We start from the raw sequence: 144179 nt of genomic DNA on the forward strand, positions 1-144179 counted from the left end.
TTGTTACAAAAAAACCCAATATAAATGTGGTATTAACACGATCAAAATTTATATAAAAAATATAATTTTTATAGATAGCAAAAAGTAGGATAATATATCTCTCAATAATATATACAACTAGATGGTGGCCCGATTCTAACGCATCGGGTATTCTAGAATATGCATGTCCACGTAGTATATTGCTCAGCCACGTAGTATATTGCTCAGCCGCGTAGTATATTGCCCAGGCGCGTACTATATTGCCCAGCCGCTACTATATTGCACAGCCCGCGTAGTATATTGCACAGCCCGCGTAGTATATTGCACAGCCCGCGTAGTATATTGCACAGCCCGCGTAGTATATTGCACAGCCCGCGTAGTATATTGCACAGCCCGCGTAGTATATTGCACAGCCCGCGTAGTATATTGCACAGCCCGCGTAGTATATTGCACAGCCCGCGTAGTATATTGCACAGCCCGCGTAGTATATTGCACAGCCCGCGTAGTATATTGCACAGCCCGCGTAGTATATTGCACAGCCCGCGTAGTATATTGCACAGCCCGCGTAGTATATTGCACAGCCCGCGTAGTATATTGCACAGCCCGCGTAGTATATTGCACAGCCCGCATAGTATATTGCAATGTGGGCATCATAGCCCTGTGAAAAAAAAGAATTAAAACAAAAAATAGTTATACACTCACCCTGGATCCAGGAAGCGTTTACTGACGCTCCTCGTGCGATCCGGTCTCAAAAGTGCATTGCAGTCTCGCGAGACCGCTACGTCATCAACTCGCGAGATCGCAATGCATGGAACGGTCACCGGAGAGTCGCGAGGAGCAAGAAAGGCGGCGGAATGTGAGTACATGATGATTTTTTATTTTATTATTTTTAACATTAGATCTTTTTACTATTGATGCTGCATAGGCAGCATCAATAGTAAAAAATTTGGTCACACAGGGTTAATAGCAGCGTTAATGGAGTGCGTTACACCGTGCATAACGCGGTCCATTAGCGCTGCCATTAACCCTGTGTGAGCGCTGACTGGAGGGGAGTATGGAGCGGGCACTGACTGCGGGGATGGAAGCAGCGGCCATGTTGCCGCCGGACTGTGCCCGTCGCTTGTTGGTCGTGGCAATGGTCGAGGGCGTTTTGCCACGACCAATCAGCGACTTGTATTTCCATGACAGACAGAGGCCGCGACCAATGAATATCCGTGACAGAAAGACAGACGGAAGTGACCCTTAGACAATTATATAGTAGATAACACGGGGTACCCTTCCGCAATAATCATGGACAATCAAGAGACAGAACATATAGAGATCTATGACCTATAAAACCTGCCATCGACACATATCATAATGCTCATATGAACTTTCCTGCTGGTGGTAAATGTAAATCTGTATATTTAAATGACACACAGTGCCAGCATGCATATACATATATAGATGTCTCTAATGAGTCCGCAGTACCTATAGCAACTACCTAATGTTTATTGCCCAAATAAAGGGCTATAAGGAAATAAAATAGCCTCTGTGGCTCTACAGGTAGCTATACAGGATTTACTAGATAAATTCAACAATTACCTGCGGCCATATCTGTAGCAGGGTAACGGTCAGTGGCTACACCTCGACGCGCGTTTCACCACCTCTGCAGTTTTGTTTGGAGGATGCGTGTTAATTTTTTTTAACCAAGCATAGGGGAAAAATTATGGAATCACTCAATTCTGAGGAAAAAATTATGGAATCGTGAAAAACAAAAACAAACAAACAAAAACCACTCCAAAACATCACTAGTATTTAGTTGCACCACCTTTGGCTGTTATAACAGCTTGCAGTCTCTGAGGCATGGACTTAATGAGTGTCACACAGGACTCTTCATCAATCTGCCTCCAACTTTCTCTGATTGCTGTTGCCAGATCAGTTTTACAGGTTGGAGCCTTGTCATGGACCATTTTCTTCACCTTCCACCAAAGATTTTCATTTGGATTGAGATCCGGACTATTTGCAGGCCATGACATTGACCTTATGTGTCTATTTTCAAGGAATGTTTTCACAGTTTTTGCTCTATGGCAGGATGCATTATCATCTTGAAAAATTATTTCATCATCCCCAAACATCCTTTCAATTGATGGGATAAGAGAAGTGTGCAAAATATCAATATAAACTAGTGCATTTAATGAAGATGTAATGACACCCATCTCCCCAGTGCCTTTACCTGACATGCAGCCCCATATCATCAATGACTGAGGAAATTTGCATGTTCTCTTCAGGCAGTCATCTTTATAAATCTCATTGTAACAGCATCAAACAAAAGTTCCTGCATCATCACCTTGCCCAATCCAGACTTGTGATTCATCACTGAATATGACTTTCATCCAGTCATCCACAGTCCACGATTGCTTTTCCTTAGCTCATTGTAACCTTGTTTTTACTGTTTAGGTGTTAATGATGGCTTTCGTTTAGCTTTTCTGTATGTAAATCCCGTTTCCATTAGGCGGTTTATTACAGTTCGGTCACAGACGTTGACTCCAGTTTCCACCCATTCGTTCCTCATTTGTTTTGTTGTGCATTTCCGGTTTTGGAGACATATTGCTTTAAGTTTCTGGTCTTGACGCTTTGATATCTTCCTTGGTCTACCAGTATGTTTACCTTTAACAACCGTCCCATGTTTGTATTTGGTCCAGATTTTAGACACAGCTGACTGAACAATCAACATCTTCTGCAACATTGCATGATGATTTACCCTCTTAAGAGTTTTATAATCCTATCCTTTGTTTCAATTGACATCTCTTGTGTTGGAGCCATGATTCATATCAGTCCACTTGGTGCAACAGCTCTTCAAGGTATGATCACTCCTTTTTAGTTGCAGACTAACGAGAAGATCTAATTTAATGCAGGTGTTATTTTTCGGTATGAAAATTTACAGGGTGATTCCATAATTTTTTCCTCATAATTGAGTGATTCCATAATTTTTCCGCTGTGCTTGGTTAAAAAATGTAATCATTACTGACTACCACATTTTTTGTTCTTGATTTCTTTAAGTGTTTCTTAAAGCCAGAAAGTTGCCATTTGAAATGACTGTAGTTTTGTGCCATATCTGTGATCTGCTTTTTTTCTACAAAATTAAACAACTGAATGAACATCCTCCAAGGCTGGTGATTCCATAATTTTTGCCAGGGGTTGTATGTATGGAGCCGGCAAACTATTCTAGGAAAATCTGGGCTCCAGGAGACAAATGTAGCACCGTCCGTTCCTCCTGAGTCTCACCGTATGGCTAATCAGTACTCTACAGCCATATATGAGGTATTTCTACATTCATCAGGAATTTTCTACCCATTTCCCACTGTGGGAAAATCTGAGGCTAAAGCTAAATTTTGGTGGTTAAAATGTAATTATTTTAGTTCTTCACTCTAGATACATTCTTTGAGGGGTCTAGTTTCAAAAAACGGGGTTACTTGTGTGGTGGTTTCCACTGTTTAGGCACATCAGGGGCTCTCCAAACGTGAAATGACACCTGCAAATCAGTCCATCAAAATCTGTGTTCCAAAATGTCACTCCTTCCTTTCTGTGCCCTGCCATGAGCCCAAACAGTAGTTTTTCACCACATATGGCTATCTGAATGAAATCACACAACAAATTTGGGGGTCAATTTACTCCTGTTACCTTGTGAAAATAAAAAAATTGGGACTAAAAGAAAATTTTTCATGGGAAAATGTAATTTTTTTTCTTTAATTTTCACTGCTCAATGTTATAAGTTTCTGTAAAGCACCTGGGGGTTTAAGGTGCTCACCACAGATCTAGATATGTTCCGTGAGGGGTCTAGTTTTCAAAACAGTTTCACTTTTGGGGTGTTACCACTGTTTAGACATATCGGGGCTCTCCAAACGCTACAATGCGTTCGCTAATTATTCCAGCAAATTTTGCTTTAAAAAGTCAAATGGCACTCTTTCCCTTCCAATCCCTACCATATGCTCAAACATTTCCCCCTCACATGTGTTATTGGCATGCTCAGGAGAAATTGCACAACAAATATTGGGGTCCATTTTTTCCTGTTACCCTTACGAAAATAAAAACTTGGGTCAAAACTATCATTTTGTGAAAAAAAAGTTAATGAAATTTTTTAGTTCCACATTCAAAAAATTCCTGTGAAGCACCGGAAGGGGTAATAAACTTCTTGAATGTGGTTTTGATCACCTTGAGTGGTACAGTTTTTAGAATGTTGTCACTTTTGGGTATTTTCTGTCATACAGACTAGAAGAAAATGGTTTTAGTAAATCTTCTGGAAAAAAAAAAAAAGAAAATGCTGGTCAACTTTTAACCATTAACTTCCTAAGAAAATTTATATTTCAAAAATTGTGCTGATGTAAAGTAGACATGTGTGAAATGTTATTTATTAACTATTTTATGTGACATATCTCTGATTTAAGGGCATAAAAATAAAAATTTAGAAATTTGCAATTCCAGGATGAAAACCTCTTCCAGAGTGACTGGCCCAGCCAGAGCCCTGACCTAAACCCAATTGAGCTTCTCTGGAGAGACCTGAAAATGGCTGTCCACCAACGTTCACCATCCAACCTGACGGAACTGGAGAGGATCTGCAAGGAAGAATGGCAGAGGATCCCCAAATCCAGGTGCGAAAAACTTGTTGAATCATTCCCAAGAAAACTCATGGCTGTACTAGCTCACAAGGTGCTTCTACTCAATACTGAGCAAAGGGTCTGAATACTTATGACCATGTGATATTTCAGTTTTTCTTTTTTAATAAATTTGCAAAAATTTCTAAATTTCTGATTTTTTTTTTTTTGTCAAGATGGGGTGCAGAGTGTACATTAATGAGAAAAAAAAAAATTAACTTTTTTGAATTTACCAAATGGCTGCAATGCAACAGAGTGAAAAATGTAAAGGAGTCTGAATACTTTCCGTACCCACTGTATGTATCCGGCCACCATATATAACACGCTTGCAATACCGTAAGTAGCTCATGTGGTGCCTACATGGCAAACTCGGTAGTTTTTTCTGCAGTTGTTCTGGTCGTGTTGAATGACATAAATTTCCCTTTATCCAAGAGCTGCCAATCCTGAAGAACCTGGAATACAGCCTGAGCTTGTGCTGCTGTTGGGCATCTCTGGGACCGACAACTTCTCAGTTCCTCTTTCTGACACTAGAACGGTCAGTCGCTCAGTAGTTTTATCTAGGGTCTGGCTTGCAAACCTTTTCCCCAAATCCAGGGGTGAAAAACTTGTTGCATCATTCCCAAGAAGACTCATGGCTGTACTAGCTCAAAAGGTGCTTCTACTCAATACTGAGCAAAGGGTCTGAATACTTATGACTGTGATATTTCAGGTTTTCTTTTTTAATTTGCAAACATTTCTACATTTCTGGGGGGTTTTTTCAGTCAAGATGGGGTGCAGAGTGTACATTAATGAGAAAAAAAATGAACTTTTTCAATTTACCAAATGGCTGCAAGGAAACAAAGTGATATGAATACTTTCCGTACCCACTGTAGGTTAGGGCTAAGGAAGATAGGTAGGATAAGTTAGTGACTGTACTTGGCTAATGAAATTAGGGTAAGACAGTGTTAATGTTTGGGGCTAGCACATAATTTGAGGAGCTTGGTATTAGGGCAGGTGACTGTAGTTAGGCAGATAGAGACAAGTTGATGTATGAATTGTCTGTGAGCATTGCTGCCATTTGTGTGAACTACTAAGATGGAGACTAAGGGACAAGGGAGTAGCGCAATCTGGAATTGGCCAAAGATGAGACAGTGTGGCCTTAAGCCTTCAAGAAGTCCTCGGAAAGGATGACGTGTCGCGAGAAATCCCGAGCTTCCAAAATGTCAAAGCTAACGGACCTAAACAGGACCGAGTTTGTGGGACTAGTGGGTGGTCTCGAGTGGTAGATTCAGGGCGCCAGTAGTGGAAGAAATATTACGCAGAATCACTGGGCAGATAGAGAGACTTGCTGATCAGAACTGTGGCAACAACTAGGCTGTGACGAAGTAGGGCGAGACAGTGTGCTTCACCGGCCCTGGGGTGGACTACAGTGGAGGGATAATGGGTGTGACAATGCTTTACACTGTGGAGGAAACATTCATAAGACTTTCTACTCGCTACCCCTTGTACGTAACCATAACCAAGTAACTGTTCAGTAAAGACTGAGTTTTAGAACACAAAAGTACTGCTGATCAGTGGAGGTCCTGGCATCTCATCGATCGCTGAAGCTTCAGGAGCGCTACACAGTATGGATTCATTAGAAACATTGTGGGCCTTTGAGAGGAGTACAGACCCATAGACTTACTACTGAGCCTATGCACCTTGTTATATACAGATGCTATATGGACAAAGGTATTGGGGAAACTTTCACATTACACCTACAGTAGCTTCTCTGACCTCCAATTTTTAATCCATAGGCATTAATATGGAGTTGGTCGCTTTGTAGATACAACAGCTCCCGCTCTTCTGGGAAGACTTTCCACAATGTTTTGGAATTGTCTGAAGGAATCTTCACCCATTTATCCAGTAGAGAACTTGTGAGGTCTACACTAATGTTTGATGTTTCTAAAATCAGAATTTGATATTTCTAGTTCATCCCAAAGGTGTTGGATGGTGTAGAGGTCCAGGATCTGTGCATCTGGTCATGTTCTTCCACACCAAAGTCCGTCAACTATGTCTTTACTTTATGCGCTGGGGAACAGTCATGGGCCTAAACTGTTCCTACAAAGCTGAAAGCTACAATTGTCCAAAATGTATTGTATGCTGAAGCTAAAATTTCCCTTCACTGGAACTAAGAGGCCTAGGCTGACCCCTGAAAAACCGCCCATATCATTATCCCAAATGTTAGTTGGCACAATGCAGTCATGCAGGTAACGCGTTCTCCTTACATTCACCATTCCAGGCCCGTCCATCAGTTACCTCACAGAGAAGTGAATCAAGCAGCAGAACATATTTCCTCTGCTCCAGAGTCCAGTGGAGGCAGCTTCACACCACTCAATCTGACGCTTGGCATTGTGCTTGGTGACGTAAGGCTGCATGCAGCTGCAAGCCATGAATACCCACATCATGAAGCTCCCAGCATACAAGATTTGAGCTGATAATGAAAGAGGAGGTCTAAACTCTGCAGTTATGGAGTCAGCAAAGGGTTGGTGACTTTTCTGCCTCTGCTCCTCAGCACTCGCTGAGCCTGATCTATAACGTTACGTGGCCTCCACATTGGGGCCGAGTTGCTGTGGTTCCTTCAACTTCTCAATAATATCACTCACAGGTGATGGGGCAAGATTTAGGAGGAAGAAATGTCAAAAACGGACTTGTTACCCTGGTGGCTCCTATTACAGGACCTCTCTGGTGCCAGTGAGCTCTGCACCACCAGCCATTCTGTCACATATTAGTAAAGGCAGATGGCATGGGGATGGAATGGAGATTATACACTGGGGGAAGTAAGACTGAATGAAAATCCTGAATTCTATAATTCTAAGGCGAGTCCTTCTGTCCAGTATATGTTATATGTCATCGTAATCCTGGCTTTTATAATAACAAAATTATTCTTGTAAACTGGGAGCAAGGTCCTACTCCTATTGTTCCAGTTATTGAATAATGTCTGATATGTATCCTCTGAATTGCAAAGTGCTGCGGAATATCTTGGCGCTATAGAAATATGGACCAGCTTATTATGAGGCTCAGTGGCCACTGTTTTGACTGCAAGATTCTCTCTTTTTTTAGTATAAATGATATAATGATATGGGAAATAAAAAAAAAAAATCACTATAGGTATCAGATTTGTTTTTCTTTACCCCCATTACAAGCTTTAGAAAGACAAATTTCATACAAGTACAACTCTGGATGCAAGGTTTTGTTAAAATAAAGAGATTTATTCAATGTATCATACACAGAAATTATATATTTTATTATTTATTGTAAATAATTGTGTTTCCCTTAAGCCCAACAGGATGGGATAGCAATTATTTATCGCGTGATACAATCTCTTCTCTATCTGTTGGTTATTGATGTTTGCATATGGCACATACGATAGATTAGGATGGAGCGCCGGGCAGACAGTGGGGGTTATTCCCTGAAAGTGAGCGATATCATAGATTCATACAGATGCAGCAGAGGTGAATTATGTGCTCACAACGTATGCACTAAGGCCTTAATCCATGCGCCTACAGTGGGGCCCGTTAAGAGAAGGGACCTACGAGAAGGGACCCAGCCCTGGTGAGTCTCATAACATTAAACACTCCAGAGGAATTGCAGTTTGCAAACTAAGGCTGAGTGCACACTGCGCCTGTGAACCTAGCCTACATTAAACGTCCGCAACTTTCCCTGATGTGAACGGTGACCTTCCCTTAGGCCCCCAGTCATAAGACATAGGGCAAAAGTGGGTTATTTCGGTCACTTTCAGGCCAGGAAAGTGCATTCCTATATAGAAGGCCACTGCAAAAAAAAAGCAAAAACCATACCGTGTATACATATTTGTGTAAAAAAATTTTTAAATGAGTCCTGATTTATACATTTTTTTTACAAAGTAAAAAAAAAAAAATCAGCCACAATTTGGCCAACATCGAAAGCAGCATCAGATAAGAAACATCCATACTTACAGAGGAGAATAAACAATAGTGCCAAAAACTATAGAAACTGGTGAAATATTGTCTTGGATAGGTCAGTCAGCAGCTAAATGCTTGTGTAATGGGCCCATATGGTGGTTAGATGCCTAGGCATCCCGCCTACTGTGGTCACATATCTCTTGAGAGTGGGCTCATAGCAGTGTCGGACTAGGTTGGCAAAGGTCCACCAGTAACATTGATTATTTGGACCCACTGTCCAGCTACATGCAAAAATAACCTTACCCTAGCACTCAAATTTACTTTTGCTTCTATGTAATATTAATTTGGCTAGCTTGTTTACTGAATTTAGCTGTTATCAGCAAATCGTGAATCAACCGTAATAGCACTACTTATTAGCGCTTCATCACAGCGTCCTACCGGAGGATTCTCCGATTCCCCCGTGGGCCAGTCCGAGCCTTATGAATGGGAAATTGGAGCAATAATTATGGGAGCAGCGGCATCATAATAGTGGGCCCATTTTGATCTTTGTTATGTGACCTTTCTTCTATGCGTTAAAAAAGAACCAAGTGGGCACAACCCTATGGATCCACCTATAGCAAGCCAAAATAGATAATGAAGAAACCAGAAAAGAACTATGCCAAAACAGGGATCCCTATTTTGGCATAGTTCTTTTCTGGTTTCTTCACTCTCTTCTATGCATGACATGGGTGAACCCCGCGTAGGAAAGTTAGTGCGCTCAGAATCTGCTATGGACAAGATGGGTGTGTTGTGCACGGGCTTTCACATGTGACGCCCAATAGATTTTTCTGCAGATAGCTCATCATGATATGACCGTGTATTGTGACTAATGACAAACTCAGTTCTGCTGCATGTGTATGACTAAATTGATCTTGAGTCATTGACGAGGGACCGTTCTGTTATATTTCACTTAATAACAGTGACTCTTATCGGATAACCCCCAATGTATGTCCGTGTCCTCCAGCCAACAGGTCGAATCTGAAAATAGAACATACATTTAGTGAAGAAGCCTCTCTCACAGAAGTAATATATTAAAACTGATAATGCAATCAAAATCATTTACTTATTGCCGTGTATACATCACCGGCCCACGGTGCAGGCAGCCGATCCGGAAGAACCACCAATATGATGTAGGTTCAACCCTAGCAAGAGAAACGGCTCACTGCACCGCGTGCAGGTGACCGATACATGTCAATGTGGTTATAGAGATACATACAGAACAATCCAGAATATATTACACAAAATACATCCACATTCTCCAGCAGAGCCCTTCAGAGCCGCCATCTTCCTCTCTCCTGACACAAAAGCTGGACGGAAGACAAGTGCATAGAAAAAAAAAACGAAGATTGTAACATCAAACCTATTGTTTCCCGATGTGCTCATCATCCTTTGGTCCAGCCTTCGCACGGACAAACACACAATTATTATACACATCACCACATTTCTCAATTCCTACTTCCTCCTACAGTCTCACGGGACCGGCCTGTGAATCTGGGGACAATAAAACCTAAGAGTCAAAACCAAGCAATATGCAAACACTTACTCACACGTCCTACCAAAAACCCGCCAGGTAATTACAGAGCAGCCAAGTAAGAAAGGATGAATAAATGGCACAAACACTCCTATAAAACATACCAAACAACAACAAAAAAATATATAGATAGTGTACTCATATTGCACAAGAAAGATGTCACATGTTTTGGGGTTAAAGGCCATTTCCTAATTTAGGATTTTTTTTATTTATTTAGGTGCAATCTCATTTCTCAATATATATAGATATAAAACTTTATATAAAAATCTGTTTCATTTACAATTTACAAACTTTTTTTTTTGCACTTTTTTTCTATTTTGTTTCTCAAGTCAGTAAATTCCATTAATATGGTTTAAAGAGAACCTGTCGCCAGGTTTCACCGATATGAGTTACGGCCACCACCTTTCAGGCCTTATTTGCCCCCAACGCGACCTGTAAGAGAAGAAAAATAACTTTTAATACACTCACCTGCAGGGCGATCCGGTCCGAGGAGTGTTGCTGGTTTAGGGTGGTGACTCCCATCTTCGTACAATCACCGTCCTCCTTCTTGGTTCATGCGGATGACCCGTCCCTACGTCATCCAATCTCCTCGGCACTGTGCTCCAGCGCAGGCGTACTTTGTCTGACCTGTTGAGGGCAGAGCAAACTACTGCAGTGCGCAGGCGCCAAGAAAGGTCAGGGAGCCCCGGCGCATGCGCACTGCAATACTTTGCTCTGCCCTCAACAGGACAGAGAAGTACGCCTGCGCCGGAGCGCGAATTCAAGGAGACTGTATGGATGGGGCAGGGACGCGTCATCCACACAAAGCCAAAAGGAGGACGGCAATCGTAAGAAGGTGGGAAGCGCCAGACCAAGACCAACGACGCCCCTTGGACCGGACCTCCTCACTGGTGTGTGTAATAAAAGTTATTTTTCTTCTTTTTCAGGTCGGGTTGGGGGCAGATCTATAATGCTGTATATCAGCCCTGACAGGTGATGGCCGTATCTCATATCGCCCAATCCTGGTGACAGGTTCCCTTTAAAGGTGTTGTTCAGCTTGGGATCAAAATTCACTTTAAGTGATTGCAGAATCGTGACAGTGTTCAGTGCACACGCAGTCACGATTCCCCCTGTGCGAGCGAATACATACTTGCGATCACTTGCCGACTAACGCGTGTCCGGCGTGTGACCGGAAGTGTGCAAATGGCCTATAGGCGGTGAATTGTGACAATGTGTGCACCATCATGATTCCACAGACTGCAGCCACATAAAGTGGCCACAGACTTTTCTACCAAGCCTTGACAACCCGTTAAAAGGCCTAGAAATTGTTGTTAGGGGTTTTTTTTGTAAATATCTTCCAAGAGGAAATTTTTGTTAAGAATACTGCCATCTTTATTATATATTGGTTACAATTTTTTTTTTTAGCTTTTCTCGAATAAGATCTGCCTCTTACTAGGGATTACAGTAAGTGTGGTGACCTTGCCCGAGGCTATAAAACCCGGTCACTTGCAGAGCATAGTAGACAATCATGGCTTATTGTTATGGCGTATCTAATAATCTAACAGTTCTTTAGTGTCACAAAATCTCTCGTTGGGTACATGAAGTGGCCGATTTGCTGCAGTCGCTTCTCTGTGGAATTAAAAAAAAAAAAAAAAAAGAAGAGGTAGCTTGGCTTATACATGATCCTCTCCATTAAAGTCTATTGGAGAAAAGCAAAGCAGTTTTCTGCAAATCCACAGAGAAAAAAAGATAGTGTAGAATGTATAAGCCTCGATTCATCAAAGTATTTACGCCCCAAAAAATGGAGAATAAACTTTGACAAGTTGCAAAATTTTTAGCGCAAGTCAGAGTTTTCATATCAGCTCCACCGATATGGGGGTGCCGTGAGGGCATGACGCCACAACTCATCTAGTTCATGACGACCTGAGGCTTTCCCTATACCAGAAGTCTTACTCAAGTCCTTGAGTGGAGTAACATTTCTGGCGGGGTGCACACTACTCATCAGATGCTCCCGATTCTTTGAAAGGCGTGCACCTCTTAATGAATCGGGAGCGTCTGACTCCACCACACCCCCTCATCAATCCCGGCCTAGAAAACAACCGGGCTTTATAAATCCGGGCCATGGTGTGAAAGATGAGGGTCCCAGAGATGGAACCTCTATAATGCAAATTTGCAGCAATGGCAGACCTCATTGTCCTTTCGAGTGATCAGCCAAATAATCATCAACAATATTAAACTCTGTATATTAGCTTAAAGGGGTTGTCTAGTACTAGAAATACCCATGCCCATACCGGTCCATGGGCCAGTGATAGGTATTGCAGATGATCTCATTTGAAGTGACTAGGGTTGGACGCAATGCCACATGGAATTGCACGGACTGGCTGGCAGCTCTCCCGACCTGAGCATGACAGCTGTATAGAAATATATCAAGCTGTCAAACTCGGCTCAGGAGAGCCGCCAGCCAGTCCGTGCACCGAGTTCTGATCTCAGGATGATTTATACGGTAGTCTAACTGCGGACCATGAAATATATGAACCCATTCAAGTTTTTTGAAGAATCCAATAAAGGAGAAGGTTTAACCTCTATAATTTAGGCTCTGATCACACACACATCATAGCTTCCATTCACACAGAAGCTTTTTGAATAAATCCCAGCCACTTACAATAGAGTTCATTAAAAAAAAAAAAGTAACCACTAATGGAACGGCAGAAATATAAAATGTGAATTTTACCCTTGAATCAACCTGCACTACCAAATACTGTCAAGTCGCCATCTAGTACATTAACCTTTTTTTTTTTTTTTTTTTACTTATATTCTGCATTTTAACTGCAGCGTATAAATCCAATAAACTCTGCGAGGATCAAACCAATATTAGAAAATATATAAGTGCTCTTTTGAAAAATATATGGGTAATGCTTCGAGGCTGTAACAGAAGTCTTAAGATCTATAAAGTTTGTAAGAAACAATAAAAAACAACAACAATAGTTAATTTCCTTCAATATCCGTAAAAATATTTTTGACCAAGCAGATAAAGCAGCGGACTGAGGATTTCCCACACTGCAGTCCTCCCCGCGGTGGTCTCCTCTCACACGTCACAGTTCAGTCATACGCAGAATATTTATGATAAGTGTTTGAAAATGATGGACCCCTTTTCCAAAGTTTCACAAAAAAAATGAACCAAGATGCAGCCAGGGAAATCAGAATATTCTTCAGATGTGAAGAAGCTGAAGTCTGGTGGAAAGACATAGGCTACTGCTAGGTAAGAAAGGAATAAACTGTGCTGCATCGGAGGGCAAGTCAAGTACGAGACCACTTCTAATGATACCGTTACTTGGCTGGGATAATGCCAAAAAGGTGCCACGTGGTACAGGTACCATAGTCTTTGGTTTTTGCTGGCAGCGTATCATCTACACGTATAAGCTCATGCCGTGACACAGCCTCCATAAGGTACAAATGGTGAGATGCCAAGATGTCCCAAACACTTCCAACGCTCTGCGTCTATCCTGATAAGTGCCATTTTCCTAATGCCTCAGTATTGTGGCAAGTGGCTGATAATGATCCGAAGGCAACCCATCTTAAGGACAGATATGGACATCGCTCATGGGTACTGGCCTCACTGGAGAAGATTTTCAGCACACGAGTAGTGAACCATTTCATACATAGACCGGTTGGCAATTCTCCGTCTCACTTGTGCTCGATTCTTGACTTTCTTCCCTAGATTCTTCGAAAGGTGAGGGCTCCATTCGAGATGGCTTTGGATAGCGGAAAGGATAGCCATTATCATCGAAGAACCTTCTGAAGGTAAATTCGTAGAAAGCATGTTCCGTGTGCTTGCTGTTAGGCGACATGAAAGTATCCCAAGCCATGGTGCTGTCTCCACTCTCATTCCACGGGCTTTCTTCATCCACCGGATCAAAATTGGACGTGTCCATTGGGTGACTGATTTTAGGGACATAAGGTGCTGGCTGCCGTCTGATATCAGAAGAGAAGTCAATGGACTTGAAGAATGGGTGGGCTTTAATTTCATCTGCCCCATTTCTGCCGAGTCTGTTCTCTGCAGCACAACAAAGTTTGGTGATCAGATCTGTCGCCTCTGGGCTAAGCTTGATCTGGGAGGGAATGTGAAGTGTGTTCTCCCAATTTATTACCTTTAAAAACAAAAGTGAAGCCAATATTAACGCATAACATACCACATACAACTGATGTAAAAAAAAGTAGAAATTCAAACCAAACTAGATCAAAGCCATTTTCGTTACTGCTGACTACTGGTGATGAGCGAATGTGCTGGGATAAGGTGTTATCCGCCGTGCTCGGGGGCTAACCGAGTGTCTCCGGCGTGCTCAAATAATATGTTTGCGTTCTTGCGGCTGTTTGACAAACAACACATGCAGGGATTGTCTAACAAACAGGCACTACGGCAAATGTATAACCCAAATAATACGTGAATAAAGCTGTAATTACCGGTATGATCAGGGAAAAAAAAAAAAGTTTAAATGTAATTTTTTTTTAGCATTAAATTAGCTGATGTTCGATCTGAATTTATTGACCAAACCGTGGCCAAATAAATCCCCATGTTTCTGAGGTTGGTGGATTTTATCTTAAATATAGTGTACAAATAAATGGATAAATAACAAATGAATGAGGGAATAAATGCTGATATGTACAGTGGGGGAAAAAGTATTTAGTCAGCCACCAATTGTGCAAGTTCTCCCAATTAAAAACATGAGAGAGGCCTGTAATTGACATCATAGGTAGACCACAACTATGAGCGTTGTTGTCCGATTTGGCAAGATTTATTTTGCAAATTATGGTAGAAAATAATTTTATTGTCACCTAAAAACATGCAAGATTTCTGTCTCTCACAGACCTGTAACTTCTTCTTTAAGAGGTTCCTCTGTCCTCCACTCATTACCTGTAGTAATGGCACCTGTTTGAACTTGTTATCAGTATAAAAGACACCTGTGCACACCCTCAAACAGTCAAACTCCACTATGGTAAAGACCAAAGAGCTGTCGAAGGACACCAGAAACAAAATTGCAGCCCTGCACCAGGCTGGGAAGACTGAATCTGCAATAGCCAACCAGCTTGGTGTGATGAAATCAACTGTGGGAGCTATAATAAGAAAATGGAAGACATACAAGACCACTGATAATCTCCCTCGATCTGGGGCTCCACGCAAGATCTCACCCCGTGGGGTCAAAATGATCACAAGAACGGTGAGCAAAAATCCCAGAACCACACGGGGGGACCTAGTGAATGACCTGCATAGAGCTGGGACCACCGTAAAAAAGGCTACCATCAGTAACACACTACGCCGCCATGGACTCAGATCCTGCAGTGCCAGACGTGTCCCACTGCTTAAGCTAGTACATGTCCGGGCCCGGTTGAAGTTTGGTAGAGAGAATTTGGATTATTCAGAAGAATATTGGGAGAATGTCATATGGTCTGATGAAACCAAAGTAGAACTGTTTGGTAGGAACAAAACTCATCGTGTTTGGAGGAGACAGAATGCTGAGTTGCATCCAAAGAAAACCGTACCTACTGTGAAGCATGGGGGTGGCAACATCATGCTTTGGGGCGGTTTCTCTGCAAAAGGACCAGGATGACTGATCCGTGTACATGTAAAAAATTTATGGGGCCATGTATTGTGAGATTTTGAGTGCAAACCTCCTTCCATCAGCAACGGCAATGAAGATGAAACGTGGATGGGTCTTTCAGCATGATCCAAGCACTCCGTCAGGGCAATGAAGGAGTGGCTTTGTAAGAAGCATATGAAGGTCCTGGAGTGGCCTAGCCAGTCTATAGATCTCAACCCCATAGAAAGCCTTTGGAGGGAGTTGAAAGTCTGTGTTGCCCAGCGACAGGTCCAAAACATCACTGCATGGAGGAGATCTGCATGGAGGAATGGGCCAACATACCACCAACAGTGTGTGCCAACCTTGTGAAGACTTACAGAAAACGTTTGACCTCTGTCATTGCCAACAAAGGATATATAACAAAATATTGAGATCAACTTTTGTTAATGACCAAATACTTATTTTCCACCATAATTTGCTAAATAAATCTTGCCAAATCAGACAAGGTGATTTTCTGGATTGGTTTTCTCATTTTGGCTCTCATAGTTGTTGTCTATCTATGATGTTAATTACAAGCCTCTCTCATCTTTTTAAGTAGGAAAACTTGCACAATTGGTGGCTGATTAAATACTTTTTTCCCCACTGTACGTAGAGAAAAAAAAAAAAAGAAAGATCTGGGCTCTTACCTTTAGTTGCGTTTCAGTAGGGTTGGGGGCAAGGAAAGGAGGCTGTCCGACCAACATCTCAAACAAGATGACGCCCACACTCCACCAGTCACAGAGCTGTGTGTACCCTGCACAATGACAGCAGACCATGGTAAGACAGCATTCATGAGAGCACATCGGAGTTTATTATGTGATCATTCAATATTTTATACGTCTGTTTGTATTAAATATTTTCCATGATTACATGCAATATCAAAAAGTGCATCCATCAAATATGTATCTAAAATTGTGCATTTGATTCAATGACAGAGTAAATTTAATTTTCCAATATTTTTTTTTTTAAAGTTCATCCTTGTATGCTTTCCTATATTCAGATTTCAGAAGAAAATGCCTATATGTTAGAATTAGGCTAGGTTACATGGTTACATAGTTATTAAGGTTGAAGGAAGACTATAAGTCCATCTAGTTCAACCCATAGCCTAACCTAACATGCCCTAACATGTTGATCCAGAGGAAGGCAAAAAAAACCCATGTGGCAAAGAGTAAGCTCCACATTGGGGAAAAAAATTCCTTCCCGACTCCACATACGGCAATCAGACTAGTTCCCTGGATCAACGCCCTATCAAGGAATCTAGTATATATAACCTGTAACATTATACTTTTCCAGAAAGGTATCCAGTCCCCTCTTAAATTTAAGTAACGAATCACTCATTACAACATCATACGGCAGAGAGTTCCATAGTCTCACTGCTCTTACAGTAAAGAATCCGCGTCTGTTATTATGCTTAAACCTTTTTTCCTCCAAAAGTAGAGGATGCCCCCTTGTCCCTGTTTCAGGTCTATGATTAAAAAGATCATCAGAAAGGTCTTTGTACTGTCCCCTCATATATTTATACATTAACATAAGATCACCCCTTAGTCTTCGTTTTTCCAAACTAAATAGCCCCAAGTGTAATAACCTATCTTGGTATTGCAGACCCCCCAGTCCTCTAATAACCTTGGTCGCTCTTCTCTGCACCCGCTCCAGTTCAGCTATGTCTTTCTTATACACCGGAGACCAGAACTGTGCACAGTATTCTAAGTGTGGTCGAACTAGTGACTTGTATAGAGGTAAAATTATGTTCTCCTCATGAGCATCTATGCCTCTTTTAATGCATCCCATTATTTTAATATTAGGTTAATATTAATGGACTTCTTTCTTTAAAGCTCCGCCTACTTCCGCATGCGTCCTGCGTACCTATCTTTAACATTAGGTATGCAGGGACATGTGTTTTATGCGGATGCGTCCGCATGTGTCATTTTGACGTGACCGCCGAATGCAAGAAAATGCATCATGTTGCGTTCGGTGGCACGTCAAAACGACGCATGTGGAAGATAAATGTTAAAGACAATGTTAAAGATAGGTACGCAGGACGCATGCGAAAGTATTTGGAGCTTAAGGAAAGAAGTCCACAGCACCACGCCGCGGACTCAAATGCTAATGTGAACCCTGCCTTTGTGATGTGCGAACGTGTTATCCGCCGTGCTTGGGTGCTAACAGTGTGTCTTCGATGTGTTCAAAAAATATGTTTTGAGCCCCCGCGGCTGCATGTCTTGCGGCTTTTTGTTAGGCAATCCCTGCATGTGTTGCGGCTCATACGAGCTCTTCTTGTTTTTTTTTGTTTTTTTTTTTAGAGACTAGCTGTGGTTTTGAATGACACCATTTATTTTAAAAGTACAACATACTAAAAAACAGGAAAAAGTTCCAGGTGCTGTGAAATGGTGAAAAAACAAACAATTCCACCATTGTTTTTTTTTTTGTTGTTTTATTTTAAATGGAACCTGGAATCTGTCAGAAGAAAAAAAAAACGTGATTAAACTGATTAATAGATTTTTTTAATTTGGATTAAAAAAAAAAATGAAGTTTGTATATTTGAAAAACGGAAATTAAAGCTTGGTTTGGGTCTCCATTTTTCAGGCGTTTGAACTCTGAGGGCTTGCTTATTTGCATATCTAAATGTAATTTTTATTAATATTAATTTAGGATTCATATGTTGTTAAAGGGAGCGGTGACGACCGAAAAAAAAAATAATTCTGGCTTTTTCGATTTTTTGTTGTTGTTGTTTTGCTTTACTGAATTTACCATTCAGGCTACATATTTTTCAGTTTTGATACATTGGACTTTTAAGGATATGCCAATACCAAATATGTTTTTTTCTTATTCTTACAATGGAAAAAATGGGTGATGTTTTTTTTTATGTAAGGTATTTTTAAAAACTCATTCACTTTATACCCAGTGATGATTTGATCGCTTGTTATATATACTGCAATACAGTATACAGTGGAATTCACAGTCTCCTGTGCAGCTTTACATGAGTACCAGCATGGCAGCAATGGGGGCCTTTAGCCCGCCCCGAGCTGCCAAGACATCCCGCATTTGCGTTGATGGTGGGAGGCAGATGGACGCTAGAATTTCTTCACCATGGAGATTGCACCACTGAAATGCTGCCTGTTAATCATGACAGTGCCATTTAAAGGGTTAAACAACAGTGATTGTACCTAGATCAGGAAGTGGGCGATATGGGAAGCTGTGTCAGTAATCATTTGGGATCTAAGGGGTAATGTTTCTCCTTGCGCACAGTGACAAGCCAGGCCTGGAATGTCAAGAGTGAGGAGACTTAAGGCCCCGTCACACAAAGCGACGCTGCAGCGATACCGACAACGATCCGGATCGCTGCAGCGTCGCTGTTTGATCGCTGGAGAGCTGTCACACAGACAGCTCTCCAGCGACCAACGATCCCGAGGTCCCCGGTAACCAGGGTAAACATCGGGTAACTAAGCGCAGGGCCGCGCTTAGTAACCCGATGTTTACCCTGGTTACCATCGTTAAAGTAAAAAAAAACAAACGCTACATACTTACCTACTGCTGTCTGTCCCCGGCGCTCTGCTTCTCTGGTCTGGCTGTGAGCACAGCGGCCGGAAAGCAGAGCGGTGACGTCACCGCTCTGCTTTCCGGCTGACCGACGCTCACAGCCAGTACAGGAGGAGTGCAGAGCACAGCGCTGGAGGACAGATGGCTGTAGGCAAGTATGTAGTGTTTGTTTGTTTTTTTACTTTTAGGATGGTAACCAGGGTAAACATCGGGTTACTAAGCGCGGCCCTGCGCTTAGTTACCCGATGTTTACCCTGGTTACCAGTGAAGACATCGCTGGATCAGTGTCACACACGCTGATTCAGCGATGTCTGCGGGGAGTCCAGCGACCAAATAAAGTTCTGGACTTTCTTCCCCGACCAGCGACAGCACAGCAGAGGCCTGATCGCTGCTGCCTGTCACACTGGACGATATCGCTAGCGAGGACGCTGCAACGTCACGGATCGCTAGCGATATCGTCTAGTGTGACGGTACCTTTAGACACCATGCATGCTTGTCTGGGAAGTTAAATATGCAATTTGTCTCTTCAGAGAGGAAGAGGACTAAAACTCAAGTGCCGCCTATTGGAAGTAGCAATCCTAACAGTCATTATCGACCCTTTAATGAGCCTTGTCACATGACTTCGGATAAAAGCCAAATCAGAATCCCAATTTGCAAACAGTGTTTCGGGGTATTGCCCCTCATCAGTGCAAAGTATTAAATTTGATCTCATACTTCCTACTTCTAATAGGTGGCGCTAGAGATCAAGTCCTCTTCCTGTATTAGGAGGTAGTTTGCATATAGTAATCATTTGGGATCACTTGTAACATAGGAAGGATCGTTTTCTGCCATCCAAGGATCTGGTATAGAAATCTGCAAAAAAACTTGTGTATTGGTTTACATGTGTAAGTTATTGACCAGCATGTCATATTTAGGTTGTTTACCATATATGTCTATTAAATCTTTTATTGTTGGGTCAATAAAAAAAAAAAAAAAGGCTTCTGAATCGGTCCGACTAGCTTCTAACATCAATTTTGGATTTCACAGAAACGATGGCTCCAAGTGATGAAAATGCTGAGCCAACATATGGACAGAGGATTTCTGGAGGCCTCACCTTTACGCAGGAGAACTTCTGGGGCGATATAGTTAGGGGTCCCCACTAATGAATGAGCCAGACATCGATGGTGCTGTCTCTTAGCTCTTTGTTCCAGCGTTTTCAGACGATCTCCACATCTGCAGTTGGATACATCGTCCCAATGCTCGCTGGGCTCCATGCTGTCCTGTCGAATGTGATTCCCTGAGAGATAGAAAAATCTGGAATGAGCATAAGAGTTTCAGAATTTTTCTCCAGTGTATCGGCTGACTTAAATGATAGGCAGAGTAAATGCACTGAGATACTTATTAATAAAAGATAATTATTAATGACATTAATCACATTTACAATAATAAGTTTTCATTTTTTTTCATTTTTTTAGTACATAGTAAAAGATACAATGTATTTCATGATCTTTCAGAAGATCGGCTTGGTTCAGTTTAACCACAAATCTATTTTATGATAGCATGGTTAGTGGACAAATGGGCCACAACCAAAAGAGGTGCAGAATACATTTTTTTGCCAGGGACGAGTTTTGCAAAATATTTGGGCAGTTTGTGCGCCACAAATAGGCTAAAGCAGATTTTCAATATCATTTATTTTTTTATGTAAACTATAATAAATCAGTCAGGTCTTGGACAACCCATTCTTCATGCTTTGGGTTCATCCACTGCTGTGCAGATCGGTCCCGGATCGGACCGCAATGCACGGACTGGCCGCAGGTCTCTTGCTTTGGGCTCATCCACACTGCCGTGAACATCAGTCCCAGATCAGATCACAATGCACGGACTGACCACGGATCTCTTGCTTTGGGCTCATCCAGACTGCTGTGCACATTGCTCCCAGATCGGACCGCATTGCACGGACTGACCACGGATCTCTTGCTTTGGGCTCATCCAGACTGCTGTGCACATTGGTCCCAGATCGGACCGCATTGCACGGACTGACCACGGATCTCTTGCTTAGGGATCATCCAGACTGCTGTGCACATCGATCCCGGATCGGACCGCAATGCACGGACTGGCCGCAGGTCTCATGCTTTGGGCTCATCCAGACTGTCTTGCATATCAGTCCCAGATTGGACTTCAATGCACTGGCCGTGGGTCTATGCTTTGGGCTCATCCAGACTGTCGTGCATATCAGTCCCAGATCGGACCGCAATGCACGGACTGGCCGTGGGTCTATGCTTAGGGATCATCCAAACTGCAGTGCACATCGTTCCCAGATCGGACCGCAATGCACAGACTGGCCGCGGGTCTCCTGACACGATTGTGACAGCTTCATAGAAATACATGAAGCGTCACGCTCGGGTTAGAAGAGCCGCGGCCAGTCTGTGCATTAGAGGTTCCTGCTCATACCAATGTGCACGGACATCTGAATCAGCCCTGAGCCTGTTTACACGTATCCATTTTATTTTCTCATCCCATTTTTTTTTTTTTTTGTAAAGCAGGAAGACTTTCTGGACTTTTTTATCCAATGACTCTTAGCAAAGGATTAGTTAATCACGGATGAAAAACTGAAGTACAAAGTCTGTCTTCTGTGTGTCATCCGTGTTATACAGATTCCTATAGGCTTGAATGGCCGAGTCTGATCTGCAAAAAGGATGAGATTTGGGCAAGCTCTGATTCTCACCAGAGACACGGATACATTTTTATAACTGATGTGTGTACGGATCAATTAAATTCTATAGGTCCGTGTGCTGTCCGAGAAAATAAACAGACAACGCCAAGACGTGTCACATGGATGTGTGAATGTAGCCTAACCCTGATCAACTTTTTGAGAAGTGGCAAAGGTGATGGAAAAAGTGCAAAAGGTCAAATAATTATTTGCAAGTGTGGCTTGCGCAAATAGTTTCACCTTCTTTTACCACAATCGTGGAGCATAGCTCTTCATAAACCCACCACAATGTCTAAAATACATAGTAACAAGCACAGCATGCGTTTGCATTGTGGATACCAATAAATACTTGCTTACCTTTCTGATAATATTTGGAGTTATGCGTCCATCTAAACCCAGTACAAAGTCCAAAATCTGTTAACTTTATATGTCCATCTAGATCAATGAGGATGTTATCAGGCTTAATATCCCTGTGGATGAATCCCATCTTGTGAACACTTTCAATGGCCAGAGTCAACTCTGCAATGTAAAACCTGGCCAAATGCTCTTGGAATACCTCCATGCGTATTAGGAGACTCATCATATCGCCTCCAGGGATGTAATCCATCACAAAGTACAAATTATCTTTGTCTTGGAAGGAATAGTAGAGTTTCACCACCCACTCATTGTCAGCCTCGGCCAGGATGTCTCGCTCAGCTTTCACATGGGCCACTTGATTTCTGTTAAGAACATCCTTCTTTCTCAGGGTCTTCATAGCGTATAAAGCTTTGGTGTCCACTTTGCTGGCCAAGCAAACTTCTCCAAAAGCACCTATGCCCAGGGTATTAATCTTCACAAATAACGACTTGTCCATTTTGGCTCTTTTTAGCCTGTTGTAGTTGGACTCCTTTTGGTAAAGGATTTTTCTCATCTGCTCCTGAACGGCTTCACAGAGTCCAGCCTGAAAAATATGAGCCATCAAATATACAGGTAACATAGTACGGCAGTATAAAGGAGACAGGAGTTCGCTCTAGATCAGTGATGTCAAACTCAAATACACAGAGGGCTAAAATTCAAAGCTTCTACAAAGTCGCGGGACGACCTTGATATTTATAAAAAAAAAATGTCTACAGTTGAGGAAGTTTTTCCTGATCATCCACTACATAGAAACTATATGTCCCCATACCAGAAGTTCTAATTGGGGACTGTGACAAGCCTGCACCTCGCCACCCCACCTGACGTCACTATTATGTCAGAATGATCACGCAGTACGGTCTTCGCACTTGCACCTATGTAACGTTCTGCACCCCCTGGGGATATGCAAGGTCAGCATTGCACAGTTTTACAAAGACACCCCCTGTCCACATGGGCCAAGGGAGGCGCGAGGAGTAAGAGGATGTGGCCCAGCAGTCACACCACACTCGCTCACATCCCTGACAGGCTGAGAGGCCCCTTTCACTAGCACCAGTAAAACTGCCCCTGGTCAGCCAAATAGGACTGACACCAGTTCTTTGTGAGCAACCCAAGGTTAAATTATATATTTACTTGCCTTAAGGGCACACTAGACAATATTCCATATACACAAAGGTTATACATATACAATGGTCAAATATGCAAATACAAATAGTGGAAGTACAAAGTATGCAGAAAATAAGAGTCAGTTACTAGTCAGATGGGTGGGGGAGGGGCTTTCACATGGGAGGCTGGTGGTCCCCCTCTGTTCCTTGACTTTTCCCCACACGATATGTCCTTGTGACCTCCCCAGAAAAAAAGCAATAGGCCATGCTTTACACAAGCACTTAACCCCTTATGGTTACTCCCCTCCTGCCCCCTTGGCTGGACTTAAATCCCTTCCCCTTGCATCTAAAAACTCCAAAACCTAAGAGGAGTCATAACTCCTTAATAGTTATTAAGGGAGACGTTTTTGGGGATATATTGATCCGGCCGGGCCTCTGCTATGTGTTGAGACCAAACATGGCTTTGCTGCCTGGCTCCTACTAGCCATTCTATATAGCTCCCCACCCTGGGGTGCTAGAACGGATCGAGAACCTGGAAGGTGTTCGGCCATTTCCAGAGATCTCGAAAATGTAACAAGTGTGTGGTTTGGATATACGATAACTCCATATTTTCCTTGTGAAATCCTAGCTGTCTGAACAAAGTTACACTACATCAGCTCCACAGGAGGTCTTCTTGAAGGAGCTTGGATACTAGCTGGTGGGTCTGGACCATCTGCTGAGCTAGGTGTCCTGTTACAGCTACACATGCTTTCAGGATGTTTTTAAGCCATTAAATTCCCCCACCCGGGTCACAAAAAGAACACCTCACAACTTTGCAGCCCTTACAAATTAGTTTTCCTCTTACTGAAGCCATTTGATTCCCCTTTCATTGCCCCCATAAATTATGATGCCAACAAAAGTTTCCCCCAAACACTGTATGATACCCCAACAGTGAATTCCTCCACACTTGCGGTACAATGACCCCCCCTTACCCTCAACCCCATGGCAAAGTATGGTCACCCCAACACAGCATGGTGCCCTAACCGTGATCCCCACTCAGATCTCCACCCAGTATAATAGGCCCCACATAGTCCTCCATAAAGTTTAATGGGCCCCACATAGTCCTCCATACAGAATAATGGTCCCCACATAGTCCTTTATACAGTATATAATGGCCCGCATAGTCCACTCCAGTAGAGATTAGTGGATCAACAGCAGGTGATGAATTAACGAAGTAACGAAGGATCCCAATAAGTATATACTTTTGAAAAACCATTTTGGATTTCCCAAATGTAACAATGCAGACCACTAATATAAAGCGATGCAAAACTAAACTAACATTTTACTAAAAATCTAAAAAAAAATGCCTCACTCGTGCACTTTCTAGAATTACTATCCACATTGTTTACAAGGTTCTGAAGCAAATATCCTGTGAATGTCATGTACTGGAGACAGACGGAGATCCTTGAATCAAAAATAGGCGATTCTTTCTCTCCAGCTGTCACAATTAGACAATCTCAAAATAAAGGTTTCAGAAAAATGTCACTAAATATAGCAACTAAATGACCACATCATCTAATATATTCTGGGATGTATTTTTAAGCGGTGCCCATGATCAGTCTATATGTCTGACAGAGGGAATGTAGCACCAGCTCTTATTACCCAACCAGCAACTGTCTGCGCTCCAGAGACATATTTTCAGATTTTTATGTTGAATAATTTATTATCCTTATCTACATGTAGCCATGCTATTGTCGGACCCGCAAAGCTAGGCTACTGCCTAGAATATTGCGTCCACATTTTAGCATCTCAAGCCCATGTCCTAGACCCTACTGTAAAACCTTATGTAGTCCAAGTTTGGTTCACAAAAACAGTGAGGAGTCCAAGTCTTGTGAATGCTAAAATGTACTCCTCATTACGGGCATCTGAATATGACCTGAAAGAGACCTTTGGGTCAGGTCTCCGTAACATCATGGTTCAAGACAACTTATAACAGTATTGCTGTATTGCCACTCACTGGCATTGACCTATACCTGGCAAAGACTGAATTGGAGGGCACTGCAAACTGTATATTCATTCCTTGGAAAAAAAAAAGGACATCAGACAGATAGCACTAGGACCAATGTTATTCAGTTGGGCTGCTCAGATGACCATTTTTTTTTTTTACATGGACCAAATCGGTGTGCACACGTTCACTTTATAGCCAAAGTGCCAGAGCACATGGCCGATTTTCCATATAGCCCAACAGTCTGCGAGGAAAAAATGGCAGCTACACTGGTCTGACTTACGGATCGCACTAGTGTATGTAATTAGCAGGCAGCTCCATCACTCGTCTGCTATGCGGACGAGCACATGGAACCAGTATAGAGAACTAGATATTGATAGGGTGGACAGAGAATGATCCTTCCCCATGTTATTGAGCCTTGCAGACTAGTGTTAAACTCGAGAAAAAGAGATAATTACCTCGGCCATCTCTTGTTCCAGCTGTAGCCGCCTATTAATCTTTTGCTGGTAGGTTTTTATTACATTCTCCACATGTTGCTCCATGTAAAACTTGAAGGCAAATGGTGAGTAGCTCTTGATTCTAGATTCCCTCTTTTCCTCATCCTTGCTATTTTTACGCACCGGTACAGGTGATGTTTGTATCTGTTTTTTATCCTTCCCAGACTTACTGGTTTTGGAAGGTTTATTTGCTTTCTCATGTTTTACGTCACCATTGACTTCCTCCACTTGATTATTTGTCACGTTGTCCACGATGCGCAGATTCTGCTCCACTCCTTTGCATATAGAGTTTATATCATGCTGCTCTGGGTGGAAAATGTGCTTTGGGTAGGGTGGAGGTGGAAATCTCATATCCTGACCACTATAATCTACATCAATCCCATAAGCACCTTGGCCACCAACAGATAATGGATGGGGTTCAATCTTCTCTAGATTGTCTGAGACCGGTGTTTGTGAAGGCAACCAGGCAGGGTGTGATGGGCCCACTGCAGTCAGGGGTTCTGGCCTCATCACCCTCATACTCTTTACTGGTTGAAGAACGTGGGCTGAAGTCACAGTCGTGATGGTTGGTGAGACCATAGAAGTATCTGGTTTGTTCTGAGGCGTTTGCCACATTGGCACTTGCTTTTGTTGCTGGTGGTTATTAAAGGAGTTAGTACGGCTTGGTACCTGGGACTCTGTTCTGAAGGGGACATGTTGCCGTATAGAGGATTCAATTACAGCACCTTGTAGAGAATCACGGCGTGACTGCTGATTTTGCCACACACCTCCCATATCATACATTTCCATATTCATGCTATTTGGTGTTGGATTCAAGAGGTTCTGAGGAGCATCTGGAAAGTCGTTAGTATATGGAGACCCCCTAGACATGACAAGCATCTGATGGGAAGGACTTGACTGCTTGTGGTGGGGATGTGGCATGTACAGACCTGCTGATGCTTGCTGAAATGTATGGCCTGGGCTTGTCTGTACCACTGGTCCTTTGTTCTGAATATTTGCATAGCCACCATCTTGTTGCATTTTGTTTTGAAATGAAGGGGTTCTTTGCACACCGTAACCCATCGGCTCTCCCTGTACCATCAGATGCTGACGGGAATAGTGTGGGCTGTTTGATGTATGAGGAGGCTGCATTGGTAAACCCTGGTTGGTGATAGTATAGTTCATGGTAACTGATTCTACATTGGCAGCATAGGCCTTCTGTTGGTGCTGATGACCTGCGGTAGTAGTATGAGCAGTAGTTCTTGGAGATGGTCCATTCATTGCTCCTGACTGAGGAGCAGAAAGCAAATAGTCCATGTACTGCCGTGGAACATCATTAAGAACATTGGCACCTTCAACAGGAAAGTTCGGCCCATCATAGGTTGCGTTATTCATTGGATGGTAAGGCGGAAAAGGTTCACTTGGTCCTTCAAAGCTTGACCGGTGAAGAACATTATTTGGGGCTGGACCTTTCCCTTCAAAATAAAACACATACAAATAAAAAAAAATAAAAATGAACATCACTAATTACTTTCCAACTGCTTTTCCGTATGTACTGAATTAATACACAGGAAACAGAATTTTATAGGGTAACCTTCACTTGATACCAACTCCATATTTTATTGAATTACGTCTCAGTATTTATATCAAACTGGGACCTGTATAGAGTGTTTTAATACTCCCCTGCTATATTTAACCTCAAATAAGCCTCAAATTATAGTATTTGACTCTATTTTATCTCAATGTTCTGCTTAATGTATGTCCCAGACCTATGCATATGTATGCACTTGTATGCCCATATAAATATATAGTAAAACGTAGTCCAAAATGGCAATGGTCTCTCAGCATTAAAAAGTTTATGGATACATCACATTATAGCCTTCTCTGGTTAGTGCAGCCTTCAGGAATAACTGACAAAGCAGCAAACCTCTTTAAAGCGAATCTGAGCCATGAAAAATGGTCCCAGACCACTATTTTATGTGGATAGCTGTAATTTAATGAATTTCTGAACTCACTTTTACTCTGCTTCAATCAGCTGGCAAATAGTCCATGCTCTGCATCGAATGCATCTCTAAGACTCGTAAGCTAGCAAAATAGTACAGCGAACTCCTAGATGCCTCATTAGCATATATAAAGGACTGTTCACTAATAATTCCTGAGACCCTGCTAGTCTCCACTTCCTGGGACCCCGCTAGTTTCCACTTTCAGGGAACCCGCTGGACTACACTCCCTGAGAACCCGCTGGACTACACTCCCCGAGAACCCGCTGGACTACACTCCCTGAGAACCCGCTCGTCTCCACTCCCAGGGTTACCGCTCATCTCAACTCCCAGGGTTACCGCTCATCTCAACTCCCAGGGTTACCGCTCATCTCAACTCCCAGGGTTACCGCTCATCTCAACTCCCAGGGTTACCGCTCATCTCAACTCCCAGGGTTACCGCTCATCTCAACTCCCAGGGTACCCGCTGGTCTCAACTCCCAGGGTACCCGCTGGTCTCAACACCCAGGGTACCCGCTGGTATCAACTCCCAGGGTACCCGCTGGTATCAACTCCCAGGGTACCTGCTCGTCTCAACTACCAGGGTACCCGCTGGTCTCACCTTTCAGGGTACCTGCTGATCTCAACTTCCAAGGTACCCGCTGGCCTGCTGGGTTCCACTTCCTGACAACCTGCTGGACTCCACTACCTAGGAACCCACTGGTCTCTGCTGCCTGATAATCCACTGATCTACCCTTCATAGAAACCCACTGGACTCTACTTCCTGGGAATGACTCCTTAGCCAGTCACAGGCTGCAGTGATGACCCACCACAATGCGCCGTTGCCTGAGTAGTCATTTTCTGTGTGTTGAAGAAAACCAAAAAGTTGTGACTGGTGAGAACCCAGGAAGCATTAAAACGAGAGCAATGGGAGATTAGTGAGTACAATTTATTTTATTTTTTTAATGATTTTTTTTTCTAAATATTAGCTGGACAACCCTTTTAAAATACTCTACAACTAAAACTAATATATAAAATAGCATAAAATAGCATGAATGTGCGTACAGTGAATCCATTATTCATATGGGATTTTACCTGGTGACGTTTGCTTTATTACTTGAACGATCTGCTCATTTCTGGGGTCCAGATATCCCATTTTACTATAAAATTCAAGTGCTGCCTCAATGCTCCGACTCCCAGTCTGCTTCAAAGCTCGTATTGCCATTTCCTATTTACAATGAAAATAATGACGAATACATTAGAAGATTAATGATAAATGGTCTCTAGATATCATAAGGAACAGTGTTATTCTATCAGAATACAGCAAGCTTTATACAGTGGGGCAAAAAAGTATTTAGTCAGTCAAAAAAGTATTTAGTCAGTCAGCAATAGTGCAAGTTCCACCACTTAAAAAGACGAGAGGCGTCTGTAATTTACATCATAGGTAGACCTCAACTATGGGAGACAAACTGAGAAAAAAAAATCCAGAAAATCACATTGTCTGTTTTTTTAACATTTTATTTGCATATTATGGTGGAAAATAAGTATTTGGTCAGAAACAAAATTTCATCTCAATACTTTGTAATATATCCTTTGTTGGCAATGACAGAGGTCAAACGTTTTCTGTAAATCTTCACAAGGTTGCCACACACTGTTGTTGGTATGTTGGCCCATTCCTCCATGCAGATCTCCTCTAGAGCAGTGATGTTTTTGGCTTTTCGCTTGGCAACACGGACTTTCAACTCCTTCCAAAGTTTTTCTATAGGGTTGAGATCTGGACACTGGCTAGGCCACTCCAGGACCTTGAAATGCTTCTTACGAAGCCACTCCTTCCTTGCCCTGGCGGTGTGCTTTGGATCATTGTCATGTTGAAAGACCCAGCCACGTTTCATCTTCAATGCCCTTGCTGATGGAAGGAGGTTTGCACTCAAAATCTCACGATACATGGCCCCATTCATTCTTTCATGTACCCGGATCAGTCGTCCTGGTCCCTTTGCAGAGAAACCGCCCCAAAGCATGATGTTTCCACCACCATGCTTTACAGTAGGTATGGTGTTTGATGGATGCAACTCAGTATTCTTTTTCCTCCAAACACGACAAGTTGTGTTTCTACCAAACAGTTCCAGTTTGGTTTCATCAGACCATAGGTCATTCTCCCAAAACTCCTCTGGATCATCAAAATGCTCTCTAGCAAACTTCAGACGGGCCCGGACATGTACTGGCTTAAGCAGTGGGACACGTCTGGCACTGCAGGATCTGAGTCCATGGTGGCGTAGTGTGTTACTTATGGTAGGCCTTGTTACATTGGTCCCAGCTCTCTGCAGTTCATTCACTAGGTCCCCCCGCGTGGTTCTGGGATTTTTGCTCACCGTTCTTGTGATCATTCTGACCCCACGGGGTGGGATTTTGCGTGGAGCCCCAGATCGAGGGAGATTATCAGTGGTCTTGTATGTCTTCCATTTTCTAATTATTGCTCCCACTGTTGATTTCTTCACTCCAAGTTGGTTGGCTATTGCAGATTCAGTCTTCCCAGCCTGGTGCAGGGCTACAATTTTGTTTCTAGTGTCCTTTGACAGCTCTTTTGTCTTCACCATAGTGGAGTTTGGAGTCAGACTGTTTGAGGGTGTGCACAGGTGTCTTTTTATACTGATAACAAGTTTAAACAGGTGCCATTACTACAGGTAATGAGTGAAGGAAAGAGGAGACTCTTAAAGAAGAAGTTACAGATCTGTGAGAGCCAGAAATCTTGATTGTTTGTTTCTGACCAAATACTTATTTTCCACCATAATATGCAAAAAAAAAAAAATGATAAAAAAAACAGACAATGTGATTTTCTGGATTTTTTTTTCTCAGTTTGTCTCCCATAGTTGAGGTCTACCTATGATGTAAATTACAGACGCCTCTCATCTTTTTAAGTGGTGGAACTTGCACTATTGCTGACTAAATACTTTTTTGCCCCACTGTAGATGATGGGGAGTGCGCTGGGTTACTGGTTGATGACTTAGAAATACATCAATACAATAACTGCAAGTGTTCCTGGAAGATACTGGGTCTCCTTGTGGAGATCCAGCTGCTGCAGGGAATTCGATAAGCATTGCTTCCTGGGAAAAATATGTCAGGTAGCTCTCCAATAGGGTAAAAACAGTCTCCCTAATGCCCCCTATAGCTAGCAACTATGTAAGTCAATTTACTACCCATTAATTAGCCTTGAAACGTAACTAGGGTTATGAGCCAAGAAAGAGCCACCATCTGTAGACATCAGTTTTGGAGTTCTTGCTTCTCGTCAGTGTAAAATACAACTGTATGCAAATTAGTTCCTCTCCAAGAGGAAGAAGGCTGACTCTGTAGCGCCACCCATTGGAGATACGGTAACTATTCTTCAGTATAGAGTTAGCTTTCTTACTTGGACATGAGCTAATTTACATACCCTTTTCCCAGGGAGCACTGCCAGGCCGCAGACTTCAGATACAACGGTTGAAATAGCAGATTTCCACCATTATCTTCCCAATTATTGCCCTTTACTTAACAGCGATCCAAAGGCCATTCTAAAAAGGCTTTATGGTTTTTCTTTTTTTGTGTGTCTATATTACGGCGTTACAGTTAGAATAGTGATTGCACATCTGTTGGCTAATTCAGACCATGTTTATTGCCAGATAAAAAGTCATAACTAAAGCTGCCAGTTTAATCAGGCTGCCAATCACTCAATGAAGGACCGAAACGCAGAGAAAAACATCATTGTTCTTGGTGGTGCATTGTCCTGTGAAAACAGCACTCACACTGTCAAGAACAATGGCAGCCTGTGCTGTGTGCACGGAGCGATCTATAATAGATCGTGCAGCATGGATCATTTACCATGGTCAGCCTCTATATATACAGGCTATTAAACTACTGTTGATCAGTAAAGGTTGGTGGATGTTTAATTCTGCAAGTTGGTCCATGTAGGCGGACCCCAAGACAACATGGTATCAACATACACATCCAAATTCCTACGATTGTTTGCCAAATTAGATAAATGTCAGCTGATGGATCCGATGTTGGTAGAATCCATTTGATGTGTCTGTCGGAAGCACAACAGTTTCCTGGCAATGGAGAAAACACGGACTGGTGGCACATTGGATCGTAACATGCCCGATCCTGTGTTCCTCCATTTGATACCAGTCCTCTTTACTTTAAGTGATATCTGATTTATTTCCAGTTCTCAGGCCAAGGCTTATCCACCAGTTACATTGGCATCCTTTCAACGAAAATTAAAGAGTGGTATGATGGTTTCACCCCCCAAAAAAAGAAAATACGAAAGGAAATCTACAGAAAGGAGGGCCAATGAAACTAAGCAACAAGAACAAATATAAAGACACGGCTCGTAATATGACTTCAGGTTTCCATTATGAATCAGAATGGATTAAGATTATTTTCTTAGCACCACAGAACAACAGTGGCTAAAATAAGAGATGGCGTGACCGGTTGACACTTCATGGATGTCATGAGCAGTTTTACTGAAACCAACAATTATATCACCGACAGTGATCCCACCCAAAGCCCATGCAGTGTTCCAATTATCTCAATCTTGACTATAACTAGAAAAACAAATGAAAAGGTTTGGCATAGACATGTCCAAATTTCCATTCTGTAGCTGTTACATTCATGAACATATCCATTAGCACATGGGCAAGACTTCCGTTGGAAGGCAATGTACAGAATTATTTTAAAATTTTAAAAATGGAACAGGATAATCTTAAAATGTATTGTATGCTGCCAAAATAGTAATGGAAGGACCATCACTAAGAATTTTCATGTGCTATATTCAGTATTTCTGTACAGTCAAAGTAATAGTATGGCTGTATGGTGCAAGTCCCTATGGGTCCATGTTGCATTTTTTTGTCCCTTAGAAGCAATGCCTTTATTTCTTGCACGTATCATTTTTTTTTTTTTTCCCAAAACAACCTATAGAATTATAAGTTACCTATGGATAACTATTCAGGCCCCACATTACACAACATGGTTGTGCGCAAAAGGCAAATTTTTGAGAAAAAAAACACTTTCATATTTCGTATTTACACTTGGGGACATCCATGTGCTGCATTGGTCAGGAATCTGATTTCAATGAGTGCAGTGTAATGCCTACCTTCACCTGTGGAGGCGTTGTAGAGAAATTAAGCACTTGCTGTTGGGTTGCCCACCTGTTACAAAAGATTTTTGGGGATCACAAACAATGTGACGCCCATTTACCAGATTTTAGTTTAGGGACCCTACTAACAAAAAAGGATTATCCAGAGTGAACAATCCATTTTGTTGACAAGACAGCTTGGCCTAACATTGCAAATTCTGATCAATTTGAAGTCATCATCTTCATAATTGTATCCCAAGCTGTATATATACAGAGCCGCAAGATATAAACCAAGCCTACCCTACAGATGGGTATCAATTTGTGCCTAAATTTGCAAGATTTTCTGGTGTAAAGCAGAATAAATCTGTCTAAACGTTGTTTAGCATACCCACTGAAAAGGAAGGAAGGGAAGGAAGGGGAGGGGAAGGGAAGGGAGGAAAGGGAAGGGGAGGGGAGGGGAAGGGAAGGGAAGGGAAAGGAAGGAAGGAAGGAAGGAAGGAAGGAAGGAAGGAAGGAAGGAAGGAAGGAAGGAAGGAAGGAAGGAAGGAAGGAAGGAAGGAAGGAAGGAAGGAAGGAAGGAAGGAAGGAAAGAAAGAAAGAAAGAAAGAAAGAAAGAAAGAAAGAAGCTAAATTGTGGGAAATTTCCCACTTTTTGTAAGTTTCTTTACAGAATTTGTAACTTTTGCAAGTTCTTGCACAAGTTTGCCACTTTTTGGGGCTCAGTTTATACACAAAACTGGCATAAATTGATTGCCAAGCATGGCTTAAGCTGTAAAGAAAACCAAGGAACTTTCTATGTGATGCAGGAGTAAAAGAGGCCACATGACATACCAACAGTTTATTTTTTTCATAGTTCAATAAATTAATGAGACTGCAGGAATTCACCTATAACGCATCTCACGCAATGGATTACTTCAAGTCACTGCTGAGAAGAATGCTGAGCTAATCTGACTTCTAAGAATTTCGGAAAAGAATTGTAGATTCATGGCTAAGATTATAAGCAACCTCCAGCTGTGGCCAAACATCATGGGAGATGAAAAACTCAAAGACAAACATCAAACTCTTCTTTGTATGATCCCATCGCAGAGATGGAAGTACTGCCGACCATAGCAAAGCTGGAGTAAAACAAGAGCAGCTAAGAAGAAAATGTATTCTAAATAAGTGCAGAAGTAACTTTTCCATTTTTACACAATATGGCATATTTTGCACTACGGTCTAATTTTTGGACAGTTAAACTTATACTAGACTGCATTACTGTGTAATTTTTGGACAGTCAAATTTAGACTAGAAAGTTTCAAAGTGCACCCGATTTATCATATCTGCTCTTACCGCTTGACGAATTTGGCAACTATTACGACTGTCTAGTCTAAGTTTACAGCATCTATTTATTGACTTAGGCTACTTTCACACTGGCGTTTTTTGCCAGACGTCGCAATGCGTCGTTTATGGCAAAAAACGCATCCTGCAAAGTTGTTTGCAGGATGCGTTTTTGCCCCATAGATTAACATTAGCGACGCATTGCGACGCTTTGCCACACGTCGCAATCGTTGTGGCGGACCGCAGGGAGCAAGAAACGCTACATGTAACGTTATTTGCTGCCGACAGACTGCTTTTTCCGACCGCGCATGCGCGTCCGGAACTCCTCCCCCACCTCCCTGCACCTCACAATGGGGCAGCGGATGCGATGAAAATCTGCATCCGCTGCACCCGTTGTGCGGCGCAAACAACGCTAGCGTCGGTAAGCTCGGCCCGACGCTAGTGTGAAAGTAGCCTTAACTTGTGCCATAAGTTTGTGCCAAACATTTTGTGAACGGTGTCACTAGTGATGAGCGAGTATACTCGTTACTCAGGTTTCCACGCTCGGGTGGTCTCCAAGTATTTGGATGTGCTTGGAGTTTTAGTTTTCCTTGCCGCAGCTGCATGATTTGCGACTGCTAAACAGGCTGAATACATGTGGGAATTAGCTAACAAACAGGGAACTCCCACATTTATTCAAGCTGTCTAGCAGCTGCAAATCATGGGGTTGGGGGGGGGGGGGGGGGACGGAATCTCTGAAAACATCCAAATACTCAGAGACCACCCCAACAAGCCCGTGGAAACCCACACATTCGGCCATGCCTCTTCCACTTAGCCATGTCATTTCACCAAAGCTACACCTCATAGATGCGGACATTGTGGGAAACACATGTTAAATATAGTGGAAGTCACGCAAAGAAGCTTTTTGGTGCAAATTCTGCAATTTTGTGGAGGGTTTTTAACAAAAAAAAATTAAAAAAAAAAATCACATGATATTGCAGAGACCATTACATTTGGGTGCACAATTTTGCATATAAAAAAGGTCTCTGCAAAATAAAATAAAAAAAATTGTTTAACCAGCAATTTTGGCTGCACCATGCATGGTCTTGGCCAGTCCTTCTAGTTTTACATGCACATCTAATAGAATAGGTGTCTCAGAAATAATCTAGGACTCCCTGAACCATTATAGGTGAAATAATCGTATATTAGTTGACACCAATTGATAATGTCTTAGTTGTGCCCTTCATTTCATTTTGTACTTCAGTGGTCCCCAAGTCCGGTCCTCAAAAGCCACCAACAGGTCATATTTTCAGGATTTCCTTAGCATTGCACAGGTGATAGTTGCATCACCTGCACAGGCAATAATTCCATCACCTGTGCAATACTAAGGAAATACTCAAAATATGACCTGTTGGTGGCTCTTGAGGACCGGAGTTGGGGAACACTGTTGTACTTTATGTCCCCCCGTATTCTGCCAACGAGCAGCCTCCCACCATATATGATGCCTGCCTTCTTTGGCCAAGTACTAGTTTTTATATTTGCGGCCTAATCATCTATTACATCTTTTTTCTGTCCCTTTCCTACCTCACCAACCCATCTTTTTCATTTATTGACTGTGGCACAATTTTTTCATTTTTTATTATTACATTTCTTATTGGTGTGGAAATACTAAAAAAAAATTGGATTTCTTGGCCTCTTAGCTCCTCACTTTATTTCCCAGAATGAACCAATATAGAAAATGAACAACCTAGTTAATTTGTTATTTTAATAACCAAGTATGACTAAGAATTGACTGGAACAAGTCAAAACAATACTTGAAGCCCGTCCCGTGTATGTCCCTGTATGTAGAACAATATGTGCCTGAAAATAATATTTCAATTCCCTACTGACTAGCAAGAAATCGTACACATTTTGTACTAATGTCATGGCATAGTAATCTTCTAATTTAGTGGAACCCTCTCTTTCTAATGAAGGCACAGTGGCATTTTTCCAGAAAAGATAATCTAGATTGAAAACATATGTAACACATTCGGAGGGGTATAAAGCATTTTTGTGGAACAAGCTCTCTCTACAAGTCATCATTCCTGCCATTCTCTTTTGAGAATGTAAACATTTCATACCTGCTAATTGAAGACAGATTTCTCAGAAATGCTGCGGGTAAAAAACGCTCCATCGTCTGCCTATGAAACTTGGCGTACCACTCAATTGTAGCCATCTTTTTAATAGTGCAACAAAAATAAATAAAACTTATATATACACACACACACAATATCACGGTCGAAAGTGCTGGCACCCTTGAAATTATTCAAAAAAATGAAGTATTTCGCTCAAAAAATTACTACAATTAGGCTGTGTGCACACATTCCGGATTTTTCGTGTTTTTTCGCATTTTTTCACTAGAAAACAGCGATAAAACCTAAAAAAAACGCATCCATTAAGCATCCTATTAATAGAATGCAATCCGCCATTTTTGTGCACATGTTGCGTTTTTTTTTTCCACGAATCATGTTCATTAATTTTCCATATTTTTCGCGAATTTCCCGCTATTTAATGCATTGGGAAGCTCCGGAAAAAAACAAACAGAAAAATCCGCACAAAAAACATGCATGTGGATTTCCTGCAGAAAATGTCCAGTTTTGTTCAGGAAATTTCTGCAAAGAATCCTGAGGTGTGCACATAGGCTTACGCATTTTGTTATACACATTTTTATTTCTTTTGTGTGTATTCGAACAACACAAAAAATGAGAAAAAATACAAATCAGACATAATTTGACACAAAACCCGAAAAATGGGCCAGATATATTGTTGGCACCTTTCCAAAATTATGGGTAAATAACTTTGTTTCAAGCATGTGATGCTCGATCAAACTCACCTGTGGCAAGTAACAGGTGTGAGCAATAAGAAAATCATACCAGAAACCAGATAAAAAGGGGAGAAGTTGACTCAAATATATATATGTATATATATAAATACACACACACACACACACACACATTATATATACACATACATACATATAGAACAGGCCAAAAGTTTGGACACACATTCTCATTTAAAGATTATTCTGTATTTTCAAGACTATGAAAATTGTACATTCAGACTGGGGGCATAAAACATATGAAATAACACATGTGGAACTCTATACTTAACAAAAAAGTGTGAAACAACTGAAAATATGTCTTATATTCTAGGTTCTTCAAAGTAGCCATCTTTTGCTTTGATGACTGCATTGCACACTCTTGGCATTCTCTTGATGAGCTGCAAGAGGTAGTCCCCGGAAATGGTTTTCCAACAATCTTGAAGGAGTTCCCAGAGATGCTTAGCACTTGTTGGCCCTTTTGCCTTCACTCTGAGGTCCAGCTCACCCCAAACCATCTCGACTGGGTTCAGGTCTGGTGACTGTAGAGGCCAGGTCATCTGGCGTAGCACCCCATCACTCTCCTTCTTGGTCAAATAGCCCTTACACAGCCTGGAGGTGTGTTTGGGGGTCATTGTCCTGTTGAACAATAAATGATGGTCCAACTAACCGCAAACCGGATGGAATAGCATGCCGCTGCAAGATGCTGTGGTAGCCATGCTGGTTCAGTATGCCTTCAATTTTGAATAAATCCCCAACAGTGTCACCAGTAAAGCACCCCCACACATCACACCTCCTCCTCCATGCTTCACGGTGGGAACCAGGCATGTAGAGTCCATCCGTTCACCTTTTCTGCGTTGCACAAAGACATGGTGGTTGGAACCACAGATCTCAAATTTGGACTCATCAGAACAAAGCACAGATTTCCACTGATCTAATGTCCATTCCTTGTGTTCTTTAGCCCAAACAAGTCTCTTCTGCTTGTTGCCTGTCCTCAGCAGTGGTTTCCTAGCAGCTATTTTACCATGAAGGCCTGCTGCACAAAGTCTCCTCTTAACAGTTGTTGTAGAGATGTGTCTGCTGCTAGAACTCTGTGTGGCATTGACCTGGTCTCTAATCTGAGCTGCTGTTAACATGCGATTTCTGAGGCTGGTGACTTGGATAAACTCATCCTCAGAAGCAGAGGTGACTCTTGGTCTTCCTTTCCTGTTGCTGTCCTCATGTGAGCCAGTTTCTTTGTAGCGCTTGATGGTTTTTGCAACTGCACTTGGGGACACTTTCAAAGTTTTCCCAATTTTTCGGACTAACCTACCTTCATTTCTTAAAGTAAAGATGGCCACTCGTTTTTCTTTACTTAGCTGCTTTTTTCTTGCCATAATACAAATTATAAGTCTATTCAGTAGGACTATCAGCTGTGTATCCACCAGACTTCTGCACAACACAACTGATGGTCCCAACCCCATTTATAAGGCAAGAAATCTCACTTATTAAACCTGACAGGGCACACCTGCGAAGTGAAAACCATTCCCGGTGACTACCTCTTGAAGCTCATCAAGAGAATGCCAAGAGTGTGCAAAGCAGTCATCAAAGCAAAAGGTGGCTACTTTGAAGAACCTAGAATATACGACATATTTTCAGTTTCATACTTTTTTGTTAAGTATATAATTCCACATGTGTTAATTCATAGTTTTGATGCCTTCAGTGTGAATTTACAATTTTCATAGTCATGAAAATACAGAAAAATCTTTAAATGAGAAGGTGTGTCCAAACTTTTGATCTGTACTGTGTATGTGTGTGTATATATATATATATATATATATATATATATATATATATATATATATATATATATATATATAAATATTTTTATGAAATTATCAATCCAATAAAAACAGAGAAAAGGTACAGAAAAGGATGAACATAGAGGGATTTTTGTATCATTAGGGCATTAAGATAAAATAATATGATGATTGCAATATATTAAGAGAATATAAACTTTGATGGGAGGAGGAGGAGGGCTTCTGTAACAGGAAACTTTCTGAGATGCTGGACATATGCTTGTGTTTGAAGATTTGGGCACCTTTCAGATGTAAGGTGTATTATTAGTACATTTTATAACTCTCTAATTATTAGTCATTTGAATGAAAACATTTTTTTTTTTATAATTAATTAAAAAAAAAAAGCTTGTGTTGTAATTTGTATATAGCTTGAAGATATGTATATTTATGGCAAGAAGAAAACCGGAGGGCAGGTCTCCAATATTTTACAATGTATTTTGGACACGTGTTTAAAATTCTTTTTTATTTTTATATTTGCTCAATGTTGGTCAGAGATCCACCTGTCTACTTAGGTTGGTCTAAAAAGATCACTTATTACGGTATGTTAGGAATCTTTTCTTCTGCAATCTGGCTTCTTCCAGCTATGTGCAGCATGTGTTGAGCCAGCAACGTTTACATCTAATTCTGAAAAAGCATTCCCACTCCAAAAATAATGTGTCTGGATAATACATGGGCGAACCAAGGAGGACACGAGATGTTCTGTGTCAGTGACAACCGGGACTCCAAATATAACCGAGCCCTGGACCAATCTCTCCAGGACATCATACATGTTAATAGTATTCGTTAATTTGCATATGCAATGCCAAATGATTCAATAATTGTATTGATGACAGTACTGGAAGCTTCAGCCTCCATCTAGGTAGACTGACCCCTATAGTGAATTCCTTGTGACCATAACATACTATGGTAAAACTTCTGCTGGGTTTATCAAATTGATGGAATACTTCCTGCCGCGGAGACTACACTCCCATCCTTTTAGATAAACAGTTATAACTCAAGGGAATACTAAATTATCAGATACCTTCCTGCCAGACTGCCGGCCATTCCGAACCATCAATTCTTACAGGGCACCTATCACCAGTCTAGGGCTGCCCTTTTTATTTAAGAATAGAGTGAGCAGCCTCAGACTTATGATTTTTGTACATATTAGCCATTTAAAAAAGTGGTCATACGGGTCCCTAATGCCACCTAAAGGATCCAATTTTCTAGCAAAAATTAGTTCAGATCTACAGGATTTTGAGATCATGGCATGCATAGTGGAATACCATCGCCCTCCTTGCTGTGAAAGAGTGTAATCTCTTTTTTACCTATTAGCTATTCACAAAAGTGGTCAGAAGGGTCCCTAATGATCCCTAATGCATCCAATTTCATAGCAAAAATTGGTTCTGAACTACAGGATTTTGGGATCCTGGCATGCATAGTGGAATACCATCGCCCTCGTCGTTGTGAAAGAGCAAGATTTCAAGTGTTATTGCAAGATCACGCTACTTGCACTAACCCATCGCTGATCCATACTTTATCAAGTGCTCCACAATAACGGCTATAGTAACATAGTAACATAGTAACATAGTTAGTAAGGCCGAAAAAAGACATTTGTCAATCCAGTTCAGCCTATATTCCATCATAATAAATCCCCAGATCTACGTCCTTCTACAGAACCTAATTGTATGATACAATATTGTTCTGCTCCAGGAAGACATCCAGGCCTCTCTTGAACCCCTCGACTGAGTTCGCCATCACCACCTCCTCAGGCAAGCAATTCCAGATTCTCACTGCCCTAACAGTAAAGAATCCTCTTCTATGTTGGTGGAAAAACCTTCTCTCCTCCAGACGCAAAGAATGCCCCCTTGTGCCCGTCACCTTCCTTGGTATAAACCGATCCTCAGCGAGATATTTGTATTGTCCCCTTATATACTTATACATGGTTATTAGATCGCCTCTCAGTCGTCTTTTTTCTAGACTAAATAATCCTAATTTCGCTAATCTATCTGGGTATTGTAGTTCTCCCATCCCCTTTATTAATTTTGTTGCCCTCCTTTGTACTCTCTCTAGTTCCATTATATCCTTCCTGAGCACCGGTGCCCAAAACTGGACACAGTACTCCATGTGCGGTCTAACTAGGGATTTGTACAGAGGCAGTATAATGCTCTCATCATGTGTATCCAGACCTCTTTTAATGCACCCCATGATCCTGTTTGCCTTGGCAGCTGCTGCCTGGCACTGGCTGCTCCAGGTAAGTTTATCATTAACTAGGATCCCCAAGTCCTTCTCCCTGTCAGATTTACCCAGTGGTTTCCCATTCAGTGTGTAATGGTGACATTGATTCCTTCTTCCCATGTGTATAACCTTACATTTATCATTGTTAAACCTCATCTGCCACCTATAGTGATGGGACCGTTCAGTAACCGATAGTGGATACAGAAAGGATGTAATTCCTACTTCCCCTGCAGACACATAAAAACCCCCTGTGTATGCGGATTTCCCCATTTGTACATAAAAATTGTGTGTGTCCTTCTTTTCCTAACCATACAGAGAAAGCTTTTGAGTTTTTTTCCTGGCCACATATAAAGCATGCAAGTCCAGCTTCCTCTGCCTAAACAGAAAAGGCCTGCAAGTCCTACTGTCCCTTTACAAAGTGATTGACAGCGCTCCCTGTATGCAAGGTGCAGATGTAGGACTCACAGGCTATCTCCATGTATGGGCAGTGGAATCGGGACCCACAGGCAGGCAGGACTCACAGGCTTCTCCATGTGTGGACAGAGGTAACAACCAAAAAGAGAGCAGGACTCACAGACTTCTCCATGTGTGAGCAGAGGAAACAATACCTGATGGACATCAGGACTCACAGGCTTCTCGATGTGTGAGCAGAAGAAACAAAACCTGATGGGCATTAGGACTCACGGGCTTCTCCATGTGTGAGCAGAGGAAACAAAACCTGATGGACATCAGGACTCACGGGCTTCTCCATATGTGAGCAGAGGAAACAGAACCCAGAGGAAAGCAGGACTCACAGGCTTCTCCATGTGTGAGCAGAGGAAACAAAACCTGATGGACATCAGGACTCACAGGCTCTTCCATGTGTGGACAGTGGAAGCAGGACCCACATGAAAGTAGGACTCACAGGCTTTACCATTTGTGGGCAGTGAAAGCAGGACCCAAAGGAAAGTATTCATAACGCATGTGGAATCCTATATATCCCCAACCACAGGGTCTCCTCCATCACTTTTCAGTGCTACTGGTGAAGAGTAGGACACCTACCAGAGCCATTAAATTAATAGAGTTTTACTATATCTTCTTAGGAGACAAGTAGACAAACTTTCAAAAGAGGAAAATCTACAACAAAATGTACATGAAAGACAGGAAAAGATCAGTGGGTAAATGGTTTTTCTCCAACCTGACCTTACCATAATACGTAGCTCCGGGACGATGGGTGCCACATGTGGGAGAACCAATACTTCTAGGTGATATATCTTTGTAATATGGCATTCATTAGTGTATGACCCATATGAAATCAGAGGCTAGCATTTCTAGCTAAACTATTATGGCATGCAGGCAAAAATGAATGTGGAATATTGGACCCCACCAGAATATCCAGGTTTCTAATACCAGACACCATCCATTTTAAAACGATCTTACTTTTCAAGTTGCAAAGTTTGGAATAATAAAAAAACAAAAACAACAACAACATGTCTAGTCAGAGCCATCCACGGAGGAATGTGTGAGATATACATACTGCTCATACCTTCACAGGAGGCAACTACAGGGTAAATAATTCACTGTGGACACGTTAAACTATGCAAACGCTGCCTGCTCTACGTTACACTACTTGTTCTAAAAGTCTCCAACAAAGCTTCCAAGTCTGACACCGCGCATCTCACCTGAAAGTGATGTGATGGGTGAAAATGAAATTATTTCAAAATAGTTTAAATCAGCGGTGATCCGGATGTAGAGACCACCACTAAAACGAAAGGGCAAAAAGCCCCCAGCCATGTTCTCCCCAACACTGAAGATGAGCTCAATAGAAATTCAATGGCGTTCGACTTTACTGTCGAGAGTAACGCTCAGTTGACTCCACAAACCAATACTTGTCACATGTCTCTAGGATATGTCAAGTTGCTTTTCAAATATATGGTGGGTTAACGCGATTATTTTTTAGAACTTTCACTGTATGGAACATTAGAGGCACAACAGTTTTCCTGCTACCAATTCTTCCAGTCTCAAAATTCCCTAAATCCCTCCTGCCAATGAAAATTCCATATACAGGAGCCCCAGGCTGAGAAGGGGTTTTCTCTACTTTTCCTGTGTAGCCATCAAGCCAATTACGGTACGTGAAGAATAGAGTCTTACCTTGAGGCCAAGTACGGACTGAGACTGAAATTCAGCCCTGGCATTTGAAATCACACAGGTCTATGTTGTCCCCGTCCCCAAGCACCAGATGGGATATATTACTAATATTACCCTGGATGGAGGAAACAAAGATTTACTACAAGACCAATATTTCTAATGATACCAGTGGCCTGCTGGGGAAAGTGATGGAGTCAGCGACTTTGTGCTCCATCACAACTCTTAACAGTATGGGTGTCTTGAGAACACCGATTCTGTTAACAACGTAGCAGACAAGGTGGCCCACGACCAGACAGGCCCTTCTGGCATTTGCCATAATTGCCAGATGGCCAGTCTGGCCCTGCTTGAGGTCACGTTCACACATTCAGTTTTTGCTCAGTATTTCACATCAGTATTTGTAAGTCAAAACCAGGAGTGGGTGATAAATGCAGACGTGGTGATGTGTTTTTATTATACTTTTCCTCTAATTGTTCCACTCCTGAATTTGGCTTACTTATACTGATGTAAAATACTGACCACATACTGAACGTGTGTTTTATATTTTATAAAATACTGAACGTGTGAGCATGGCCTTACCTCCATACATTTTCTATGTCCTAGCTTCTCAACCTGTGTTACATGAACAAGCCATGTCTCTAGAACAGCATTTCTCAACCGGGGTTTTGTGAGACCCTCAGAATTCCCATGCATTGTCGTAGATGTTTGCACAAGTTTCAAGGCTGAAACATTGCGCTGTACAAAAATCACACATTGCACATTAAGTAAAAAATGTATTAAGTTAAATATTTCTTATGAAAAAAAAAGTAAGTAGTAGGGGTTCCCTGTAATAACCTTTCCCCAAAGTTTCCTAACGCAGGGAAACCCTGTTTTACGATCACCCTTGAAAATATTGTGATGTTTTACCCTTTCTTAGTTCAATAACAGTATCTTAGTACTCTTGTCTGTCATGTTTCAGAATCAGTAGAGCTGTGGCCCTTCATGGTTTCTTCAGACTGATGCTATTTTTACTCCTCCCTATTCACGGATAGTCCACTCCTGACACTTCTCACACTGCTTGCTTGAATCAGTTCTGATGCTGCTGTAATCATAGGACTATAAGATAGCAAGTTCCCTGTCACGGGTTTACCGCGACAGAGATGAGCCAAAAGACCGCAGCGCCTGAGTTCTCCTACTCCTGTGCTGAATAGAAGCACTTCACCTTCTTATTAAACTGTAAATTTATTTTGGAAGTGCAGGGGTTAATCTGCTCTATTGAGAGCTCCTGGAGCTAATGCTATCAGTTGTGCACTGTTAGCCACTCACATCTTCTACATACTCTGGGCCCTGGCTAGCACTCCTTGTCCTCAGAGATAGCTTATGCTGCATGGCTGGAGGTTGTTGTTGGTTATTATTGGAGAAGGCATTTGCTGGATTTTTCGGTGACTTTTGCTAGGTTTTGAGTGTGTGATAATTCCGTTTCTTTTCCTACTTTGGTTTAACCCCTTAGTGACAGAGCTAATTTGGTACTTAATGACCAGGCCAATTTTTACAATTCTGACCACTGTCACTTTATGAGGTTATAACTCTGGAACGCTTCAACGGATCCCACTGATTCTGAGATTGTTTTTTCGTGACATATTGTACTTCATGTTAGTGGTAACATTTATTTGATATTACTTGCTTTTATTTATTAAAAAAACGGAAATATGGCGAAAATTTTGAAAATTTTGCAATTTTCAAAATTTGAATTTTTATTCCCTTACATCAAAGAGATATGTCACACAAAATGGTCAATAAATAACATTTCCCATATGTCTACTTTACATCAGCACAATTTTGGAAAAAAATTTTTTTTTTATTAGGGAGTTATAAGGGTTAAAATTTGACCAGCAATTTCTTTTTTTTACAGCAAAATTTACAGAACCATTTTTTTTAGGGACCACCTCACATTTGAAGTCAGTTTGAGGGGTCTATGTAGCAGAAAATGCCCAAAATTGACACCATTCTAAAAACTGCACCCCTCAAGGTGCGCAAAACCACATTCAAGAAGTTTATTAACCCTTCAGTTGCTGCACAGGAACTGAAGCAATGTGGAAGGAAAAAATGAACATTTTACTTTTTTTCACAAACATTTTACTTCAGAACCAATTTTTTTTTATTTTCACAAGTGTAAAAAAAGAAAATGAACCACATAATTTGTTGTGCAATTTGTCCGGAGAATGCCGATACCCCATATGTGGGGAGGGACCACTGTTTGGGTGCACAGTAGAGCTCAGAAGGGAAGGAGCGCCATTTGGCTTTTTCAACATAGAATTCCCTGGAATTGAGATCGGACACCATGTCGCGTTTGGAGAGCCGCTGATGTGCCTAAACAGTGGAAACCCCCCACAAGTGACACCATTTTGGAAACTAGACCCCCTAAGGAACTTATCTAGGTGTGTGGTCAACACTTTGAACCCCCAAGTGCTTCACACAAGTTTATAACGTAGAGCCGAAAAAATTAAAAATCATTTTTTTTTTCACAAAAATGATCTTTTCACCCCCAATTTTTTATTTTCCCAAGGGTAGCAAGACAAAATGGACCCCAAAAGTTGTGCAATTTGTCCTGAGTATGTCGATACCCCGTATGTGGGGGTAAACCTCTGTTTGGGTGCACAGTAGAGCTCAGAAGGGAAGGAGCGCCATTTGACTTTTTCAACATAGAATTCTCTGGAATTGAGATCGGACACCATGTCGCGTTTGGAGAGCCCCTGATGTGCCTAAACAGTGGAAACCCCCCACAAGTGACACCATTTTGGAAACTAGACCCTCTAAGGAACTTATCTAGGTGTGTGGTCAACACTTTGAACCCCCAAGTGCTTCACACAAGTTTATAACGTAGAGCCGAAAAAATTAAAAATCATTTTTTTTTTCACAAAAATGATCTTTTCACCCCCAATTTTTTTATTTTACCAAGGGTAGCAAGACATAATGGACCCCAAAAGTTGTTGTGCAATTTGTCCTGAGTATGTCGATACCCCGTATGTGGGGGTAAACCTCTGTTTGGGCGCACTGCGGAGCTTGGAAGGGAAGGCGCGCCGTTTGACTTTTTAATCTCTTAATTGTGAGAGCGGACGCCATTTTGGGTTTGTAGATGTGCCTAACAGCAGAAACCCCCCACAACTGACCCCGTTTTGGAAACTACACCCCTCAAAGATTTTAATCAGGGGTATATTGAGCAATTTGAACCCACATGTATGACACAGTTTGATAACATTAGGTCGTCATATTGAAAAAATTCATTTTTTTCCACGAGAATCTTGTTTTAGACCTGAATGTCTCACTTTTTCAGAAATAACATCAAAAAGTGGACCCCACAATTCGTTACCCACTTTATTATGAGTGCAGCGATATCCCATATGTAGTAAAAAAGTTCTGTTTGGACAAATGGCAGGGCTTGGACAGAAAGGGGCACAATGTGACAAATTTGGCTTTATTTGAAATTGAAGATCCAGGACCCATTCAAAGCTTCTAGAGACATTGAGCAAAAAAGAAAATCCTTCCAGGAATTATTACTCACAGAGGGAGGCATGCTCCTAAAACACAATGGCTGACTATAAAATTGGTCTTGCTAACAAAACAGTTGTCCCGCATTTGCGTATATTGTAGCAGGAAGAATAAACTGTACTGGAATGAAGGGCAAAATGTGTAGGAAAATGCAGCCAACTATGTGGCAAAGCGGAGTTTGTTCCAAAGATGAAAGAACACCATCAGGGCTAGAATGGCAGACACTTTCAGAGACTGGTCGTACAACGTCCTTTTAGCTCCATCAATCCCTATATGAGAGACGAATGTGCCAATAGACGTGGTACACCATAGCAAGCTCCCACCCACCAAGGTCAGAACCGCTATATGCACAAAACAACCAGTTCTCTATAGAAAGTATTGTCTGGTACCAGAGGTTCGGCAAGAACCATAAAGTAAAGCCCATAGTGTATAAGTACGGAACTTCCTCATTTTTTAGAAATCCTACAATAAAATGATCATGCCCGTATCATCAACATAAATATAAGTAATATAAATGGAAGCCAAAGTTTTGTGTAGCAAGACAGTTATAAAAACAGTCAAAGTTAGATAAATGGTCAAAAATGTTTGTGAGTAATCAAGTCCTAGAATTCATTTTCAGATGATTTCACTTTTCAAGATCATTTCTGGGGTCCACATTCTAACGCTTATTGACATAGGTACGTGGACGAGAATTTGTTGGAATAGTAGTTTGGTATGGGATTGATCGAGTCGTAGAATTTTCAGATGACCTGACTTTGCAAGAACATTTGTGGGGTCCACACTCTAGAGCGTACAGACGTGGGTACGTGGATGAGAATTTGTTGGGATAGTAGTTTGGTATGGGATTGATCGAGTCGTAGAATTTTCAGATGACCTGACTTTGCAAGAACATTTGTGGGGTCCACACTCTAGAGCGTACAGACGTGGGTACGTGGATGAGAATTTGTTGGGATAGTAGTTTGGTATGGGATTGATCAAGTTCTGGAATTAATTGTGAAATGGGGTAAAATGGGATCTACTAATTAAAATATTATTTATCAATTGCTCCAAATTGTACTACTGGGGCCACTAAGCAGAAAATAAAAATTATTGAAAAAAAACAAACTAATAATTGTAGGTGGTGTGGTAGGTCTCAAAACAGGGGGAGATACAAAGGCCTGGTTGGGATGGGCATGTGGGGCAATAGAATCGGGAATCACTCCGTCTGCCATGCTTTCTGCAAACTCGGCACCTTTTTTGAGGATACCTTTGGGTGGGAGTGACAGGGACAGGGTGAGGAAAATGGCGTTCTGAAAGTCTCCGGGAATCTTCAGAGTCGAAGGCTTCCCCCGGTGCCATGGACTCAAATATGAGGCTCTCTACTACTTTTTCCTGAAAGTGCAGGAAAGTTAGCGGTCCTTGAGATTTTTTATATAGGACAAAACTGTTATATGTGGCAGTTTGAATTAGATAGATTCCCACCTTTTTATACCACGCCCTGGTCTTCCTCTTGACCAGGTATGGTTGCAGAACCTGGTCTGACAGGTCTACGCCACCCATATGTCTGTTATAGTCTGTGACGCAGACAGGTTTTTCTTTGTCCCTGGTGGCACCCCTCTCTCTGACCGTCACAGTGGTGTCCGTATGCAGTGTGGAAAGCATATAGACGTCCTTCCTGTCTTTCCACTTCACTGCAAGTACTTGGTCGCTTGCAAGTGAAAATGACGCCCCCCTCTCCAAACGTCTGGACACCAACTGTGACGGAAACCCCACTCTGTTTTTCCTCACTGTCCCACAGGCCCCTGTATTTGCAGCATGGAGGGATTTGTATAGGGGGATACTCGTGTAATAGTTATCGGTATACACGTGGTACCCTTGATTGAGAAAGGGCGTCATTAGCTCCCAGACAATTTTGCCTGGGATACCAATTGTCTGGGGGCAGTTTGGGGGGTTTATTTGGCGGTCCCTACCTTCATAAATTAGGAAGGTGGACGTCTACCCTGATGAGCTCTCGCAAGTTTTATATAATTTTACGCCGTATTTGGCTCTCTTGGAGGGAATAAATTGGCGGAATAACAGACGGCCCTTGTAGCTCATCAAGGACTCGTCGACTGCCACATTTTGCTCTGGGGTATAGGAATTTAGAAAGGAAGTTTTTAGGAGGGAAATTAGGGGTCTTAATTTATTTAGCCGATCGTAGTTGGGGTCAGTTCTTGGGAGAGCTTGGGAATTGTCACTGAAGTGGAGGAATCTCATCAGGGCTTCGTAACGGGCTCGGGACATGATGGCTGCAAATACAGGGGTGCAGTGGACAGCTTTTGTTGCCCAGTAAGAGCGGAGAGTGGTTTTTTTTACTATACAATTACCTTTCACAACTGGTTCAGGACCCAACAAGAAGGGGGGCACTGCTAGACCTAATATTAACCAACAGGCCAGACCGCATATCAAATATAAGGGTTGGGGGTTACTTGGGAAATAGCGATCACAAAAGAATAAGTTTTCATGTATCCTTTAAAAAGATGTGTAGTAGAGGGGTTACAAGGACACTAAACTTCAGGAGGGCAAATTTCCAACGGATGAGAGAGGATCTTGGTGCAATTAACTGGGACGATATCCTGAGACACAAAAATACACAGAGAAAATGGGAGACGTTTATTAGCATCCTGGATAGGACCTGTGCACAGTATATACCGTATGGGAATAAACATATTAGAAATAGGAGGAAACCAATATGGCTAAATAGAGCTGTAAGGGGCGCAATAAGGGACAAAAAGAAAGCATTTAGAGAATTAAAGGAAGTAGGTAGTGAGGAGGCATTAAATAAATACAGAAAATTAAATAAATTCTGTAAAAAGCAAATCAAGGCAGCAAAGATTGAGACAGAGAGACTCATTGCCAGAGAGAGTAAAAATAATCCTAAAATATTCTTTAACTACATAAATAGTAAGAAACTAAAAAATGATAGTGTTGGCCCCCTTAAAAATAGTCTGGGTGAGATGGTGGATGAGGATGAGGAAAAAGCCAATATGCTAAATGACATTTTTTCATCAGTATTTACACAAGAAAATCCCATGGCAGACAAAATGTCTAGTGATAAAAATTCCCAATTAAATGTCACCTGCTTAACCCAGCAGGAAGTGCGGCGGCGTCTAAAAATCACTAAAATTGACAAATCTCCGGGCCCGGATGGGATACACCCTCGAGTACTGCAGGAATTAAGTACAGTCATTGATAGACCATTATTTTTAATCTTTAAAGACTCCATAATAACAGGGTCTGTGCCACAGGACTGGCGTATAGCAAATGTGGTGCCAATATTCAAAAAGGGAACAAAAACTGAACTCGGAAACTATAGGCCAGTAAGCTTAACCTCTACTGTGGGTAAAATCCTGGAGGGCATTCTAAGGGACGCTATACTGGAGTATCTGAAGAGGAATAACCTCATGACCCAGTATCAGCACGGGTTTACTAGGGACCGTTCATGTCAGACTAATTTGATCAGTTTCTATGAAGAGGTAAGTTCCGGATTGGACCAAGGGAACCCAGTGGATGTAGTGTATATGGACTTTTCAAAAGCTTTTGATACGGTGCCACACAAAAGGTTGATACATAAAATGAGAATAATGGGGATAGGGGAAAATATGTGCAAGTGGGTTGAGAGCTGGCTCAGGGATAGGAAACAAAGGGTGGTTATTAATGGAGCACACTCGGACTGGGTAGCGGTTAGCAGTGGGGTACCACAGGGGTCAGTATTGGGCCCTCTTCTTTTTAACATATTTATTAATGACCTTGTAGGGGGCATTCAGAGTAGAATTTCAATATTTGCAGATGACACTAAACTCTGCAGGGTAATCAATACAGAGGAGGACAATTTTATATTACAGGATGATTTATGTAAACTAGAAGCTTGGGCTGATAAATGGCAAATGAGCTTTAATGGGGATAAATGTAAGGTCATGCACTTGGGTAGAAGTAATAAGATGTATAATTATGTGCTTAATTCTAAAACTCTGGGCAAAACCGTCAATGAAAAAGACCTGGGTGTATGGGTGGATGACAAACTTAAATTCAGTGGCCAGTGTCAGGCAGCTGCTACAAAGGCAAATAAAATAATGGGATGCATTAAAAGAGGCATAGATGCTCATGAGGAGAATATAATTTTACCTCTATACAAGTCACTAGTTCGACCACACTTAGAATACTGTGCACAGTTCTGGTCTCCGGTGTATAAGAAAGACATAGCTGAACTGGAGCGGGTGCAGAGAAGAGCGACCAAGGTTATTAGAGGACTGGGGGGTCTGCAATACCAAGATGGGTTATTACACTTGGGGCTATTTAGTTTGGAAAAACGAAGACTAAGGGGTGATCTCATTTTAATGTATAAATATATGAGGGGACAGTACAAAGACCTTTCTGATGATCTTTTTAATCATAGACCTGAAACAGGGACAAGGGGGCATCCTCTGCGGTTGGAGGAAAAAAGGTTTAAGCATAATAAAAGACACGGATTCTTTACTGTAAGAGCAGTGAGACTATGGAACTCTCTGCCGTGTGATGTTGTAATGAGTAATTCATTACTTAAATTTAAGAGGGGACTGGATACCTTTCTGGAAAAGTATAATGTTACAGGGTATATAAACTAGATTCCTTGATAGGGCGTTGATCCAGGGAACTAGTCTGATTGCCGTATGTGGAGTCGGGAAGGAATTTTTTTCCCCAATGTGGAGCCTACTCTTTGCACATGGGGTTTTTTTGCCTTCCTCTGGATCAACATGTTAGGGCATGTTAGGTTAGGCTATGGGTTGAACTAGATGGACATATAGTCTTCCTTCAACCTTAATTAATAACTATGTAACTATACCCATATTCAGGGTGAGGCCTAAGAATTTTTTAATTTCGGGGACATTTGTGGGGATCCAGGAACGGGAATGAAAGGCAGTGGGTTTTTGGGAAATATATTGCCGGGCATATAGGTTTGTTTGGTGGACGATTAATTGCAGGACTTCGGGGCTAATGAAAATTTCAAAAAAATCAATGGGGGTAAAATTGGCGACATCTACTTTTATTCCAGGGACTGCAGAAAAAGGGGGAATTTGAGGGGAAAATGAGGTGTCATTATACCACAGCGGGGGGGAGGGGGACTGCGGTACTTGGTCCTGCCTCTGAAGCTTCAGCAGTGACGACCGACTCCGCTACCACCGGGCTGGGGGATCCCGTGGAGGAAGAGTCGTCATCACTGCTGATGATGCAGGGATTACGGAGAACGGGGGTGGGTAAATTGGATGCTGGCGGATATAAATAAAGTGTTTTTTGTAACTGACAGGGCAGCACTTGAACTGTAGTCTCTCTCTTCTCTCCTAGAACAACTACAAGGAGAGAAGAGAGAGGTACAGCCCAAGTGCTGCCATATTTATTAAATATTAGGGGTTTTGATCACTGTAATTGGACATATTACAGTAATCAAAACCCAGCAACCAATGAGAAAATTCTCATAGGTTGCTGGGTCTCTGCTGGCAGATCATGGCAGGCGCACTGCGCATGCGCCCGCCATTTTCTTCCAGCAGAGAAGAAGAAGGGGGGCCAGGAGCCGTGGGCTGGGGACCGGGGACAGGGGGACATCAGCCGGACCACTAGAGGTATGGTGGGGGGCTCGGGGGCTCTATTTATCTCCCTTCTGATGTGCGATCACATCAGAGGGGAGAGAAATGCAAAGCATTTTTTTTTTTTTTTACAAACTATTTGCAGCGATCGCAACCCCGGGGGTCTTTAAAGACCCCCGGGATTGCGATCGCTCCAGGGGGTCGGTAAAAACCGACCCCAATACACCGGGGGACGTAAGGTTTTGGCGGGCGCACCTGCACATGCCCATTTTGGAGCCCGGACAGGAAGGAGGAGGGTCGGGGACCGGGGGGGCACCTTCTCCGGTATATAAGGTACCGTGGGGGGCTCGGGGGACCCTATTTCTCTCCCCTCTAATGTCCGATCACATTAGAGGGGAGAGAAACACAATACTAATGTGGTTTGTTTTTTTGCGATCGCCGGTAAACGGTTAATTACCAGTGATCGCAAAAGCGGGGTCGGTGAAAACCGACCCGAATCATGTTCTCTGGGGTCTCGGCTACCCCCGGCAGCAGAGACCCCGGAGAAAATCGGCCTCTGGGGGGCGCTATGTACTTTTTCCACAGCGCCGTTAATTAACGGTGCTGTGGCTTAAGTACCCTTAGCGGCCGCCGTTAAAAGGCATATCGGCGGTCGCTAAGGGGTTAATGAATTCCTCTGTTATTGTGTGTGTATATTTCTATGTTTGGTATTTTTCATTACCCCTGTTCGTAATACCTTGTTAGTCTGGTTGATGTATTACAGTACACTACTACTCCCCTCTTCTCTGGGGTGGGGGGGGGGGCAAGGGTACAGATTGAGGGCGGATTCAGGAGCTAGGGTAAGGCACATGGTCCTGGCGTCTTCACCATCAGAAGTAATTCGGGGAACAGGGCGAGCTAGGACACCACTAGCATTAGGGACAGGGAAGGAACCCCTGGTCTCAGGACACCTGACAGCAGAGTCGTGACATTCCCTCTACAGATAAATCTGTTAACCAAATTACCTATTTAAGTTATTTTAGAAGTATGTCTATCTATATATACCCACAGCACTCTGAAAACATGACTACCATTTTTATCAAGATGTGTGAGCCCATTTGCAAGCAACAATGCAACTCATTTCAGTTGTAACCCAATGCTAAAGGCTCCCCTCTGTGCATAGGCCTGCTCTATTTCTAAAGTCTAAGAAAGATGGGTGGATAAGGTGCAAGGCCTTGGGGGTATGTATCTATATAATCTATCTACTGTATCTATCCATCCGTCTAGCTATTTACTCCTGCAGGAAGTTAGTATAGTAATTCCATACTTATTTTACTTTAGCTCATACTGAAATGTATAGTGTGTAAACTGCCCGTGAATGCAGATATTGGACAGCATAGAGCAATCATTTCTTTAACTCTAGAAACATTACATTTATACACTGTGGTTAAGTATGTGATTCCCATGATGTTTTTGGAGCATATTTCTATGTAATGAGCTTCACTATGGAGGCTTCCAATTCCCAACCTTCTGTTATGTTGCACTATGGATGATCATTTCCATGATCATCCATAGTGCAACATAACAGAAGGTTGGGCCCTCACTCCTCCTGGTATCTGTTTTGAACTGTATTTCTGTTATGCTGTAATGTCTATTGTCTGTACAAGTCCCTTCTATAATTTGTAAAGCGCTGCGGAATATGTTGGCGCTATATAAATAAAAATTATTATTATTATTATTATTATGAGCACGAAGGGCGGAGGGGCTATAAAAGCAGCTTCTGCAACTGTAAAAACACAGCAAAAAAAACCAAAACATATCACCAAATGCAAAATCTAAACACAGTAAAAACCAGAACCTTGTTCCGCAGATCCGGAAGAAGTCCAGCAGGAAGTCACCACTGAAAGTCAAGCATGTGTGACAAGTCTGGTTTCTTCCCATATACTGCAGATAATACGGAATATACCCCCGGTGTGGATCTCATCCTGCTGCTCATGGACGTAGACTGTCCATGCTGCCAAGTTTAACAGTTGTGTTTTTTAACCTCTCTCAGCAATTACTGAGCAATGATTATATGTCTACACCCAGATCGTTTGGCTTTCTAATAATAAGCAACTTTCCTGGCATAAGTTTTATGACAGAATGACTTAAAATATTCAGCAAAAGCAAAAATGACCGTCAGCGATCATCCTGCTTAGAATCACTACTGCTCCTACTAATCTATGGAGCAAGACTTAGCCCCACTACTCCTTCCTCATAGCCTGACTTGAGACAGAGAATGGTTTACCTGTGCATAAAGGGGTTGTCCGCTTTAGAAAACCCATGTACTCCCTTGACTGTGCACACAACGTCTTTTAAACTTAGGCGAACCCGATGAGTTTTTCAAGACTCTTCAGGAAATGCTGGAGTTTTTTTTTTCCTGAAGCTTCTTTTGTGTAGTTCCCTTTTCAGTTGTTTCCTGAGTGTTTTTTGTTTGTTTGTTTGTTTTTTTCATCCAGTGATTTTGGTGGGTTTTTGTGATTTTTTTATTTTTGTTTTCCCGTCATTCTTTTTATTCCATTGAATAATGAAGAAACCGCTGAAGTTTTTTTCAAATATTGGCAAAGTGTTAAAAGAAAACGTCCGGTCAACAATCAGGCGTCTTTTGAGCTTTCCCATTGAGTTGTATTGTAAATTACAGAGCTGAAAACGCTAGTAAAACAAGTAGAACAGGTCAATTCTTTTAAACGCTAGACATTTTTTTTTTAGAAACCTGAGGTGGTTAAAAGAAGCTCCAAAGACTGAACATACGAACAGCGAGTCGTTTTTACATAGAATTGCTTATGTTTGTTCTTTTGAGCATTTTTGACAGGTTTTTCAGGCAATATCAACCTAAAATAAGTTGCGTGTATATAGCCTATCAGGAAACTCTGCGTTAGTTAATATTAGGATACTCATCGCATGGCCAGAGTGGAGAGTGTCGCTATCACTCTCCAGTAGACTTGTCAGGTCCTGCATTACGCAGAAATCCTCGCGATTTGGATTAGCCATTGGGTACACCTTCATTTCCCTTGTGGTGCTGTAGGGCAATAGTTTCCCCTTAGATTACACCTGATTGATGAAAGTCAACGCATGAAATAGAAAATGTACAAAGTTGAGAACAACCCTTTTATAAGATTTGATGATGATTAGTGAATAAAGATGATCAACAATGCTACAGTCCATGGACAAGAGTGGCGACGGGTGGGAAATATAGCTAAAATATCTGGGGTTTTTTAATTGTTTTTGATAAATTTTGATTTTCTTCTTTTTTGCTAAATGAACTGAAGAAAACAAGACAACTCATTTCTTCTTGTAGTTTCCTTATAAAAACTTTTCAACATGTACCGTATATATCTATATCTTCCCTGAGGGCACATTGCGAAACGCATGTTGAAGGGTGAGGTGGAGGACGAGCAGTGCACTCTGGAAATATCCATAGTCCTTTATTATTATTCTAAAGATGTGACAATAGATCCATTATTTTTGTATATTTTTAGGCAATTTATCCTTGGTATTTTATCAGTTCTTATTCTTTGAAATCTATATTATTTATTTCATCATGAATTAAGAGATGTATTATTTATTGTGCACTGGCACTTTGTATTCTATACTGTATATATACGCATATAATAAACATTATTTTAATAATTCACATCGGTCCGGTGCTGGATTTTTGTAGGTTTTATTACTTTTCTATTTCTATGACTAACTTATTAGTCTTCAATATATGTTTTGACCCTCTGCTATAGGTGTTAAAGGGAAGCAGTCATGTAAAATAACGCTATAAACCTGCAAATATGGGGTTAATCTGCAACTTAATAGCATTCTGACACTGCGAGGTGCAGGCACCGAGAGCCCCGCTGCCAGGAGGAAATTACATCTAGTCCTCCCTGCATCCAGTCATAGGAGCGGGCTCAGTCACCGCTCTGTGTATAGAGAGAGGTGGCTTTAACCAGACCACAGCAATGATTGATAGCTGGCCAAAATACATAGCATGTCAATTTCTCTTGCAGGTACGCCGAGTTTTATGTGCAGATTTTACACAGACATGCATTAGATGCAGAAAATCCACAGGTAAAAACACACATTCATTTTTAGTGCGCTTCCGCAGCAAAATCACAAATGCGTATAATCCTCACCCAAGTACAGTCGTGTGAAAACATTGTTTGCTCCCTTCCCAATTTCCTATTCTTTTGCATGTTTTTCACACTTAAATGTTTCAGATCACCAAACAAATTTAAATATTAGACAAATAAACACAAAATGCAGTTTTTAAATGAAGGTCTTTAATATTAAGGGAAAAGTAAATCCAAACCTCCAGGGTTATATGCAAAAAAGTGATCCCCCCCAAACATAAATTAACCGTGGTTTATCATATCTTTGAGAAGCGGAGTTCAAATTCCCTAGCCATACCAAGGCCTGATTACTGCCACAACTGTTCTCAAATCAAGAAATCACTTCAATAGGACCTGCCTGACAAAGTGAAGTAGACCAAAAGATTCTCAAAGCTAGACATCATGCCACGATCCAAAGAAATTCTGGAACAATGGAAAAACAAAATCATTGAGATTTATCAGTCTGAAAAAAAAGGTTAGAAACCACAGTGAGACTCATTATCCACAAATGGCGAAAACATGGAACAGTGGTGAACCTTCCGAGGAGTGGCCAGCCAACCAAAGTTACCCCAAGAGCGTAGCGACGACTCATCTAAGAGCTCACAAAAGACCCACAACAACATCCAAAACACTGTGGACCTCATTTGCCTCACTTAAGGTAAGTGTTCACGACTCCACCATAAGAAAGACTGGGCGCAATTGGCCCAGATGGCAGAGTTCCAAGATGAAAATGAATAATGAGCAATAAGAACATAAAGGCTTGATTAATTTTGCAAGAAAACATCTTGATGATCCCCAAGACTTTTGGGAGAATACTCTGAGGACCGACAAGACAAAACTTGCAATTTTTGGAAGGTGTATGTCCCATTACATCTGGCATAGAAGTAGCACAGCATTTCAGAAAAGCAACATCATACCGACAGTAAAACATGGTGGTGGTGGTGGTAGTGTGATGGTCTGGGGCTGTTTTGCTGCTTCAAGACATGTAAAACTTGCAGTGGTAAATGGAACCATGATCTGAAGAAGAATGTATTGCCATCTGTTCGTGACCTCAAGCTGAAGCGCACGTGACTTATGCTGAAGGGCAAAGAACCAAAATACACCAGAAAGATCCAAAACACACCAGCAAGTCCACCCCTGACTGGCTTAAGAAAAACAAAATTAAGACTTTGGAGTGGCCTAGTCAAAGTCCTGACTTAACCAGAATGAGATGCTGTGGCATGATCTTAAAAAGGCGGTTCATGCTTGGAATGGAAACCCTCCAATGTGGCTGAATTGCAACAATTCTGCAAAGATGTGTGGGACAATATTCCTCCAGAGCATTGGAAAGACTCATTGCCAGTTATTGCAAATGGTTGATTGCAGTTGTTGCTGCCCAACCTGTTGTTAGGATTAGGGAGCAAACACTTTTTCACACAGGGCCCTGTAGGTTTGGATTACTTTTTTCCCTTAATAATAAAAGACCTTCATTTAAAAACTGCATTTTGTCTTTCCTTGAATTATCTTTGTCTAATATTCAAATTTGGTGATCTGAATCATTTAAGTGTGACAAACATGCAAAAGAATAGAAAATCAGGAAGGGGGGGGGGTGTGGGGGGGAGGGCAAACACTTTTTCACACAACTGTATCAATAAAGTTTTGTCAATGCCAAATACCAGGAAGTATAAAACAACAGAGAAGCTTTATTTAAAATATAACACATCCACAAGAGACAAAAACTGCAGAATCAAAAACGAGATAAAAATGCAATGAAAAATTGCAGATAAACTAAATTAAATAATACGTGTAGATGTATGGATAACTACATACAACCTGGGGAGACAAAGGCTGATTATTTTATTGGACACATGGAAAAATATCTAAAAAAATGTGCTAAGTGGCCCCCTAATCACTAATGTACCACATTGCCATTTACAATTGCAAATCACCTCCTCACAGGAAGAGAAAGGAGTTTCTAGCGCCACCTATTAGCGGTCACCTTTCATTTTTTTCATCCCTCTGTTTGTTTGTTTTTTACAATCAAATCAACTGAGAAATGAAAAATGAAAAAAAAAATTACAAATGGAGTCAAAATAATGAAAAAACTAAATGCAATTCCACCATTGCTTTTTTAGGGTTTCATTTTTACAGCATCCATTATGTGATAAAAGTAGCCTGGTGACATAAGAGTATGTGTCCACGTGCAGGAAATGCTGCGTGTCTGACGCTGCATAGAGCCGCAGCGTCAGACACGCAGCGTCCAGATGTTACAGCATAGTGGAGGGGATTTCATGAAATCCCGTCTCCACTATGCGTGGCAACACGCACGCGGCGGCCCTGCGACTCCGGACATGCTGCGCGTCTTTTCAGATCGCAGCATGTCCGTATATCTTGCGGCGACGCTGCGTCGCCGCAAGATATAGAACAGGGCCCTATGGTGGGGAGCGATGATGCCGGATGTGTGCTGTGAACACATCCGGCATCATCGCGTCCCAGAAAGGGGGCGGGGCTTACCGCAGAGCGGCTAAGCCGCTCCGACGATACCGCCGGCCATCCTGAAAGTGGACACATACCCTAATTGTTCAGGTCAGTCCGATGGCACGTGTGCAGAGCAGACTACCAATCAATGAAATCGGGGGAGTGTGTACTGAGTGGCAGCCACAAGGAGAATAAAACTGCATTTTCTCCCTGCAGCTGCAGCTCCATGAGCAGGATGTTATCTCCCTGCAGATAAATCCTATATCCGCAGGGAAATAGGGTTTCTGAATATAAAAGTTTTTATTTAAATCTCAAATTAGATACCACATCTTCAGTATTTGTATATTACATCAGTTTAGTCTTTCACTGTGGCAAAAATACACTCAAGGGCTTGTGCAGACGACCATAAAAAAATCGAATAAGTGCTATGCGTTGCTTTGACGCATAGCACTTGCCCCAATGTAATTCTATGGGGCCATGCACATCTCTTGATTTTTTTTCCTCGGACCGCCATGCATGAGTTGCATCCGATTGCTGGATTGTACTCGGCCATTCATGTCAATGGGTCCGAGGAAAAAAATGAGATCGCAGTCGGATGACCTCAGAGCAATCCGATGTTCACGGACTGACAGAATGGAGAAGATGGAGAAATATCTCCACGTGACAGAATGACTGCGAAATAAAGAGATCGATTTTTACTTGTGTACATTTATAATCAAGAGAGGAATTTCCAAAGACCATACTTTACATTTTCTTCATATTTGCAGCCATTAATAATCCTCTTTACATGCTTTGTCCTGTGCAGCCAATTCAATGGTAAGGAAGAGACAACGCCTCCCTGGAAAAAGCCTGGAATGCTTGTAATTAGCCTGACACATTTCCTCTCCCAGTAACGGGCTGGAGAAACAGCAAGGAAACCCAGGCCACCCCCCACCCAGGACCACACCACTCCAGTATTTCCACTCTGGAATGTAGGATCTGGTTAACCCATTTGTGTCTGTCCGATTCTGTGCAGACAACACGCCAGCAATATATAGCACTGGAAAAATTGAAATATATACCGTAGATGCTAGCATTTGTCCAGTACCACAAACGTCTTCATAGACTACGCACAACGCTGCCTGAGCAAATCTGAGAGCCAAGAACTGATCTGTAAGCTGGGGCTTCACGACAACTTTGGTTACGCCACCAGTGCCATTGCTACATCGTGAATGAGGTCCCATTACGACCCCGAGGGTACTGCAAGTTGCAAAAAAATCCGGCTAGGTTGGACTTCTTACGGTACTCTCGGGGTCGCAATGAGACCCCACTTACTTGTGTTGTGGTGTGATGTATCACTGGCATTGAGTGGGCGTAATAGCATGCCAGGTGTTGCCGCCAAAGCTGCCGTGTAGTCTCACCCTCAGGGCGCATTCAGAAATCTGTGCAAATCAGTTCCTAGATCGGAACGGAATGAACGACTGGTCGCGGGTCTTCTGATCTGAGCGTGACGGCTTCATAGAAATATATGAGTGACACTGGGGTCAGGAGACGCTCAGCCAGCCAATGATTTGGGGTCCGATCTTGAGCCAGTTTTGTACGGACATCATAATGCGCCCTTTCTCTAAAAGGACTACGTCACACATCAGGGATTTTTCTCATACGCAAAAAAAATGGTCTAAAGTTCATTAGTGTTTCTGATCAGACTGTCAAAGTCTGGTGAGATTGTCAGTTTTTACTATCAGAATTTGGTCAAAGATTCATAAACTTTTCTCGAATGAAAAAAATAAAATAAATTGATTTTTTTTGGCTTCCCAAGCGACTTGCATTGGCAAGTTTGATCCAACACTCAGATGAGTCTGGGATGGGTCTCCGTGCCTTTGTGTGGACCACTTGGCCAGGGAAAAAAAAAAATGGTACATGTGAACTGCTCCATAGACTATCTTACAAACGAGTGCTATCCATGAAAAAAAAAAATAAAGGAGATAACATTAGTACGTGTGAAGGAGCCCTTACTTTGCTTATAGGGAAGTTAGGGGAGAAAGCGGATTGTTGGCATAAGCCTAGGACTACATGGAGATGTGCTGCGTGGCTCAAACATCATGGTGGCGCATTATGGTGTTGCACCTAATAGTTGTCAATGGTTGTCGCCGTCATGGTGCAATTTCCAAACTGCAACCTCTGCACTCACTAAAGTTATGCCCCTGGCACGAGTATGATCCCGCAGGAGAAATTATACAACAAGCAAGGAGAATAAGGATTTATGCATCCGCCATGATTTAGCATCAGAGTCACATTTTCTGTGTCTTTTGGCAGCAAATAATTACAGACAGGCAGAAAAAGTAAATGATAAAGACTCCCTGCCAACACTGCAATGAGAATATTAATGTAAAAACTACAGCTAAGATAAGGCATACACCCAAGAATAATAATATAATTATAAATTAGGTTTACTCTAAATTACAGGACTTGGAAAACCCCGATCCTAGATCAGCCAAAACAGCATTTGGAATGGGGGTTTCATATTGGGCACTGCTTACTTCGCTGTTTCCAAAGCGTCCATAGATCTGGATGAAGAGGCCTTACCATTGAGTCTGCACCAGGAGGGGTTTAAAATAAGCAAACCCGGCACTCAAGTGATCAAACGATAATTTAACCCCTTTCTGACCTCGGACGTACTATACCGTCCGAGGTCAGATCCCCTGCTTTGATGCAGGGCTCCGCGGTGAGCCCGCATCAAAGCCGGGACATGTCAGCTGTTTTGAACAGCTGACATGTGCCCGTAATAGGCGCGGGCAGAATCGCGATCTGCCCGCACCTATTAACTAGTTAAATGCCGCTGTCAATCGCAGACAGCGGCATTTAACCACCGCTTCCGGCCGGGCGGCCGGAAATGACGTCATCGCCGACCCCCGTCACATGATCGGGGGTCGGCGATGCGTCTCCATTGTAACCATAGAGGTCCTTGAGACCTCTATGGTTACTGATCGCCCGTCACTGTGAGCGCCACCCTGTGGTCGGCGCTCACAGCACACGTGCAATTCTGCTACATAGCTATGTAGCAGAGCCGATCGTGCTGTGCCAGCTTCTAGCCTCCCATGGAGGCTATTGAAGCATGGCAAAAGTAAAAAAAAAAAGTAAAAAAAAATGTGAAAAAAATAAAAAAAATATAAAAGTTTAAATCACCCCCCTTTCGCCCCAATCAAAATAAATCAATTAAAAAAATATAAAATCTACGCATATTTGGTATCGCCGCGCTCAGAATCGCCCGATCTATCAACTAAAAAAAAGCATTAACCTGATCGCTAAACGGTGTAGCGGGAAAAAAATTCAAACCGCCAGAATTACATTTTTTTGGTCGCCGCGACATTGCATTAAAATGCAATAACGGGCGATCAAAAGAACGTATCTGCACTGAAATGCTATCATTAAAAACGTCATCTCGGCACACAAAAAATAAGCCCTCAACCGACCCCAGATCACGAAAAATGGAGACGCTACGGGTATCGGAAAATGGCGCAATTTTTTTTTTTTTTTTTTTTTTTTTTTAGCAAAGTTTGGAATTTTTTTTTACCACTTAGATAAAAAATAACCTAGTCATGTTAGGTGTCTATGAACTCGTATTGACCTGGAGAATCATAATGTCAAGTCAGTTTTAGCATTTAGTGAATCTAGCAAAAAAGCCAAACAAAAAACAAGTGTGGGATTGCACTTTTTTTGCAATTTCACCGCACTTGGAATTTTTTTCCCGTTTTCTAGTACACGACATGCTAAAACCAATGATGTCATTCAAAAGTACAACTCGTCCTGCAAAAAATAAGCCCTCACATGGCCAAATTGACGGAAAAATAAAAAAGTTATGGCTCTGGCAAGGAGGGGAGTGAAAAACGAACACGAAAAAACTAAAAATCCCATGGTCATGAAGGGGTTAATGCTGTTCACTGTAGTGATCAAAAACGTTTCGGTCTTACATGAGACCTTCCTCAGGTACGAGTTGCAGTGATTCTATTGTGTCGGGTGGACCATTAGGTTCAGTGATAGATCACTAGATCAAAAGACTTCGTCCTGGAGTAAGGGATGGAGAGAATAGCGCCTGTATCCTGAGAGTCAAGAGCGGCGTGCCACCATGGCGTGTATGGACGCGGTGTCCACCGCTGCTCCAGGAGGAGCACGTCTTCCTTTTTTCCAATAAGTGGGTGTTGGGAGAAAAATCTCTTTATGTCCACCTTGTACTACATTTAGTGGCTTAACTCTAGTCTGACGGGCCCTGGTCCCGATGCAAGATTTCAACCGCCCCTTCTCTCCCACCAATCAGGAATAAAAAGATTAAATTAAACATAAAATATTATATATATATATACACACACACACAGACACTTGCTCCCTCCAGCCTGGTATACAGCTCTGGCAAAAATTAAGAGACCACTGCAAAATGTTCTGATTTTTCTCTTTATAGGTATATTTTTGAGTAAAATGTAAAATTGTTAATTTATTCTATAAACTTCTGACAACATGTCTCCGAAGTTCCAAGCAATAAATTTTCTATTTTTTTTTCTGAAAAGGAGAAATAAAAAAAATAAAAAACACTGCTTTCAGACCTCAAATAATGCAAAGAGAACAAGTTCATAATCATTTAGAAACAACAATACTAATGTTTTATCTCAGGAAAAGTTCACAAACCCCCCCCGCCCCCCCCGGTTGCCGCTTATGCCTCCGTGCTGGCACAGCCCCCATCAAAGACGTGACTGTCTGTCCGTCTCATACTCACCTCACCTGCTCCAGCGGTGCCGGCTGGTCTGCTCTGTGTGAGCGGTCACATGGTGCCGCCTCATTAAGGTGATGAATATGCATGCATATTCATCACCTTAAATGAGCGTTACCACCTGACCTGACCGCGGCGCTCACACAGGACGAGGAGGACGGTGCTGCGCAGGGACAGAGCGAGGTGGAGGAATTTCTGAGGATTCCGTTCTTCTGCTGCGCTGTGTGTGAGGTGACTCAGGTGACCGTGAGTATGATGACAGCCAGGGAGGACGGGGGAAGCCGGGGAGGATGTAGGAGGTCCGCGGTGGACGGGGAGCCATGATACAGGATGGGACTGGGAGCGTCGGGGAGCCGGCGATGAGCCACGCATACAGCCAGCCAGGCCCAGGACGAGAGATGAGCCACGCATACATGGGGGGGGATGGAAGATGAGCCTGTGCCTGAGCCAGCCATGCATGGGAGGGGGAGATGAGCCACGCATACAGGGGGGGGGGTGATGGAAGATGAGCCACGCATACAGGGGGGGAGGGGATGGAAGATGAGCCACGCATACAGGGGGGGAGGGGATGGAAGATGAGCCACGCATACAGGAGGGGGGGATGGAAGATGAGCCAGTGCCTGAGCCAGTCATGCATGGGAGGGGGAGATGAGCCACGCATACAGGGGGGGGGGGATGGAAGATGAGCCAGTGCCTGAGCCAGTCATGCATGGGAGGGGGAGATGAGCCACGCATACAGGGGGGGGGGGATGGAAGATGAGCCAGCCATGCATGGGAGGGGGAGATGAGGCATGCATACAGGGGGGGGATGGAAGATGAGCCACGCATACAGGGGGGGGATGGAAGATGAGCCACGCATACAGGGGGGGGATGGAAGATGAGCCAGTGCCTGAGCCAGCCATGCATGGGAGGGGGAGATGGAGCACTGTGTGGCCATTATACAGTATGGAGCATCATGTGCGGCCATTATACAGTATGGAGAATCATATGTGACCATTATACAGTATGGAGCATCATGTGTGGCCATTATACAGTATTGAGCATCATGTGTGGCCATTATAAAGTATGGAGCATCATGTGTGGCCATTATACAGTATGGAGCACTGTGTGGCGGCCATTATACGGTATTGAGCATCATGTGTGGTCATTATACAGTATGGAGCATCATGTGTGGTCATTATACAGTATGGAGCACTGTGTGGCAATTATACAGTATGGAGCATCATGTGCGGCCATTATACAGTATGGAGCATCACGTGTGGTCATTATACAGTATGGAGCACTGTGTGGCGGCCATTATACAGTATTGAGCATTATGTGTGGCCATTATACAGTATGGAGCATCATGTGTGGTCATTATACAGTATGGAGAACTGTGTGGCGGCCATTATACAGTATTGAGCATTATGTGTGGCCATTATACAGTATGGAGCATCATGTGTGGTCATTATACAGTATGGAGCACTGTGTGGCCATTATAAAGTATGGAGCATCATGTGCGGCCATTATACAGTATTGAGCATCATGTGTGGCCATTATACAGTATGGAGCATCATGTGGGGCCATTATACAGTATGAAGCATCATGTGTGGCCATTATACAGTATTGAGCATCATGTGTGGCCATTATACAGTATGGAGCATCATGTGTGGCAATTATACAGTATGGAGCATCATGTGGGGCCATTATACAGTATAAAGCATCATGTGTGGCCATTATACAGTATGGAGCATCATGCGTGGCCATTATACAGTATTGAGCATCATGTGTGGCTATTATACAGTATGGAGCATTGTGTGGCCATATTTTTTTGGTTATAATTATTGTATATGAAACAGTGTGATCAGCAGTGCTAAATGGGTGTGGTTGGGACTTGGATATAGGTGTGACTAGTTGTGAAATGGGTGTGGTCAGAGGCGTGGCCTAAAATTTGCCGCGGCGCAACCTTTATGCCTCTTTCCCTTCAAGAGTTGGGAGGTATGGTACCGCATTTGCCAGATCACAGCAAGTGCCGCAAATCCCATAGGGAATGAATGAAGCCAAACGCAGTGTTGCTGTAAGTGATCCGTTACGCGGCAGATGCGAAAAAACTGCCCGATCTGCTGCAAAAGGCTATTTTCACAACAGCGATTCTTGCCAAAGTCCCTGCGGATAGTGTCATACTCACCAATGGGGGAGTCAAGCTAAAAGTGCCTAGGGCAGCAGAAACTCTAAATACGGCCCTGCACCTGTGTGTAATCAAGTCTCCGTATAAATGCACCTGCTCTGTGATAGTCTCAGGGATCTGTTTGAAGCACAGAGAGCATCATGAAGACCAAGGAACACAACAGCCAGGTCCGTGATACTGTTGTGGAGAAGTTTAAAGCCGGATTTGGACACAAAATGATTGCCAAAACTTCAAACATCCCAAGGAGCACTGTGCAAGCAATCATATTGAAATGGAAGGAGTATCATACCACTGCAAATCTACCAAGACCCGGCCGTCCCTCTAAGCTTCCATCTCAAACAAGGAGAAGACTGATCAGAGATGTAACCAAGAGGCCCATGATCACTCTGGATGAACTGCAGAGATCTACAGCTGAGGTGGGACAGTCTGTCCATCGGACAACAAACAGTCGTACACTGCACAAATTTGGCCTTTATGGAAGAGTGGCAAGAAGAAAGCCATTTCTCAAAGATATCCATAAAAAGTTGTTTAAAGTTTGCAACAAGCCACCTGGGAGACACACCAAACATGTGAAAGAAGGTGCTCTGGTCAGATGAAACCAAAATCGAACTTTTTGGCAACAATGCCAAACAATATGTTTGGCGTAAAGGCAACACAGCTCATCACCCTGAACACACCATCCCCACTGTCAAACATGGTGGTGGCAGCATCATGGTTTAGGCCTGCATTTCTTCAGCAGGGACAGGGAAGATGGTTAAAATTGATGGGAAGATAGATGGAGCCAAATACAGGACCATGCTTGAAGAAAACCTGTTGGAGTCTGCAAAAGACCTGAGACTGGGACGGAGATTTGTCTATCAACAAGACAATGATCCCAAACATAAAGCAAAATCTACAATGGAATGGTTCACAAATAAACGTATCCAGGTGTTAGAATGGCCAAGTCAAAGTCCAGACCTCAATCCAATCGAGAATCTGGAAAGAGCTGAAAACTGCTGTTCACAAACGATCTCTATCAAACCTCACTGAGCTCGAGCTGTTTGCCAATGAAGAACGGGCAAGAATTTCCGTCTCTCGATGTACAAAACTGATAGAGACAGACCCCAAGCGACTTGCAGCTGTAATCACAGCAAAATGTGGTGCAACAAAGTATTAAGTTAAAGGGGCCGAATAATATTGCACGCCCCACTTTTCAGTTTTTGAATTTCCACAAAAATTTAAAAATAACCAATAAATTTCATTGAACTTCATAATTGTGTTCCACTTATTGTTGATTCTTCACCAAAAATTTACATTTGGTATCTTTATTTTTGAAGCAAGATATGTGGGAAAAGGTTAAAAAGTTCCAGGGGGGCAAATACTTTCGCAAGGTACTGGAATATAATGCACATTCATAGTATAATGCACCCCATAGTCATCAATGTAATATACTGCACAGCCCATAGTCATCCATGTAATATAATGTACCGTCCATAGTTCTCCATACAGTATAATACACAGCCCATATCCTTCATATAATATAACTAGATGGTGTCCTGATTCTAACTCATCGGGTATTCTAGAATATGTATGTATGCATATAGCAGCAACATAGCATAATAGCAGAGGCCTCGTAACACAGACAGCCATGTAGTATAACACAGCCATGTAGTATATAGGAGCCACGTAGTTTATAACGTAGTATATAACACAGCCCACGTAGTATAAAACACTGCCCACGTAGTAAAAAACACTGCCCACGTAGTAAAAAACACTGCCCACGTAGTATACAACACTGCCCACGTAGTATACAACACTGCCCACGTAGTATACAACACTGCCCACGTAGTATACAACACTGCCCACGTAGTATACAACACTGCCCACGTACTATACAACACTGCCCACGTACTATACAACACTGCCCACGTACTATACAACACTGCCCACGTACTATACAACACTGCCCACGTACTATACAACACTGCCCACGTACTATACAACACTGCCCACGTACTATACAACACTGCCCACGTACTATACAACACTGCCCACGTACTATACAACACTGCCCACGTACTATACAACACTGCCCACGTACTATACAACACTGCCCACGTACTATACAACACTGCCCACGTAGTATACAACACTGCCCACGTAGTATACAACACTGCCCACGTAGTATACAACACTGCCCACGTAGTATACAACACTGCCCACGTAGTATACAACACTGCCCACGTAGTATACAACACTGCCCACGTAGTATACAACACTGCCCACGTAGTATACAACACTGCCCACGTAGTATACAACACTGCCCACGTAGTATACAACACTGCCCACGTAGTATACAACACTGCCCACGTAGTATACAACACTGCCCACGTAGTATACAACACTGCCCACGTAGTATACAACACTGCCCACGTAGTATACAACACTGCCCACGTAGTATACAACACTGCCCACGTAGTATACAACACTGCCCACGTAGTATACAACACTGCCCACGTAGTATACAACACTGCCCACGTAGTATACAACACTGCCCACGTAGTATACAACACTGCCCACGAAGTATACAACACTGCCCACGTAGTATACAACACTGCCCACGTAGTATACAACACTGCCCACGTAGTATACAACACTGCCCACGTAGTATACAACACTGCCCACGTAGTATACAACACTGCCCACGTAGTATACAACACTGCCCACGTAGTATACAACACTGCCCACGTAGTATACAACACTGCCCACGTAGTATACAACACTGCCCACGAAGTATACAACACTGCCCACGTAGTATACAACACTGCCCACGTAGTATACAACACTGCCCACGTAGTATACAACACTGCCCACGTAGTATACAACACTGCCCACGTAGTATACAACACTGCCCACGTAGTATACAACACTGCCCACGTAGTATACAACACTGCCCACGTAGTATACAACACTGCCCACGTAGTATACAACACTGCCCACGTAGTATACAACACTGCCCACGTAGTATACAACACTGCCCACGTAGTATACAACACTGCCCACGTAGTATACAACACTGCCCACGTAGTATACAACACTGCCCACGTAGTATACAACACTGCCCACGTAGTATACAACACTGCCCACGTAGTATACAACACTGCCCACGTAGTATACAACACTGCCCACGTAGTATACAACACTGCCCACGTAGTATACAACACTGCCCACGTAGTATACAACACTGCCCACGTAGTATACAACACTGCCCACGTAGTATACAACACTGCCCACGTAGTATACAACACTGCCCACGTAGTATACAACACTGCCCACGTAGTATACAACACTGCCCACGTAGTATACAACACTGCCCACGTAGTATACAACACTGCCCATGTAGTATATAACACTGCCCACATAGTATATAGCAGCCTCGCAGTATATAACACAGCCCAAGTACTATATATAACTGTAGGCACCATATCCCTGTTAAAGAATGAAAATAAAAAAAATAGTTATATACTCGCCCTCCGGCGTTCAGTGAAGCTGTCCCTATGCGCACGATGCGGCCGCCAGCTTCTGTTCCCAGCGATGCATTGCGAAATAACCCAGATGACTTAGGCGTCGTGAGACCGCTACGTCATCATCTCGCGAGACCGCAATGCATGGCCCAGAGCGTCACGAGGAGCGGGAAAGGCGCCGGAAGGCGAGTATATATGATTTTTAATTTTTTTAAATTATTTTTAACATTAGATCTTTTTACTATTGATGCTGCATAGGCACACAGGGTTAATAGCAGCTTTAACGGACATAACGCGGTGTAACGCAGCCATTAACCCTGTGTGAGCGCTGACTGGAGGGGGCACTGAGAGTAGGAAGGGGCGAATTTGCAGCTGGACTGTGCCCATCGCAGATTAGCGACAGGCACAGCTAAGCGGGATTTCCGTGACAGACAAACAGACGGAAGTGACCCTTAGACGATTATATACAGTTAGGGCCAGAAATATTTGGACAGTGACACAAGTTTTGTTATTTTAGCTGTTTACAAAAACATGTTCAGAAATACAATTATATATATATATATATAATATGGGCTGAAAGTGCACACTCCCAGCTGCAATATGATAGTTTCCACATCCAAATCGGAGAAAGGGTTTAGGAATCATAGCTCTGTAATGCATAGCGTCCTCTTTTTCAAGGGACCAAAAGTAATTGGACAATGGACTCTAAGGGCTGCAATTAACTCTGAAGGCGTCTCCCTCGTTAACCTGTAATCAATGAAGTAGTTAAAAGGTCAGGGGTGGATTCCAGGTGTGTGGTTTTGCCTTTGGAAGCTGTTGCTGTGAGCAGACAACATGCGGTCAAAGGAACTCTCAATTGAGGTGAAGCAGAACATCCTGAGGCTGAAAAAAAAGAAAAACTCCATCAGAGAGATAGCAGACATGCTTGGAGTAGCAAAATCAACAGTTGGGTACATTCTGAGAAAAAAGGAATTGACTGGTGAGCTTGGGAACTCAAAAAGGCCTGGGCGTCCACGGATGACAACAGTGGTGGATGATCGCCGCATACTTAATTTGGTGAAGAAGAACCCGTTCACAACATCAACTGAAGTCCAGAACACTCTCAGTGAAGTAGGTGTATCTGTCTCTAAGTCAACAGTAAAGAGAAGACTCCATGACAGTAAATACAAAGGGTTCACATCTAGATGCAAACCATTCATCAATACCAAAAATAGACAGGCCAGAGTTAAATTTGCAGAAAAACACCTCAAGAAGCCAGCTCAGTTCTGGAAAAGTATTCTATGGACAGATGAGACAAAGATCAACCTGTACCAGAATGATGGGAAGAAAAAAGTTTGGAGAAGAAAGGGAACGGCACATGATCCAAGGCACACCACATCCTCTGTAAAACATGGTGGAGGCAACGTGATGGCATGGGCATGCATGGCTTTCAATGGCACTGGGTCACTTGTGTTTATTGATGACATAAGAGCAGACAAGAGTAGCCGGATGAATTCTGAAGTGTACCGGGATATACTTTCAGCCCAGATTCAGCCAAATGCTGCAAAGTTGATTGGACGGCGCTTCATAGTACAGATGGACAATGACCCCAAGCATACAGCCAAAGCTACCCAGGAGTTCATGAGTGCCAAAAAGTGGAACATTCTGCAATGGCCAAGTCAATCTCCAGATCTAAACCCAATTGAGCATGCATTTCACTTGCTCAAATCCAGACTTAAGACGGAAAGACCCACAAACAAGCAAGACCTGAAGGCTGCGGCTGTAAAGGCCTGGCAAAGCATTAAGAAGGAGGAAACCCAGCGTTTGGTGATGTCCATGGGTTCCAGACTTAAGGCAGTGATTGCCTCCAAAGGATTTGCAACAAAATATTGAAAATAAAAATATTTTGTTTGGGTTATGTTTATTTGTCCAATTACTTTTGACCTCCTAAAATGTGGAGTGTTTGTAAAGAAATGTGTACAATTCCTACATTTTCTATCAGATATTTTTGTTCAAACCTTCAAATTAAACGTTACAATCTGCACTTGAATTCTGTTGTAGAGGTTTCATTTCAAATCCAATGTGGTGGCATGCAGAGCCCAACTCGCGAAAATTGTGTCACTGTCCAAATATTTCTGGCCCTAACTGTATATAGATGCACATTCATAGTATAATGCACCTCCATAGTATATTGCACTCCCAGAGTCATCCATAAAGTATAATCATGGCTGGTTTTAGGCAAAGTCGGGATATGGGCAAAAATTTAACCCCTTTACCCCCAAGGGTGGTTTGCACGTTATGGACCGGGCCAATTTTTACAATTCTGACCACTGTCCCTTTATGAGGTTATAACTCTGGAAAGCTTCCATGGATCCCAGTGATTCTGACATTGTTTTCTCGTGACACATTGTACTTCATGATAGTGGTAACATTTCTTTGATATTACTTGCATTTATTTGTGGAAAAAAAATGAAAATTTGGCGAAAATTTTGAAAATTTCACAATTCCCCAAATTTGAATTTTCATACACTTAAATCACAAAGATATGTTACACAAAATACTTAATAAGTAACATTTCCCACATGTCTACTTTACATCATCACAATTTAAGGGTTAAAAGTTGACCAGCGAAATCTCATTTTTACAACACCATTTTTTTTTTATTTTATTTTTTTTTATTTTTTTTTAGGGACCACATCACATTTGAAGTCACTTTGAGGGGTCTACATGATAGAAAATACCAAAAATTTACACCATTCTAAAAATTGAACCCCTCAAGGTACTCAAAACCACATATAAGAAGTTTATTAACCCTTCAGGTGCTTCACAGAAATTTTTGCAATGTTTTAAAAAAAATGAACATTTTACTTTTTTTCCCCCAACAAATTACTTCAGATCCAATTTGTTTTATTTTTTACTAAGGGTAATAGGAGAAATTGGACCCCAAAGGTTGTTGCACAATTTGTCCTGAGTATGCAGATACCCCATATGTGGGGGTAAACCACTGTTTGGGCGCATGGCAGAGCTTGGAAGGGGAGGAGCGCTATTTGACTTTTCAATGCAAAACTGGCTGGAATTGAGATAGGACACCATGTCGCGTTTGGAGAGCCACTGATGTGTCTAAACAATGGAAACTCCCCACGAGTGACCCCATTTTGGAAAGTAGGCCCCCTAAGGAACTTATGTGGATGTGTGGTGAGCACTTTGAACCCCCAATTACTTCACAGAAGTTTATAATGTAGAGCCGTAAAGATGAAAAATCATATTTTTTTCACAAAAATGATCTTTTCGCCCCCAATTTTTTATTTTCCCAAGGGTAACAGGAGAAATTGGACCCCAAAAGTTGTTGTCCAATTTGTCCTGAGTACGCTGATACCCCATATGTGAGGGGAAAACACCGCTTGGGTGCATGGCAGAGCTTGGAAGGGAAGGAGCGCCGTTTTGGAATGCAGACTTTGATGGAATAGTCTGTGGGCGTCACATTGCGTTTGCAGAGCCCCTAATGTACAGTACAGACCAAAAGTTTGGACACACCTTCTCATTTAAAGATTTTTCTGTATTTTCATGACTATGAAAATTGTACATTCACACTGAAGGCATCAAAACTATGAATTAACACATGTGTAATTATATACTTAACAAAAAAGTGTGAAACAACTGAAATTATGTCTTATATTCTAAAAATGCTCTTTTTTTTCTTTTTGTACAAAGCATGTTCTTGTCTCTTTCTTGGACCAGCACTCCTCCCATTTGGCACAGGTGATTTTAATTAGCAGGAGACTGCAAAATAAGGGGTCTAGCCCATTTTGGCTCTCACTGAAGCGCTGGAGGAAGGCGAGTTTGAGGCCGGCCTCACACTCAGCGTATAAAAATACGGTCCGTATTTTACGGCCGTAATACGCCACAAAATTCAAAAAAATGGTGATTCGTAAGTACTCCGTAGGCAGCGTGTCCCAGCGTATTTTGCGCATGGCATCCTCCGTATGTAATCCGTGTGGCATCCGTACTGCGAGATTTTCTCGCAGGCTTGCAAAAACGACATACGGACATACAATGTCCTCATATGAACTCGAGACTGGGAACTTGTCTGATTTTTTTCCCACGCTCGAAGGACAACCAGCAGAGGGCGCATCACCGGGACTGAAGGTAACTACAGGTCATTGACCTACATTACCTTCATTCCCCGGGGTTTTACAGCCACGAGCACAGCTGCATTATAGTAGAGCTCCTGGCTGTAAAATATTTTAACCCCTTCAGATGGATTTACATCGTGGGACATTACAGATCATCGGAAGGTACAGTGGGGCAAAAAAGTATTTAGTCAGTCAGCAATAGTGCAAGTTCCACCACTTAAAAAGATGAGAGGCGTCTGTAATTTACATCATAGGTAGACCTCAACTATGGGAGACAAACTGAGAAAAAAAAATCCAGAAAATCACATTGTCTGTTTTTTTTACATTTTATTTGCATATTATGGTGGAAAATAAGTATTTGGTCAGAAACAAAATTTCATCTCAATACTTTGTAATATATCCTTTGTTGGCAATGACAGAGGTCAAACGTTTTCTGTAAGTCTTCACAAGGTTGCCACACACTGTTGTTGGTATGTTGGCCCATTCCTCCATGCAGATCTCCTCTAGAGCAGTGATGTTTTTGGCTTTTCGCTTGGCAACACGGACTTTCAACTCCCTCCAAAGGTTTTCTATAGGGTTGAGATCTGGAGACTGGCTAGGCCACTCCAGGACCTTGAAATGCTTCTTACGAAGTCACTCCTTAGTTGCCCTGGTGGTGTGCTTTGGATCATTGTCATGTTGAAAGACCCAGCCACGTTTCATCTTCAATGCCCTTGCTGATGGAAGGAGGTTTGCACTCAAAATCTCACGATACATGGCCCCATTCACTCTTTCATGTACCCGAATCAGTCGTCCTGGCCCCTTTGCAGAGAAACAGCCCCAAAGCATGAGGTTTCCACCACCATGCTTTACAGTAGGTATGGTGTTTGATGGATGCAACTTAGTATTCTTTTTCCTCCAAACACGACAAGTTGTGTTTCTACCAAACAGTTCCAGTTTGGTTTCATCAGACCATAGGACATTCTCCCAAAACTCCTCTGGATCATCCAAATGCTCTCTAGCAAACTTCAGACGGGCCCGGACATGTACTGGCTTAAGCAGTGGGACACGTCTGGCACTGCAGGATCTGAGTCCATGGTGGCGTAGTGTGTTACTTATGGTAGGCCTTGTTACATTGGTCCCAGCTCTCTGCAGTTCATTCACTAGGTCCCCCCGCGTGGTTCTGGGATTTTTGCTCACCGTTCTTGTGATCATTCTGACCCCACGGGGTGGGATTTTGCGTGGAGCCCCAGATCGAGGGAGATTATCAGTGGTCTTCTATGTCTTCCATTTTCTAATTATTGCTCCCACTGTTGATTTCTTCACTCCAAGCTGGTTGGCTATTGCAGATTCAGTCTTCCCAGCCTGGTGCAGGGCTACAATTTTGTTTCTGGTGTCCTTTGACAGCTCTTTGGTCTTCACCATAGTGGAGTTTGGAGTCAGACTGTTTGAGGGTGTGCACATGTGTCTTTTTATACTGATAACAAGTTTAAACAGGTGCCATTACTACAGGTAATGAGTGGAGGAAAGAGGAGACTCTTAAAGAAGAAGTTACAGGTCTGTGAGAGCCAGAAATCTTGATTGTTTGTTTCTGACCAAATACTTATTTTCCACCATAATATGCAAATAAAATGTTAAAAAAACAGACAATGTGATTTTCTGGATTTTTTTTTCTGAGTTTGTCTCCCATAGTTGAGGTCTACCTATGATGTAAATTACAGACGCCTCTCATCTTTTTAAGTGGTGGAACTTGCACTATTGCTGACTGACTAAATACTTTTTTGCCCCACTGTATGTATATTGTTGGTTTATTATGTTTCCTTTGTTACAGAGCGAGGGTCTTCAGGTGCATTGAGAGAATAAAATATTCAAACAAACTGTGTGTTTATTTCATTAAAATAATTTTTAATAATGTGTGTGTGTTTTTATTAACCATTTCATACAATTGGATTAATAATGGATAGGTGTCATAATTGACGCCTCTCCATTATAAATCTGGCTTATTGTCACCTTACAATAGTAAGGTGACATTAACCCTTCATTACCTCATATCCCACCGCTACATGGGAATGGGAAGAGAGTGGCCAAGTGCCAGAATAGGCGCATCTTCCAGATGTGCCTTTTCTGGGGTGGCTGGGGGCAGATGTTTTTAACCAGGGGGGCCAATAACCGTGGACCCTCTCCAGGCTATTAATATCTGCCCTCAGTCACTGGCTTTACTACTCTGGCGGAGAAAATTGTGCGGGAGCCCACCCCAATTTTTTCCGCCATTTAACCCTTAAATTTAATAGCTAGAGCGCCCAAATTTTGCACATACACACTACTAACATTAGTAGTGTGGAATATGCAAAAAAAAATGGGAATATGAGATGGTTTACTGTATGGAAACCAGGTCTCATATCATGTCGGGTTTGTGAAGGAGAAAGCAAAAGCCGGTAATTGAATTACCGGCTTTCTGCTATATCGCGCTGAAGTAAATATATGTGTCTCAATGACATATATATGACAGTATATATGTTTTTATGATTTTTTGAGAACATGGATCCATTGTATGTCCGTATGTCGGTTTTGCAAGCCTGCGAGAAAATCTCGCAGTACGGATGCCATACGGATTACATACGGAGGATGCCATGCGCAAAATACGCTGACGCACCCTGCCTACGGAGGAGATACGGACCACTATTTTGGGGACTTTTCTGCGTATTACGGCCGTAAATTACGGACTGTATTTTTATACGCTGAGTGTGACGCCGGCCGAAAACGGGAAAAAAATTCCAAGTGCGGTGAAATTGCAAAAAAAGTGCAGTCCCACACTTGTTTTTTGTTTGGCTTTTTTGCTAGGTTCATTAAATGCTAAAACTGACCTGCCATTGTGATTCTCTAGGTCATTACGAGTTCATAGACATCTAACATGTCTAGGTTATTTTTTTATCCAAGTGGTGAAAAAAAATTCAAAACTTTGCTTAAAAAAAAAAAAAAAAAAAAAAAAAAAAGTGCCATTTTCCAATATCCGAAGCGTCTCCATTTTTCGTGATCTGGGGTCGGGTGAGGGCTTATTTTTTGCGTGCTGAGCTGACGTTTTTAGTGATACCATTTCGGTGCAGATACGTTCTTTTGATCGCCCGTTATTGCATTTTAATGCAATGTCACGGCGACCAAAAAAACGTAATTCTGGCGTTTCGGATTTTTTTCTCGCTACGCTGTCTGGCGATCAGGTTAATGCTTTTTTTTATTGCTAGATCGGGCGATTCTGAACGCGGCGATACCAAATACGTGTAGGTTGGTTTTTTTATTGTTTTATTAAGGATGGGGCAAAAGGGGGGTGATTTAAACTTTTATATTTTTTTAATATTTTTAAAAACATTTTTTTTTTTACACTTGTGCCATGCTTCAATAGCCTCCATGGGAGGCTAGAAGCTGGCATTGCCTGATCGGCTCTGCTACATAGCAGCGATTATCAGATCGCTGCTATGTAGCTGAAATGCAGGTGTCCTGTGAGCGCCGACCACAGGGGGGCGCTCACAGTAGGCCGGCATCAGTAACCATAGAGGTCTCAAGGACCTCTATGGTTACCTTCCTGATGCATCACCGACACCCGATCAGGTGACGGGGGTCGGTGATGACATCATCTCCGGCCGCGCGGCCGGAAGCGCCGGTTAAATGCCGCTGTCTGCGTTTGACAGCGGCATTTAACAGGTTAATAGCGGCGGGTGAATTGCGCTATTGATGTGGGCTCACCGCCGGAGCCCACATCAAAGGGGGTGACACGGCATGCGCAGTAATAGTACGGCGCATGTCGTGAAAGGGTTAACATTGGGTACGCAGGCCATGCGGATGTATGCGAATGCCTCCTCATGCGTTGTTTTGACGCTGCGCCGAACGCTGCAATTTTTTACATGTAATTTTTTTCAGGCTGCACATAGAAGAGAGAAAAAAAAAAAAGCACCAAAACCACACAGCTCAGCAGCGTCTTTAGACCATAGGTGGCTCAGTTCTCATGATATCACATCCACTTTGCTTGGACAATTAAACAGCAGAATTTCTGTGCCAAAAAAAGCAGCAGAAGATATGCAACATTTACTCTACACGTGAACAAAGTCTAAAATTGTTACGCAAATGTGATTCCATGAAATCTCCGCGATCAGTGCATTTAAACACACTGCTGCACTCGGCAGTTTGGGTGCATTTTTTTCTCCATAGGCTTCTTCTGTAAAAAAAAAAATCATGAAAAAACCGCTGCTGCATTTTTAAGAGCAGAATCAAAGCTTTTCTGTACGATTAAAAAAAAAAAAGAGTTAAAAACTGTGCGTCATATCTGCACCAAAATTGCATCAAATAAGTGGGAAACGCATAAAAGAAACTCAACAAACACATAATCAGAGAAGATTGTTATTGCATCGACTGGTGCGGACACCTGCAGAAAGAAAGCAGCATTTACTCCACGTGTGAACACGAGCTCAGAATTACAGTTTCATTACATTTTTCATGGGTTTAATAGAGAAATGACTGATTCCCGTATAATCTTATCTCTTATTCTCCCGGTAGAATACAAATGCATGCATTGTACACAGCAGTGTATTCCTGTCAGTATAATCTGCCTGTGGAGTCATTTCCGGATTTGTTGTCTCACTGACTCCCATAGTTGAGGTCTACCTATGATGTTACGGTAATTACAGGCCTCTCTCATCTTTTTAAGTGGGAGAACTTGCACACATGGTGGCTGGCTACATACTTTTCCCCACTGTATCTCTCACACAATTTTAGCACTTTTTCTCCCATCCGTCAATGTCGACCTTTTTATATTATAGTCAGCAGATAAGTCATGAAATAGAGAGAAGATATACAGGGAGGAAGAAGGGGGAAACGTGGAGAGGAACAGGTCCACCCCTGGACTATTGTCGGTCAGCTTCCTCCGACATTACTAGAATTGATGAAATGTTTGTCACGAAACACTAGGACCTCTCTATGTTTTCTTTTCCAAACTCTAGACAGCCCCACCAACAAAGCAAAACCTACAAAGTCCTAACGTCAATCTAGGAATCATTTAACGAGCTGGCGTCACATGGGCACTACGGGAAATAGCACTTTTATTCTCCTGTCAAATACTGGACAGCTCCGCTGTCAATCTCAGAGTAATTCTGGACAAAATGTTCACTTTTGTTAAAAATATTATGAACTCCAAACAATATTATGAACGCCGAACAAAATTATACATTTGGGGCAGAAGTGGAGCATAACTCTCGACCTGGAAGACAGAGGTCACAGACTAAGGCTAGGTTCACATTGCGTTAGGGCAATCCGTTAAGCGCATTGCGCTAACGCAATGTATCTATAGGGTCCGCATTCGCCGTTCCCGCTAGCGCAGATCCCCGATCTGCGCTAGTGAGGAGCGGACCTCGGACGCACCTCGGACGCTGCCAGCAGCGTCCAAGGTCAGTCACAAAAGAACGGCACATCGCTAGCGCGTGCCGAAAATGACATGCGCTAGCAATGCGCTACAGGCACAAATCACATTGCTGTCAATGGGTGCGCTAACGGACCCGTTGCACGGCGTTAATTGCGACAATTTCGCCGTGCAACGCAGTCCGTTAGCGTTAACCCATTAACGCAATGTGAACCTAGCCTGAGCATCTGCTGCTCTAAATTAGACATCAGAAGGATTTATAGCAATGGGGTGGTCTAAATTCTCGTGGAGGAAAATTTCCTTTTGCGTAAAGTTATTCTTTACACGGTTTTGAGATACGTACAGCTTGTATATCTGAGGACACGTAATGCTTCTAGGATATGAAGTCCTTAAAAGGGGACACTGTCAGCACAGAATGACTGTTCAAACCAAGTACAGGTGCTCGGTGCACGGATGCGGGGGTCAGTCATTTAAGTGCAGCTTTCTACCTACCTGATTTTCCTCCATCTGCACCCTTCTTTGACTCCAATAAGCCAGAGCTGTCAATCAAAGAAGAGGGAAGAGGAGATCTAGGGAAAACAAGTAGGTGGTAAGGTGCACCTAAATATTTGGCCCTGCCACGATGCGCTGAGCGCCTGTACTTTGCTTGAACAGTCATTCTGTGCCCTTTAAGACCAACCATATTAATGAAGATGAATTCTACTGTATGGCATCCATCACAGTTATCTATTTATATAGGCTTGAGTCTTCGTGATTGGAAACCTCAGGGTATACATCGCCATGTATTCTCTAAAGCAGTGGTTTCCAACCAAGAGCTCTCCAGCTGATGGAGAACTACAACTCCCACCGTGCATGCCCGAACTGCCACAGTTAACAGCTGGTGATGCAGGAGTTGGAGACCACTGCCCCGAAGTGAAGAGGTGCTATACATAACACGGCCATTTGCTTCAGACTGCATTTATATTTACTAATTAACTCAGAGATGCACTTGGAGACCACAAGTGAAAAACTTCTAAAAATGCAACTAGTGCCACAAAGATCAAAGGAATGGTGGAATGCAATCAATAAAAAGAAAGATAAGCTAACACTTAAATTCCAAGACCAGCATGTAATGCACATGAGAAGATCTAGTAGGTGCAGACCAGCTTAGCATGAAAACATCCCGTCCATTCTGGATTCCTCTTGAAGACGGTGTCGAGACCTCAGACTTTAAATACCCCGGAATGCTCTTGGATTAGGTTAGGAGGGAGACTGCTTTATCTTTGGAAGAGAATTTGTACAATCTCTTCAATATATTTAAGTATCTTCCACATGCCATCACTGCAGTGAATTTAGCCGAGAGTGACACTTTCCACTGGAAACCGTCGCCCTACAACCGGATTTGCTGTCCGATCTCTTTCAGAATATGTGGGGTCCCATTCATTTCCATCTAAATGTATTTCGCGTAGGTCAATTATTCTACCCAACACAACAACCAAATCATTATTTGACTATTTTTGAGACCATCTGACTATTGACGCACAGGATTCACTTAGAAAAAAAAAATGGCTGCTTTCTTCCAAAAATGTCCTCGGGTTGTATATTATATTGCAGCTCCACTCCCTTGAAGTTCATTACTGCACACAGGATAAAGGAGCGGCCATGCTGCCTAATATCAGACGAGTTGACATCATGGTCAGAAGAATAGAAGGAACAAGGCAAAGAGGAAGACCATCTACCCGATGGCTTGATACTATGAAGATAATACCAGAGAAGACTCTGGTAGACATATCTAGGCTTACACAAGATCGGTCTTCATACAGATTGTTCATCCATCAAGTCACCATGGCTCGAGCTGAAGGCCGTTAAATAATAAAAGTCACCATATTATTAGGTCATCAACTTCCACAATGCTTTAGCTACAAGTTTGGCACATAATCAGTAAGTGACCGTCTTACCCCATGAGAGGGCACTAATCATTCTCTGAATATAATTATGCATTTATTGAAGAAATGCCTGAAGCATACCTGATCACAGCCAACTTTCACCAGGTCTTGCAGCATTTGTCTATTCACCTCTACCGCTGCAAGGTTTCCAGATTCATTGGCGAAGGGTAGAAGAGAGTAGCGGATCTCTCGTAGAGCCTTCTGGTAGGGTGCAAACTTGGCCGGCTGTCGGAGCTGCTGCTGCTGCTGTTGTTGTCTTCCTGCATCTTTGCCAGGAATAACTTTGGAGTCCATTAGGCCATCATTGGCAGGTCCAATAGATAAACCCTGAGCCAGTGGTTTGGATGGCTGTTTTAATCCCTCGCGGATTTCCTGCAGTCTCTGCCTGCTGTTTCCAGAATATGTGGTGGTGGGGAAAGTTTTTGGTCTCATGGTGAATCCAGTTTAGAGTATTCAGCAGGCAGTCGTTTTATAATCTTGGATTACCATTGGGTTTCCGTGTTTTATGGTGCAACCACTCACGAGCAGTGACGAGATCCACATTCTCAACCTGAAAGGGAAGATACAGAAATGAACAGGTCTTACAGGTTTGCAAGCAGGCGGAAAAATCTTGGGTGGACAATCTTACTAGTAGCGCTCGAATTGGCAATCTTGTACAGCGGATAAAGATGGTGGCCCGAGACCAGTGCAGTAGAAAACTCAATAGGGCAGCTTGGAATAGACGAAGAACAGGGCAGGATGAGGACACGAGTAATGAATGTCAGCTTGTTGCCAGGCACAAAGCAGTGCAAAATATAGGAACTCTCCACCGACAATGACAACTTCTCATTGTTTTTCATGAACAGGAGAGCGGTTGTCACACCGAGAAGCTCAATTAGATATGCAGCCAGAGGAATGCACAAGGATTCCCATACATGCCTTCAGGAATAGGAAAGAGCAAGTAAAGCCAAGTCTGTGTATTCCTGTCCGCTTAATAACATACCTGAAATATCTCGTGTGTTTGTACTAAACTAAACCTTCCAAGCATGCAGCCGCTTTAACCTTTACAGAAAGCAGACGTAGCTCGGGACAGTGTTAGCTCTCCATCTTGGAGCTTTCAAATAAAGGTATGTTCACACAGTGCACTTTTGCAAGCGCATTAAAAAAAAAAAAAAAAGTGTTGGCAGGAAGAACGTTGCATGCGTTAGTCATATATTTCATGAGTTTTTCTAATGCAATAAATTGAATGACTAAAAAATGCAACAAAAATGTTAAAACGCAAAGAAAAAAACACACCATATGATTGAGATTTGAAGAATCCTTGTTATTTTGCTGCTATTGTAAAATGCTCTATTTTTTTTCCCGTGAACTAAGTGTGAACAACCCCTAAATTGGTTTTTGAACGGCCAGAAAAATAAGACGATTTTTCACCTGTATGGCATCCATTTTTATACACCAGTTATTAAAATTTACGGAAACATATATCAATAATGACAATGTATCTGTAAAAATCAAATGCTATACAGATGATATGCATGCGTTCCAATTTTGTTTTGCGCAACCATAGACTTGGAAACGTGTCTCATCCAAAATACAGATAGGGCACGCTGCCAGTTCTTATACCCATACAGTCCGTGTGAAAATATGGTGATCTGAACAGCCCGATTGCATAACATTGGTCCAAGTGCTGGAAATAAGGTTGTGTGAATATAGCCACGCAGAGATGATCTGTCAGTGGTGGCGGACATGGTCCAAGAAGGGACACCATTTTAACATGAAATAAGGAATATAAATTATAAGAACATTTATTCTGTTGACAAAGTCTCATCACAATCATAAGAATAGTTGGAATCCTTGAGAACATCGAGAGGGTTGCATGGGGTTTACCACCACAAAAAGTCACTTTCGAAACATAATGCAATTGTACTCTTATTCCCCTCTATTACCTAGGCCTAGTAGCCACTATAACCTCTGAGCTTCATACAAGAGAGAGCACCAAAATACAGTAGGTTTGTCCATTGGCAGGGTCCATTTGACTAACCTTAACGAAGACTGAAAAGACAATTTTGGTGTGAATGACCTACAATATTGGGGTCTCCTCGATCTACAATATTGGGGTCTCCTTGATCTCTCATGACAGATGACAGAGGAGAACAGAATCTCACATTTGGACTTTACATCCTCAAACTGTTTGTTCACAGGGGAGATAAACTGTCATGTTCGACAGCTGCTTAATCCCTTCTCATCATTAAAGGTGTTCTCGGGGAATAAAAAAGTATGGTAAAAGGACATTACAATTAAATTCCTAAATTTCCTTACTTAGCAAGTCCCACTCAATGTTCTAATCTCTGTAGAACATTACCATGTCCGCCATCTTGTTACACTGACAGAAACCTGTACTAGAATGGTAATAGGAGAGGAGCCTGTGAAGTAGGAAGCTCCACTGCTGTGATCTAGAGATAGCTTGACGATACGTGGTATATGCTGCTTAGCATTTGGAAACACAGGGTGGACAGCAGGCTTAGCAGCTAACAGCCTCTTCTTACATCAGCACCCCTGACATATCGAATATTAGATCAGATAAACAGGATGGATAGCAGTGTGAGCAGCCTCTTCTTACCTCAGGACTCTGGTATCTCCAGTATTATATCAGATGGACAAGGTGGACAGCAGTGTGACTGGCCTCTTACCTCAGCACCCCTAGTATCTCTAGCATTAGATCAGATACACAGGGTGGACAGCAGTGTTAGCAGCCTCTTTTTACCTCAGTACTCCATTAGATCAGATAGACATGGTGGACAGCAGTGTGAGCAACCTCTTCTTATCTCAGCACCCCTGTTATCTCCAGTATTAGATCAGATAGATAGGGTGGACAGCAGTGTGAGCAGCCTCTTCTTACCGCACTACTCCTGGTATCTCCAGTATTAGATCAGATAGACAGAGTGGACAGCACTCCTGGGGTCTCCAGTATTAGATAAGGTAGACAAGGTGGACAGCAATGTGAGCAGCCTCTTCTTACCTCAGCACTCCTGGTATATCCAGTATTAGATCAGAAAAAAAGGGTGGACAGCAGTGTGTGCAGCCTCTTCTTACCTCAGCACTCCTGGTATCTCCAGTATTAGATCAGATATACAGGGTGGACAGCACTCCTGGTGTCTCCAGTATTAGATCAGATAGACAGGGTGGACAGCAATGTGAACAGCCTCCTCTTACCTCAGCACCCCTGGTATCTCCAGTATTACATCAGATAGATAGGGTGGACAGCAGTGTTAGCAGCCTCTTCTTACCGCAGTACTCCTGGTATATCCAGGATCAGATAGATAGGGTGGACAGCAGTGTGAGCAGCCTCCTCTTACCTCAGCACCCATGGTATCTCCAGTATTAGATCAGATAGACAGAACGGTCACCAGTGTAAGAAGCCTCTTCTTACCTCAGCACTCCTGGTATCTCCAGCATTAGATCAGATATACAGGGTGGATAGCAGTGTTAGCAGCCTCTTCTTATCTCAGCACCCCTGTTATCTCCAGTATTAGATCAGATAGATAGGGTGGACAGCAGTGTTAGCAGCCTCTTCTTACCTCAGTACTCCATTAGATCAGATAGACATGGTGGACAACAGTGTGAGCAGCCTCTTTTTACCTCAGCACTCCTGGTATCTCCAGTATTAGATGAGATAGACAGGGTGGACAGCAGTGTGAGCAGCCTCTTCTTACAGCAGTACTCCTGGTATCTCCAGAATTAGATCAGATAGACAGAACGGTCACCAGTGTGAGCAGCCTCTTCTTACCGCAGCACTCCTGGTATATCCAGTATTAGATAAGAAAGACAGGGTGGTGGACAGCAGTGTGAGCAGCCTCTTCTTACCTCAGCACCCTGGTATCTCCAGTATTAGATCAGAATATCCACTGTGAGTCCTGTTAACTTCCTAGGACAGGTTTCTGTCAGTGTAACAAGATGGCGTACATTTGTAGGTACTATAGTGATTACCTTCCTTGAAAAAAGGAGTGAGATTTTCAGCTTAAAATCATTTAGGAAATTACTTATAACACCATTTTAGTTATGTATTTTTTTTTATTCTGGGAGAACCCCTTTAACAACACAGGTATGCTTAGCTACGCCGAGTGTGCATGTTTCTTGTACCGCGGCGGATTCAGAAAGGAATAGATGTCAGCCAAACATCCATTCAGCCAAAAACGATGTAATGCATGTGGCCAGCCTTAAAATTATAACCCAAGCATCAAATATCAGCACCATCAACTGTTCGAGTCTCCCAGAATTAATAAAAATATGTATTTTATACAGCAAGGATCCAACCGCATTTGTTGTGACTTAAGCCAACTATGCAGATTTATTCTCCAAATTACTATATAGGTTAAAAATGTCTCCCCCACCGAAGAAAAAAAAAAAAAAAGCAAACATTTTCTTAAAAGGAGAGTTCCAACTTACAATGATGCTCCAATACAGAAAGTCACGTAACACTCTACAAAGTAAGTGAACCCAAATGTCACAACTCAGGGGATTAGTTACTGAAAACCTGAGATTGACAGAAATGGCATGTGTTTGGTCCCATTACGGTTACCCATTAGTAAAACTAGACGTTACCGCATCATTAAAAACATCTAAAATATTTTGTGAAATGGGAGGTGGTGATGACAATAATGCACAATACTTCATGTGACAAGAACAATCCAGCGCACACACGGCTACATGTTATCCTCCATCCGCATCTCATTCCGCTCAGTAATACAATCGAGTCGACATTCTGACAAACTAAATTGTGACGGATCCCGATGTCGTCCTGTTTTCATCATGCGCCCTATAAATAATAAATCATATCAGCGGCAATCAGGGATATACCGCGATTGCGGCTTCCCTGCAAGGAAACGTTTAATTGGGACCTTTGGAAAGGAATATCAAGAACATATGCTGTAGAGATCCTACGGTTCAAGACAACGGAGGTAAGCCTGTGCACATCTTCTTCCAATTTCAACCATACAAGGAATTTCATGGGCTCGTTAAAGAGTCAGTGAAACAGGTTATAAGCACATCTGATGAAAACAGGATCACAAAGTCCCCCTCGCGTCACGCCGTAAAGGATCAAAATGGACAGCGACCAATTCTGCAGGGTCGGAGAAGTCCACATACCTGTGGTCACGGAGTGATCGCCACTCGGATAGATGTGCGATTAGAGTCGTATTTCCGTGAGTCACACACTATATTTAACTCTTTTATGAAGAAAAATGCACATCTGCTTTACAACCAAGTATGAAAACCGCCATATAACACAACAATAAATCTGCAAAATACGTGACGCTACAGTTCTACACGTCTCGATGTATCAAGACGGTCAAATGGCATGAACTCTTAGTTCTTGGCGGTTCTCAGGTCATAAATGGACCGGGACTGCATTACCCATAAAAAGGCGACTCACGACTTTCCTAATTACCTTACATTCCTTCTCATACAAGACTTAAAACAACCTCAACCCACGTAAAAGTGGCCTCATGACACCCCGCTGTGAAACAGAACTAAGCAGTCCGAGGACGTGTCCGTCGTGTTGACAAATTGGTTTCGAACGCGGCGAACAGAGCACGTTACCTTGGCTCGTCTCCCAGCCTTGGCTGTGCCACTTTCCAGTTAATGGCACGATCATTTCCTTCATAGAGGGACGCTGAGAAGAAGCTTCTATGTGACAGAGAGGGGAAAAAAAAATCTGAGGAATAGGACACCTCCTTTCTCTTTGGGAAGTTGCTTAAAGTTCCTCCTTCACCTCCTCCTCTTTCCTCTTGGCGTCAACTACTCAGTCACAGAGGCACATTCCAAGCTGGGGAGAATTTACAGTCCGATCAGAGACTTCGGAAAAGAAAAAAAATCCCCATGTGCATCTCATGCAGCAGGAATGAGCTGGGCCCGGACGAGCACACTGACTTATTATTGGGTTTTGGATTTTTTTTTTTCTTTAAGAAACTTAAGTCTATACGAAGAAAATTAGGGCTGAGAAACGATATAACCGAAGCACTATAAACTACATAGAAACAGTATGACTGCTATGATACCAATATGGTCCCAATTATAAGGAAAGGTCACATGCAGCATATCATAACGACCCGAATATGGGAAGCATGACCAAGACCATTCAGAAATGCAAAAGTAGAACATCTTTACTGAAAAATAGATAAAAACATATGAAAAAATACAGATCCGGGAATCCGTACAAGGTTAACAACCGGACAAAAGGAAAAATGGACAAGGCAGTGAGAGGATGGCACAACGCAGATGGGCATGCATGAAGGAATGAAGTATATATAAATAAAAAACAAAAGGTGCAATAATCAAAGGAGAATGATACCAGTAATAATAATAATAATAATAATAATAAAAAAGTACAAGAGTATACAGTATATAGTGATGCCAGTTATAAACAATAAGTATAATTGAAGATAATAATGATAGGCATCAAACATGTACAAAGTGGTTACTGGAATCACACAACAGAGAAAATCATTCAAAGTATAATATAAATTAAACAATGTTAGAGAATGACGAAATGCATAATATCAGCTAAAGTGTCCGGCCAACCTGACGCGCGTTTCACACAACATGCTTCATCAGGGGTACTAATACTATATCATATTAGAGCCTGCAGGGAACATTTGCAGTGAAGGTTTATCAAACACATGTATAAGCCCCCATCAACCGGACAAAGTCATAGCCCATTAGAGTTTTTGTCATACTGGCCAGCACTGATGTGCTATTTTATACATAGGTATCCAGGTATACATTCTTATAACATGGGTGCCTATGAACGATTTGAAACGTAGGAGACATCTGCAGCCAAGTCAGAAAAACTGCGGCATGCAATCGAATCTTCTGGACCCTATTCACATGCATTGATCTGGAGTTTGTTACAGACATGCTAAGCAGAATCCAAACCATGAATCTGCGCCACCTACTCCACCTGAGTATGGCCGAACTCTGGCACTGCCCTGTAGATCTCCCTGTAGAGCAGTGTTTCTCAACTCCCGTTCTCAAGACCCCACAAGCGGTCATGTTTTCAGGATTTCCTTAGTATTGCACAGGTGATAATTTCATCACCTGCTCAAACATTAATTTCATCGCCTATGCAATACTGAGGAAATCCTGAAAACATGACCTGTTGTGGGGTCTTGAGGACTGGAGTTGAGAAACACTGCTGTAGAGGAAAGGTCGGTGATGAGACACACACAACCCCCCAGCTGAAAATATGTAGCAGAGATCCCAGGTAAATGGACAATCAATGATTAACAATTTTATGGAAACAGCGCCACTTGAGGCTGCGTCTGGCATTGCAGTCAATTCAACTAAATGGGGTTAAGACATACCATATATCAGAGAGTAACTACTGCAATTGGGGAAAGACCCCCATTGCAACTTCGTACATGCTGCTGTCAATCGTGGCAGCGGCAGATAAAAGGTTAACAATGGTCATCTGCACTCTGTCATACTTTAGTGTTGCATAAACAATAAAGCAATCACAGTTTCACCTAATAAAAAAAAATTGTAAATATTTTTTTCAAAATATAAAAATTAAATAAAAGAAATGTAAATAGCAAAATATAGAAAAATAAAAAATGTACTTATTTGGTTCTGCCATGTGGGCAATTATCAGAACTAATAAAAATATCACAATTCCTATCCTTTATGGTGAACTCCAAAATAAATAAAAATAATCTAACAGAGCAGAATCAATGTTTTTAGTCATTTTTCCTTCCCCCATTTTAGGCCGGTTTCACACGTCAGTGGCTTCGGTACATGAGGTGACAGTTTCCTCACGTACCGGAGCCACTGACACACGTAGACACATAAAAATCAATGCATCTGTGCAGATGTCATTGATTTTTTGCGGACCGTGTCTCCGTATGCCAAACACGGAGACATGTCAGTGTTCGTGGGAGCGCACGTATTACACGGACCCATTAAAGTCAATGGGTCCGTGTAAAATACGTACCGCACACGGACGTTGTCCGTGTGCAGTCCGTGTGCCGTGCAGGAGACAGCGCTACATTAACCCCTTTCTGCCATTAGACGTACTATTCCGTCCATGTGGGGTGGGCCTTACTTCCCAAGGACGGAATAGTACGTCATAGGCGATCGGCCGCGCTCACGGGGGGAGCGTGGCCGATCGCGGCCGGGTGTCAGCTGCTTATCGCAGCTGACATCCGGCACTATGTGCCAGGAGCGGTCACGGACCGCCCCCGGCACATTAACCCCCAACACACCGCGATCAAACATGATCGCGATGTGCCGGCGGTGCAGGGAAGCATCGCGCAGGGAGGGGGCTCCCTGCGGGCTTCCCTGAGACCACCGCAGCAACGCGATGTGATCGCGTTGCTCCGGGGGTCTCCTACCTTCCTTCCTGCAGCAAGTCCCGGATCCAAGATGGCCGCGAATCCGGGTCCTGCAGGGAGGGATGTGGCTTACCAAGTGCCTGCTCAGAGCAGGCACTTGGTAACGCTGCAGCGCTGTCTGACAGATCGGTGATCTGTCAGAGTGCTGTGCAAACTGGCAGATCACCGATCTGTATTGTCCCCCCCCTGGGACAAAGTAAAAAAGTTTTAACATTTTTTTTTACAAGTGTGTAAAAAAAATTAAAAAAAAAAATCCTAAATAATGAAAAAAAAAAAATTATTCCCATAAATACATTTCTTTATCTAAATTTAAAAAACAAACAATAAAAGTACACATATTTAGTATCGCCGCATCCGTAACGATCCGACCTATAAAACTGGCCCACTAGTTAACCCCTTCAGTAAACACCGTAAGAAAAAAAAAAAAGAGACAAAAAACAACGCTTTATTATCATACCGCCGAACAAAAAGTGGAATAACACGCGATCAAAAAGACGGATAAAAATAACCATGGTACCGCTGAAAGTGTCATCTTGTCCCGCAAAAAACGAGCCGCGATACAGCATCATCAGCAAAAAAATAAAAAAGTTACAGTCCTCAGAATAAAGCGATGCAAAAATAATTATTCTATCAAATAGTTTTTATCGTATAAAAGCGCCAAAACATAAAAAAAAAATGATATAAATGAGGTATCGCTGTAATCGTACTGACCCGAAGAATAAAACTGCTTAATCAATTTTACCAAACGCGGAACGGTATAAACGCCTCCCCCAAAAGAAATTCATGAATAGCTGGTTTTTGGTAATTCTGCCTCACAAAAATCGGAATAAAAAGCGATCAAAAAATGTCACGTGCCCGAAAATGTTACCACTAAAAACATCAACTCGTCCCGCAAAAAACAAGACCTCACAAAATGTGGTAACGCAAAAAATATTTTTTGCAATAAAAAGCGTCTTTCAGTGTGTGACGGCTGCCAATCATAAAAATCCGCTAAAAAACCCACTATAAAAGTAAATCAAACCCCCCTTCATCACCCCCTTAGTTAGGGAAAAATAAAAAAAATAAAAAAAAATGTATTTATTTCCATTTTCCCATTAGGGTTAGGGCTAGGGCTACAGTTAGGGTTAGGGTTTGGATTACATTTGCGGTTGGGAATAGGGTTGGGATTAGGGTTAGGGGTGTGTCTGGGTTAAAGGTGTGGTTAGGGTTACCGTTGGAATTAGGGTTAGGGGTGTGTTTGGATTAGGGTTTCAGTTATAATTGGGGGGTTTTTGCACTGTTTAGACACTGTTTTAGATCTCAATTCCAGCCAATTCTGCGTTGAAAAAGTAAAACAGTGCTCCTTCCCTTCCGAGCTCTCCCGTGTGTCCAAACAGGAGTTTATCCCAACATATGGGGTATCAGCGTACTCAGGACAAATTGGACAACAACTTTTGGGGTCCAATTTCTCCTGTTACCCTTGGGAAAATTCAAAACTGGGGGCTAAAAAATAATTTTGGGGGGAATTTTTATTTTGTTATTTTCACGGCTCTGCGTTAGAAACTGTAGTGAAACACTTGGGGGCTCAAAGTTCTCACAACACATCTAGATAAGTTCCTTGGGGGGTCTAGTTTCCAATATGGGGTCACTTGTGGGGGGTTTCTACTGTTTAGGTACATTAGGGGCTCTGCAAACGCAATGTGACGCCTGCAGACCATTCCATCTAAGTCTGTATTCCAAATGGCACTCCTTCCCTTCCGAGCCCTCCCATGCGCCCAAACGGTGGTTCCCCCCACATATGGGGTATCAGCGCACTCAGGACAAATTGGACATCAACTTTTGGGGTCCAATTTCTCCTGTTACCCTCGGGAAAATACAGAACTGGGGACTAAAAAATAATTTGTGTGGGAAAAAATTTTTGTTTTATTTTTATGGCTCTGCATTATAAACTTCTGTGAAGCTCTTGGAGGGTCAAATTGCTCACCACACATCTAGATAAGTTCCTTAGGGGGTCTACTTTCCAAAATGGTGTCACTTGTGGGGGTTTCAATGTTTAGGCACATCAGTGGCTCTCCAAACGCAACATGGCGTCTCATCTCAATTCCTGTGAATTTTGCATTGAAAAGTCAAATGGCGCTCCTTCGCTTCCAAGCTCTGTCATGCGCCCAAACAGTGGTTTACCCCCACATATGGGGTATCATTGTACTCAGGACAAATTGTACAACAAGGTTTGGGGTCCAATTTCTCCTGTAACCCTTGGTAAAATAAAACAAATTGGAGCTGAAGTAAATTTTTTGTGAAAAAAAGTTAAATGTTAATTTTTATTTAAACATTCCAAAAATTCCTGTGAAACACCTGAAGGGTTAATAAACTTCTTGAATGTGGTTTTGAGAACCTTGAGGGGTGCAGTTTTAAGAATGGTGTCACACTTGGGTATTTTCTATCATATAGACCCCTCAAAATGACTTCAAATGAGATGTGGTCCCTAAAATAAAATGGTGTTGTAAAAATGAGAAATTGCTGGTCAACTTTTAACCCTTATAACTCCCTAACAAAAAAAAATTTTGGTTCCAAAATTGTGCTGATGTAAAGTAGACATGTGGGAAATGTTACTTATTAAGTATTTTGTGTGACATATCTCTGTGATTTAATTGCATAGAAATTCAAAGTTGGAAAATTGCGAAATTTAAAAATTTTTCACCATATTTCCGTTTTTTTTCACAAATAAACGCAGGTAATATCAAAGAAATTTTACCACTATCATGAAGTACAATATGTCACGAGAAAACAATGTCAGAATCACTGGGATCCGTTGAAGCGTTCCAGAGTTATAACCTCATAAAGGGACAGTGGTCAGAATTGTAAAAATTGGCCCGGTCCATAACGTGCAAACCACCCTTGGGGGTAAAGGGGTTAAGCGCTGTCCCCCCCACTGGTGCTGAAGCCGCAATTCATATCTTCCCTGCAGCAGCGTTTGCTGTAGAGAAGATATGAATAATCGTGTGTAAAATCAAGATCTATGTGCCCCCCAACCCCCCCCCCCCCTGTGCGCCCCACCGCTGTTCTGAAAATACTCACCCAGCTCCCTCGTTGGCTGTCGCTGCTTCCTCTCCTGGCCGCACCTTCTACTATATGAGCGGTCACGTGGGGCCGCCGATTACAGTCATGAATATGCAGCTCCACCTCCCATAGGGGGTGGGGACATGGACCTTTATTTTATACACGATAAACTTAAAAAAAAAAAAAGGATTATTCATATCTTCTCTGCAGCAAACGCTGCTGCACAGAAGATATGAATCGCGGTTTAAGCACGATGCAGGGGACAGCGCTAAACTTTAGCGCTGTCTCCTGCACGCTCCGTGTGGTACCCAGTGGGCACATGGGCGGCACACTGATGTGCCACATAAACGCAGGGGCAAACGGACACGGATAATTCCGGTACCGGAATTATCTGGACGTGTGAGACTGGCCTTAAAGAGATGAGAAAGTTATATGGACCCCTAAATAATAAAAAAGTTCTTCAGATTGTACCGATAAAACGTAGCCCTGATACCACTCTATAAACAAAAATAAGGAGAAGTCATGGCTAATCGAATATGGCGACTGAAGCCAATTGTTTTTGCGAGTTTTTTTTTTTTCATTTTAGATTTTTTTTTTTTTTTTTTAAGTAGTACAACAAAGAAAAAAAAAATATATATATATATACATAATACTCAGGATCCTCATTTCTTGACCAGAGTAGGTGTTAGGCCACAGTCACATGATGAGTTTGTGGTGAATTTTTTACCTCAGTATTTGTAAGCCAAAACCAGGAGTGGGTGATAAAATACAGTGCATATGTTTCTATTATACTTTTCCTCTATTTGTTCCACTCCTGGTTTTGGCTTACAAATACTGAGGTAAAATACAGACCAAATACTGACCGTGTGAACATGGCCCACTCTGGAGGACCTGTCCTGTCTTACACAGACAACTAGTGATGAGTGAACGTGCTGGGATAAGGTGTTATCCGCCATGCTCGGGTGCTAACAGAGTGACTTCTGTGTGCTAGAAAAATATTTTTGAGTCCCCGCGGCTGCATGTCTCATGGCTGTTAGACACATGCGGGATTGTCTGGTGGTTAGGTAATCTTGCATGTGTTGCGCATGAGACATTCAGCCACGGAGACATGAGCATTTTGTTTGAGCACACCGAAGACTCTCAATTAGGACACAAGCATGGCGGATAACACCTTCTCGTAGCACGCTAGCTCATCACTATAGACCAGAGGTCCCCAACTCCAGTCCTCAAGGCCCACCAACAGGTCATGTTTTCAGGATTTCCTTAGTCTTGCCCAGGTAATAATTGCATCACCTGTGCAACGCAAAGGAAATCCTGAAAACATGACCTGTTGGTGGGCCTTGAGGACTGGAGTTGGGGACCTCTGCTATAGACAACCCATATAGGTGAATAATGAAGTGGTAATGCTTAATTTATCCTATGGTGGCGCTGCAGGGAAATTAAACACCTATTGGCAATTTTTCCTTCAGATAAGAGCTGGTTGCCAGGGTCTTGGCTGGGGGTACACAATCACAATCTACATCATTAATATCTCACAGTCATTGCAGGATAATAAAACACAGGACGTGAACAGATCACTTCGCCAAGATCGGGGTTTGCAAATATGATAAATGTAAGATTGGTAAGCAACTATAATCACAAAAAGGAGGCTGAGCGAGGGCTCAGATGCCTCCAATCCACCATCTGTGCTGAGGCGGCCTAATACACAATGTATGTGGCAATATAAGCCCCCTACAGCACTGCTTGCTAATCTTATTGCTGCAGGACCCCTAAAGCATTGGTTGCCCACTATTAGTCTTTATTTGCCCTCTAGCAGTTTGACTACTCTTACTTAACCCCTCTAATATTTGTTATCAAATATAAATCCTGCATGCAACAGTAGAGATGAGAAAACAAATTCACCGGACCCTGGTCCAGCAGGCAGGTCAGTATTCTGTCATTGCTGCACTCATGAGGTCATACCAGGCTGGCTAATCAAAAGAGGCGTCAGTAGGTAGGAGACAGTTGGCAGGGCTACTGATCAGGCCGCCGGGCCGTGGTCATGGCAAACAATTTTCTCATCTCTAAGGGTATGTGCACACATTCAGGTTTTTTCGCGATAAAAACGCATTAAAAACGCAGACATATGCGTCATATCATTTAGAATGCATTCTGCAATTTTTGTGCACATGATGCGTTTTTTTCCGCGAAAAAACGCATCACGGTAAAAAAAGCAGCATGTTCATCAATTTTGCGGATTTTTCGCGTTTTTCCCGCTATTTAATGCATTGGGAAAAAACGCATGCGGATTTTCTGTCAGAAATGTCCGTTTTTTGTCAAAAAATTTCTGCAAGAAATCCTGACGTGTGCACATACCCTTAGTTCTATGATTGTGTTCACCGGAGCTCTATTACTGCATGTCGGATCTGATACTATTTGGCCACGGATGCATGACCCCTTTTTGGCATTGTGTATAGGTGATGCATGCCCCCTCTTTGGCACTGTGTATAGACGCTGCATGCCCCCTCTTTGGCACTGTATATAGATGATGCATGCCTCCTCTTTGGCACTGTGTATAGATGATGCATGCCCCCTCTTTGGCACTGTGTATAGACGCTGCATGCCCCCTCTTTGGCACTGTATATAGATGATGCATGCCTCCTCTTTGGCACTGTGTATAGATGATGCATGCCCCCTCTTTGGCACTGTGTATAGACGCTGCATGCCCCCTCTTTGGCACTGTGTATAGACGCTGCATGCCTCCTCTTTGGCACTGTGTATAGGTGATGCATGCCCCCTCTTTGGCACTGTGTATAGGTGATGCATGCCCCCTCTTTGGCACTGTGTATAGATGATGCATGCCTCCTCTTTGGCACTGTGTATAGATGATGCATGCCCCCTCTTTGGCACTGTGTATAGGTGATGCATGCCCCCCTCTTTGGCACTGTGTATAGGTGATGCATGCCCCCTCTTTGGCACTGTGTATAGGTGATGCATGCCCCCTCTTTGGCACTGTGTATAGGTGATGCATGCCCCCCTCTTTGGCACTGTGTATAGGTGATGCATGCCCCCTCTTTGGCACTGTGTATAGGTGATGCATGCCCCCTCTTTGGCACTGTGTATAGGTGATGCATGCCCCCTCTTTGGCACTGTGTATAGATGATGCATGCCTCCTCTTTGGCACTGTGTATAGGTGATACATGCCCCCTCTTTGGCACTGTGTATAGGTGATGCATGCCCCCTCTTTGGCACTGTGTATAGGTGATGCATGCCCCCTCTTTGGCACTGTGTATAGGTGATGCATGCCCCCTCTTTGGCACTGTGTATAGGTGATGCATGCCCCCTCTTTGGCACTGTGTATAGGTGATGCATGCCCCCTCTTTGGCACTGTGTATAGGTGATGCATGCCCCCTCTTTGGCACTGTGTATAGGTGATACATGCCCCCTCTTTGGCACTGTGTATAGGTGATGCATGCCCCCTCTTTGGCACTGTGTATAGGTGATGCATGCCCCCTCTTTGGCACTGTGTATAGGTGATGCATGCCCCCCTCTTTGGCACTGTGTATAGGTGATGCATGCCCCCTCTTTGGCACTGTGTATAGGTGATGCATGCCCCCTCTTTGGCACTGTGTATAGGTGATGCATGCCCCCTCTTTGGCACTGTGTATAGATGATGCATGCCTCCTCTTTGGCACTGTGTATAGGTGATACATGCCCCCTCTTTGGCACTGTGTATAGGTGATGCATGCCCCCTCTTTGGCACTGTGTATAGGTGATGCATGCCCCCTCTTTGGCACTGTGTATAGATGATGCATGCCTCCTCTTTGGCACTGTGTATAGGTGATACATGCCCCCTCTTTGGCACTGTGTATAGGTGATGCATGCCCCCTCTTTGGCACTGTGTATAGGTGATGCATGCCCCCTCTTTGGCACTGTGTATAGGTGATACATGCCCCCTCTTTGGCACTGTGTATAGGTGATGCATGCCCCCTCTTGCAATGTCTGCTGGTGAGCCCGGTATGACGATGTGTGTGATTGCTCGCTCCCCTGGCGCTTCTGCTGCATTTCCTGCCTGCTGATGACTGTGCCTGATAGTCCGTGTCCCGGGCACGCTCTACACGTGTCTTCTGACAGTTATGTAGGTGGGTTATTACCGGTATCTCGGTCGTTGCTGCTGCAGGATGCGGGTTCCTGGGGTCTCCTCTCCGGTTCCCCCCACAGCACATACACACACAACAGCACGACTGACTTGGACGGTCACTGCATTGTTTGCATTCCATTGTGATCACGTGTCCAGTGCTGGCTGCGTCATTTCACTGCCTGCTGAGGATTGGAGGAGGCTGAAAGGGGGCGGAGCCTTCACCCAGTGTAAATGCGAGATCCAGATCTCTGGTGATCAGGTGATCAGTCACGTGCTTGTGTTTTGTGCATGGCCATGTTCACACAGTGCGTTTTTTACCGCGGAACCGCGGCGGTTTTGCCGCTGCGGTTCCGCAGCTGTTTTCCATGCAGGGTACAGTACACTGTACCCTATGGAAAACAGGACACACTGTGCACATGGTCCGGAAATTGTTAAAAAAAAGACGCGCTGAATAGCTCCCGGAAAAAAGAAGGAGCATGTCAATTCTTTTTCCGGAGCCGCAGCGGTTCTGCACCCATAGACCTCCATTGTGAGGTCAAAATCGCAGTAAAACACGCAGATCAAAAATATATCTGCGTGTTTTACTGCGGTTTGATGTGCAGAACCGCTGCTGCAGGAAGTTCGGGGAAGCGGGCGGAAGTGCGTGGGCGGAAGTCCGTGGGCGGCGTGTGTGGTCCTGAGTGTATCCCGAAGAGACTGTCACTATGGAGGCATACCGTCGCATGGGGATCGATGTCGGGCGTCTGATTGATTTGGTAAGTCTGTGTGTCCGTCCCCATGCGACGATATGCCTCTATTGTGCTAAGTCGCCGTATCGGACTACTACTCCCATCCGGTATTTAGGATGGGAGAGTTGTCCCTGTGTCCGGCGACTTAGCACAATACTAAAGTTCACACCAAACACAAACACACAATACACAAACATGACACACAGTACAGTACATACAACACATAACATAGAGTATATACTCACCATACACCACACTTGTAGGCGAAGCCCTCGATCCTCAATGAAAAAATCCCAAAATAATAAAGCAAATCCATACTCCCTGTCCGCAGAATCCATAAAACGATTGTCCCACGCCGATCTCCTGCTCTCCGGTGATACACTGCCAGGAGCGAAGCTCCTAGCAGTGTATCGCGTACTGTCCCGGAGCTCAATGGCGCCGGCGTCTCGGTTAACGGCAGTACAGCTGCGTTGAACTTTCCCACGCAGCACTGCCGTTAAGCGAGAGTGCCGGGGTCAATGACCGCCGGTAAACTCGCTCGCGCATGCGCAGTGACACACCGACAGGAACTATGGCTCCTGTCAGTGTGTTGCTGCAGCCGTGGAGAGCAGACACATCTCTGGATGTGTCTGTTCTCCATGGAAGATCTTCGTGGGACCCTCGATGGATTTCTGCGGACAGGGCCAGGGAGTATGAATTTGTTTTTTTGTTTTGCCTTTTTTTCAGGTCGAGGGTCTTCAGGATGGATTGAGCGTGCAATAAAAGAATTGTCAAAAAGTGTGTGTCTTTATTTCATTAAAATATTTTTTCTAGTGTTTGTGTTTTTTTTTTAACCCTTTCATTGGCTTAATAATGGATAGGCGTCTCATTGACGCCTCTCCATTATTAACCGGGCTTAATGCCACCTTACAATAGCAAGGTGGCATTAACCCCTCATTACCCCATATCCCACCGCTACACGGGAGTGGGAAGAGAGGGGCTAAGTGCCGGAATTGGCGCATCTTTTTGATGCGCCTTTTCCGGGGCGGCTGCGGGCTTATATTTGTAGCCAGGGGGGGGCAAATATCCATGGCCCCTTTCCTAGGCTATGAATATAAGCCCACGGCTGTCTGCGTAGCCTTTCTGGCCTAAAAATATAGGGGGACCCCAACACGTTTTTTTTTCGGGGCCCCCTATATTTTAGTGCCAGAAAGGCTACGCAGACAGCCGTGGGCTTATATTCATAGCCTGGGAACAGCCATGGGTATTTTAACCCCTTCCCGGGCGTCAAATATTGGCCCACAGCTGTCTGCTTAGCCTTTCTGGCCTAAAAATATAGGGGGACCCCAACACGTTTTTTTTTTTCGGGTCACCCTATTTTTTAGTGCCAGAAAGGCTACGCAGACAGCTGTGGGTTAATATTCATAGCCTGGGAACAGCCATGGGTATTTTAACCCCTTCCCGGGCGTCAAATATTGGCCCACAGCTGTCTGCTTAGCCTTTCTGGCCTAAAAAAATAGGGGGACCCCAACACATTTTTTTTTTTAGGGGGGTCCACATATATTATAGTAAACCTTAGGATTAATAATTGATCGGCGTCTTATTGACGCCTCGCCATTACTAACCGTGCTTAATGCCACCTTACAATAGCTTTAGGGGTAGGGTTAGGATCCCTGTAGGGTTAGGGTTAGGATCCCTTTAGGGTTAGGGTTAGGATCCCTGTAGGGTTAGGGTTAGGGTTAGTATCCCTGTAGGGTTAGGGTTAGGGTTAGGGTTAGGATCCCTGTAGGGTTAGGGTTAGGATCCCTGTAGGGTTAGGGTTAGGGTTAGGATACCTGTAGGGTTAGGGTTAGGGTTAGTATCCCTGTAGGGTTAGGGTTAGGGTTAGGATCCCTGTAGGGTTAGGGTTAGGATCCCTGTAGGGTTAGGGTTAGGGTTAGTATCCCTGTAGGGTTAGGGTTAGGGTTAGGATCCCTGTAGGGTTAGGGTTAGGGTTAGGATACCTGTAGGGTTAGGGTTAGGGTTAGTATCCCTGTAGGGTTAGGGTTAGGGTTAGGATCCCTGTAGGGTTAGGGTTAGGGTTAGGATACCTGTAGGGTTAGGGTTAGGGTTAGTATCCCTGTAGGGTTAGGGTTAGGGTTAGGATCCCTGTAGGGTTAGGGTTAGGGTTAGTATCCCTGTAGGGTTAGGGTTAGGGTTAGGGTTAGGATCCCTGTAGGGTTAGGGTTAGGGTTAGGATCCCTGTAGGGTTAGGGTTAGGATCCCTGTAGGGTTAGGGTTAGGGTTAGGATACCTGTAGGGTTAGGGTTAGGGTTAGTATCCCTGTAGGGTTAGGGTTAGGGTTAGGATCCCTGTAGGGTTAGGGTTAGGGTTAGGATACCTGTAGGGTTAGGGTTAGGGTTAGTATCCCTGTAGGGTTAGGGTTAGGGTTAGGGTTAGGATCCCTGTAGGGTTAGGGTTAGGGTTAGGATCCCTGTAGGGTTAGGGTTAGGGTTAGGATCCCTGTAGGGTTAGGGTTAGGGTTAGGATCCCTGTAGGGTTAGGGTTAGGGTTAGGATCCCTGTAGGGTTAGGGTTAGGATCCCTGTAGGGTTAGGGTTAGGATACCTGTAGGGTTAGGGTTAGGGTTAGGATACCTGTAGGGTTAGGGTTAGGGTTAGGATACCTGTAGGGTTAGGGTTAGGATACCTGTAGGGTTAGGGTTAGGATCCCTGTAGGGTTAGGATCCCTTTTGTGGTTGTGTTATGTTTAGGATCCCTTTTGGGGTAGAGTGCTTACGGTTATGAGCCCTAACCCTACCCTAACTATTTCACTTTATAGTGTGTTTTTTAATGAATGTTGTTGATTGTCGCACGAACCACTCAGGATTGACGGCGACAGAGCTAGTGGTAAAACAACTGCACACAAGCGTTTTTATTGGTGTTTGTGTTTTCAGTTTGTGCTTGTGTTCAGTTATTAGGGGTTACTTTGAAATATTTCCAGCAATTGTGTAACATTACTTGGTCGCGCTATAGATTATGAGATGACACTATTGTATTTATTGTAGGTTCGGGATTATCCGGCCTTGTGGGACCCAGCCGATGAATCCTACAAGGATAAATATTTCCGGGAACTAGCCTGGACCAAAATTGTACGAGACCTTATCCCAGATTGGGACAAGTATCCAGGGAGTACACAGCAGCAAATTGGTAATTTTAATTAAATTTATTTAGTAAACCTTGAGTATATTAAAAATATAATTTGTTTAGATCTCACAAAAAATGTTGTTGTATTTTGTAACCTTTTTTTGGTAGATAACGATGTGAGGAAACGGTGGCGCTCAATCAGAGACCGTTTCACGAAGTTCCTGAACGAATGTTCTAAGAGTGGCTCTTCGCCGAGCAAAAGTAAATTCCCATTTAGCGAAGAGCTGCAGTTTCTTGTGTCCAGTAGGACATTGAGAAAGTAAGTTAAAATCCACTCCACATGATTATTTAAATATAATATGTTGTGCGAAAAATTGATGTTTTTTTTTTCTCCAACAGGACGGAAGGAAACATGTCGGTAGCTGATTTGGAGGACAGCGACAAAGAGGATGGAGCAGGCAGTTCCTCTGGAGTGGGAGGGACCATCTCTACCTCCACTCCCACAGCTTCTGCTGAATCAGCATCCACTTCAGCAGCTGCTGCATCAACATCTAGTTCAGCAGCTGCTGAAGCATCTGATTCCGCAGAAGCTGTGAGAGTGGAGAAGAGAGCTGTCTATCCGGTGGCAGCAGAGAAAAAAAAAAAAAAAACAAAGAAAAACCAAGATGACCAAACTGTCCAAATCGCTTGCGACACGTTAGATCTATTAAAAAAATCTAGTTCTGATGACCACTGCGACTCCTTCGCAATAACTGTGGCAAGAAAAACACGCTCCCTGCCACCGGATAGACAATCTCTTTTCATGTCCATGGTCCAGATGTCCCTCACTGCTCTGGAGGACCCTGCTCCGATATCTCCATACAATGAAGTTCTGATGGGGGTGTTGGGACTTTTCAGGCCCCGACACCGAACACCGGAAACACAAGCTACCAGACCCCAGTATTTGGCCCACAGCCAAGTTACTTCTGGAGATAGAGGAAGTTCGCAGCATATGGGGGGAGCATCATATCAATCAGAGGGATCAAATTTCCTCTATTCTCCAGAATATACTTTTCTGAATTGAACATGGGCAAAAATTTTCAGTGGCACCGAGTTTTTTTTGGTTTGTTTTTTAGCTCCAGTTGCCGGTTGGCTTTGAAAGGGGCTTTTTTTTGTTTTTTCTAATTGAAAAATCTTATGTAAATATTGCAAAGAATTTGTGTTCTTTTAAATATATTACATTTCAAACAGACTATTCTCTTCTTTATTACAATGCGGTCAAGGCCGCTATCCTGGGTTTATGGGCTATCAATTAGTGGTTTATGTGTTGATGTGTTAACAATTGTATACGTCATACTGCTATTATTTTCATAAAACACCCAATTTTTTGTAGCCAAAAAAAAAAAAAAAATTTAATTACAGCCAAATAGATTTTTTATTGATATTACAATCAATTATTTAACACAGTTTTTTTGGTAACATGGAACAAAAAAATTTTTTTTCAAACTTTTGTGTTGGTTGCTGGCGTTTCTCATTCTTCGGGATGTTGTCAAAACTGTTATCAGCGATGTCGGCAACATTTCTGGGGGGGTCAGTGTAGATGCATCCTTCTCTGCTGGTCAGGCTGCTCAACACCAGCACAGGAGTATTGCCAGTGCACGGCACCTTCAGGACTCATAAAGTAGTCAGTGAAGGATTCTCTCACACGCACACCAGAGTTGGACGGCCTACCCAGACCCCCGTTGTCAACTGGATTAAATACTGGCTGCTGGTACTCCACATCAACGTCAGTGTTGTATTCACGAGCATAGTTGTGGAGTACACAGCAAGCCTTTATCACAGCATCAACGGTGTCTGTGTCCAACTGAATGGCAGTGTGAAAGATCCTCCACTGACTAGTCATGATCCCAAAGGTGCATTCCACATATCTGCGTGCACGACTCAGCCGATAATTAAAAATCCTCCGTCGGGCATCCAGTCCCCTTCGTGGGTATGGGCGCAGCAGGGTTGTCGTTAAGGGAAACGCCTCATCCGATACCATCACGAACGGCACTGGATGTGTGGAACCCGGCAAAGGTCGTGGGGCTGGGAGCGTGCCGCCATCTCGAAGAATTTGCATCCCAATCTGTGACGTTCGCAACACCCGAGAATCCCCAGTACTACCATAGGCACCAACGTCAATGGCAACAAATTTGTAATGGGCATCAGCCACCGCCATCAGGACCACTGAAAAATACTTCTTATAATTAAAGAAGCGTGATCCTGATCGTGGTGGCTGCTGAACCCGAACATGTTTACCATCGACTGCACCTATGCAGTTTGGGAAATTGGCCACAGACTGAAAGCCTGCTGCAACCTGCAGCCAAGTCTCCTCGGTTGGGGAAGGCATCACCATGGGCTGCAACTTCTGCCAGATGACGGTACATGTACACCTCACAATGTTAGAGATGGTAGATTTACCAACTCTAAATTGGAGGTGCAGGGATGTATAGCTCTCTCCTGTGGCCAAAAATCTGCAAAGAAACAAAAAAGAAAATTAGAAATGTCACACAAAAAGGTAATTACAACATGTCACAAGTTAAGGCCGCTATTATATGCGTCCAGCACCATTCAATAATGCTGGCATTAACACCCAGCACAACACAAAGGGTGTAAAAAACATTAATAAAAGGCCTGATGGGACTTGTGCACACACGCATGCGAGATATGACCGAGTGTTGCATGGTAATCCCCGGACCTGCTGCATGCACTCCGTTGTGGAGCGTGCGGCTCCATGTATTGGTATGTGGGTGCAGACTCCGCTCCAGAGTGCAGGCGGCAGAGCCGGGGTTTACCATGCAACACTCGCCCGTATCTCACGTGTGTGTGTGTATGTGTGCCCCCTGTCCAAAAAGAGGACTGGGTGGGTTTAATCACACATACTGGACACACACACAAGTAAAATACAGACCTAACAACATTCCCCCCAAAAATTGTTACTTACCGCAAGGTGATGAGCAGCCTTTCCTCAGCAGAGATGGACTTCCTCATCACTGTGTCTTGCAGTGTTAAATGGGGTGCCAGGATGGTAAGCAGTCTGTCAAAGGCAATAATTGGTAACCGACAAAACGATATAAATTTTTCAGGATATCTGAAAATTGCAAAAGAACAACAAAAAAGGGTTACTTCACAAGTATTGCTAGCCAAAAAAGGTAAATTAGTCATTCTATATATTTCTACTTACCTCCTCAAATCATTGTACAGCACATGAAAGTGCCCCTTCTCAGTTCGGTCTTCTACAAGCGGGTGCACCCACAATCGTTTCTGCACACGTCTTCTCGGCCGCCGCTAAATAGAAAAATAAAAAAATATTTCGTAAACACAACAATTAGAAAAATATATCAAACATGCAAGGAAAACAATGTCGATTATGTAAGGATACGTGTCCACATTCAGGAAGGCCCACCCCATTCTAGTACGCAATGATGCCAGATGTGTTCATTGTACAAATCCAGCATCATCACACCCGACGTATAGGGTCCTCTTTTATTCATTGCGGAGCCGCAGTTTCACAACAAGGAACACAGACATGCTGTGATCATAAAAGACGCGCAGCATGTCCGGAGTCGCAGGGCTGACGGATGACACACAGTGGACACGTGATTTCATGACATCACCTCCAGTATGCTGACATGTGGACGCTGCATGTTTGGCGCTGCGGCCACACGCAGCGCCAAACATACAACGTTTCCAGAATGTGGACAAGTACCCATAACCCAATATATAAAACAAACAGACATCTGCTTACCTGACGTGCATGTCGATTCAGAATTAGAAGCATCAACCCCAGGATCGCAATCCGGTGTGGCGTGCGGAGCTGGATCCGTGGGCTGTCATCTGGACGACGCTCTGCACGTCCACTCATTTTGATGTGTAAGTTCCAAAATGGAGGATGGAAGAAGAAAAGGGTTGGACAAGGAAATGACATCATTTTTTTTTTTTTTCTTCCCCCCACTGCAGTAAACTTTATTTCTGTCAAACACAGACAATCTGCAGACAAAACTGCATCAAAAAACGCACTAAAAAACGCACTAAAAAACGCACCAAAAAACGCACCAAAAACGCACCAAAAACGCACAAAAAAACGCACCTGCGTTTTCTGCAGAGACCTGCGGTTTCAGTCAGGAAAAAAAAAGGATGGAAATCCTGAACGTGTGAACATAGCCTTAGAGTTTAAGAAATCGCATGCACGAGGTGAGAAAAATAATCTGCATCTAAGGCTACGTGCACACTGTCAGTATCTGGTCAGTATTTTACCTCAGTATTTAAAAGCCAAAACCAGCAGAGGAACAATATAATAGAAACACGTCACCACTCCTGGTTATGGCTTACAAATACTGACTGAAGACTGACCGTGTGAACGCTACAAATCCTGAGGTAAAATACAGACTGAAGACTGACCGTGTGAACATTACAAATACTGAGGTAAAATACTGACTGAAGACTGACCGTGTGAACGCTACAAATACTGAGGTAAAATACTGACTGAATACTGACCGTGTGAACATTACAAATCCTGAGGTAAAATACTGACTGAAGACTGACCGTGTGAACGTTACAAATCCTGAGGTAAAATACTGACTGAAGACTGACCGTGTGAACGCTACAAATACTGAGGTAAAATACTGACTGAAGACTGACTGTGTGAACATTACAAATACTGAGGTAAAATACTGACTGAAGACTGACCGTGTGAACGTTACAAATCCTGAGGTAAAATACTGACTGAAGACTGACCGTGTGAACGCTACAAATACTGAGGTAAAATACTGACTGAATACTGACCGTGTGAACATTACAAATCCTGAGGTAAAATACTGACTGAAGACTGACCGTGTGAACGCTACAAATACTGAGGTAAAATACTGACTGAATACTGACCGTGTGAACGCTACAAATACTGAGGTAAAATACTGACTGAAGACTGACCGTGTGAACGTTACAAATACTGAGGTAAAATACTGACTGAAGACTGACCGTGTGAACGCTACAAATCCTGAGGTAAAATACTGACTGAAGACTGACCGTGTGAACGTTACAAATCCTTTTGTAAAATACTGACTGAAGACTGACCGTGTGAACGTTACAAATACTGAGGTAAAATACTGACTGAAGACTGACCGTGTGAACGTTACAAATACTGAGGTAAAATACTGACTGAAGACTGACCGTGTGAACATTACAAATACTGAGGTAAAATACTGACTGAAGACTGACCGTGTGAACGTTACAAATACTGAGGTAAAATACTGACTGAAGACTGACTGTGTGAACATTACAAATACTGAGGTAAAATACTGACTGAAGACTGACCGTGTGAACGTTACAAATACTGAGGTAAAATACTGACTGAAGACTGACCGTGTGAACGCTACAAATCCTGAGGTAAAATACTGACTGAATACTGACCGTGTGAACGCTACAAATACTGAGGTAAAATACTGACTGAAGACTGACCGTGTGAACGTTACAAATACTGAGGTAAAATACAGACTGAAGACTGACCGTGTGAACGCTACAAATACTGAGGTAAAATACTGACTGAAGACTGACCGTGTGAACGTTACAAATCCTGAGGTAAAATACTGACTGAAGACTGACCGTGTGAATGCTACACATACTGAGGTAAAATACTGACTGAATACTGACCGTGTGAACGCTACAAATACTGAGGTAAAATACTGACTGAAGACTGACCGTGTGAACGTTACAAATACTGAGGTAAAATACTGACTGAAGACTGACCGTGTGAACGCTACAAATCCTGAGGTAAAATACTGACTGAAGACTGACCGTGTGAACGTAACAAATCCTTATGTAAAATACTGACTGAAGACTGACCGTGTGAACGTTACAAATACTGAGGTAAAATACTGACTGAAGACTGACCGTGTGAACGTTACAAATACTGAGGTAAAATACTGACTGAAGACTGACCGTGTGAACGTTACAAATACTGAGGTAAAATACTGACTGAAGACTGACCGTGTGAACGTTACAAATACTGAGGTAAAATACTGACTGAAGACTGACCGTGTGAACGTTACAAATACTGAGGTAAAATACTGACTGAAGACTGACCGTGTGAACGTTACAAATACTGAGGTAAAATACTGACTGAAGACTGACCGTGTGAACGTTACAAATACTGAGGTAAAATACTGACTGAAGACTGACCGTGTGAACGTTACAAATCCTGAGGTAAAATACTGACTGAAGACTGACCGTGTGAACGCTACAAATACTGAGGTAAAATACTGACTGAATACTGACCGTGTGAACGTTACAAATACTGAGGTAAAATACTGACTGAAGACTGACCGTGTGAAAGTTACAAATACTGAGGTAAAATACAGACTGAAGACTGACCGTGTGAACGCTACAAATACTGAGGTAAAATACTGACTGAAGACTGACCGTGTGAACGTTACAAATCCTGAGGTAAAATATTGACTGAAGACTGACCATGTGAACGCTACAAATACTGAGGTAAAATACTGACTGAAGACTGACCGTGTGAACGCTACAAATACTGAGGTAAAATACTGACTGAAGACTGACCGTGTGAACGTTACAAATACTGAGGTAAAATACTGACTGAAGACTGACCGTGTGAACGCTACAAATCCTGAGGTAAAATACTGACTGAAGACTGACCGTGTGAATGTTACAAATCCTTATGTAAAATACTGACTGAAGACTGACCGTGTGAACGTTACAAATACTGAGGTAAAATACTGACTGAAGACTGACCGTGTGAACGTTACAAATACTGAGGTAAAATACTGACTGAAGACTGACCGTGTGAACATTACAAATACTGAGGTAAAATACTGACTGAAGACTGACCGTGTGAACGTTACAAATACTGAGGTAAAATACTGACTGAAGACTGACCGTGTGAACGTTACAAATACTGAGGTAAAATACTGACTGAAGACTGACCGTGTGAACGTTACAAATACTGAGGTAAAATACTGACTGAAGACTGACCGTGTGAATGTGGCCCTCACCTTTATGCTGCAGATGTCCCTGTGGATTTCACCCTCTGACAAAGGTTAAAATGTGCAGCAAATGTTACCATTTCCAGAAGAACATCTGCACTGTAGTGTTCTGGGCGATGATCAGGAGCGAACATTAGGGTAACGGTGCGATTCCAGCTGTCACAGGACAGTTCATTAATACCACGCTCCCTGCTTATATTCTAAGTAGTTTGAAATTTACAACTTTCACCTTTGAAGGCAATTTTTTTTATCATAAATTCAACTATAGCGGGCTTAAAGGGAACCTGTCACCCCCCCCCCCCAAGGCGTGTGTAACTATAAGAACCCCCTTGTGCAGCACTAATGCTGCATTTGGACAAGGTGGCTCTTTTAGTTATGCTCCTTGCATACGCTGAAATAAACACTTATAAAATGTGCCCCCTCATACCGTGAAATCGCCAGGGAGGCGGGACTTTCCTTCCTAATCAGACGCAGCACAGCCGTCATTCATACCCCCTTGGCGCCGGGCGCCGCCTCCTCAGCGTTGTTTGAATCTGTCCCGGAGTCTGCGCTGTTATGTTAACCCTTGGGCATGCGCACTGCCCGTCTTCTGACATTATTTGATGTCAGGCTGACAGCGCCTGTGCGGCTGCGCTGCCCGAGATCCCGCCTCGCAGTGTCTTCTTCAGACTGTGCGGCGTCAGCTGATCCCTAATCGCATGCTGCACGGCCGTGACGCCGCACAGTCTGAAGAAGGTGGAGGGAGATGAGTGAGAGGCGAAGATATGCACTGCGCATGCCCATGAATCCCTTTCCCGCAGGGTGATTAAATCAGAAGACACCGCGAGGTGGGATCTCGGGCAGCACGGCCGCACAGGCGCAGTCAGCCTGACATCAAATGATGTCAGAAGACGGGCAGTGCTACCTGCGCATGTCCAAGGGATAACATAACAGCGCAGGCTCCAGGACAGATTCAAACAACTCTGAGGAGGCGGCACCCGGCGCCAAGGGGGTGTGAGTGATGGCTGTGCTGCGTCTGATTAGGAAGGAAAGTCCCGCCTCTCTGGCAATTTCACGGTATGAGGGGGCACATTTTATGTTTATTTCAGCGTGTGCAGCAGAACTAAAAAAGCCACCTTGTCCAAATGCAGCATTAGTGCTGCACAAGGTGGTTCTTATAGTTACAAACGCCTGGGGGGGTGACAGGTTCCCTTTAACATATTTTTCGGAATTAGATTTCAGTTAAAATGTTTGCCCTTTTTACCTTCTATAGACCGTGTTCTGCACAGTCTATTACAGGCTGCAGAATGAGTTATCTGATAATCCAACAGTGAGCTCCTGAGTTTGTAACTCTTATCTATCATATTATTTAATTTATCATCAAATGAAAGTCCATCTCAACTCTGATTCAGTTAGTGGTCATAAATCAGCCAAGAGGACCTCAGAAAAAAATGCTCACCACATGTGCATGACATTGCAGTATCTTAGATAACCATGGTTACGACCACTAACCGTCTGAGTGGTCGTAACCAAGGATACCTAAGCTACTACAATGCCCTACACATGAGGAAAGCGACATAGCAAATCTGAAGAACTACACTACATTTCTAATTGGAGGTATATGCTAATATTATTTTTATTACACCTACTACATATTGGGATAAGATCTTGGAGATGGGAATACTGCTGTAATGTAAGAGCTATCCTCTAAATAATAGACTATGCCACAGAAGAAAAATGATTATTTTCTCTTTTTATGCATCCTTAAATTTGACTTGCTTTTGCAACCGCTACTTGGCATTACGTAGTGCAGCAACTGGAATACTCAAATCCTTCTGTTTCTTACTCTGCTCCAGAGTAACCCTACACACCATACTGTGACCATACAGTGGTAGATAGCGGCCCTGCAGACCCAGCAAGTGATTATGCAGCGCCCCAGAGTCCTGGTCGTTGCAGTAATGTCGCTCTGCCGCTAAGGGGAGTGATGTTATGTCTGATTGCACTAAAGGAGTTCACCTGACCAGGTATCACAGTCACACATTACACTTCACACTCCGGCCACTAGGGGGAGCAAAAGGCACTATGTATTAGGTCACTCCTCACACTGGTAAAACTAGGGGTCGGATAGGAAGTTAGAACAGAACGCAGCCTGGGAGAGCTCCAGGAAGGACCTGTCAAGGGTGGGTTCCTGGCAGGTATCTAGCGGAAAGGACAGAACGTTACGGAGCCGTGCCTGCACTACCTTGCGGCGGCATCCTAAGGAAGGACACGAAGCGAAGGATATTGTGGAGAAGTGAGAAACAAAATCGCAGCACAAGGAGATATCCAGTAGGAGTTGTACCCCGAGATCGGCAACATCCTACTGAGGCGCGTAGCCGGTGACCGGAACGCCGAGGAAGTGACAGACTCCAGAATAGCTCTGAGCCTTCCCGTCAAACGTCCATCACCCCAGCGGACCCCTAAGCAGCGTCGGTCATCCTGACCAAATACCACAGGTGGCATCACAAACCCTTGACAAACTACATCACCCTTTCATTGGACGCCCCTTAGCAGGGTCACGGACCGGATCCAGCCACTGTGACAACCCCAGCACCGAAACAGAGAGGACCGGTACCGAGTACTCCGCGGCCCTGTGTCTGGGGGTGCTCAAATTACAGTGCAGTAATAAATAGCGACTCATGGTTGACTGTTGTGAATTCTGTGGCAGAGCTCCCTCCTGTGGTCACAAGTGGTACTTCGGCTGATTCTCTCTATGAGCTTCCGTTGGTGGAGGAAAGTGGTACTGCGGCTTCTGAGTTTCCTTCCTCAGGTGATGTGGTGAAGTCGTTAGGTGCTGCTCTATTTAACTCCACCTAGTGCTTTGATCCTGGCCTCAAGTCAATGTTCTAGTATTGGACTTGTTTCCTCCTGGATCGTTCCTGTGGCCTGCTGCTCTGCATAGCTAAGTTCGCTTGTGTTATTTTTGTTTGCTGTTTTTTCTGTCCAGCTTGCTTATTTGGTTTTTCTTGCTTGCTGGAAGCTCTGGGATGCAGAGGGTGTACCTCCGTGCCGTTAGACGGTACGGAGGGTCTTTTTGCCCCCTTTGCGTGGTTGTTTGTAGGGTTTTGTGTTGACCGCAAAGTTACCTTTCCTATCCTCGCTCTGTTCAGAAAGTCGGGCCTCACTTTGCTAAATCTATTTCATCTCTACGTTTGTCTTTTCATGTTAACTCACAGTCATTATATGTGGGGGGCTGCCTTTTCCTTTGGGGGATTTCTCTGAGGCAAGGTAGGCTTATTTTCTATCTTCAGGCTAGCTAGTTTCTCAGGCTGTGCCGAGTTGCATAGGGAGCGTTAGGCGCAATCCACGGCTGCCTCTAGTGTGGTTGGAGAGGATTAGGGATTGCGGTCAGCAGAGTTCCCACGTCTCAGAGCTCGTTCTATGTTTTTGGGTTATTGTCAGGTCACTGCATGTACTCTGACTTCTATGTCCATTGTGGTACTGAATTACCTAATCATAACAGTACTGGAGGCCCAAAGTACTAATGATTCTCAATAGAGGGAAAAAATAAGTTCTGAGACCATTTTTTTTTCTTTGTACTGTGTTTTGCCTTTTTTTTCCCCTAGACATTTGGGTGGTTCAGGACACAGGTGTGGACATGGACATTCAGGGTCTGTGCTCTTCGATGGATAATCTCGCTATAAATGTACAAAAGATTCAAGATTTGGTGGTACAGAATCCTATGTTAGAACCAAGAATTCCTATTCCTGATTTGTTTTATGGTGATAGAGCCAAGTTTGTGAATTTCAAAAATAATTGCAAACTGTTTCTGGCCTTGAAACCTCGCTCCTCTGGTGACCCAGTTCAACAAGTTAGGATCATTATTTCTTTTTTACGTGGCGACCCTCAAGACTGGGCATTTTCCCTTGCGCCAAAAGATCCTGCATTAAGTAATATTGATGCGTTTTTCCTGGCGCTCGGATTGCTGTACGATGAACCTAATTCGATGGATCAGGCAGAGAAAAATTTGCTGGCTCTGTGTCAGGGTCAGGATGAGATTGAGATTTACTGTCAGAAATTTAGAAGGTGGTCCGTGCTCACTCAATGGAATGAAGGTGCGCTCGCAGCTATTTTCAGAAAGGGTCTCTCTGAAGCCCTTAAGGATGTCATGGTGGGATTTCCTATGCCTGCTGGTCTGAATGAGTCTATGTCTTTGGCCATTCAGATCGGTCGACGCTTGCGTGAGTGTAAATCTGTGCACCATTTGGCGGTATTATCTGAGCATAAACCTGAGCCTATGCAGTGCGATAGGACTTTGACCAGAGTTGAACGGCAAGAACACAGACGTCAGAATGGGCTGTGTTTCTACTGTGGTGATTCCACTCATGCTATCTCTGATTGTCCTAAGCGCACTAAGCGGTTCGCTAGGTCTGCCACCATTGGTATGGTACAGTCAAAATTTCTTTTGTCCGTTACCTTGATCTGCTCTTTGTCATCTTATTCTGTCATGGCATTTGTGGATTCAGGCGCTGCCCTGAATTTGATGGACTTGGAGTATGCTAGGCGTTGTGGGTTTTTCTTGGAGCCCTTGCAGTGTCCTATTCCATTGAGAGGAATTGATGCTACGCCTTTGGCCAAGAATAAGCCTCAGTATTGGACCCAGCTGACCATGTGCATGGCTCCTGCACATCAGGAGGTTATTCGCTTTCTGGTGTTGCACAATCTGCATGATGTGGTCGTGTTGGGGTTGCCATGGTTATAAGTCCATAATCCAGTATTAGATTAGAAATCCATGTCTGTGTCCACCTGGGGTTGTCAGGGGGTACATGGTGATGTCCCATTTCTGTCTATTTCGTCATCCACCCCTTCTGAGGTCCCAGAGTTCTTGTCTGATTACCGGGATGTATTTGATGAGCCCAAGTCCAATGCCCTACCTCCGCATAGGGATTGTGATTGTGCTATCGAGTTGATTCCTGGTAGTAAATTCCCAAAAGGTCGACTGTTTAATTTATCTGTGCCTGAGCACGTTGCTATGCGGAGTTACGTGAAGGAGTCCTTGGAGAAGGGTCATATTCGCCCGTCATCGTCACCATTGGGAGCGGGGTTCTTTTTTGTGGCCAAGAAGGATGGTTCGCTGAGACCTTGTATAGATTACCGCCTTCTAAATAAGATCACGGTTAAATTTCAGTACCCCTTGCCGCTGTTATCTGATTTGTTTGCTCGGATTAAGGGGGCTAGTTGGTTCACCAAGATAGATCTTCGTGGTTCATATAATCTTGTGCGTATTAAGCGAGGCGATGAATGGAAAACTGCATTTAATACGCCCGAGGGCCATTTTGAGTACCTAGTAATGCCATTCGGACTTGCCAATGCTCCATCAGTGTTTCAGTCCTTTATGCATGACATCTTCCGAGAGTACCTGGATAAATTCCTGATTGTATACTTGGATGATATTTTGGTCTTCTCGGATGATTGGGAGTCTCATGTGAAGCAGGTCAGAACGGTGTTTCAGGTCCTGCGTGCTAATTCTTTGTTTGTGAAGGGATCAAAGTGTCTCTTTGGTGTTCAGAAGGTTTCATTTTTGGGGTTAATTTTTTCCCCTTCTACTATCGAGATGGACCCTGTTAAGGTCCAGGCCATCCATGATTGGACTCAGCCGACATCTCTGAAAATTCTGCAAAAGTTCCTGGGTTTTGCTAATTTTTATCGTCACTTCATCTGCAATTTTTCTAGTATTGCTAAACCATTGACCGATTTGACCAAAAAGGGTGCTGATGTGGTCAATGGGTCTTCTGCTGCTGTGGAAGCTTTTCAAGAGTTGAAGCGTCGTTTTTCTTCTGCCCCTGTGTTGTGTCAACCAGATGTTTCGCTTCCGTTCTAGGTCGAGGTTGATGCTTCTGAGATTGGAGCGGGGGCTGTTTTGTCGCAGAGAAGTTCTGATTGCTCGGTGATGAAACCATGCACCTTCTTTTCCAGGAAGTTTTCGCCTGCTGAGCGAAATTATGATATTGGCAATCGAGAATTGCTGGCCATGAAGTGGGCATTCGAGGAGTGGCGTCATTGGCTTGAAGGAGCTAAGCATCGCGTGGTGGTCTTGACTGATCATAAGAACTTGACTTATCTCGAGTCTGCCAAGCTGTTGAATCCTAGACAGGCTCGTTGGTCGCTGTTTTTCGCCCGTTTTGACTTTGTGATTTCGTACCTTCCGGGCTCTAAAAATGTGAAGGCGGATGCCCTGTCTAGGAGTTTTGTGCCCGACTCTCCGGGTTTGTCTGAGCCGGCGGGTATTCTCAAAGAGGGAGTAGTTGTGTCTGCCATCTTCCCTGATTTGCGGCGGGTGCTGCAAAAATTTCAGGCTAATAAACCTGATCGTTGCCCAGCAGAGAAACTGTTTTTCCCTGATAGGTGGACGAATAAAGTTATCTCTGAGGTTCATTGGTCGGTGTTGGCTGGTAATCCTGGAATCTTTGGTACCAGAGAGTTAGTGGCTAGATCCTTTTGGTGGCCATCTCTGTCGCGGGATGTGCGTTCTTTTGTGCAGTCCTGTGGGATTTGTGCTCGGGCTAAGCCCTGCTGTTCTCGTGCCAGTGGGTTGCTTTTGCCCTTGCCGGTCCCGAAGAGGCCTTGGACACATATCTCTATGGATTTTATTTCAGATCTTCCCGTCTCTCAAAAAATGTCAGTCATTTGGGTAGTTTGTGATCGTTTCTCTAAGATGGTCCATTTGGTACCCTTGTCTAAATTACCTTCCTCCTCTGATTTGGTGCCATTGTTCTTCCAGCATGTGGTTCGTTTACATGGCATTCCAGAGAATATCGTTTCTGACAGAGGTTCCCAGTTTGTTTCGAGGTTTTGGCGAGCTTTTTGTGCAAGGATGGGCATTGACTTGTCTTTATCCTCGGCTTTCCATCCTCAGACTAATGGCCAGACTGAACGAACCAATCAGACCTTGGAGACATATCTGAGATGCTTTGTTTCTGCTGATCAGGATGACTGGGTGTCCTTTTTGCCTTTGGCTGAGTTCGCCCTTAATAATCGGGCCAGCTCGGCTACCTTGGTTTCGCCGTTTTTCTGCAACTCTGGGTTCCATCCTCGTTTCTCTTCAGGGCAGATTGAGTCTTCGGACTGTCCTGGTGTGGATACTGTGGTGGACAGGTTGCAGCAGATTTGGACTCATGTAGTGGACAATTTGACCTTGTCACAGGAGAAGGCTCAACGTTTTGCTAATCGCAGACGCTGTGTGGGTCCCCGACTGCGTGTTGGGGATTTGGTTTGGTTGTCTTCTCGTCATATTCCTATGAAGGTTTCTTCTCCTAAGTTTAAACCTCGTTTCATTGGTCCGTATAGGATTTCTGAGGTTCTTAATCCTGTGTCTTTTCGTTTGACCCTTCCAGATTCTTTTTCCATCCATAACGTATTCCATAGGTCATTTTTGCGGAGATACGTGGCACCTATGGTTCCATCTGTTGATCCTCCTGCCCCGGTTTTGGTGGAGGGGGAGTTGGAGTATATTGTGGAGAAGATTTTGGATTCTCGTGTTTCAAGACGGAAACTCCAGTATCTGGTTAAGTGAAAGGGTTATGCTCAGGAAGATAATTCCTGGGTCTTTGCCTCTGATGTCCATGCTCCCGATCTTGTTTGTGCCTTTCATATGGCTCATCCTGGTCGTCCTGGGGGCTCTGGTGAGGGTTCGGTGACCCCTCCTCAAGGGGGGGGGGGTACTGTTGTGAATTCTGTGGCAGAGCTCCCTCCTGTGGTCACAAGTGGTACTTCGACTGATTCTCTCTATGAGCTTCCGTTGGTGGAGGAAAGTGGTACTGCGGCTTCTGAGTTTCCTTCCTCAGGTGATGTGGTGAAGTCGTTAGGTGCTGCTCTATTTAACTCCATCTAGTGCTTTGATCCTGGCCTCAAGTCAATGTTCTAGTATTGGACTTGTTTCCTCCTGGATCGTTCCTGTGGCCTGCTGCTCTGCATAGCTAAATTTCGCTTGTGTTATTTTTGTTTGCTGTTTTTTCTGTCCAGCTTGCTTATTTGGTTTTTCTTGCTTGCTGGAAGCTCTGGGACGCAGAGGGTGTACCTCCGTGCCGTTAGACGGTACGGAGGGTCTTTTTGCCCCCTTTGCGTGGTTGTTTGTAGGGTTTTGTGTTGACCGCAAAGTTACCTTTCCTATCCTCGCTCTGTTCAGAAAGTCGGGCCTCACTTTGCCAAATCTATTTAATCTCTACGTTTGTCTTTTCATCTTAACTCACAGTCATTATATGTGGGGGGCTGCCTTTTCCTTTGGGGGATTTCTCTGAGGCAAGGTAGGCTTATTTTCTATCTTCAGGCTAGCTAGTTTCTCAGGCTGTGCCGAGTTGCATAGGGAGCGTTAGGCGCAATCCACGGCTGCCTCTAGTGTGGTTGGAGAGGATTAGGGATTGCGGTCAGCAGAGTTCCCACGTCTCAGAGCTCGTTCTATGTTTTTGGGTTATTGTCAGGTCACTGCATGTACTCTGACTTCTATGTCCATTGTGGTACTGAATTACCTAATCATAACAGTTGACATCCTTTCTGATGGAGTTGTTCACTTTACCCCCAAGGGTGGTTTGCACGTCAATGACCAGGCCAATTTTTACAATTCTGACCACTGTCCCTTTATGAGGTTATAACTCTGGAACGCTTCAACGGATCCTGGTGATTCTGACATTGTTTTCTCGTGACATATTGTACTTCATGATAGTGGTAAAATTTCTTTGATAGTACCTGCGTTTATTTGTGAAAAAAACGGAAATTTGGCGAAAATTTTGAAAATTTCGCAATTTTCAAACTTTGAATTTTTATGCAATTAAATCACAGACATATGTCACACAAAATACTTAATAAGTAACATTTCCCACATGTCTCCTTTACATCAGCATAATTTTGGAACCAAATTTTTTTTTTTGTTAGGGAGTTATAAGGGTTAAAAGTTGACCAGCAATTAATCATTTTTACAACACCATTTTTTTTTAGGGACCACGTCTCATTTGAAGTCATTTTGAGGGGTCTATATGATAGAAAATTCCCAAGTGTGACACCATTCTAAAAACTGCACCCCTCAAGGTGCTCAAAACCATATTCAAGAAGTTTATTAACCCTTCAGGTGTTTAATAGGAATTTTTGGAATGTTTAAATAAAAATGAACATTTAACTTTTTTACACAAAAAATTTACTTCAGCTCCAATCTGTTTTATTTTACCAAGGGTAACAGGAGAAAATGGACCCCAAAAGTTGTTGTCCAATTTGTCCTGAGTACGCTGATACCCCATATGTGGCAGTACACCACTGTTTGGGCGCATGGGAGAGCTCGGAAGGGAAGGAGCGCCGTTTGACTTTTCAATGCAAAATTGACAGAAATTGAGATGGGACGCCATGTTGCGTTTGGAGAGCCACTGATGTGCCTAAACATTGAAACCCCCCACAAGTGACACCATTTTGGAAAGTAGACCCCCTAAGGAACTTATCTAGAGGTGTGGTGAGCACTTTGACCCAACAAGTGCTTCACAGAAGTTTATAATGCAGAACCGTAAAAATAAAAAATCATATTTTTTCACAAATTATATTTTTGCCACCAATTTTTTATTTTTCCAAGGGTAAGAGAAGAAATTGGACCTCAAAAGTTGTTGTCCAATTTGTCCTGAGTATGCTGATACCCCATATGTGGCACTAAACCACTGTTTGGGCGCATGGGAGAGCTCGGAAGGGAAGGAGCGCCGTTTGACTTTTCAATGCAAAATTGACAGGAATTGAGATGGGACGCCATGTTGCGTTTGGAGAGCCACTGATGTGCCTAAACATTGAAACCCCCCACAAGTGACACCATTTTGGAAAGTAGACCCCCTAAGGAACTTATCTGGATGTGTGGTGAGCACTTTGACCCACCAAGGGCTTCACAGAAGTTTATAATGCAGAGCCATAAAAATAAAACAAAATTTTTTTCCCACAAAAATTATTTTTTAGCCCCCAGTTTTGTATTTTCCCTAGGGTAACAGGAGAAATTGGACCCCAAAAGTTGTTGTCCAATTTGTCCTGAGTACACTGATACCCCATATGTGAGGGGGGAACCACCGTTTGGGCGCATGGGAGGGCTCGGAAGGGAAGAAGCGCCATTTGTAATGCAGACTTAGATGGATTGGTCTGCAGGCGTCACATTGCGTTTGCAGAGCCCCTAATGTACCTAAACAGTAGAAACCCCCCACAAGTGACACCATTTTGAAAAGTAGACCCCCTAAGGAACTCATCTTGATGTGTTGTGAGAGCTTTGAACCCCCAAGTATTTCACTACAGTTTATAACGCAGAGCCGTGCAAATAAAAAATATTTTTTTTCCACAAAAATTATATTGTAGCCCCCAGTTTTGTATTTTTCCAAGGTTAGCAGGAGAAATTGGACCCTAAATGTTGTTGTCCAATTTGTCCTGAGTACGCTGATACCCGATATGTTGGGGGAACCACCGTTTGGGCGCATGGGAGGGCTCGGAAGGGAAGGAGCGCCATTTGTAATGCAGACTTAGATGGATTGGTCTGCAGGCGTCACATTGCGTTTGCAGAGCCCCTAATGTACCTAAACAGTAGAAACCCTCCACAAGTGACACCATTTTGAAAAGTAGACCCCCTAAGGAACTCATCTTGATGTGTTGTGAGAGCTTTGAACCCCCAAGTATTTCACTACAGTTTATAACGCAGAGCCGTGCAAATAAAAAATATTTTTTTTCCACAAAAATTATATTTTAGCCCCCAGTTTTGTATTTTTCCAAGGTTAGCAGGAGAAATTGGACCCTAAATGTTGTTGTCCAATTTGTCCTGAGTACGCTGATACCCGATATGTGGGGGGGAACCACCGTTTGGGCGCATGGGAGGGCTCGGAAGGGAAGGAGCATCATTTGGAATGCAGACTTAGATGGATTGGTCTGCAGGCGTCACATTGCGTTTGCAGAGCCCCTAATTTACCTAAACAGTAGAAACCCCCCACAAGTGACCCCATATTGGAAACTAGACCCCGCAATGAACTTATCTAGATGTGTTGTGAGAACTTTGAACCCCCAAGTGTTTCACTACAGTTTATAACGCAGAGCCGTGAAAATAAAAAATCTTTTTGTTTTCCCACAAAAAATATTTTTTAGCCCCCAGTTTTGTATTTTCTCAAGGGTAACAGGAGAAATTGGTCCACAAAAGTTGTTGTCCAATTTGTCCTGAGTACGCTGATACCCCATATGTGAGGGTAAACCCCTGTTTGGGCACACAGGAGAGCTCGGAAGGGAAGGAGCACTGTTTTACTTTTTCAACGCAGAATTGGCTGGAATTGAGATCGGACGTCATGTCGCGTTTGGAGAGCCCCTGATGTGCCGAAACAGTGGAAACCCCCCAATTATAACTGAAACCCTAATCCAAACACACCCCTAACCCTAATTCCAACGGTAACCCTAACCACACCTCTAACCCTGACACACCCCTAACCCTAATCCCAACCCTATTCCCAACTGTAAATGTAATCTAAACCCTAACCCTAACTTTAGCCCCAACCCTAACTGTAGCCCCAACCCTAACCCTAGCCCTAACCCTAGCCCTAATCCTAGCCCTAACTCTAGCCCTAACCCTAGCCCTAACCATAGCCCTAACCCTAGCCCTAACCCTAGCCCTAACCCTAACCCTAACCCTAGCCCTAACCCTAACCCTAGCCCTAACCCTAGCCCTAACCCTAGCCCTAGCCCTAACCCTAGCCCTAATGGGAAAATGGAAATAAATACATTTTTTTTTATTTTTCCCTAACTAAGGGGGTGATTAAGGGGGGTTTGATTTACTTTTATAGCGAGTTTTTAGCGGAATTTTATGATTTGCAGCCGTCACACACTGAAAGACCCTTTTTATTGCAAAAAATATTTTTTGCAATACCACATTTTGAGAGCTATAATTTTTCCATATTTTGGTCCACAGAGTCATGTGAGGTCTTGTTTTTTGCGGGACGAGTTGACGTTTTTATTGAAAACATTTTCGGGCACGTGACATTTTTTGATCGCTTTTTATTCCGATTTTTGTGAGGAAGAATGACCAAAAACCAGTTATTCATGAATTTCTATTGGGGGAGGCGTTTATACCGTTCCGCGTTTGGTAAAATTGATAAATCAGTTTTATTCTTCGGGTCAGTACGATTACAGCGATACCTCATTTATATCATTTTTTTATGGTTTGGCGCTTTTATACGATAAAAACTATTTTACAGAAAAAATAATTATTTTTGCATCGCTTTATTCTCAGGACTATAACTTTTTTATTTTTTTGCTGATGATGCTGTGTGGTGGCTCGTTTTTTGCGGGACAATATGTCGTTTTCAGCGGTACCATGGTTATTTATATCTGTCCTTTTGATCGGGTGTTATTCCACTTTTTGTTCGGCGGTATGATAATAAAGCGTTGTTTTTTGCCTCGTTTTTTTATTTTTTCTTACGGTGTTTACTGAAGGGGTTAACTAGTGGACAGTTTTATAGGTCGGGTCGTTACGGACGCGGCGATACTAAATATGTGTACTTTTATTATTATTTTTTTTATTTAGATGAAGAAATGTATTTATGGGAATAATATTTTTTTTTTTTCATTATTTTGGAATATTTTTTTTTTATTTTTTTTTACACATTTGGAAAAATTTTTTTTTACTTTTTTACTTTGTCCCAGGGGGGGACATCACAGATCAGTGATCTGACAGTTTGCACAGCACTGCTCTGAGCAGGCTCTGTGAAGCCACCTCCCTCCCTGCAGGACCCGGATCCGCGGCCATCTTGGATCCGGGGCTCGAGCAGGCAGGGAGGGAGGTAAGACCCCCGCAGCAACGCGATCACATCGCGTTGCTGCGGGGGGCTCAGGGAAGCCCGCAGGGAGCCCCCTCCCTGCGCGGTGCTTCCCTGCACCGCCGGCACATCGCGATCATGTTTGATCGCGGTGTGCCAGGGGTTAATGTGCCGGGGGCGGTCCGTGACCGCTCCTGGCACATAGTGCCGGATGTCAGCTGCGATAAGCAGCTGACACCCGGCCGCGATCGGCGGCGCTCCCCCGTGAGCGCTGCCGATCGCTATGACGTACTATCCCGTCCAGGGTCAGATAAGCCCAGGGCACCTCGACGGGATAGTACGTATAAGGTCACAGAGGGGTTAATCATATTTTCCATCTAGCCCAGACCGACATGACATTTTTTCCCTCCACGACTCATCTACAAAGTTTACAACAAAAACACATTTGACTTCTCACATTTCCAGCATTGTCCCCACCTCTTCCCAGCCTGCACATACTCGCCTGTTGTGAATTCTGCTCTTTGGCTCCCTCCGGTGGTTATGAGTGGTAGTGCTGCTGTCTTTGGATCGCAGCATTTATCAGGTGTGTCCACTTATTGCAATTTGGACTAAGGCTATTTAGTCATGCTTCATCCTTTAGTCAGTGCCAGTTGTCCATTGTTTTTGGAGGATTCACATCCCTACCTGGTCTCTCCTGTTTTGCTTTTCTTTTCAACAAAGATAAGTTCTGGCTTTGTTTTTGCTGTCCACATGCTGTGGGCCTTATAGTTCAGTGCTTTTTCCTGTTTTGTCTTGTCCAGCTTGTCTGTGTAAGGATTTTTTGCAGCCAAGCTGTATCTCTGGAGATGCAGATATACCCTCCATGTCTTTAGTCAGATGTGGAGATTTGTATTTTCTGTGGTGGATATTTTCTAGTGTTTTAATACTGACCGCATAGTACTCTGTCCTATTCTTTCTTTTTAGCTAGAAAGGCCTCCTTTGCTAAACCCTGATTTCAGTCTGCGTATGTCATTTCCCTCTCCTCTCACAGTCAATATTTGTGGGGGCTGTCTATCCTTTGGGGATTTTCTCTGAGGCAAGACAGTTTTCCAGTTTCTATCTTTAGGAGAAGTTAGTCCTTAGGCTGTGTCGAGGTGTCTAGGGAGTGTTAGGTACATCCCACGGCTACTTCTAGTTGCGGTGCTAAGTTCAGGGTCTGTGGTCAGTACAGGTACCGCTGTTATGTCTGCTAATGAAAGGTGTAATGAAGGCAATCCAGAGACACAGTGTGCCTAGCGATCAGAGCGCACACAGTGATCTGACAAATACCCAAAAACAAAAGAACGAGCTCTGAGACGTGGAAACTCTGTAGACTGCACACCTGATCCTATCCTAAACACAACTAAAAGTGGCTGTGGATTGCGCCTAACCACTACCTATGCAACTCGGCACAGCCTAAGAAACTAGCTAGCCTGAAGATAGAAAAATAGGCCTGACTTGCCCCCAGAGAAATACCCCAAAGGAAAAGGCAGCCCCCCACATATAATGACTGTGAGTAAGATGAAAAGACAAAACGTAGGGATGAAATAGATTCAGCAAAGTGGGGCCCGATAATCTTAGACAGAGCGAGGACAGTAAAGCGAACTTTGCAGTCTACAAAAACCCTAAAGCAAAACCCACGCAAAGGGGGCAAAAAAGACCCACCTTGCCGGACTAACGGCACGGCGGTACACCCTTTGCGTCTCAGAGCTTCCAGCAAAACAAAAGACAAGCTGGACAGAAAAAAGGCAACAAAATAGCAAAAAAGCACTTAGCTATACAGAGCAGCAGGTCACAGGAACAATCAGGAGAAGCTCAGATCCAACACTGGAACATTGACTAGGAGCAAGGATAGCAGCATCAGGTGGAGTTAAGTAACGAAGCAGCTAATGAGCTCACCAGAACACCTGAGGAAGGAAGCTCAGAAGCTGCAGTACCACTTGTGACCACAGGAGTGAATTCAGCCACAGAATTCACAACAGTACCCCCCCCTTGAGGAGGGGTCACCGAACCCTCACCAGAGCCCCCAGGCCTACCAGGATGAGCCGCATGAAAGGCACGAACAAGATCGGGAGCATGAACATCAGAGGCAAAAACCCAGGAATTATCTTCCTGAGCATAACCCTTCCATTTAACCAGATACTGGAGTTTCCGTCTAGAAACACGAGAATCCAAAATCTTCTCCACAATATACTCCAATTCCCCCTCCACCAAAACCGGGGCAGGAGGCTCAACAGATGGAACCATAGGTGCCACGTATCTCCGCAACAACGACCTATGGAATACATTATGTATGGAAAAGGAGTCTGGGAGGGTCAGACGAAAAGACACAGGATTGAGAACCTCAGAAATCCTATACGGACCAATAAAACGAGGTTTAAATTTAGGAGAGGAAACCTTCATAGGAATATGACGAGAAGATAACCAAACCAGATCCCCAACACGAAGTCGGGGACCCACACGGCGTCTGCGATTATCGAAAAGTTGAGCCTTCTCCTGTGACAAGGTCAAATTGTCCACTACCTGAGTCCAGATCTGCTGCAACCTGTCCACCACAGAATCCACACCAGGACAGTCCGAAGACTCAACCTGTCCTGAAGAGAAACGAGGATGGAACCCAGAATTGCAGAAAAATGGAGAAACCAAGGTAGCCGAGCTGGCCCGATTATTAAGGGCGAACTCAGCCAACGGCAAAAAGGACACCAAATCATCCTGGTCTGCAGAAACAAAATATCTCAGATATGTTTCCAAGGTCTGATTGGTTCGTTCGGTCTGGCCATTAGTCTGAGGATGGAAAGCCGAGGAAAAGGATAGGTCAATGCCCATCCTACCACAAAAGGCTCGCCAGAACCTTGAAACAAACTGGGAACCTCTGTCAGAAACAATATTCTCAGGAATGCCATGCAACCGAACCACATGCTGAAAGAACAAAGGTACCAAATCAGAGGAGGAAGGCAATTTAGCCAAGGGCACCAGATGGACCATTTTAGAAAAGCGATCACAGACCACCCAAATGACTGACATCTTTTGAGAAACGGGAAGGTCAGAAATGAAATCCATCGAAATATGTGTCCAAGGCCTCTTTGGGACCGGCAAGGGCAAAAGCAACCCACTGGCACGAGAACAGGAGGGCTTAGCCCTAGCACAAATCCCACAGGACTGCACAAAAGTACGTACATCCCGTGACAGAGATGGCCACCAGAAGGATCTAGCCACTAACTCTCTGGTACCAAAGATTCCAGGATGACCAGCCAACACCGAACAATGAAGTTCAGAGATAAGTTTATTAGTCCACCTATCAGGGACGAACAGTTTCTCCGCTGGACAACGATCAGGTTTATTCGCCTAAAATTTTTGCAGCACCCGCCGCAAATCAGGGGAGATGGCAGACACAATGACTCCTTCCTTGAGGATACCCGCTGGCTCAGATAAACCCGGAGAGTCGGGCACAAAACTCCTAGACAGAGCATCCGCCTTCACATTTTTAGAGCCCGGAAGGTACGAAATCACAAAGTCGAAGCGGGCAAAAAATAACGACCAACGGGCCTGTCTAGGATTCAAGCGCTTGGCAGACTCGAGATAAGTCAAGTTCTTATGATCAGTCAATACCACCACGCGATGCTTAGCTCCTTCAAGCCAATGACGCCACTCCTCGAATGCCCACTTCATGGCCAGCAACTCTCGGTTGCCCACATCATAATTACGCTCAGCGGGCGAAAACTTCCTGGAAAAGAAAGCACATGGTTTCATCACTGAGCAATCAGAACCTCTCTGTGACAAAACCGCCCCTGCTCCAATCTCAGAAGCATCAACCTCGACCTGGAACGGAAGAGAAACATCTGGCTGACACAACACAGGGGCAGAACAAAAACGACGCTTCAACTCCTGAAAAGCTTCCACAGCAGCAGAAGACCAATTAACCAAATCAGCACCCTTCTTGGTCAAATCGGTCAATGGTTTGGCAATGCTAGAAAAATTACAGATGAAGCGACGATAAAAATTAGCAAAGCCCAGGAACTTTTGCAGACTTTTCAGAGATGTCGGCTGAATCCAATCCTGGATGGCTTGGACCTTAACTGGATCCATCTCGATAGTAGAAGGGGAAAAGATGAATCCCAAAAATGAAACTTTCTGCACACCGAAGAGACACTTTGATCCCTTCACAAACAAAGAGTTAGCACGCAGGACCTGAAAAACCATTCTGGCCTGCTTCACATGAGACTCCCAATCATCTGAGAAGATCAAAATGTCATCCAAGTAAACAATCAGGAATTTATCCAGGTACTCACGGAAGATGTCATGCATAAAGGATTGAAACACTGATGGAGCATTGGCAAGTCCGAACGGCATCACTAGATACTCAAAATGACCCTCGGGCGTATTGAATGCAGTTTTCCATTCATCTCCTTGCCTGATTCTCACCAGATTATACGCACCACGAAGATCTATCTTAGTGAACCAACTAGCCCCCTTAATCCGAGCAAACAAGTCAGATAACAATGGCAAGAGATACTGAAATTTAACAGTGATCTTATTAAGAAGGCGGTAATCAATACACGGTCTCAGCGAACCATCCTTCTTAGCTACAAAGAAGAACCCTGCTCCCAGTGGTGATGACGATGGGCGAATATGTCCCTTCTCTAGGGATTCCTTCACATAACTGCGCATAGCGGCGTGTTCGGGCACGGATAAATTAAATAATCGACCTTTAGGGAATTTACTACCAGGAATCAAATTGATAGCACAATCACAATCCCTATGCGGAGGTAGGGCATCGGACTTGGGCTCTTCAAATACATCCTGATAATCAGACAAGAACTCTGGGACCTCAGAAGGGGTGGATGACGAAATCGACAAAAATGGAACATCACCATGTACCCCCTGACAACCCCAGCTGGATACCGACATGGAATTCCAATCCAATACTGGATTATGGGTTTGTAGCCATGGCAACCCCAACACGACCACATCATGCAGATTATGCAACACCAGAAAGCGAATAACTTCCTGATGTGCAGGAGCCATGCACATGGTCAGCTGGGCCCAGTACTGAGGTTTATTCTTGGCCAAAGGTGTAGCATCAATTCCTCTCAATGGAATAGGACACGGCAAAGGCTCCAAGAAAAACCCACAACGTTTAGCATAATCCAAATCCATCAGATTCAGGGCAGCGCCTGAATCCACAAACGCCATGACAGAAAACGACGACAAAGAGCATATCAAGGTAATGGACAGAAGGAATTTGGACTGTACAGTACCAATGACGGCAGACCTAGCGGACCGCTTAGTGCGCTTAGGACAATCAGAAATAGCATGAGTGGAATCACCACAGTAGAAACACAGCCCATTCAGACGTCTGTATTCCTGCCGTTCCACTCTGGTCATAGTCCTATCGCACTGCATAGGCTCAGGTTTAACCTCAGGCAATACCGCCAAATGGTGCACAGATTTACGCTCGCGCAAGCGTCTACCGATCTGAATGGCTAAAGACAAAGACTCATTCAAACCAGCAGGCATAGGAAATCCCACCATGACATCCTTAAGAGCCTCAGAGAGACCCTTTCTGAACAAAGCTGCCAGCGCAGATTCATTCCACTGAGTGAGTACTGACCATTTCCTAAATTTCTGACAATATACTTCTATATCATCCTGACCCTGGCACAAAGCCAGCAAATTTTTCTCAGCCTGATCCACTGAATTAGGCTCATCGTACAGTAATCCGAGTGCCAGGAAAAACGCATCGACACTACTCAATGCAGGGTCTCCTGGCGCAAGAGAAAATGCCCAGTCTTGAGGGTCGCCGCGCAAAAAAAGAAATAATAATCAAAACCTGTTGAATAGGATTACCAGAAGAATGAGGTTTCAAGGCCAGAAATAGCTTACAATTATTTTTGAAACTTAGAAACTTAGTTCTATCTCCAAAAAAACAAATCAGGAATAGGAATTCTTGGTTCTAACATAGATTTCTGATCAATAGTACCTTGAATCTTTTGTACATTTATAACGAGATTATCCATTGAAGAGCACAGACCCTGAAAATCCATGTCCACACCTGTGTCCAGAAACACCCAAATGTCTAGGGGAAAAAAAAAAAGTGAACACAGAGCAGAGAAAAAAAAAATGATGTCAGAACTTTTTCTTTCCCTCTATTGAGAATCATTAGTTGGCTCCTAGTACTGTTATGTCTGCTAATGAAAGGTGTAATGAAGGCAATCCAGAGACACAGTGTGCCTAGCGATCAGAGCGCACACAGTGATCTGACAAATACCCAAAAACAAAAGAACGAGCTCTGAGACGTGGAAACTCTGTAGACTGCACACCTGATCCTATCCTAAACACAACTAAAAGTGGCTGTGGATTGCGCCTAACCACTACCTATGCAACTCGGCACAGCCTAAGAAACTAGCTAGCCTGAAGATAGAAAAATAGGCCTGACTTGCCCCCAGAGAAATACCCCAAAGGAAAAGGCAGCCCCCCACATATGACTGTGAGTAAGATGAAAAGACAAAACGTAGGGATGAAATAGATTCAGCAAAGTGGGGCCCGATAATCTTAGACAGAGCGAGGACAGTAAAGCGAACTTTGCAGTCTACAAAAACCCTAAAGCAAAACCCACGCAAAGGGGGCAAAAAAGACCCACCGTGCCGGACTAACGGCACGGCGGTACACCCTTTGCGTCTCAGAGCTTCCAGCAAAACAAAAGACAAGCTGGACAGAAAAAAGGCAACAAAATAGCAAAAAAGCACTTAGCTATTCAGAGCAGCAGGTCACAGGAACAATCAGGAGAAGCTCAGATCCAACACTGGAACATTGACTAGGAGCAAGGATAGCAGAATCAGGTGGAGTTAAGTAACGAAGCAGCTAATGAGCTCACCAGAACACCTGAGGAAGGAAGCTCAGAAGCTGCAGTACCACTTGTAACCACAGGAGTGAATTCAGCCACAGAATTCACAACATACCGCCTTCTCCAGAGTACGTCTCATGCTGCTCCTAGGCCACCAGAACATAACACTCGCCATCTTGCTGATACCTCTATGCTGAGCTTGCTGCTGACGTTTACGCGAACAGTTGTTCACTGCACCACTGGACAGAGTTGGATTCACATCTACACCGCTCAGTACTACTGTACAATGTTCTTCATGCTGCTGCTTCTCCTCTCTACATGTTAAAGAAGTGAAGAGCAGGAATATCTCTTCGTGTGAGGTGTTCAATATAACACAGATCATAGCAGCTAGTCTCCTCCATCCACCTCAGAGTCAATCGCAAATCAGGAGAGGGGGGAAATTAGAGAACTCGAGGCTTCAGATTATATCATGGCCAGAAATAGTGTTGTTCCTTATGAACATACAGGAGAGTTTATTCTAAAAAGTTACTTGAAAATACAATTATTCTTTAAATTCATTGACCTTTATATCTTGGAATGAACTGTTGATCACGTTTATTGTTTTTTGATAAAGTATGTGATGGTGTATTACTTACCATTTACACACAGCAATCCAAAGTTGTGTAAGATTATTGCTCCATCATTAAAATGTCAGGGTAAGGAGCCAGTAAAGTGCTTCTTGCCAGGGTGATTGCACAACCTTTGTGCTGAAACCTATTTGGAAGCATAGATAAAATCTGCATAACTGTAACCACTCTACAATTGTGCATTACATCCCATACATGACAATTCCATGTCTTCTCTCTCCCCCACCCCCAATTCATTACAATTCCATGTCTTCTTTCTCCCCCACCCCCAATTCATTACAATTCTATGTCTTCTCTCTCTCACACCCCCAATTCATTAAAATTCCATGTCTTCTTTCTCCCCCACCCCCAATTCATTACAATTCCATGTCTTCTCCTCCACCCCCAATTCATTACAATTCCATGTCTTCTCTCTCTCTCCCACCCCCAATTCATTACAATTCCATGTCTTCTTTCTCCCCCACCCCAATTCATTACAATTCCATGTCTTCTCTCTCCTCCACCCCTAATTCATTAACATTCCATGTCTTCTTTCTATCCCACCCCCAACTCATTGCAATTCCATGTCTTCTCTCTCTCCCACCCCCAACTCATTACAATTCCATGTCTTCTTTCTCTCCCACCCCCAATTCATTACAATTTCATGTCTTTTCTCTCCCCCACCCCCAATTTATTACAATTCCATGTCTCCTCTCTCCCCCACCTCCAATTCATTACAATTCCATGTCTCCTCTCTCCCCCACCCTCACTTCATTACAATTCCATGCCTTCTCTCTCTCCAGCTCCAATTCATTACAATTCCATGTCTTCTCTCCCCCCACCCCAATTCATTACAATTCCATGTCTTCTCTCTCCCCACCCACCCCCAAATCATTACAATTCCATGTCTTCTCTCTCTCCCACCCCCAACTCATTACAATTCCATGTTTTCTTTCTCTCCCACCCCCAATTCATTACAATTTCATGTCTTTTCTCTCCCCCACCCCCAATTCATTACAATTCCATGTCTCCTCTCTCCCCCACCTCCAATTCATTACAATTCCATGTCTCCTCTCTCCCCCACCCTCACTTCATTACAATTCCATGCCTTCTCTCTCTCCAGCCCCAATTCATTACAATTCCATGTCTTCTCTCTCCCCACCCCAATTCATTACAATTCCATGTCTTCTCTCTCCCCACCACCAATTCATTACAATTCCATGTCTTCTCTCTCCTCCACCCCCAATTCATTACAATTCCATGTCTTCTCTCTCACCCACCCCAATTCATTACAATTCCATGTCTTCTCTCCCCCACCCCCAATTCATTACAATTCCATGCCTTCTTTCTCTCCACCCCCAATTCATTACAATTCCATGTCTTCTCACTCCCCATTCCCAATTCTTTACAATTCCATGTTTTCCCTCTCTCCCACCCCCAATTCATTACAATTCCATGTATTATTTCTCCCCACCCCCAATTCATTACAATTTCATGTCTCCACTCTCCCCCACCCTCACTTCATTACAATTCCATGCCTTCTCTCTCTCCAGCCCCAATTCATTACAATTCCATGTTTTCTCTTCCCCCCACCCCAATTCATTACAATTCCATGTCTTCTCTCTCCCCACCCCCAGTTCATTACAATTCCATGTCTTCTCTCTCTCCCACCCCCAATTCATTACAATTCCATGTCTTCTCTCTCCCCCACCCCCAATTCATTACAATTCCATGTCTTCTCTCCCCCACCCCCAATTCATTACAATTCCATGTCTTCTCTCTCCCCCACCCCCAATTCATTACAATTCCATGTCTTCTTTCTCCCCCACCCCCAATTTATTACAATTTCATGTCTCCTCTCTCCCCCACCCTCAATTCATTACAATTCCATGCCTTCTCTCTCTCCAGCCCCAATTCATTACAATTCCATGTCTTCTCTCCCCCCACCCCAATTCATTACAATTCCATGTCTTCTCTCTCCTCACCCACCCCCAAATCATTACAATTCCATGTCTTCTTTCTCTCCCACCCCCAATTCATTACAATTTCATGTCTTTTCTCTCCCCCACCCCCAATTCATTACAATCCCATGTCTCCTCTCTCCCCCACCTCCAATTAATTACAATTCCATGTCTCCTCTCTCCCCCACCCTCACTTCATTACAATTCCATGCCTTCTCTCTCTCCAGCCCCAATTCATTACAATTCCATGTCTTCTCTCCCCCCACGCCAATTCATTACAATTCCATGTCTTCTCTCTCCTCCACCCCCAATTCATTACAATTCCATGTCTTCTCTCACCCCCACCCCCAATTCATTACAATTCCATGTCTTCTCTCCCCCACCCCCAATTCATTACAATTCCATGTCTTATCTCTCCCCACCCCCAATTCATTACAATTCCATGTCTTCTTTCTCCCCCACCCCCAATTTATTACAATTTCATGTCTCCTCTCCCCCCCACCCTCAATTCATTACAATTCCATGTCTTCTCTCTCCCCCACCCCCCAATTCATTACAATTCCATGTCTTCTCTCTCCCCCACCCCCAATTCATTACAATTCCATGTCTTCTCTCCCCCCACCCCAATTCATTACAATTCCATGTCTTCTCTCTCCCAACAGTGAATATATATTTATTCACAAAGATTAGACAGCTGACAACTGGTATTTCTTATAGCTTAGGATCTTAACAACTTCTCTGTCAGCTTGCAAAGTGAAAGTAAAATGTGCTCCAGCTACACACACCGTGAACAGAAACTTCCTGTTTTTTTGTTTTTTTTCACGGTGCTTTATGGGCAATATAGCACTATAGCTGGAGACAGAAAACCATACAGTGTTAAACAGTAGTATACTGTATCACAAGGATAGAATGCCTATATATACAGCATAATAAACTGAAAGTGTACTTGCCCACCTGGCTATAAGCATAAGTATAACTGGATAGCTGAACGCTAATTCTCCTAATTTCCCAGGTGAGCCATGCACCCTAATAAATAGGCAAAAATATCCATATTATGAAAAAGTGTACCTTTTAGTCAGCCACGTGGGGATAGACCTCGGCGTCCCTCTGCCCCTCTGGGTACAGCGTCCCCTATTGATTGTGGGACATTTGAGAAATAATATAGAGCAAAAAATGTTTGTGAATATATAATATTGCCAAGTCACGTAGTATATTGCCCAGTCACGTAGTATATTGCCCAGCCACATAGTATATTGCACAGCCACGTAGTATTCAGCACAGAGCCATGTAGTATATTGCACAGCCACGTAGTATATTGCCGAGCCATGTAGTATATTGCCCAGCAACATAGTATATTGCCCAGTCACATAGTATATTGCCCAGTCACGTAGTATATTGCCCAGCCACGTAGTATATTGCACAGCCACATAGTATATTCCCCAGCCACGTAGTATATTGCCCAGCGATGTAGTATTCAGCACAGAGCCACGTAGTATATTGCCCAGTCACGTAGTATATTGCCCAGTCACGTAGTATATTGCCCAGTCACGTAGTATATTGCCCAGCGGTGTAGTATATTGCCCAGCCACGTAGTATATTGCCCAGCGATGTAGTATTCAGCACAGAGCCACGTAGTATATTGCCCAGTCACGTAGTATATTGCCCAGTCACGTAGTATATTGCCCAGCGGTGTAGTATATTGCCCAGCCACGTAGTATATTGCCCAGCCACGTAGTATATTGGCCAGTCACATAGTATATTGCCCAGACACGTAGGTATATAACACTGCCCATGCAGTATTTAGCAGTGTGTGCACCATATCCCTGTTAAAAAAAATAATTAAAATAAAAAATAGTTATATACTCACCCCTGGGATCCAGCGAAGCTGTGTGATGCGGCCGCCATCTTCCGTTCCCAGGATGCATTGCGAAATTACCCAGATGACTTAGCGGTCTCGCGAGACCGCTAAGTCTTCTGGGTAAGTTCGCAATGCATCTCTGGGAACGGAAGATGGCGGCCGGCGCGAGCGTATCGTCCGACGATGGAAGCTGAGAATAGCAGGTTTTTTGTTTTTTTTTTATTTTTAACATTAGATCTTTTTACTATTGACGCTGCATAGGCAGCATCAATAGTAAAAACTTGGTCAACACAGGGTTAATAGCAGCGGTTACGGAGTGCGTTACGCGTGGCATAACGCGGTCCGTTACTGCTGGCATTAACCCTGTGTGAATGGTGACCGGAGGGGAGTATGGAGCGGACACTGCCTGCGGGGAGTATGGAGTGGGCGCTGACTGCGGGGAGTATGGAGCGGGCGCCGGGGACACCGACTGCGGGGAGTATGGAGCGGGCGCCGGGGACACTGACTGCGGGGAGTATGGAGCGGGTGCCGGGGACACTGACTGCGGGGAGTATGGAGCGGGCGCCGGGGACACTGACTGCGGGGAGTATGGAGCGGGCGCCGGGGACACTGACTGCGGGGAGTATGGAGCGGGCGCCGGGGACACTGACTACGGGGAGTATGGAGCGGGGAGTATGAAGCGGGCGCCGGGGACACTGATTACAGGGAGTATGGAGCGGGCGCCGGGGACACTGACTATGGGGAGTATGGAGCGGGGAGTATGGAGCGGGCGCCGGGGACAATGACTACAGGGAGCATGGAGTGGGCGCCGGGGACACTGACTGCAGGGAGTATTGAGCGGGCAATGTGACTGCAGGGGAGTAGGGGAGGGACTAATCAGACTGTGGCCGTCACTGATTGGTCGAGGCAGCCATGACAGGTAGCTGGCGAGACCAATCAGCGACTTGGATTCCATGGCAGACAGAGGCCGCGACCAATGAATATCCGTGACAGACAGAAGGACAGAAAGACGGAAGTGACTCTTAGACAATTATATATTAGATGATTGTAAACTGAATGCATAACTTTTACAGGCGAAACCAGTTCCTTCAATTTGTTTTAGTTGTAGAAGCCATGCAATCAGAAATAGTATAGCAGAACTGTGACAGTATCGGAAAAAATGGTGTTTTCCCTGAATAGCAAAAGACAGTGCCAACCGGCTCATATGAGAGCTGAACACCCTTATGAGTGTGCTGAAAGAGATGTCTCACTGACTTCAGGTGTTGTGAAACATCCAGACCATCCATGACATCCCTGATCAATACTGTCTATTACCCAGATTCCTCTGCATGGCGGTGACTATTTTACAATGTGGGTTTTGTAATGAATAGAAAACAAAAATAGAACACTATAATCATTTATATTAAATTCTTTTGGATAATTATAGAACAGCAGATATATCTTCAGTAACGGAAAAAATAATGGGCACTGGGGTTATATTGAAGTATGTCTAACCATAAGAGGGTATTATAATGTAGGCTGAGAAGACATGACCGCTGACCACATGTGTGCAGTCATCAATAGACCCTACTGTAAGGATGCCGTCATATTGGGAACCTTTTAGCCCAGGATCACTTAAGGTACCTTCACACATAACGATATCGTTAACGATATCGTTGCTATTTGTGACGTAGCAACGATATCGTTAATGAAATCGTTATGTGTGACAGCGACCAACGATCAGGCCCCTGCTGGGAGATCGTTGGTCGCTGAACAAAGTCCAGAACTTTATTTCGTCGCTGGATCTCCCGTGGACATCGCTGGATCGGCGTGTGTGACACCGATCCAGCGATGTCTTCACTGGTAACCAGGGTAAACATCGGGTAACTAAGCGCAGGGCCGCGCTTAGTAACCCGATGTTTACCCTGGTTACCATGCTAAAAGTAAAAAAAAAAAAACAGTACATACTTACCTACCGCTGTCTGTGCTCCAGCGCTGTGCTCTGCTCTCCTCCTGTACTGTCTGTGAGCCGGAAAGCAGAGCGGTGACGTCACCGCTCTGCTTTCCGGCTCCCAGACAGTACAGAAGGAGAGCAGAGAAGCAGAGCGCAGCGCTGGAGGACAGACGGCTGTAGGTAAGTATCTAGTGTTTGTTTTTTTTTACTTTTAGCATGGTAACCAGGGTAAACATCGGGTTACTAAGCGCGGCCCTGCGCTTAGTTACCCGATGTTTACCCTGGTTACCGACATCGTTGGTCGCTGGAGAGCGGTCTGTGTGACAGCTCTCCAGCGACCAAACAGCGACGCTGCAGCGATCCGGATCGTTGTCGGTATCGCTGCAGCGTCGCTTAATGTGAAGGTACCTTTAGTGTTTCACAATCCTGGAGTTTTCACAAGACTTTAGGTATGTGTACCCCTGCCCCCCCAATATTGACACAATACTGTTAGCACTTAGTCATAGCAATGCCTTTTGCTCAATGCTGTGCCAGAAAATTTGGCCAACAGATTGCGCCTAGAGGAAAGAAGTGTGTAAATATCCATTGTACCACAGTCTTCCTCATACGCCCTTGGGCTCCCATCCTCTCCACATGTGACTGACTCTTTTATATGATATTTGTTTTTAAAGAGATTAAAGAAAATGACTGTAACCCATTGAGGTCTAGAGTGCACCCACAGTACATCATCAAGAATGCAGAGAATGCAAGCAGCTTACATTCCGGGAGAGAACAGCACCTTGTGTTATTACACTCACCCAGTGTGAACAATTAGGGGGTTTGTTTCCTTTTGGTTGGAGGCATTCTGACATTCTTGACCAGTATGCATAATCACAGCTATTCATTAGGATATATTAACCTTCACACCAGTGGAGCCAATAGCTTATCTATAGGTCAACTTGTTTACTACTGCCAGTAAGAACCAATGATGAGTCCACCTTTCCATCAGGCCCATAGATTGTGCAGAGACAAATGCTGTGTTCCTGTAGGTGCACACTTGAGTTGGCTTTGGTATGGAGAGAACATTCCTGGATAAGATCAGCCTATGGTCATAGTAGGCAAAAGCACTTTACTTATTTATACAATCATGATGTTAACTTATGGTGATCCATTGTCCTAGATTCTCACTACTCTGATACAGTACATACTTGATGAGATGATGTCCCTCACACCTGAGCCTTTTCTGATTTTTTTTTTACATTTTCTGTTATATGAGTTATGCCTTACTGTTTGAGTTAACTTGATTTATATTAGTATCTTCTTGTAGTATAATACACAGCCCATATCCTTTATATAATATAATGCACGACCCATAGTCCTTCATATAGTATAATGCACAGCCCATAGTCCTCCGTATATAATGCACAGCCCATATCCTTCATGTAATATAATGCACCCTCTAGTCCTCCATATAGTATAATGCACCCCCTAGTCCTCCATATAGTATAATGCACAGCCCATAGTCCTGCGTATAGAATAATGCACAGCCCATAGTCCTCCAGATATAACACTGGTCTACAAAAGAAAAACTTTCTGGCATGGACTTTAAGAACAGTTTTAGACTAATTTGAGGGTGCTGAATTCAAATCTGATCTTATAATTTCTCTATCACATCATGTTTTTGCGCTACAGGTATATAGCCCATTTTCAAGAATTCCATGATAAATATAAGTAGTGTATGAAAAGTACCGATTTATACGGTTCACTAAGGTAAATTTAGTTTTCATTTAGTCTCCCAATAAATGTGAGAATATCTTTGTTTTCTTTGAACATGCATAATTCCCATTTGTTATGATAACACCCTTGTTTTCTGTGCTACTGGGACAGTAGAGCTACAGCAGAGCATTAGGTGAAAACTGAATGGCCTCAGCGACAGAGTTTGGCATCTGGTGATAAGAATGTCACCCATGATCCTCTATTGGATAGGAAGGACATTGTCTTTCCTCCCTTACACATAAAACTTGGATTGATGAAGCAGTTCATCAAAGCTCTCAATCACAGTGGAGAATGCTTTAACTATATATGTTCAACTTTTCCTGGTCTTAGTGAAGAGAAGAAAAAGGCTGGAATATTTGATGGACCTCAAATAAGAACACTTATGAGAGACCCAAATTTTATCACATCAATGAATGAGACAGAAGAAAGAGCTTGGAATGCATTTTGTAATGTGGTGCAGAATTTTCTAGGGAATAAGAAAGCAGACAACTATGAAGAGATTGTGGAAGAGCTACGAGTCTGCGAAATCTTGGATGGAGAATGAGTATCAAGATTCACTATTTACACAGCCATTTGGACTTTTTTTCCAGAGAACCTTGGGGTTGTGAGCGAGGAACAAGGGGAGCGTTTTCATCATGACATTAAAACAATGAAGAACGGTATCAAGGCCGGTTGGACTCACATATGATGGCTGACTATTGCTGGAGCTTGATGAGAGACAACCCAGAAGCTGTACATCACAGATCAGCCAAGAAAAGAAAGTTCAAATAATAACTGCCATTTGTCATTCATCTGTGTGCCATATATATGTGTTTTTACATTTTGTAGTTTAATTCTGTAAGTATATTTGATTTGCTGTACATACATAGTAACATAGTAACATAGTTAGTAAGGCCGAAAAAAGACATTTGTCCATCCAGTTCAGCCTATATTCCATCATAATAAATCCCCAGATCTACGTCCTTCTACAGAACCTAATTGTATGATACAATATTGTTCTGCTCCAGGAAGACATCCAGGCCTCTCTTGAACCCCTCGACTGAGTTCGCCATCACCACCTCCTCAGGCAAGCAATTCCAGATTCTCACTGCCCTAACAGTAAAGAATCCTCTTCTATGTTGGTGGAAAAACCTTCTCTCCTCCAGACGCAAAGAATGCCCCCTTGTGCCCGTCACCTTCCTTGGTATAAACAGATCCTCAGCGAGATATTTGTATTGTCCCCTTATATACTTATACATGGTTATTAGATCGCCCCTCAGTCGTCTTTTTTCTAGACTAAATAATCCTAATTTCGCTAATCTATCTGGGTATTGTAGTTCTCCCATCCCCTTTATTAATTTTGTTGCCCTCCTTTGTACTCTCTCTAGTTCCATTATATCCTTCCTGAGCACCGGTGCCCAAAACTGGACACAGTACTCCATGTGCGGTCTAACTAGGGATTTGTACAGAGGCAGTATAATGCTCTCATCATGTGTATCCAGACCTCTTTTAATGCACCCCATGATCCTGTTTGCCTTGGCAGCTGCTGCCTGGCACTGGCTGCTCCAGGTAAGTTTATCATTAACTAGGATCCCCAAGTCCTTCTCCCTGTCAGATTTACCCAGTGGTTTCCCATTCAGTGTGTAATGGTGACATTGATTCCTTCTTCCCATGTGTATAACCTTACATTTATCATTGTTAAACCTCATCTGCCACCTTTCAGCCCAAGTTTCCAACTTATCCAGATCCATCTGTAGCAGAATACTATCTTCACTTGTATTAACTGCTTTACATAGTTTTGTATCATCTGCAAATATCGATATTTTACTGTGTAAACCTTCTACCAGATCATTAATGAATATGTTGAAGAGAACAGGTCCCAATACTGACCCCTGCGGTACCCCACTGGTCGCAGCGACCCAGTTAGAGACTATACCATTTATAACCACCCTCTGCTTTCTATCACTAAGCCAGTTACTAACCCATTTACACACAATTTCCCCCAGACCAAGCATTCTCATTTTGTGTACCAACCTCTTGTGCGGCACGGTATCAAACGCTTTGGAAAAATCGAGATATACCACGTCCAATGACTCACCGTGGTCCAGCCTATAGCTTACCTCTTCATAAAAACTGATTAGATTGGTTTGACAGGAGCGATTTCTCATAAACCCATGCTGATATGGAGTTAAACAGTTATTCTCATTGAGATAATCCAGAATAACATCCCTCAGAAACCCTTCAAATATTTTACCAACAATAGAGGTTAGACTTACTGGCCTATAATTTCCAGGTTCACTTTTAGAGCCCTTTTTGAATATTGGCACCACATTTGCTATGCGCCAATCCTGCGGAACAGACCCTGTCGCTATAGAGTCCCTAAAAATAAGAAATAATGGTTTATCTATTACATTACTTAGTTCTCTTAGTACTCGTGGGTGTATGCCATCCGGACCCGGAGATTTATCTATTTTAATCTTATTTAGCCGGTTTCGCACCTCTTCTTGGGTTAGATTGGTGACCCTTAATATAGGGTTTTCATTGTTTCTTGGGATTTCACCTAGCATTTAATTTTCCACTGTGAATACCGTGGAGAAGAAGGTGTTTAATATGTTAGCTTTTTCCTCGTCATCTACAACCATTCTTTCCTCACTATTTTTTAAGGGGCCTACATTTTCAGTTTTTATTCTTTTACTATTGATATAGTTGAAGAACAGTTTGGGATTAGTTTTACTCTCCTTAGCAATGTGCTTCTCTGTTTCCTTTTTGGCAGCTTTAATTAGTTTTTTAGATAAAGTATTTTTCTCCCTATAGTTTTTTAGAGCTTCAATGGTGCCATCCTGCTTTAGTAGTGCAAATGCTTTCTTTTACTGTTAATTGCCTGTCTTACTTCTTTGTTTAGCCACATTGGGTTTTTCCTATTTCTAGTCCTTTTATTCCCACAAGGTATAAACCGCTTACACTGCCTATTTAGGATGTTCTTAAACATTTCCCATTTATTATCTGTATTCTTATTTCTGAGGATATTGTCCCAGTCTACCAGATTAAGGGCATCTCTAAGCTGGTCAAACTTTGCCTTCCTAAAGTTCAGTGTTTTTGTGACTCCCTGACAAGTCCCCCTAGTGAAAGACAGGTGAAACTGTACAATATTGTGGTCGCTATTTCCTAGATGCCCGACCACCTGCAGATTTGTTATTCTGTCAGGTCTATTAGATAGTATTAGGTCTAAAAGTGCTGCTCCTCTGGTTGGATTCTGCACCAATTGTGAAAGATAATTTTTCTTGGTTATTAGCAGAAACCTGTTGCCTTTATGGGTTTCACAGGTTTCACTTTCCCAGTTAATATCCGGGTAGTTAAAGTCCCCCATAACCAGGACCTCATTATGGGTTGCAGCTTCATCTATCTGCTTTAGAAGTAGACTTTCCATGGTTTCTGTTATATTTGGGGGTTTGTAACAGACCCCAATGAGAATTTTGTTACCATTTTTCCCTCCATGAATTTCGACCCATATGGACTCGACATCCTCATTTCCTTCGCTAATATCCTCCCTTAAAGTGGACTTTAGACAAGACTTTACATAGAGACAAACCCCTCCTCCTCTCCGATTTTTACGATCCTTTCTAAACAGACTGTAACCCTGTAAGTTAACTGCCCAGTCATAGCTTTCATCTAACCATGTCTCGGTTATTCCCACTATGTCAAAGTTACCTGTAGATATTTCTGCTTCTAGTTCTTCCATCTTGTTTGTCAGGCTTCTGGCGTTTGCAAGCATGCAGTTTAGAGGATTTTGTTTTGTTCCAATCTCCTCGCTGTGGATTGTTTTAGAAATGTTCTTACCTCCCTTCTGAGTATGTTTTCCTGGATCTTCTTTGTTCAAGTCTAATGTTTTTCTTCCCGTCCCCTCTTCTTCTAGTTTAACGCCCTCCTGATGAGTGTAGCGAGTCTTCTGGCGAATGTGTGTTTCCCAGGTTTGTTGAGGTGTAGTCCGTCTCTGGCGAGGAGTCCATCGTACAAGTAATTCACACCGTGGTCCAGGAATCCGAATCCTTGTTGTCTGCACCATCGTCTTAGCCAGTTGTTTGCATCAAGGATCCTGTTCCATCTCCTGGTGCCATGCCCGTCTACTGGAAGGATAGAAGAAAAAACTACCTGTGCATCCAGTTCCTTTACTTTCTTCCCCAACTCTTCAAAGTCTTTGCAGATTGTCGGTAGGTCCTTCCTTGCCGTGTCATTGGTGCCAACATGTATCAGAAGAAATGGGTGGACATCCTTGGAGTTGAAGAGCTTTGGTATCCTATCGGTCACATCCTTGATCATTGCACCTGGAAGGCAGCATACTTCTCTTGCAGTTATGTCCGGTCTGCAGATGGCTGCTTCTGTGCCTCTCAGTAGTGAGTCTCCCACCACCACCACTCTTCGTTGCTTCTTGGCTGTACTTTTTGCTGTCACTTGTTGCTGTGTGCCCTTTTCTTTTTTGCTTGCTGGTATTGCTTCATCCTTAGGTGTGCCATTTTCATCCTCTACAAAGATTTGATATCGGTTCTTCAGTTGTGTGGTTGGTGATTTCTCCATGGTCTTCTTGCTTCTTTTGGTCACATGCTTCCACTCATCTGCTTTTGGAGGTTCTCTGACACTTTTTTCACCTTCTGTGACCAGTAGAGATGCTTCTGTTCTGTCTAGAAAGTCTTCATTCTCTTTGATGAGTTTCAAAGTTGCTATTCTTTCTTCCAGACTCCGCACCTTTTCTTCTAAAAGGGCCACTAGTCTACACTTCTGACAGGTGAAATTTAATTCTTCTTCTGGTCGATCTGTGAACATGTAGCACATGCTGCAGCTCACCATGTAGGTTGTCACATCTGCCATGTTGCTCCTAGATCCTGCTGAGTTGCTGTGTGTTTTCCTTCTTGTGTAATCTACTCAGCCAAGCTCTCTTGCAATAATGTCCTACAGGCAAAAATTTGCGCGCCGTAAGGCGCGCGGTTTGGTGATTCTTTCCAAGCAGCTGGTCCCGGCTGTACCCAACGATCTTCTAGCTTAGGGAGACTCTTCGCTTTCCCAGAAGGCACCTGGAATATGCAAATTAGCCTCCTCAAGCTTGAATCCCTGGTTTGGTGACTCTTTCTAAGCAGCTGGTCCCGGCTGTACCCAACGATCTTCTAGCTTAGGGAGACTCTTCGCTTTCCCAGAAGGCACCTGGAATATGCAAATTAGCCTCCTCAAGCTTGAATCCCTGGTTTGGTGACTCTTTCTAAGCAGCTGGTCCCGGCTGTACCCAACGATCTTCTAGCTTAGGGAGACTCTTCGCTTTCCCAGAAGGCACCTGGAATATGCAAATTAGCCTCCTCAAGCTTGAATCCCTGGTTTGGTGACTCTTTCTAAGCAGCTGGTCCCGGCTGTACCCAACGATCTTCTAGCTTAGGGAGACTCTTCGCTTTCCCAGAAGGCACCTGGAATATGCAAATTAGCCTCCTCAAGCTTGAATCCCTGGTTTGGTGACTCTTTCTAAGCAGCTGGTCCCGGCTGTACCCAACGATCTTCTAGCTTAGGGAGACTCTTTGCTTTCCCAGAAGGCACCTGGAATATGCAAATTAGCCTCCTCAAGCTTGAATCCCTGGTTACATAGACTTTGTAATCTTTGTTATTCCTTGATTTTGATTAAAAATATACAATGTAGTATCGAAAATCATGTGTTTTTATCATAAAACATTAGATAGGAGTAATTTTCATAAAAAATTGAAAATATCTCGAAATCCTGATGTGATAGCCAAAAACGGAGTTCATATTCGTAATCAGCAGCCAAAATTGACTTAAAATATGTTTTAAAACCTTTTGCCAAAAAAATTGCGTTGACCAGTGTAATACACAGCCCATGTCCTTCATATAATATAATACACCCCCATAGTCCTCCATATAGAATAATGCACTTCCATAAATAATGCACAGCCCATAGTGTTTCATAACTCATAGTCATCCATGCAGTATACTGCACAGCCAATAGTCATTCATGTAATATAATGCACAGCCCATAGTTATCCATGCAGTATAATGCACCCCATAGTCCTGTATGCGGTATAATGCACATCCCATAGTTATCCATGCAGTATAATGTACCCCATAGTCCTGCATGTTGTATAATGCACAGCCCATAGTAATCCATTTAGTATAATAAACAGTCCATAGTCATCCATGTAGTATAATGGGCAGCCCAAAGTCATCTATGTAGTATAATGGACCGCCTATGGTCATTCATGTACTATAATGTACAGCCCATAGTCATCCATGTAGTGTAATACACAGCTCATAGTCCTCCATACAGTATAATGAGCCCTATATATTGCTCCACACAGCATAACGGGCTCCATAAATTGTTCCCTTCAGTTCAATGGGCCCACATAACGCTCCATGCAGTATATAGGGCCCCATGTATTGCTCCATACATTAAAAATACAGTACAGACCAAAAGTTTGGACACACCTTCTCATTTAAAGATTTTTCTGTATTTTCATGACTATGAAAATTGTACATTGACACTGAAGGCATCAAAACTATGAATTAACACATGTGGAATTATATACATAACAAAAAAGTGTGAAACAACTGAAATTATGTCTTATATTCTAGGTTCTTCAAAGTAGCCACTTTTTGCTTTGATGACTGCTTTGCACACTCTTGGCATTCTCCTGATGAGCTTCAAGAGGTCACTGGGAATGGTTTTCCAACAATCTTGAAGGAGTTCCCAGAGATGCTTAGCACTTGTTGGCCCTTTTGCCTTCACTCTGCAGTCCAGCTCACCCCAAACCATCTCGATTGGGTTCAGGTCTGGTGACTGTGGAGGCCAGGTCATCTGGCGTAGCACCCCATCACTCTCCTTCTTGGTCAAATAGCCCTTACACAGCCTGGATGTGTGTTTGGGGTCATTGTCCTGTTGAAAAATAAATGATGGTCCAACTAAACGCAAACCGGATGGAATAGCATGCCGCTGCAAGATGCTGTGGTAGCCATGCTGGTTCAGTATGCCTTCAATTTTGAATAAATCCCCAACAGTGTCACCAGCAAAGCACCCCCACACCATCACACATCCTCCTCCATGCTTCACGGTGGCAACCAGGCATGTAGAGTCCATCAGTTCACCTTTTCTGTGTTGCACAAAGACGCGGTGGTTGAAACCACAGATCTCAAATTTGGACTCATCAGACCAAAGCACAGATTTCCATTGGTCTAATGTCCATTCCTTGTGTTCTTTAGCCCAAACAAGTCTCTTCTGCTTGTTGCCTGTCCTCAGCAGTGGTTTCCTAGCAGCTATTTTACCACGAAGGCCTGCTGCACAAAGTCTCCTCTTAACTGTTGTTGTAGAGATGTTCTGCTGCTAGAACTCTGTGTGGCATTGACCTGGTCTCTATTCTGAGCTGCTGTTAACCTGCGATTTCTCGTGACTCGGATAAACTTATCCTCAGAAGCAGAGGTGACTCTTGGTCTTCCTTTCCTGGGGAGGTCCTCATGTGAGCTAATTTTTTTGTAGCACTTGATGGTTTTTGCCACTGCACTTGGGGACACTTTCAAAGTTTGCCCAATTTTTTTCGGACTGACTGACCTTCATTTCTTAAAGTAATGATGGCCACTCGTTTTTCTTTACTTAGCTGCTTTTTTCTTGCCATAATACAAATTCTAACAGTCTATTCAGTAGGACTATCAGCTGTGTATCCACCCGACTTCTGCTGCACAACACAACTGATGGTCCCAACCCCAATTATAAGGCAAGAAATCCCACTTATTAAACCTGACAGGGCACACCTGTGAAGTGAAAACCATTCCCAGTGACTACCTCTTGAAGCTCATCAAGAGAATGCCAAGAGTGTGCAAAGCAGTCATCAAAGCAAAAGGTGGCTACTTTGAAGAACCTAGAATATAAGACATAATTTCAGTTGTTTCACACTTTTTTGTTAAGTATATAATTCCACATGTGTTAATTCACACACTTCCAGGAAGCAGGATACCCCAGCGCCACACCGAGAGGAGCCCTTTTTGGGACCTAATTTCAAATTTTCAAACAGTATCAGCTACTCAGTTTGAGAAAGACCCGGAATTTGGTCGAAACGTCACTTTTTTTCTTATCCTGCTGTATGTGTACATATAATTGAATGTCAAACACATGTGAATAAATACACCACTTTGCAAGCTATAACCCGAGAGAGTGCGGCTATTTTCTCACTTATTTAATTCATAGTTGTGATGCCTTCAGTGTGAATATACAATTTTCATAGTCATGAAAATACAGAAAAATCTTTAAATGAGAAGGTGTGTCCAAACTTTTGGTCTGTACTGTAAATAATCAAATACTTACCTCTTCCCGTTCCCCTGCTGCTCCAGTCTCCTCAGCATCTTCTGACTCTCTGCACTACTTGGCACAGAGGATGTGATGTAGTGACGTCATTGTGCCCTCGGGTTGAGAATCACAGAGCTCAGATGCAGAGGGGAATAATGGGAAAGGAAATGTCTGCTGCTGAAACAGCTGAAAGTGCGATGATGCAGAGAGGGCCTACTGGTCAAGATACACCAAGTGATGATGTCCCCGATGGTGAGTGAAGCCCCCGTTTGTCCAGGGCCCTGGCACTTGCCCAAGTGCTCCAGGTGGTGACACCGGCCCTGATTATGAGCAGATTCCACCACCGGCCTCACAGATATCGACTTTTTCAAAGTCTTTTTCTCTGACAATTTTATAGATGTCATGGCGGCTGTTTCAAGTGTGTCACATCCTCCTGGAAGGTCTCGGGTGAGGGGACCTTTAAGTACTGTGAATTGCAGGTCTTTCATTTCGCCTGTGTGTTTTTTCGTTCCTCATATTAAATGGACTTTGTTTCCCAAAACATTAGTTTTCCCACCACATATGGCGTTTTAGTGTACTTGGGAAAAATTGCACAACAAATTTTGGAGTTCTCTTTCTCCTGTTACCCTTGTGAAAATAAAAAAAAATGGGGCTAAAACAACATTTTACTGGGAAAAAGTGAAATTTGCATTTTTCCCTTCTGCTTTAATTCCTGCGAAGCTCCTAAAGGGTTAATAAAACTTCTTTAATGTGGTTTTGGGCACTTTGGTGGGTGCAGTTATTAAACTGTCAATTTTGGGTATTTTTTGTCATACAGGCCCTTCAAACTTAGTTCAAATGTGATGTGGTCCCTAAAAAAATGGTTTTGGATATTTAGTCGGAAAAATTATAAATTGCTTATAATTTTTTAACCCTTCTAACTTTCTAATTAAAAAAAGTTTCAAAAATTATGCTGATATAAAGTAGACATTTATCAACTATTTT

General features: G+C 43.2%; 3 protein-coding genes across 3 annotated transcripts; 1 reads left to right on the forward strand and 2 right to left on the reverse strand.

Moving 5' to 3' along the window:
• Nucleotides 1-12870: 12870 nt before the first annotated feature.
• Nucleotides 12871-96456, reverse strand: LATS2 (large tumor suppressor kinase 2). The gene is made up of 8 exons (XM_069759104.1): nucleotides 96325-96456; nucleotides 80868-81336; nucleotides 28936-29068; nucleotides 25844-27336; nucleotides 22263-22845; nucleotides 20310-20492; nucleotides 16327-16433; nucleotides 12871-14212 (listed from the first exon to the last, which is right to left on the reverse strand). The coding sequence occupies exons 2-8, from the start codon at nucleotides 81216-81218 to the stop codon at nucleotides 13718-13720; spliced, it is 3345 nt and encodes a 1114-aa protein (XP_069615205.1). The 5' UTR covers nucleotides 81219-81336; nucleotides 96325-96456; the 3' UTR covers nucleotides 12871-13717.
• A 577-nt stretch (nucleotides 96457-97033) lies between these two features.
• Nucleotides 97034-101373, forward strand: LOC138671764 (uncharacterized). The gene is made up of 4 exons (XM_069759913.1): nucleotides 97034-97066; nucleotides 100064-100205; nucleotides 100311-100461; nucleotides 100542-101373. Exons 1-4 carry the CDS (start codon nucleotides 97034-97036, stop codon nucleotides 101203-101205), a joined length of 990 nt encoding a protein of 329 aa, XP_069616014.1. The 3' UTR covers nucleotides 101206-101373.
• A 169-nt stretch (nucleotides 101374-101542) lies between these two features.
• Nucleotides 101543-104327, reverse strand: LOC138671160 (uncharacterized). Its single transcript, XM_069759105.1, has 4 exons — nucleotides 103909-104327; nucleotides 103345-103448; nucleotides 103105-103251; nucleotides 101543-102634 (listed from the first exon to the last, which is right to left on the reverse strand). The coding sequence occupies exons 1-4, from the start codon at nucleotides 104089-104091 to the stop codon at nucleotides 101713-101715; spliced, it is 1356 nt and encodes a 451-aa protein (XP_069615206.1). The 5' UTR covers nucleotides 104092-104327; the 3' UTR covers nucleotides 101543-101712.
• Between the last annotated feature and the right edge of the window lie 39852 nt (nucleotides 104328-144179).

Source organism: Ranitomeya imitator, chromosome 3 (assembly GCF_032444005.1).
Source record: "Ranitomeya imitator isolate aRanImi1 chromosome 3, aRanImi1.pri, whole genome shotgun sequence".
Lineage (NCBI taxonomy): Eukaryota > Metazoa > Chordata > Amphibia > Anura > Dendrobatidae > Ranitomeya > Ranitomeya imitator.

Coding starts and splice junctions, on each gene's coding strand:
- LATS2 (XM_069759104.1), bottom strand. CDS start 81,218: ATGAGACCAAAAACTTTCCCCACCACCACATATTCTGGAAACAGCAGG. Junction 27,337..28,935: donor AATAAAGCAAACGTCACCAG/GTAAAATCCCAT, acceptor TTTATTTTGAAG/GGAAAGGTCCAGCCCCAAAT. Junction 14,213..16,326: donor CTACTGAAACGCAACTAAAG/GTAAGAGCCCAG, acceptor TTGTTTTTAAAG/GTAATAAATTGGGAGAACAC.
- LOC138671160 (XM_069759105.1), bottom strand. CDS start 104,091: ATGATGTCATTTCCTTGTCCAACCCTTTTCTTCTTCCATCCTCCATTT. Junction 103,449..103,908: donor TGAATCGACATGCACGTCAG/GTAAGCAGATGT, acceptor TTTTCTATTTAG/CGGCGGCCGAGAAGACGTGT. Junction 102,635..103,104: donor AGGCTGCTCATCACCTTGCG/GTAAGTAACAAT, acceptor GTTTCTTTGCAG/ATTTTTGGCCACAGGAGAGA.
- LOC138671764 (XM_069759913.1), top strand. CDS start 97,034: ATGGGGATCGATGTCGGGCGTCTGATTGATTTG. Junction 100,206..100,310: donor GAGTACACAGCAGCAAATTG/GTAATTTTAATT, acceptor TTTTTTTGGTAG/ATAACGATGTGAGGAAACGG. Junction 100,462..100,541: donor TCCAGTAGGACATTGAGAAA/GTAAGTTAAAAT, acceptor TTTCTCCAACAG/GACGGAAGGAAACATGTCGG.